This window comes from Lissotriton helveticus, chromosome 3_1 (assembly GCF_964261635.1).
Source record: "Lissotriton helveticus chromosome 3_1, aLisHel1.1, whole genome shotgun sequence".
NCBI classification, from domain to species: Eukaryota; Metazoa; Chordata; class Amphibia; order Caudata; family Salamandridae; genus Lissotriton; species Lissotriton helveticus.
In genome coordinates this window covers 2,011,351,685-2,011,495,863 of record NC_136061.1, presented here as the reverse complement: position 1 = coordinate 2,011,495,863, position 144,179 = coordinate 2,011,351,685, and positions in this window count along the sequence as shown.

The following is a 144,179-nucleotide window of genomic DNA, read 5'->3' as shown; positions in this document are numbered from 1 at the left end:
CACAAGCAGTTTGGGACATTTTCTGTCTGTGTACTCTGCTCATAAAGTGGACGTTTTCATGTTGGTTCTAAGTGGGATTTATTCTCACCATGGCTGTGTACAAATATTCATGCTACCTCCCCCACAACCATTTCTTTCAACACCTGGGAAACCAATTACGAGGTGGTTACAATGGAAAGAATTTTACTTCCACTATTGATGGTGACACTGAAGAAGCGTTTTCACCTAGAAGGAAAAGGAAAATAAGACTTCACACACTTGGGCCAGAAGGATTGAGGTTATAACCGTAAATGGAAAATTATTTCATATCTCTTTGTAAGTAAGTAAAAAAAGAACATATTTATAAAGCGCACAAATGCTGAGGCGTCGTGGCACTAGAGAGAGCGCGACATATGTTTTCCTGACAGAGCGACGGAGCTTATTTTAGAAGGAATAGCCAAGTATTATTCATTTTCTTGACCTGGAGCCTGTTCGGCTGCAGCCTGATATTTGCCAGCAGCCTGTTCCAAAGTTTGGCTGCTCCATGGCATAGGCTTTTCCCTCCCCATCTTGCTTTGTGGACTAGGGAGACCTGAACTAGCCCAGTGTAGGCTGATCTGAGATTCCTTTGCGGGGAATACCACAGAAATAGTTTCTGCATATCCATGGCTCCCCCGCCATACAGTGCCTTGTGCACTAGCCAGAGTGCCTTAAATTGCGTACGCTGTTGAATCGGAAGCCAATGGAGCTCCTTAATGCTAGCGGAGATGGAATGATATTTGGGAATGTTCTGTAATAGTCGAGCTGTACTTATTGCAATTTAGCCATCTGATACTTATAAATTCCCCAGAACAGTGCATTGCCTTAGTCTATTTTAGAGAGGATAAATGCACCGATTGCCGTTTTCCTAAGATCCTGATGGATAAATGGCAGGATCTTGAGTAGGATCTTCAGTGGAAAAAAACTAGAGGAAATGAGGCGATTGATCTGTCCTGCAAAGTTTAAATGGTTGTCGAATATCACTCCCAGATTTCTCACCTTTGTAGATGGAGAGGGGCAGTTGCCTGCCTAGATTGGCCACCATGCTTGACTCTATACAGGTGGACCCTTCCCAAACTCAATACCCTCTGTTTTATCTGTGTTAAGCTTGAGGAAATTTAGGATCATCCAGCCCATAATACACTTCATGCATTTATGGAAATAAACAGCTGTGACTTCAAAACTCTGTGAGATAGGAATCACTATCTGGGTGTCGCCAGCGTAAAAGATTAACATAAACCGCGCTCTCTGATGACCTTGACCAGAGGGGTGACAAAAATATTAAACAAGGTTGTTGATAGTGCCGAACCTTGTAGCACCCCACACAGGAGACATCATTTTTCAGATTTAAAATTGTACAAGCACACCCTTTGCTCCCTGGATGCTCTGAGGAGGAGATAGGGCTAGAGTTGTAAATGTACAGGAATTTATATAGCGCAAATCACCGAGCGGTTTCTAAGCACTTGCTTAGGGAACCCGTCCTGGTATTCCCCTGTGAGATAACCCCGGCAGGGTATCCGCAAGGTGAAAGCCAGGCATCCCGCCGCGAGGGGCCGTTGTGGAGATTAAGCAAGCTATTACCCAGAGTTGCAGAGTGTGAACCCGTGAATCGAGTAGGTACCGGAGCGAGAATTGTCGAGTCCATGGACATTTTAGGACTCAAGACCCCGCCAAGCCGGGAATTGAACCCTGGTCCCAGGCCGACCTCTGCTTCCAGGTCTGCGTCCTCTAACCAGTGAGCCACACTTCTCCACAGAGTTGTCTCTTTAATTCCTATTGCTTTCATCCGCCACACTAGCACCACATGGTTCACGGTGTCAAATGCTTCTGATAGGTCAAGTAGGATAAGGACGCTCTTCCCCCCTTCCAAATGCCTGCAAATCTCTTCTGTGGCCATAATCAGGGCAGACTCTGTGGAGTGAAGTGGTCTGAAGCCATGCTGGGTGGGGTCTAAGAGATTGTTGCCCTCAAGGTAATGGGTTAGATCCGTATTAACTGATGTTTCTAAAATTTTAGCCGCTATTGGTAAGCATGATATTGGACAGCAGCTTTTTACCTCAATGGGATCCTGGGCGAGTTTCTTCAAGATAAGCCTGTGCACACCTTTTTCCAGGATAAGGGAAAAATCCCTATACTGATCATCTCATTAAGAAGCGGGGCTAGATGTAATCTGATCTTTTCTGAGACCAGATGTAGATTGGCAGGGGGACACAGGTCATTAGGAGAGCCTGACTTGATCAGAAGTAGTAGATTATTAACTTTGTCTGTGGTTAATGTCGAAAACCTGGTCAGATTACTAGGGGATAGGTTTTTGTCAGTGGTAAGGTTATTATCTTCTGTCAAAAACTGTACTGTTTTTAGGAGTTCGTCATAGACCAGTTGTACTTTGGGAAAAGTTAGCAATCTTGTTGCAAAAATTCTGATCTGGTGTAAACTGATTTTCCTCCTGTCGCTTGGACAGGAAATTAACCGTCTTGAAAAGCTCCGTAGAGGAGTTTTTGGCTGCACCAATTCTAGTTGTAAAGTAGTCTGTTTTTGATTTGTATTGCTTCTTTATATTCTTCAAGGACTAGATTGTAGACCATTTTGTGTTCACTGCTGTTGTCAACCATCCATAATCGTTCAAATTGTCAACATTTGGATTTAATGTTTTTAAGATCTGAGCTATACCAAGGTGCTGACACCTGGCTTCTTGTCAGTTTTTTGTATTTCCGGGGACAGCTGGTTTACTGATGATCCAGTCCATTCATTGAATTTATTGGCTGCCAGATTGGTGTCTGAAGCATGCGTCAGGGGATGCCTATCAAGGGCCTCTTCTAACTCTTTTTTTTGTGTTCTGTGTACGGGGCGAGTTTTAACAGGAAGCGGTCTGTTTAAGTGGGGCCTATGTATCTGCATAAATTGTACTTTAAAGTAGATGGTTTTATGATCTGTACAAGGTAGTGGAAGGATTTTGTCCAGTATAATATTAGGGTTATTGGTGAAAATGCCATCCAGGGTGTGACCAGCCTTATGCGTAAATTCCACAATCATTTGGGTCAGACCATGTGCTGCAAGATGATCCAGCAACATGGCTGTATCTACATGTTTGGCAGATTCGAGGTGAAAATTAAAATCACCCTAGATTGTGAGCATGGGAGATTCTAAACAAGATTCTACAAAAGTCTGAAGTGACTGAATGAATACGGACCTCGGACCTGGTGACCGATAGAGAAGAAGTCCCGGGTTGCTCAAATTGTTGTTTACTTTAATAATAAAAAACATAGCCTCGACTTCTAATTGTGGGGTGGGCTTAATTCTTACATTGAAACAGTAGCAGTTATTTATGGAAATACCCCCCACCCCCTTTTTTACCTATTCTATCTAAACAGGCTACTTGATATCCTACTGGAAGGGCAACGGTCCTATCTGGATCTGATGTATCGTTAGCCAAGTTTACTGTTAAGAAGACCAAGCCTGAATTCAAAACTTGCATCCTACATTTAAATTCATATTTGCACCTTATCAGGGACCTAGTGTTCAGCAGAATACACTTCACAAAATCTTCAGAAGTACCCTGGGAGTTCTTATCTCCTTTTGGTGAGTCTGTTTATACAGGATGTAGGCAAATGGGGAGTGCCAAAATAGCTCCTGTGTCTCCTTCCAGCATGCTATGCTCCCTTTCAGCGTCAGCTGGATTTGTACCAGTGAGCTTTGACTTAGTTTTCAGCATACTTGGTGTGTTTCTAGGATTAAAACCACAGGAGTTGCATTTGAGTATCTCTTTACCCCCAGAACCCACACATATTACGGGTTTGCAGCACTTACCAGTCTTGTACTAGAGTAGCTGTTGTCTGATGTACAGTCGGGAAGTAAATCGAAAAGGGGTCCTGGCGCTGGTCGCGCTACGGGCAACGACGGGCTCTGATGGGCTTGCCATTGGCACGCCTTTGGCGCGGTCACGCCAGAGTGTTTATTTATACTCTACTGGAAACAACTAGTGAGCCGAAGTGAGACATGGTCTAAAACAGATGACTACCAGATTGATTTAAAAACATTGATTTATGACGGTGTGCAAAGTTCAGCAATACTTAAAAAATTAGCAGAGAAGCACACAACAGCTCACTACACTGTAGCTTGTAAAAAAATACGTAACATAACTTCTTTCTAATGCAATAGATGGTCTTTAGATGAAGGCCTGCACATCTTTCTAAGGACAAATATCAAGTGTGGTGCTCCCTTCACCTGTCAGTGGGTAACTGCCGGTGTATATAACACCCTCGCAAAACACAAGAACATCAGAATATCATCAGCTAGGACATTGAATTCTTAAACTGACATCAAAGATACGATCACAACAGCATTCCTTGTAAATCTGGAGTACTGCAAGATGATCTCATAGGAGACCAATATGTCATGCATGCTAATCATAATAATGCTCAGGAAAGGCTTTGGGCGAATGCTGAAACTAGCTTAAAAGAGAGCACAGCTATAGCAAAAAAGCTTAACTTATAAAGAATTGTGCCCTAGAAGCCTAGGGAAGTGCAAAGGAAAAAGGCACAATTCATTAATCATCTACATTTAAAGACTACATCAAGACTTCAAGGGTTTCCGCTGTTTCTTCAAAAACTAAAATACCCAGGCAGAGCAAACAAACAGAGAAATCTCTTGCCACTGGCAGAGTGTGTTATAGATTTGTTGGTAAGGAACATCGTGCCTACTACTAACCCTGAGCGCAGGACTACGCTACACTCGCGGAGCGTGCGTAGTTTGCGCTACTACACACTACGTGAATTGCATGTAGCACAGTGCAAAAACGCGTAACAAACATTTCTTGATTGCTCGCGGTCCTCCACGTCAAGTTTGCAACTGCGAGCGAGCAAAATCAACATCCCGGCGAGATTTTTTCCTCGTTCGCGTTCAGCAACATCAAGTTGCCAATTGCGATTGTTGAAAGTAAACTTCCCGGCGAGATTCTCAACGCGAGTAGGTCAGGTTTCTCATTGCGAGTGGTCGCGTATGCTCGCGACCGCTCGCAATGAGAAACTACCAGTCCGCTAGAGTACAAATCTACTCCTCTTGCACTGTGCAAGATGAAGTTTGCAATGATTGCATAGTGCGGACAAGCATCCGGCACTGTGCAATCAGTGCGAACAGCATTTTCCCTACCTCACTACGCAGTTCGCGTAGCTACGCGTATTGTGCGTAGTGCGAAGTGTACTTCACGTAGCTACGCGTAGCACTAATGCGCAAACTCCGCCCAGGGTTACCCATGACAAGTGCTGCCTAACAGACAAGCAACATTGCTCAAACTGTGGTGTCCTAGGTCATTTTGCCAGGGTGTGTAACAAGAAATAAATGGTTTATCTATCAAATGTGATGTGAATGACTCAGATTCTTCTGATCATAATGATGATGATGATGCACTATGTGTTCTGAGCATTGAATATGATGCTTAGGGCTTATGAAGCAGCAATTTAAAAAAGAAAGCATTGTGTTCTGTGATTCAAGGTGGAAAACCTCTTGAAGTTGTGGTAGAATCAGGCTTGCTGTATACGAATATTAATCATTCTGCATGGCTGAATGTGATTTAAAACATCTTGTGTGATGTGTTGCTACCTTCAGACATTCATCGTGTACGTTTTAAAGGAGAGCCTATTCCCATGGTTTATTATTGCAATAAAAAATTTGAATTCAAGGCGAAAGAAGCTGAAGGTAAATTTTATGTGGAAGAACAGTTAGTCTGTTCTAGGGTGGATTCACCAAGGGAACCTTTGCATCATCCTAAACCTAAATAGTTCAGAGTAGGTTATACTTGGTGATAATGTTTCCAATTTTTTGCAATCCGTGTGTTCGCAATTTCTTGACATTTTTCTGGGAAAGTAGGTATGTCACAGGGTTTTCAGTATAGGATTATATTTAAAAATTATTATTCACCGGTTTCATATAAAGTGAGAAATGTACCTTTCCATGTCAACGATGAAGTAAAACTGGAGTTGGATAAATTGTTGGAATGAGGGATTATTGAAAGCATTGAAGCCAGTGAATGGTTTGATCCCTTGGTAGTGGCATCCAAGGCCAATGGTTGGTCAGACTTTGCATTGACCTCTACAACGTACATGCTAACATCTTAGTTGGCAAATTTATCTTACCTAAAAACAGTGAAATGCTAGGGAGTCAATTGGTTTACCACTTTTGATCTTACTGCAGCGTATCATCAAATTCCCCTACTTTCTAAGAGTAAAGACCGCACTGCATTTATTATGACTTTTGGTTGCTACCAGTATAGTTGCTTGCCTTATGACCTTGCGTCTGCTGCTACTGTCTTTCAGTAGTTGATGTATCAGTTATTCAAAGACCAAGAGGGGGTGTCTTTTTCCAGTATAACAATATAATTATGGGCAGGAACTGAGATGAATATGATTTAAGGCTCTTGATTGTCCTTAACATAATTTGTTCTAAAAATCTTCCTGTAGAACTCGAGGAATGTACATTTGAAAACAGGAAGGGGTGGGAGCACACTGATTCACCGCCCAGCACAGTTCGCCCCTTAGCATTCTGGTCAATGCAGTTCATGGTACATGCTTACTTCAAATTTCACTGGAGTATTCCACCAAATCTGGTGCAGGTTAGTGCTGTAAATCTGTAGACACGTGTTTCTGGATACCATCCGTCATCAGTACAGATAAAAACAATTTTTATTTGGGGTTGCTGAGCAGGCTGCCACAATCTTTTCAGGTCTCAGTACCTCTCGCAGGCGCACAGGTGCATCTCCACAAGCTCATCAGCTCAATGGCTCAAGGGAGCTTTTTCAAACAGGAAGGGGTGAGAGCACACTGCTTCACCTCCCAGCACAGTTCGCCCCTTAGCATTCTGGTCAGTGCAGTTCATGGTACATGCTTACTTCAAATTTCACTGGAGTATTCCACCAAAGTTGGTGCAGGTTAGTGCTGTAAATCTGTACACACGTGTTTGTGGATACCATCCGTCATCAGTACAGATAAAAACACATTTTATTTGGGGTTGCTGAGCAGGCTGCCACAATCTTTTCAGGTCTCAGTACCTCTCACAGGCGCACAGGTGCATCTTCACAAGCTCGTCAGCACATTGGCTCAAGGGAGCATTTTCAAACAGGAAGGGGCGGGAGCACACTGCTTCACCTCCCAGCACAGTTCGCCGCTTAGCATTCTGGTCAATGCAGTTCATGGTACATGTTTACTTCAAATTTCACTGGAGTATTCCACCAAAGTTGGTGCAGGTTAGTGCTGTAAATCTGTAGACACGTGTTTCTGGATACCATCCATCATCAGTACAGATAAAAACACATTTTATTTGGAGTTGCTGAGCAGGCTGCCACAATCTTTTACATTTGCAGTAAAGTCTGTAATGTATTTGGGACATGAGATCAGAAAGAAGGGAATCTTTCCTAAGGAGGACCTTGTGGATGTCATTTGTGATGCTCCTTCTCCAAGCTCGAAAGGCAACATCAGATTTTGTTAGGGCTTGCTGAATGCTACTCAAAAATTGTAAAGGGTTTTTCACTAAAATATTAGAAATGAGACAGTTGTTGAAAAGATGTAACATATTTGTGTGGGGAGATATTCAAAAAAACTTGTTTTGAAAGTATAAAAAATTATATATGCAATGGTATTCCCATTGAAGAGTTTGACTCCAGGCATGTAACTATTGTCATCATGGAGGCCAGCGAAAAGTATCTTTTTGCTGTTCTGTCTCAAAAGATAATGCAGAACACACCCTATATTTTGCTGCATGTTGTCTTACCCCATCTGAAGAGAAATTCTCCACCATTGAAAAGGAAATATTAGTTTGTATTTGGGGAATGTTAATTCAGACAGTATGTCTGGATTCACAGTTTATTGTCTGCATGGATAAAAATCCTATCACCAAAGTAGTAACCACTGCAGGGCATAAAACAAATCTACACCTAGATTACCATATTTAACCCTACAGTTGTTAGATTACAATTACAGTTTTGAATATTTACCTGAGTAAAAAATAGAGTGTCTGACTACTTGAGTAGAACTATGTTACCAATTCAAACACATTCAAGAGGTGTGGCATGAGTACACTGTTGCTCTTGCTGACAAGTATGATTGTGATGGTATTTTCAGAGCTGATCTTAAAGGGGGGTACAAGATGGATCCTGTGTTGACTGAAGTACAAAGATGTATTAGGGAAGGGTTGCCTCCTGAAAGTAGTGTACTGGTGAAGTAAAACACTTTTGAGAAATTAGGAATTAACTTTTTTAGGGAGATTAAACATTTCTTATGGTAGGTGAGAAAGTTCTGTGCCAGAGTGCTTAAGGAGGAAAATCCAGGAGATTGTTCATAAAGAGTACTTGGGCATTATATAGAAAAAAAGAGTTACAGCTCAGCACCGGTAGCCTGTCATTGATATTGACACCAAAAGGATGGTGAGGAATTGCCAAGAATGTGTGTCTGATGATAAAATTATGGTCACGTTTAGACCCCCCTTGAGCTCATAAAATGTTGTGATAGACGATGAGAACATTTGATCATGAACTTTTGTGATCCTTCATGAACAAGAAGGGTACTGCATGCTATGTTGAAGTGTTTACTTGATCTGTTTACTAAGTGACAGAACTGTGGGTTTTAAGAGGCGTAGATTTGATAGCCTTAAATTAATTTCTAGGTGAAGTATTTTTCAGCGAGGGCATTCACAAATCTCTGTTGAGTGACAATTGTTTTTCCAGTACTTCATTGTACAGGATTAATATTATCTGGAGACATACATCACTTTATCATCCTGTTGGTAATGAAGCTGTGGAATGTTTTAATTGAGTCGTGATGGGCAGCATTCATATGACTATGACAAGTTGTAAAAATTGGGAAATTTAAATTAAGAAATTAATATGGGTATACCACAATTCTCCCACTGAGACTAGTCATAGTCCATTTGAGTTGCTAAGAATACACCCTTGCACAAGGGATAACCAGGTTTGGGTGAAGAAGTTGCAGTTCAATAATTGGTTTTTGGAAAAGGTGAAGGATAATATTGTGACGTCCCAGCTTTGTTACAAAGAACATAATGATTGGAAGCATGCTGTGGGAGATGTTAAGCCTAACATTGGTGATTGGGTAAGCGTGAACACACAGGGAAGCAGGATTAAGGGTTGCAGTAAGTCAAAAGGTCCTTTCTGGCTAAGTTAATTGATGGTGCAAGGTGGCACTTGAGCGAGTTAGCTAGTTGTAGTGACAGTTCCAGTGTGAATTTCGAAGACCTGGAAGTGGTAAGAAGGTAGGAATTGGCTACTAGCTACTGGACTGTGATGTCACAGAATCTAGAATTCCTGTGGAAACTAATGGAAGGGATTGTGGTAAATATTCTTTGCATGAAATTCCAATCATGTCAGGTCTTCTCAGTGAATAGAGACAGTAGGCAAAGAAGGAAGCGTGATGTCACTAAAGCTGGAAAGAGGGTACAAATTCCAGTACAAGGATTTTGTAGTGGGTAGTATATGTTAATAGTGGCTCTACCATGATGTTTACAAACCTAGCCATTGCTCTCACACAACACTCTTGTTCCTATATTTTACAGCAGTTGAGCTTAATTTATTGTATTCTATGTTTTTAATGTTCATTTTGATAACTGATTTAATGTCGGTGTTGTTAAGGGGAATGGTGTGTGGCATTGGAGCAGCACGCTCTAGACGTCACGGGGTTCCAAGTGCCTGTCATGGAATTTGATGACGTACGGGTGAAGAGAGAATCGGTTGGGCCAACTGATGCTATGCAGTGCTGGGGTCGGTAGGTAAAGGTATAACCTTTGTTGTGACTAGTGTGACATCTTTAAAGCAATTCTTGCTTTAAAAGATTTGCTCATCACTTCTACGATTTAGCTGCTGTAATTTAGGTTTTGCATATCTGTGTTGACAGAGGGACTCCCCACCAGATGTTCTGTTGTAGTATGTGTTTTGTATTTCTGTGTCCACTTCAGGAGCACTTAAGTCCTGCATCTGGAAGGAGCTGTGTCCCAAAGTCAGAAGCTGCAGGGGCTGATGTTCAGAGCAAGACAACAAGTAAGCACAGCGTAAAACAAATTGCAACCAGCTGGCAACACAGACGGGAAGAAGGGGGAGACTGAAAAAGTGAGAGGTAGCACAAGTAACATGCTCACTAAATGTACTGCAAGTCTCACTTCTTTTAGAACAATCTCACTTCTTAGTCTGCCTCGCCCATTTATAGGAGTTCCACACAAGGGAGCACAGTTACTCTCATTGGGTATGAGTCACATGCTTTGTTGGATATTCATCTCCATTCTGTGTGAGTCACAGGCCTGGGGCAAAAGTCTCAGTCCCTGGATGTGTCTCCTTGTTTGGAGCAAAATGCCTGTCACTGTGTGAGAGTTTTCTGTCCAGGTTTGGAGTCTCCCTCACTAGTCCTCACATCCAGAATAAAGTCTGGCAGATGAAGAACGGCAGGGCGATGGAGCACAGGAAACAACCCTCAAAACATAGCATGCACGAGAAATAAAAAATAAGAAGAAAAAAGAGAGAAGTTTTAAGGAGTTCGAAAGGCAAAGAGAACAATGCTGGCGGTACAGGGACAAGCCCAACAATTGTGACCAGGCTGCTGGGGAGCACAGGAAGCTGGGTTGGCAGGGAGCAGCAGAGGCTGAGCAAGTGACCACTCGCCTGTATTACCAGCAACTTGTACTGGGATATTTCGGTACACCATGTTGTCCGTATTTGATTATGCCTGTTTACTGGCCGCTAAGATAAATTTTTTCCTGTAAAAAGGTTTAAACCAGTAAATTTACATTTGCCTCGATTTCATTTTAATTTGGTTTATTGTGTGTTTGTATCTATTTAGAATTGCCATATGCAAGCCAAGGAGCAATGCTTTGTCAGCCCCGATGTCTCTACACTATAAAGAAAACTGGCTAGAAAAATGTATTTTTATGAAATGTGATAACCTCGCTTGTCATCGATAAAACTTGTATACACCATTAATACTGGTTGTCTAAAACAGCTAAATAAACATCCCATTATAAGAATGCCCACTTGAGATGTTAGCACTATTGTTCTAACTGGCAAAGTTCTTAATAGAGAGGGCGTGGGAGGTTCAGTGGAAGAAAGCAGTCTCACAACTTGCACTGAGACGAGGACATAATCAATTGACATTGTGCTCAAGATGCAAACACATCTCTAGAGTATGGAGATATATGTAAAAAGAGGCTTGGTTGTGGGAATGGTGGTGCAGGGCAGCACAGCTAGGTAACTGCCCTTACTCACAGGGAAAGGGCAGGAAGGCACTGTACTTACCCAATAATGTGCATTCCTGTCTGTTCTCCCTACACTGGTGCTGTTTCGGCAACCTAGCACCAATGCAGGCCTCTTGCACCATGGTGTACCATGGTGCAAAGGTGCCTGTGTTATACGCAGGATTGTTATAGTACAGTAAGGGGCTCCTTCCTGCGCAAAGACAATCCATGGAAGTGTTTTCCTCTTCATATGAGTGCTGCTGAAAATAAAGATATTTCTCCTCGTTACTCTTGGGAGGCGTATCTTTTCAGCTCATTCCCAGGTTTACCAGGTTTGGAATCTGGGAATGACATAACAAACCATGGGATTTGCATGGGAACACCTACGACAATGCCCATGGAATGCCTCCCTTATGCAGAGGAATGCAATGCAACGATTTGCACTAATCCTTTATTATGAAGCTATTAAAAGCCATGCAAAGTGACTTCGCACTGCTTCATAAATGTGACTTGGAGCGTTGCATCGTGCATGCACCACATTGTGTGGTTCAAGCATGATGCAAGGACCTCATACTAATGCCCAAAGTGTTTTGGGTTTGCGACGATGCCACATGCAACTGCAGAATGGGAGTCCTTTGCTACTCTAGAAAGACAATCAAATCTCTTTCCCAGACTGATCGATGCCTCGGTCCAGCAGCATTTTTTGAAAGCACTGGTTGATTTCAAAATATACTTATCTGGAAAAACTTAGGGGCACATCCGGGGCAACATTCAGAACTTCATTCTCGAATACTAACAGTGATACTATGAGGTTTAAATAACAACAACCTTATGCCATTTAGAACACCTGTGTGATTACAATGCCATTTTGTTTTATTTTATACATGGTGATCTTGTGATGAATAACTGAAGCATGCATACTCCCTACCAAAATGTATTATGGGCTAAACATTCTCCAAGCTACACGCATGTCTGGCCCAATGCTGATTAATCAAACAGATGTAGATATGGGCCTCAAATCCCAGTTTCCCCACTTATCTAAATTGTGTGACCCTTGGGAAATCATGTTGTCTCTTTCTACTTGTTCCCCTTAATGCAGATATTTAGGATCACCTAAAGTGATTCAGTTCATAACGTTCATTGTACAATTTTTTTTTATTTAGTTAAGGATTAATAGACTGAAGGAGAAGGGCTACTGGAAAAAAACATAATTGTGCGATTAAAGGATTTACTGCTTTATGCATTTACTGCACCTGACACATATTCCAAACCATGCCGTATAAATTACACATTTCAGCAAAAATGTTGTGTTGAGGTGAAATTGGTCAAAATGTAGATAGGTTAACAGGTCAGCTTTCTGTTGTTGACTGTGTGTTCAGGAATTCAACGTACAAATGAGGTGGACTCTTTGCCAAGACAACACTAATGTCCCTAATTGATGGACTCGAGAAAGATTTTGATTGCTACATAAAAAATAGTAGCATTTTTAAATGTTATTCAAATACCGGAATAAATTGTTATAATAGGTATTCAAATAGTTCTTATTACACTGTTCTCAAAATAAAGAAAAAAAACAGCCACCTTCCTTTTTTAAGGTCTATTGTTCTGCCTTTTTCAGTGCACACTAGTGAGACACTTAGGGGGCCATTAGTATGGCTGGCGGACTTTGTCTGCCCGCCATACCCCTGGGAAACAGGACCACCCGCTGAGGGTGCGGCAGTTCCGCACTCCCAATTAGGATGCGCCCGCCACACTGGCGGGTGCATTGCGCATTTGTAACATTGAGGCGGGCGGTGCTGAAAGCACTGCCCGCCGCAATGCCACAAAGGCAGGTTGTGCCTTTCAATGCACAATGGGACAGGCACAGCACGGTGCCTGCCACGTTGTACATTGAAATGCAGGGGGGTACCATAGGTACCCCCCATGTGCACCCCTCTACTCCCAGAGTCCCTGGGGGCCCGCAATGGGCCCCCACAAGCAATCCCTGCATACCTTTCCATGACGGCAAGCAATCCCTGCATACCTTTCCATGGCGGCAATGCCGCCATGGAAAGGCATGTTTCTGCCCCCATTGTAATATTTTGAAAAAAGGGTAGAGGTTTGCCTACAAGGGATTTTCTTTATCTAACATTTATAAGAGATATTTTCTCAAAGATATTTCTTAAGGTTACACCCTTATCAGTGGTGAACCACAGATTTAATCAAGACAGTCAATGTAAACATTTCAAGAAAATAGCAAATATTGAGTAACAATTCCAAAAGTGACACACGGGGCGAAAATATACTTCAAAATAAACATATATTTAATATATGATCAAGGTATTGGTCAGGGAAAAGAGGAATATATAGCAACTAAACATAGTTTGTAAGGTGACGTTAATGATTAAATCTGTTGTTCACCACTGATAAGGGTGTAACCTTAAGAAATATCTTTGAGAAAATATCTCTTATAAATGTTAGATAAACAAAATCCCTTGTAGGCAAACCTCTACCCTTTTTTTAAAACTTTATCGCCAAAGCCTCCAAGGGTTTATTGGGTTCCCACTCCTTTTTGAGATCCCATTGTAATATGACAGGCGGTGTTTAACAGACACCACCACCATATTGAACCCTTTTCCTCCCGGTTGACTTGTCGACTGGGCGGAAAAGCGGCGGACGGTCTTTCCGTCCGCCACGGACCCCCAGCCATCCTAATATGGCGGGTGGTCTTTGCTGCATGGATGTCCTTAGCCTCCTGGACCTAACGACGCACTCCGTCACTCTGGAAATGCATGGCTGCACCATATTTACAAGAATGTGGTGCAGCCTTGTGTTTCCCCCTGCGATGGCCCTAAATTTAACAACTTAGCGCCAATGCAGGCACTCTTGCACCAGAGTGCAAGGGTGTCTGTGTGCAAGGTAGAATTGGTTATGTGTAGGAAGGTGTCCCTTCCTGCACCTAAACAATCCTAAAATGCACATGGCAGCACACATGAAAAAAGCAAAAACGAGGAGAAATAATGCATTTCTCTTCGTTTTGCCAACTTAAGACCAGGATTTTCCATAAGGGGCAGTGTCAAATACAATGGGTGTTGCAGTGGAACGTCCACCACAACACCCGCTGCACGCCCCTTTCACGCTACGTTTGGCGTGAGAGGGTGCCTTATGTACAAGGCAGCATCAAGCCATGTTAAGTACATAAGGCAAGGCCCCTATCACCATGGGAACGCCACAGAAAGTGACGTTGCTGTGGCGATAGGGACTTGTACATATACCCCTTAAATGCTTAATGGCAAGGTTTTCTTCTAGTGCCCCTATTGTGGACATAGAGTAAAAACAAATCAGAAGAGATCTAAAACTACACATAAATACGCAGAATAAAAGAGGCACCCCTTTTATTTTGTGATGGGTGTACTTGCTGGCTTGCTTCTGGTGAGTACAACATTGCATTTTATAAACATACTATTTTATTCTGAGAGTTAAAAGGTACTGTGTTAATGTAATTGTATACCTGTACTTTCAGGTAAGTGAAAATTATTATGTGTTGGTGAATATCTTCGTAAAAGGGTTTTAACATCTATACTTTTTTCCTTAAACCTTTATATCTTGAATAATAGTAGGATCCTTTTATATCAATGTATGTTAAAGTGGCACCGCCTCAAAACGTGCCACATAATGCTGAGTAATTTTACTATAATTGGTACTTAATTTAGTCAATACTGCTCCATAATTTGGTCCTCCACCACTTAATTCCAGTGACCTTAACTACTCGCCCCTTTTCAAGTTCCCTAGTAATTTCAATTTGTACTTGATTGGGAGTTTGAACCAAAATCAGTATTATGACTTCTGTGGTAATTCTTGATTTCTTTCTCACTGATACCTTTCCTGGTAAAACTTTGTGGCATGCATGCTGGGAAAATATTGCACATTTTGGCCACATGTGCAAGGGGTTATTGCAATCACATATCCTCTGATTGGGTAAAATACAGGGGGGCAGATTTACAAGAAACTAACACAGCGTGGTGCCGCATGTCATTTTGCTGCGTCGCGCTGCGTTAGTTTCGAAGCACAGGGATGCAACATATTTACAACAATATGACACATCTCTGTGCGCACAAACTGCTTCCATGTGCCGCTGCAGGTACCCTTGCCCCATGGTGTATGGAAGCCTTCTGTCGTGGGGACATTGTTTTTGTACAGGCAGGGGCACCTTGCCGCACAAAAACAACCAATTGAGGTGATGTCCTCTTCCAATGTGTGATGTAGAATGCAGCCCGCATTGAAAGAGGAAAAAGACGAGGAGAAATGAAAATATTTCTCCTTGTTGCATCTCGCTACGCCACCCCTAGGGTGGAGTAGCATTTTGACGCATGTCCAGATTTACGACTTCTCGTAAATCTAGAAATGCATCAGTGGACATGGGTGTTGCGTGGGAACACCCACAGCAACACCCGGGTCACAACCCTAACACGCAAAGTGTTGCGTGAACAGGGGCGAAATTTACAAGCACAGGTTAAGTCACGCAGGGTAACTTTACCTGTGTTTGTAAATATCACTCAGCCGGCTGCAGCACCGGTGCGTCATGCAACTTGGAGAGACCAGGGGAACTCTCTGGAAAACGGGCAGTACTTACTACTTAGGGGCCGATTCCGATTTCAGCCGGGAGAGCTCCGAACCATGTTCGGAGCCCTTCTGACCGAATCGGTCAGTGCCGGCCGGATTCCTTTCTGACCGAGCCATTCCGATGGGCTCGGTCAGAAAGGAATCCGACTCGGATTTCCGGATTGCAGACGACAGGCTCGGAGAGCCTGTCAACAGTCCGGAAACCCCTCAGTACTCACCCAGTCGCCTCTTTACGACCGAGGGAGCACAATGACAGCTTTTCACTGCCTTTTCATGCCGGTGTGTCCGGCACAAAAAGGCAGTCAGAAGCTGTCTCTGGTGGCCCCCAGCAGGGCCTCCAATGGTGTGAGGCTGCCAGATGGCAGCCTGGGGGCACCTATGGTGCCCCTCCGTTGATCATTGCACCCGGTGGCAGGCACCTTGGGGTGCCGGCCACAGGGTGCAGGGATGAACTGCACCCCTGCGTTCAAAAATGTAGGCATGCATTCCGCTCGGAATGCATGCTTGCATTGTAAAGTATACGGATGCGACCAAACCCTGTTCGGTCGCATCATACTAGCAGGGCTGTAACCGACGACAGCAGGTCAGTCGGTTACAGCTCCTGGCCGATGTCGGACGGACTCAGGTCCGTCCGGCATTGGAATCGGCCCCTAAATGGGAGCGGCTTAATAAGAAAGGCAGGGTTTAGGAGGAACAGACACCCAGCCTCCAAATAGTAAGCCCATTGCTAATCACAAACTGCACTTCTAAGGTGTCTACTGCCAAAAAATGGACCAAAAACAGTAGTAAAAGTACTGCAGCTCCGACCTGGAGTATTCCCAAAGTTACACATGGCCAACACCGGCACCGCAACACCCTCCCCTAAAAGATAATGGAAGCAGTAACTTAAAATAGAACCCAAACGGAAATAATGACAAAATTAATCAAATATTTTGGACTTTTTACAAATACATATTAATTTAATTTAATATTACTAGATATATATAAATGAAATACATATTAATTTATAATAAAATATTGAAATAATGGTTTACATTTAAAAGTAAAAGTAAAATGTTCAGCTTTTTAAAACAAATTAAATTAATTTAAATTAATTCTGTACATAAGGGTATGTAATTGTTAATACATAATAAGTAAACATATACATTAAACTTTATGTTGCATTTTTTAAATACATTTTTAGAAAATAGTTTTAATTTTAATGAATGTATTTCAATAAATTAAAGATGTAATTACAATAGAAATATTAGTGCATTTAAAATAAGAAAATACATAAAATGTATTTATATTGCTATGTAGTAGAAAAATATTTTTACCAACTTTTCAACCATTGAATACATTTTAGACATTTTCCCTATACTTTACCTTAGGGAGATCTCTCCCCAAGTGTCAGAGACCTCTGCCGATATGTTAAAAGTTACTATTGACTATTAACTTATTTTTTAAATAATGTTTAATTAATTTAATTATAGTAAATGTACTTACAGTTTACAACAATACCACAAAAACTAAAATATGTGTATTTACTTTTGTATGTATTATAAATTATGCAAAGTTAGGTATTGAATTAATTTTAAAAAAACAGATTTCTTTGTAGATTTAAAAAAGCTTTAAAAATATGTTACCATAAAATAATCTTTATGTTTTATTCATATAATTTGTAACATGAAATTAAATGTATGTATATTTTTAAAGGGTGAAATAAATTAATTCATTTTAAGATTATTTGTTATGGGGATCCACTTTATGTCCCTGCCTCCATTTCTGTTCTATAGGTGTGTGCTGCAGAACCTCTAGTTGGCCTTGTCTTTGTCCTTTTACTGCCTTGTTGCTAAGTTTGAAATACCAAATACATACATACACACATACATGCATACAAACATGCATTCATGCATCCTACATGTGTGAAGCTCCAAGTTTTATTTGGCTATAGTAACATTACACTGGTAACTCTGACTCCACCACCTGCTTTTGAGGTGGACACTTGTGATTCTACACCTTGTAGTAAATGTATTCAAAAATAATGAATAGTCAAAAGCTGTACATTTACTACAAAGTATAAAACTAAGACTACATTTACATGTGTAGATTTACTCATGTGCCCAGTTACTTTGTTTATGCAGCCCAATGTGTCTTTCAATGGTAGGCCTCGTCCTTTAGCTCTTATCGCTTTTTCAGAGCCCAGGATCAGCTGTTGCCATGAATTCTAGTGATGTATGGTGTTTGGATGACATTACTTTTGTTGTGTATTTAGTCCATTGTGATTATATTTCCTGAATTACATTGGTAAGATCTCCTATTGGTTACAATCCTTTTCTTGTGTTCCAGAACAATGCTTCCCAAATTTTGTATAACAACAACCCAATTGTTAGAACAAACTTTCACAACCCACCTACCTTAAATTGGCATAAGGCTGCGAGATTGTTTAATGCAACTAAAGCATCATGTGCAGTGCATTGTTATTTACAGACAGCACATTTTCCAATGAAAAGGCAACTAAATTTGCAGAGATATACTGTTGTACTGATAAAACTGTTTGCACAGACATGATGTGTGGAAATAGGGCTTCTTTGAATATTTAATATTTGTGTATTACCAAGAAAAGTGTTTTGATTTGTCAAATCTCTGTTTGCAGAACAATTTAGAATTAGTGAAAAATGGGCCTCATTTTTGCTTCCCTAAATGCTGAATGCCTACAGTTCATTTACAGGTATTTACATTTTGCTGTGTGTTGCAAAAAACAGCTTCCTCCAGTATTTCCTTCTACTGTCCCTGTACTCCAGCAAGAGTTCCATAAAATTCACTTTAAAAACTCTTCTCACTTTGCGGCAAGATAAAGAAAAGTCGACATCAATCCTAAGGTTAAAAGAATAAGCAGCAATTTGTCAGAATAAATACCCTGACATTTTACCTCTGTCTTTGAAGCACCAGCAAATGTGAAAAGATGAATACAAAATGTAAAGGCATCTTTATTGATTGCTGTTTCACAACCCACCATAAATCGTCTGTTGCATCTTGCGTGGAGAGGGAAAAACCCCGGATTAAATAATGCACACTCAACTTTGCCGTTCGCTCAGGGAGGGTTTGAAGCGCCCAATCCAGAACTTTACTACTCAGTGCTCAGGCGCACTTTGCCGCATACTGGCTCGTACCTACGCCCTTGATGACTCACTTGGCGGTGGAGCAGGGGCTTATGGAGCCACTACCTCTTGTGTGATTCCTGGGTGTAGACGACAAAACAGCAGGCGGAAGAGATCCACTGTGGCTTGTACAAATAATGCGTGGCTCGCCATCACAAAAAGGTCCCAAGTTCCCATGCTATATTCCCCGCTACTCTCCCTGTTCGACCAACATAACCTACCAGTCACGCAAGAAGGGATTTTTAAACGCATGCTTCACAAATTAGGCATAAATTCTTGGGGAGACTTGTACCACCAGGGGCAGTTTAAAAGTGTGTCCTAATTCTTGTGCAACACAACCCCCACCATGGACCGATTCCTATATATACGCCTGAGACAAGCTGTTAAGGCTGCTACTCCTGCATTCCCAGAGGAACCTACCACACTGCTCCCATTGCACCAAACGTTACGGACATGGTCACCACATGCTGTATCCCGCATATATAAAGCGCCGTGGGGGCGGGCACACACAATACTCTGAAAATAAAACAGGGATGGGAAGCGGAACTGGGACATCCTATTACAGAGGAGGCCTGGAGATACAGTTGTCAACAAACTGAGCACATCACTGCTAGCAGCAGGTTCAGAATTATTCACTTGAAATTCCTCCACAGAATGTACTACATCCCGGTAAGATTGCACAGACTTCAATTGCGAGACAATGACAGATGTGACCGCTGTAAGCAGGAGGGAACGGGTTTCCTGCGCGTAGCATGGGAATGTAGGTCCATAGCGCAATACTGATCTGAAGTGGGGAAAGCCCTGGGAGACATGATAGGAGTGCAGCTTGATCTCACGCCAGAAATGGGTCTCCTGGGATACCTCCCATGACACAAAGGTCACGTTAAAAGATTTTTAGCAATTGGCCTACTCGTGGCCAAGTGCAAAATTGCTTGCAGATGGGAGAGGGACAGGGCGCCCAAAGTCAAGGAATGGTTGACAGACCTTACTTACTGTCAGGAGCAAAACAATATTTACGCTGAGTTACTACCCCCCCATTCACGACCCTGTGATGTCTGGGCACCACTCACTAGATATATACTCAGAGAAGCTGCAGTTGACACAGAGGGTTGAGCCGCACCATCCAAACCAACCACCAAATCGAGAAAAATGGGCCGCACGTTCAAGAGATTGAACACTAGTGGAGCTATAGTGCCATTCTGCCCACCGCACATGCCAATATCAACTGTTGTATGTTGGGTCTGATATATTTTAAATTCAATATATGTATTGTACTGATGTATTTATGCACTGCCAATGTAATGTCTACCTCACAGTGTAATTGTTGTGTTATTGTATCGAAAAATGCCAATGAACAAAGTTTAATAAATAAATAAATAAATACATCGGCTGTTGACCTACCAGTGTGTGGCGACACACAGTTTGGAAACACGGTTCAGCCCATTAAAGTACTCAATTTGATACAAATGTACTCATAACAGCAATGTCCTCTTCCATGCTTTCTCCCTGCTTCTTCCATGCTTTCAGGCCCTAGGTAATATTAAGGCAGGCAGCCCTTCAGGTCAACAAATCAGCCAACGATATGGCATCAGCTTCCCCACAGAGTGTCCAAGCCCATACTTAGAGATTCCCGCAGACCTGAATAGGATGGTACGTGACCTTTACCTCGCAGTTTTAACATCGGGGTTCTTTACATCACCGAAATGTTTTCAGTCTGTTACTGAGTAAAGTTTCCGACGATGGTGCCCCATTGGCTCCTCCATAGAAAAGCTTACTCAGTAAACATTTCAGTCTGCCCAACTCTGAATAGGGTAGTTGGGCAGCTGGTTCGAGTCCGCCAAATTTGAAATCAGGCCAAAGTGTTATGAAATGATAGGATGGTTTTAGCAGTCTGAGAATATTCAGGTGGTTTGCGGTTTCAACAGAAGGGTAGTGTTAATTTATTTATAAATCTTATTTATTATTTATTTATTTATAAATCATATGAAGCGCACTGTCGCCTTGCAGGCATCCTGTTGCTGAGGCTCCATGAAAGGTGGAAAAGAGGTGTCATAAAGGTATTAAAGAACTCAGGCCCTTGGGAACAGCCAGGTTTTCACGCGTTTTCTGAACGGGAGAAGTTCCTCAACTTGTCTGATCTCCGAGGGTAGACTGTTCCAAAGTTTGGCCACAGCCACCCCAAAAGATCTACCCCCTGCCCTGACTTTCTTGAAACTAGGTACTCTCACCAACCGGGCCGAAGAAGAGCGAAGCACCCTGGTGGGAGTGTACCAGGCAAATTTAGATTGCATAGAACGAGGGCCTAGCCCATGAAGGGCTTTAAAAACAAGGCAGAGATACTTAAATTGTATTCTCTGCCTTAGGGGAAGCCAGTGGAGTTCGGCCAGAGCTGCAGATGCAGACGCTCTTCTGGGCCATCCCAAGACCATTCTAGCGGCCGCTGATTTGATTCTTTGTAGTCTATCTAACAAAAAGCTAGGGGACTCAAGTAGGAGGCCGTTACAATAATCGAGCCTACTCAAGATTGTGCATCTAGCCACTAAAGCCTGAGCATGGATGGGTAATAATGACATAATCTTACGCAGGGACCTAATCAGGGCAAAACAGCAAGACACAGTTTTACGGACAATTTTAACTGGAAGAACCTTAATCGATGTTTCAGGGGGCCAGAAATTGTCAGGAAAGGGAAACGAAATCCTGTTCCCTGCATAGAAGAGCACCTCAGTTTTGCCAGCGTTAAATTGAAGGGAATTGTCCTGTAGCCAACCGGCAGTATCCCGCAGACATTCATGTAACACCTCCAAGTGTTAAGGGATAGTAAGGAGTTCTTAGGGGTTAGGGAAGGGTGTGTTTGTTTCGAGCATTATCAAGCACGGTTAATTTGGACGTTGAGCTGCTAATACAGACGGACCTTACGGATTACGGTCGGTTCGCCCACTGTTGCATTACTTTTTGTAGCCACAAGACATTGTATCGTTTTAAGGGGTTCCTCGCAAGCCCTTCACACTTCATTTTGGTGTGAACTCTGGATTTGAGAATGACTTAGATTGGGAATTATAGATAATACAAAGTTGTACATGAGCATGGTTCTGGGACAATAACTACCCTGGATTACGTACCTTACAGTGGACCATACTCACTGCTCCCATATGTTTTCAGCAGTGGAGACTGACCTGATTTTAGCTTTTACATTGTGGAGACTCTTCATTGAGTTGATATCTATTCGGTCATATTTATTGGATTCTGGAACCATTAAGAACCAACCATTAGCCTTGAGAAAGTCATTGTACTGACCAGGTACAGACGAAACACGTGTTGGCTGTTCTTTATATTGGATATTTGTTGGAAGACTAATAAAAGCAACGTCTTATATTGAAGCTTTGTGGATTGTTCATCTTATCCAGTGGAACTTTGGAATGCCCTACATTATCTGAAGACTATTGGAAATTGTTGATTGAATCATTACCAACATTGGTCCTTATATATTGATTTGTGTTTAGGAGCTTTTACATTGGTTATGGGTATGCTGTACTAGCTGATTTTCTTATTAAGGGAAGGGATGCGATAAGGGGCAGTAACAGCTTTTTATGGCTCAGGGATGAGTAGAGTTGATGATCTTAAAAGGGTTATAAGAGTTCGGGATGGTAGCATTTGAATTTGCAGGCGGGCGTCCTCCCTTTCTGTCTTGAGACCCAATCGCTGCTCATAGAGTTACTTTCTAAAGCAAGTAAATTTTTCCCTTGCTTAATTTGAACCTTAATTTGGTTCTAATTTGAGATTTTATGCCCGCTGACACCTACTGCTTATGAATTCCTCTCCTTTAACTGCCACTATAGATTAGCATAGGATATTTCCCTAAAGGGGAACTGAATCTTCATGTAATTAACTTCTACCTTTCAATACCTAAAGTTTGTATTGCTTTTTTGACTACCTGGCTGATTTACGACTATGCTGTAACCAGATGATTATTGATTATTTTCTTTTTAACTTTGTTTATTGTCATTTTGCAGTATAAAAACACAACAGTTTCATTGTATAGCAGACAGTACATTGACGGTGCGTGGATACATCAGTACAGTACAAAGGTTGAATTGGAATATACAGGACCCAATATATATTATCCGACATAGGCAGGAAGGGTAGACAGAATTTCACAGCAGTCTCACTAGTGGTCAGCCACTGTAGTATGTGGCCCATCGCTCTCGACTTGACAGTGAGTTGACAATGGTGCATCGTTACCTTCTGTGTCATTTACAGCCTCCCTGAGCAGGTATCCTGTAAGGGGCTCCCAGATATCACAAGACCGTGAGCAAAGGGGTAGTAGCTCAGCGTATATATTGTTTTGCTCCTGACAATAAATGAGGTCGGTCAACCATTCATTAAATTTGGGTGACCTGCCCCTCCCCCATCTGCAAGTAATTTTGCGTTTGGCCACAAGTAGGCCCATCGCCAGGAATCGTTTAACATGCCCTTTGTGCCCTGGGAGGTATCCCAGGAGACCCATTTCTGGTGTAAGATCGATCTGTCCTCCTATCATGTCTCTCAAGGCCTTCCCCTCCTCGTTCCAGTATTGAGCTATGGACTTACATTCCCACACAATGTGTAAAAAACCCGCTCCCTCCTGCTTACATCGGTCGCATCTGTCGCTCTCCCGTGATTGGAGTTTGTGTAGCCTTACCGGACTATAGTACATTCTGTGGAGAAATTTAAAATGAATGGTTCTGAACCTGCTGCTAGCAGTGATGCCTTCAGTTTGTTGACAATTGTACATCCAGGCCTCCTCTTTGATAGGATGTCCCAATTCTGCTTCCCACCCCTGTTTTGCTTTCAGAGTGTTGTGTGTCCCCGCCACTACGGAGGCTTTATATATGCGGGACACGGCTTGTGGTGCCCCTGCCTGTAACGTTTGATGAAGTGGGAGCAGTGGGGGAGGTTCCTCTGGGAACGTGGGAGTAGCAGCCCTAACAACTTGTCGCAAGTGAATTTAGAGGAATCCGTCCATGGTGGTGGGTGGCGTGTCACCCAGGAATTCCACTTTCTTTTTAATTGCCCTAGGCGGTACAAGTCCCCCCAAGTATTTATTCTATAAGTCCCCCCAAGTATTTATTCTATAAGTCCCAACAAGTATTTATACCTAGTTTGAGAAGCATGCGTTTGCAGATACCCTTTTGAGTAACTGGCAGGTTGTGCTGGTCGAGCAGGGGGAGTAGCTGGGAATATAGCATGCGGATAGCGATTCCTGAGAAGGCCCCAAATTTTATTATTTTGCAGATCATGGCATTTAGTCCTTCAACAGGATTGCACCGATAGAGCGCAATATCATCCACGTATAGCGTAATTAAGAAAGTCCTCGTGGGGTAAGCTAGTGCATATTGCTTGTGATGCTGACGCAGCATAGCTGCCACCGGTTCAATGGCTATCACGAATAGCAGGGGTGAGAGGGGGCATCCCAGTTGCGTGCCTCTGGTGAAGCAGAAGGTGGGGATGCATTCTCCATTCAGCAGTAATGAGGCACAGGGCCGATGATACAACAATTTAATCCACATGAGAAACCCCGGAGGAAATCCCCTGTGCCTCAAGACTGCAACTAGGTAACCCCACTCCCGGGAGTTGAACGCTTTGGTGGCATCTAGGAAGACCACCACCGCCTGTTCCTCCTGGTCGATACCATGCAGAATGGAGAAGAGGGTCCTCAAGTTATGCGAAGTTGACCGGCCAGGTATGAAACCTGCTTGGTCAGGTCTAATGAGTTTAACCATCAGTAGCGTGAGCCTATTGGCCAGGACTGCAGCCAACACCTTAACGTCACAATTAATCAGGGACAGAGGTCTGTATGAGTCCGTAGATTCGGGGGCCTTTCCGGGCTTCAGTAGTGAGACCAGAAGCTCCTCCAGCATGGTGGGCGGGAGTATTTCCGTTTGGGGCTGCCTTCTCATAAACTGCCTTCAGGAAGGGGTCCAGTGTATCTATGTAATCCTTGTAAAAATTCTATACCAAGGCCATCGGGTCCCGGAGCCTTGCCATTCCCTATTTGCATTATGGCATCTCGCACTTCGTTCACCTCCAAGTCAGCAGCTAAGAATTCTCTCTGCCAGTTGCTGAGCCAGGCCAGGCCAGTTCTTTCTGCTGCAAATATTGCGGAGTCTCATCTTGACGTGCCACACACGTTGTATACAGTGTTCGGTAGTGTGCAATGAAAATCCCCACTATGGTCGACGTGTCCCGATGTGCCACACTGTCTCTATCTCGAATGACCTGTACATGGTTCGCCATTCTAGGTGGTCGGATAGTCTCAGCAAGCGCCTTGCCAGGATGCTCTCCTTCACTATAGCGTTATTTGCCTCGGAAAAGACATTCCCTCTCCGCTTTGGCCTGGTACTCTGTAAGGGATTCATGTATCTTGGCCAATGTGGGGCCCTCTCGCGTCTCGTGGACATTCGTGTCCAGCTGTTTAATCTGATGTTCCAGGTGTGCTATTGTTGTGCAAATATCTTTGAGGATGCCCCCCGCTTTGGCCATTCAATGGCCCCTGACAGTGACATTCAGTGCCTCCCACATAGTAGCTAGGGATGTCACTGAGCCTATATTGATTTTCAAGTATTCTTCTAGTGTTTCCCCCAGTTCAGTCTTAAATACCATATCAAGGAGCGCCGTGGGTTGTAGGCACCACTGCCTATGTTGGGGCGATATACCAGGGAGATTCATCGACATAACCACAGGGGAGTGGTCCGACTAGGTACGCTCTAAATGGCTAGAGGAGAGCGTATGCAACGCGATGTCTTCTGATACGTTCCAAATGTCCAGCCTGGACCAATTGTTGTGGACTGCCAAGTGATATGTGCCCTCACGCTGTGTCGGATGATGGTGGCGCCAGACATCTACCAGCAGGTTGTCAGCGATTATTTGCTGGAGTTGGCGTTTCGCTATGGTGTAGTGGTGCGGCAGTGTGTGGGAACGGTTGTGTGTGGGATACATCGTTAAATTAAAGTACCCTCCCCCCTATAAGGTGGGTCGAGCCTATGCTTACTATGCGTGCCCATAAGGTGATGTAATAGTCTTCATCCTCCACATTGGGCCCATAGCTACACACCAGCCTGATGGAAGCGGATGCCATCCTTCCCCATGTCATGCAGTACCTCCCCTGTGGGTTAAGTGCAGATCCCTCCTCAATGTAAGGCACCGCTTTTTTAATTAGGATTGCCGTACCTCTAGAAAAGGCAGAATACGAGGAAAAATATCTATGCGAGGCCCATCTAGAAGCGAACTGGGGCTGTTGTGTGGGGAGGGTATGCGTTTCCTGCAACATATCTATGCTGACATGGTGCCTGTCTAAAGAAGCCAAGATGTGTTGCTTCTCTCTGGGGTCTCCCAGCCCTCTAACGTTCCAGGTGAGGAGACTCACGCTCGCAATGGTTTTGGTCTTCTGTCCCTCAACCGTCCCTACCTGATTTCCCACATGCATACATGTACTGTGATTCTGGACTGATGTCTGCATGTGAAAGGTATCCGAACAAACCGGTTGTTATAACTAGCGTGCACATGCCTACCCTTTTAGCCCAATATCCCCCCACAATGGCGTCCCAACTTGCCGTGTACAGTTCCCACCCTCTCAACCTCTCCCATTACATCATAAACCCGTTGTGTCATGTGTCATGTGGGCCACATTATCCCTGAGTTGACATTGTTTTGTCCATACAGTGGGTTTGCGAAATGTCCGTGAAATGAGGAAACAAGCGGACAAGAGCAAGCAGGCGTTGTCAATATATAGAATGGGTAGTGCTCGAACTATAGGGCTATTAGTGACCCATAAATGCAGTGTCCCCACAACAAAATAACAAAGGAAACAACTTAACAATACAGTCCCCATTGATGGAGACAAAGGTGACAGCCTAGCAATACAATCCCCAATAATGGAGAAAAGGGGGGCTCCCTTGGAGACGTGTGTCCCAGAGGACATGCAGAAGAGGTCCCTGGAATGCGAGTTCAATATCCTGCAGGGTACTCGCTGTTTGCGGGTAGTATAGTGAAAGACCAGGAGGCATTGCATTGACAACAACTAATGTTAATTGTTGGTTGGATCAAACTTCTATGTTGATAGTGACCACGTTCTAACCTGCGGGCTGTAGCATGCAAGTCCACATCCACTATTCTCAGTCCTCTTCATGGTGTGGTGAGCCACCTCCGCCACCCGATGGGGAGCACTCTGCTCTTCTGGCAGCTAGCACTGTATTTTTGAGGAAATTTGCCTCTTGCTGTGGAGTGTTGCAGATGTGTTGCAAGCTTTTGTGCGTGAGCCGCAGATGTGTGGAGCTTCTTTTTGATGGTAGAAAATTTCTTCCACACTTCCTGGACGCTGAGGGTAAAATCGGGGTATAATGAGATGCCATTGTTCTCAAAGACGTCATCTCTCAGGTCCCACGCCCTGTAAAGGGCAGTATCGCGGTCGCAATAGTTAAGTAATCTCGCAACTGTGGGCTGGGGCGGAGCTCCGGGTGGGGGCTCTGGTGCCAGTGTGCGATGCGCCCGTTTCACGATAAGCATTCTGGAGAAGGCCTCCTGCCCAAAGTAGGTGGTGAGTAGCCGCTCTACATAGTCTTCAAGTCTCCTGGTATTGGTTGTCTCGGGAATGCCCGTGTTGCGGATATTATTCCGCCTTGAGCGGGCTTCGATGTCCTTATTTTTCACCGTGATCACCTTAAGTAGTGTGTCTATGTCCGTGAGTTGCCCCGTAGCCTGCGCATGCTCATCTTCCAGAGTGGAGATTCATGTTTCGGCCTCTTTTATTCTGCCATCCTGTTTTTCGCTCTTCTGTGTGATCTGATCCATTCTGGCGCACATGGAGTCAATTTTCCCTTCGATGAAGGCCAGGTCAGTTTTCATTGTGTGGAGCAACGTCTTCATGTCCACCTGGTCTGCGCCCTGACTTGACTGGCTCATGCCGTCATGCTCCAACCACGGTGGCTGCACTCTAGGCGTTCTGCCGGTGTCGAAAATGAGTTTAGGCTGTTTGCCGTCTGGTTTTCCCATTGTCTTTTGTGGCTGGGCTGGAGGCAGCTGTTCCCATAAACTCTAAGCTGGCCCGCTGACTGCCCGTCCCAGCAGGGGGGAAGTACAGCCACTCCCGGCAGTAGCAGGTGACCAACGATGTTCAGAAGATGGATGGCGTGGTTGTCACCTCCACCCAGCTAGGCGTGATATTGCAGGGGCAGGCACTGCGTCTCACCTGGTGCACAGTCCTTGGAGGGCTATGTGACCCCACCCCCGATAGGGAGGCCAATTCAATGTGTGGTGGAGAGTTCATGGGCTGGGGGGCTGAGACAGAGGCCCTGGTTCCCCGCACCTGGGGTATGGCGCGCAGTTCACCTGAGTCAAGATGGCCTCTCAGCGGGGTTCAGTGTGTGTTGGAATGAAGTCTGGTTCACCCCTCACCGACAGCAACACACAGCGCCAATGCAAGCGGCCACAGTCTCCTTTCACACAGCTTTAATTAAGGCCAGAGTCTCCCAATGGGGGGGTCGCAGGAGCGATGCTGTGTATGGTTAGGCAGCTTCACAGCGGCCTCCTCAGGTGTTTTCTTTCAATATCTATGGTTGCCCACTAGGGAATATCTGGGCAGGGCCATGTAGGAGATCAGGAGAGCTAGAGCCTCAGCCAGGGCGCCATGATGGGACGGGTGGCGCAAAGAAGGTGTGTGGACTCCAGCTCCTCGTGGCAGGTCCTGCCGGAGCACCAGCCCCAGGTGACACACAGGCAGGAGGGTCACCCACTACCAAGGCTCCTTGCGGGCAGACACGCGAGCAGCGAGCATGGCCTCTAACAACCTCAGGCTCCAGGAACCCCAGTTTCTCCGCCCGGGGATTAGCAAGGCCGCCAGTTAGGCAATGACCCTTGGATCAGTGGGGGACTCTTCAGTCAGCACCCACGAGCTTTGCAGCAGGCAATAGCTATGTCCTGTGCCTGAGTGGTGCAGCGGCTGCAGCCGTCACTTCGTCTGGGCGCATTGTGGTGGCGAAGTGCGCATGGTAGTCCCCAACCCTCTGCCTCGCGCGTCAGCCCCCGCTCATGAAAGGCCTCTGGGCTGCGGGTGGGCGATCACTGAGGTGTAACACTTGTCCTCTGCCCAGCCGCTGTGTCTTCATATTTCTCTCCCAGCTAATCGCTGTCCTGACTTACGGTTGTTCAGGGCCTTGCGCACGTGGGATAGGCCCCGATCCTCGGCCTTGCGTGCCCGCCTTCCATTTCAGGATGGTCACTGGAAATGGTGTAGTCCGGTAGTCCAGGTGCGGCTACTATCGTCGGCCCTGCCTTTGTGTCTGCGTTTGCCCCTTCAGGTGTTCACTATTTTGGCACTGGTAGCGTTACAGGAGACACTCGTCCATCTGTAGCTGTGGAGTCTCCCAGCTAAAGCCGGGATCAGCCCGTAACCGCCCCTCCGCGACCACAGGTAGCAGAGTCGCACGCCGCAGGCCACAGTTCAGGCCAAAGCTCAGCGGGGTTCCCACTGCCTCTGGGTCATCATAGGCTATGCGTGCCACCTCCTTAAGTCTTCCGATACGTTGCGGTGTGATTGTGGGCGTGTTTAGCCCCCCGATTCAGGATAAATGATGAATATATGCTCCAGGGCTGACAGAGCCACACTAAGGTGCGGCGATCCTGTCTGCACGCCCCCTAGCGTCTCCTAGATGATTATTGATTTATGATTGAATTTACTGATTTGAGATTGTAACTTTACTAAGCTAATAATACACTTTTATGGTTTGCAAGTGTACTGCTCTGTGTCTTTACTGTAGAGCAAAATATGCGTCACTGTGATTAAAATGTTCAAATAGATGATGGTAAGCCTCAGTTTGAGATCACTGTCCATTGGAGAAAGTGCAGTGCGGACAGGAGTCTGAGCCTAGTTTGTGTAGTGCAAATACCATCTCAGGTCAAAACAATCAAACTTGTGAATTTCAGTGTGAAATGTTTGCATTTTCAGAAACTGGCAAGCTTATCTTTCAGGCAAAATAATTACATTTTTAAGGCTGTTATTTTAGTGATAATTCATGTTGAGTTCAGGAGGTGTATTGCTCATTTTGGTTGCTTGGTACCAGCTTGCGCTTTTGCATTCCTGATTTTTATGGAAGTATTTCATCATCTATATCTATAAAGCTTTCTGTGGTATCCGACTGCTGTCTGAGTTCCGAGCAGATGGTGTTGTGTGGTCTGAGCCTGTACATTTTCTCTAACTGAGCAGGCAAATCATTATATGAGCCTGTAGGTTTGTCCAGCTTTGGTGAATTTGATCTGTGATTATAATACTTGTATTACTTTAGATTTTCTCCCTACCTCTTCCAATGTTGACAAACTATCATAATATATGTCCTAGAATATAGGCAGTATTAGAAAATTAATGTGAAGATATATATTTTAAAATTGATGGGCCATGCAACATTGCATTATTAGATTTCTTTAACTAGTGTTAACACTTGGACCTTCTTAGGGAGTTTCTAGTTAAATTGTGCTTATTTAAATAACTATTTTTCAAAGTTTCCTCAGAAGAGTGAACGCCCACAACGCTGGCGAGAGTAGTTTGCTTACTTAATCACAAAAGTATTTGTTAAATACATTGAGAAACAGCGATTTTCACCGAGATTACAAAAACGTATGCTTTAAAATGCACTACATTTTACATTTTTTCAACACTTTCTCGGGATAATCCCAACAAACCACCTGGAGGAAGTTGGACTTGCTGGATACCTCTGTACTTTGACCCCAGTACTTCCAAAGCTCAGCAGCGGCCACTGTGACTCAGTGCCTCGCCTGCAAAACTTCACAAAGCAGGGCTGGCTCATTTAGCAGAATGAACTGCAAGCAAATGTGTTTATCTGTGATTGGCTCTCACATAATGACGGTGGCTACATTGTCACACATGTATATGCACATTGCAGTTTACAATCTTCTTTGTACTTTGTCATGATCAATACTAAATCAGAGAGCTACCGAATTAGGGTAAGCTTAGTGATCAATACTTGCCAACCCAATTCACAACGCAGTAACCAGTTTAAAAAGTATTACCCACAAAATGGAGATCAGATGGATAGAGAACATAAAACGCAAAAACAGGATTGTGTGAAATGTTTCGGCCCTATATCTTATAATTCCTTTGAAAACAAGCTCTGAAAACGAGAAGAAAGAAATTAAAGCACTGGAAACCATGGGAATAGAAGTGTAATTTAATATTATCCATTCATTCTACTGCCCCTCTGCCACACTATTCATACTATGTATGTGAGAAGCAGCGACGGTCCCCGCCACAACCCTCGAAACACGTGAAAAATAAAGCGATAATAAAACAGTTTTCTTGTTTTATTTTACTTCTATGTGTCTGTGTGCCGATCTTAGGGGCAGGGCCAATGGGTGACAGTACTGGAGGGGAGTGGAGGGCACTGTTATCAGTGCGCATGATGGTTTGGCTGGCTGTCTCAGGCCGGCCAAACCGTCACGTTCACACTGAAGTTCTCTACAACCCGAGCTGTGTTGCCAGGCTGGAGAGAGCAGGCACAGTCTCCCAGACTGTCTGGGAGCGCAAGTTCATGGCGTTTGGGCCAATCCCGAAGCTTCTCCTGTGCATGAGAACAGCTTCAGGATTGGCAGCAGGAGGGTGGAAGGTAAGTTTTTTTTTCTTTTTCACCATTATCCCCGATCGATCCCCCACGACTCCACCATCCTGCCTCTTTTTGGTGATAGGAGCGGCTTCTGATAAGAACCATAAAAGTTCAATGAACATGCCAATGGAATTTGACAAAATTGGTTCACACTGGCAGAATGTCAAACCGTTGACTCTTCCTACAATAAACACCAGCTTGCCACACTCTGGTGACTCAGTTGCCTAACAAACCCATTCTATGCGACCCGTGTTCAACTACAAAGGTACAAGATCCCCACGGGTACAATCAGCCTTTCGTCATTTCTGATTAAATCGTCATCAATGAATGAAGTAACAGTGCATTTTATTATTAGCACAACAAAACGACCCTTGCAGTAAAAAATATATAGAAACATATGTAATATGGATTGTTTAGTTATAACTTAATCTGGGGGACAATACTTCAGAAAATTAACACAAATATGTGACTTTAACAACTCAATAAAGAGATGCCCGACTAATTCCTTAAAATTAGTAGCTAAGGACTCAAACCACTTTTGACTTCCTCCTCTATAGTGTAAATCTAAAACTATCGACTTTTTGCACTCCTGAATGTGTCAGACATGGGTCAGGTTTAGGTGTGGCTTGACAGTGCTACCAGTTTTGGACACAGACTGGACTTAGGCCAGATGGGCTAGAACAATTTTCAGAGTGAGGGCGGTGGCCAATTCACCAGCTTACTAATAGCTCAGTGTTAAAAAACAAGCTTACTGAATAAACTAGTGCATGAGCAAAACACCTTAAAGTGGGCATTGTTGGTGCCACAAAGACACTTCTGTAAAAATGAGTTTCAGTGATGCACTTTGAAACATTTTCCAAATTATATTTGCGAAACTGTGGTATGATTGATTCTGTCAATTTCATAGTGAGCGTAGTCCCCATTTTAATTGTGTTTGGATGCCAATAAACCACAAACAAATTGAGATTGGAAGGCTGCCTTGGAGTCTACAAACAAGCAGGTTTTAATTGTGCTTCAAAATTTATGATGGTATGATATGACATTGACAATTCATCCAATGCATTACATATCTCAGCAAATATTCTGCTGCTCGAAAACTGTTTATGTGATCATCACTTATGTCCATTTAAAATCACAGATACACTATGTTAGACCTGGCATCTTTGGCGTGGTGTCCCCCTATCTTTTAGCCTCTACCCCCTGTATTTTTGATGCTGTGCTGGATTTCGTTTTTGCTGGTTTAGATGCTTTGGGCACTTTGCCACTGTTGTTCAGTGTCAAAGTGCAAGTGCTCCCTGTGTAAATTGTTAATGAGATTGGTTATCTATGATTGGCATATTTGTGTCACCAAGAAGTCCCTAGTAAAGTGCACTGAGTGTGCCAGGGCTGGTGATAACAAATGCTACTAGTGGGCCTGCAGCCCTGATTGTGCCACCCACATGAGTAGCCCTAAAATGGTGTTGCAGGCCTGCCACCGCAGTGCCTGTGTGCAGTCTGTAAACTGCCATGTCCTCCTGGTCAGTGTCCCCACTGGCCAGGCCTAACCCTTCCCTTTCTGTACATATTGGTCTCCCCTATGGGAGACCCAAGGTACCCCCTTGGGCAGGGTGCAGTGTATGTGAAAGGTAGAGCATGTACTTGTGCAGGTGACATGCTCTGGTAGTGAATTACAGCCATTTTCGTTTTTCACTATTGTACGGCTATTTTGCCCCCTGGGCTATCATGGGGAATGCTGGTTACAGTGGCTACCAACATATCTTCCCCTAGGAGCAAGATAGGACATAAAAGTCTGGTATCCCTAAACTCAGATTTTAATAACAGATCTTTTAGGAAAGGTTGTTTTTAAATCCTGTATTTGAGAGCAGCACTTTTAGAAAGTTGCTGTTCTCTTGTCTGACCTTTCTGTGTGCCTTTGCCTGTTTGTGAATTGACTGTCTGGTTTGTGAGTGACAGGGGCTGGGTGGCTCCTAGAGTCTGAGTGGGCCATCCCAGGGCTGAATAGCTCCATCTGCATCTAGAGTAGTGGGAGGGGGTAGCACCTGGGCCTGAATAGGGCTGTGCCTGCCTTCCACAATGCTGTCTCCACCTCCTGCTGGGCGGCGGCGGCTCTCTGAAAGGAAAGGAGAGGCCAGGAAAACAAAGTGCTCAAGGGACACCCAGAACTGGTTCCGACCGGGCTCAGAGACCTCCTGCACAAAGGGATCAGAAACTTTTAGGGGTATAAGTACAGGACCCCTGACTACAGAAAATTAGATCATCCTGGAATCAAGAAGGAACCTCTGCCAAGGAGAAAGCTGAAACAGAAGAAGGAAGACTGTCCTGCTGTTGCTCTGCTGGACTGACCTGCTGTTGCTTTGCTGCCAAGGAGAGGGGAAGGACTTTGCTTGTGGTGCTGTGTCCCCTTGCTTGAAGGGATCTCCAAGGGCCTGAGAAGAGCTGGCTCCCTGTTAAGAAGTCCCATGAACAAAAATGACTTCACCCCCAGCTTCCCTGAACTCTGCTGAGAGAGTTCTGTCCTTCCTAGAGTGCTTGAGCCAGTTGTGGTGCCTCTGGAAGTTGTACCTGTGTTGGGAAGCTGGAAACCAAGCTTTTAAAGACTTACTGCAAGTTTTGTCGCATTGCTCGCTTGCGGAGCGCATCCCCGTCAGTGCGAGGAAATTTCCGCCGCTACGAAGGCCGAGATCGTCGCCGCGCCTGTTGCTGCTGCCAGAATCATCGCATCCTTCGTTTGCGGGGCGCACCAGACCAGTGCGGGAAGATTACCATCGCTGCGAGAGTCGTCTCAGAGCCTGTTGTCGCTGGGTGAGAACGTCGCATCTTGCTTGCGGACGTCACTGCGAGTGTCGCCGCAGAGCCATCGCATCGAGGAACTGCGAGAGGAAGATCACCGCTGGTCCGCGCATCGTCACCCCGGAGATCATCGTAACTCCAAAGATCATCGCATCGTGCCTTTTCAAGCTTTTTCACTACGGAACCTATGCACTGGAATCCATACAAGGTCGCATCCCTCCCCATACAGACCAGAGTCACCGCACCACGCCCGCTACATCCAGCGGGGCTGTCGCATTGCCTCCCCAGGGTCTCAGGAGTGACGCATCGCTTGTTTTCCACGGCACCAGTTTCTGTTTTGGAACTTTGTTGCATTTAAAGGTACTGTTGGCTAAACGTGACACAACAGTGAACTTTTCACGCAACTGTGGCTTAGTTTATCGCAACCTTAAGAACTCTTTTGAAACCATATTCTTGAACTGTGTATGTTGGATTTTTGTCGTTTTGGTCTTGTGTAGTTTAGATGAAATATCTTTATTTTTCTAAACTGTTGTGGAGTCAGTTTTTGCTGTTTTCACTGTGTTACTGTGAGTGTTGATACAAATACTTTACACATTGCCTTTGATAAGCTTTGACCGCTAGTGCCAAGCTACCAAGGGGGTGAGCAGGGGTTATCTCAGAGGGTTTCCTCCTTACCCTGACTAGAAGCAAGGGTCCCTATTTAGACAGTGGTATCTACCTCTTGCAACTAGAGACCCCCAGTTCTAACACACTAAAAGTATATACTAGTAAAAAAAAACACTGTCTAATGGGAATGTTGTGCATTAGCTGAAGTAGTTCAATTATAAAAACTGATGTAAATAACTAAGCAATCTACCCATTTTATCTGCAACCTTATTGAGTAATACTTTTAGATGGCTTCCCTTTATTTAGGTAGACTGGGAAAATGGCTTGTCTGCATAGTAGGTGTTGGTCTTGGCCCTTTTGGCAGGTTCACCCCGAAACTTTTTTGCCTTGTCTGTAACCTGGTGTTGGTGATTTTAGGCCTCCGGGCACTTAGGCACTGTGATCCAGTGTAAAGTGCGTGCACTCTCTGTGTACGTGTGGTGAGATTGGCCTGCCGTCACATAGGAATGCATTGGGGATGAGTGTGTCCGTGGTGATTCCTGGCATTAGAGGAATGGCAGGGGCTAGTTTAGTATGTATGAACTCATGAGAATAAATGCTGTTCAATGGTGTGTGTGGATTTATGATAACTGGTGGAGAAGTGCCACTTTTAGAAGTCCTCATTTCTGTGTGCTATTTGTCTGCCTGCTTGATGTGAATTGCATGTCTGGCTTGTAAGTGACCGGGGCTGGGAGGTGTGAGTGGCTCCAGGAGGGGCAGGGTGAGTCAGCACTAGGCTGAATGGGACACCTGGGCTAAGAGTAGTGGGAGGGGTAATCCCCTGACTCTGAATAGGATGGTGCCTGCCCTAGTCAATGCTGGCTCCACCACCCTGTGGTGTGTCTGATGACAGGCCCCCACCTGACAAAGGGGAAGATGAGTTGGAAAACAAAGTGCTCCGATTCCCCTCTGAACCAGTTTTTGCTGGTTCCCCAAGCCTTGTGATCTGCAGAACAAAGAGAAATGGTGTATAAAAAGAGGGGCTGTGACCCCATGAAGGTTGTTCAGTTCTTGTGTGCTGATCCTGCTGGGGTGTGCTGCTGCCTGGGCCCAGGGGGGGCTGCCATGAGGGCTTGCCTCCCTGGGCCCTGCATTGTCCCTTCATCTTTAGAGGAACTTGTTGCTTGAAATTTTGGCTGTCTTCTAGCGCCTCGTGAGCACTGTGTTTTGAATTGCCCGCTTTACTTCTTAAAAGACTTTGGGACTTTAAGCGCTGTGAGAGTGCTCTGCTGGTGTTCTGTTGAAAGAGCGCGGCCGTCGCAGCTCAGAGCGGCCACCGGTGTGGAGGGAATTCTGTAGTGGGGATTCCCCTACATTCCTGCCTAGCGAAGCAGGAACCCATCCCTCTGTTTTGCATATTTCAGAAAGTGGGTGCCCACCCCGCATTGCCACCCCGCCTATGGTGCAACGAGCAGTTGCCCACCCCGCAATCGCTTCTATCTAAAAGCAGGTGCCCACCCCGCACCGAGCGAAGAATATCACCGCCACAGCCGAGCGACCAGGAGGCAGGCAAGGTTGTCTGACTGTGGGCCGGGCCTTGGAGCCAGCAACAGGAAGTGCTGGCCGGACGAAGGTGGAAGGAAGTCCTGGGAGTCGGCATGCGTGCACGGAGTTCCTGTGTGCAAGGGAGAGCCCCATGGTGCCAACAACAGAAAGAGAGGAGAAAGCAGCACAAAACCAGAAGACCCAGGCAGGAGCCAACCCCACGCTGGGACGCGCGCTGAAGAAAAACAGAGTCTGGCTGCGGGCGGGTCTCCCCGTGAGAGAGAGGAGAACCCCGCCTCCCAGGGCGTCCTGGTGCAAGACGAAGTGCCGCCTGCAGCCTAGGACGACCGGAGAGTCCCGGTGAGCAGGGATTCCTAGAAGTATGCCGGGAGCCGCCCAGAAGAGGTTACCGTGATCAGGTCCTGCCGGTGATGTGTCCCGGCATGCCTTCAGTCAGCAAGAGGAGCAGAGAGGAGGCTGCAATGACCCGGTGAGTGGGGCCTAACAGGAGGCAGCGTCTTTGATTAAGGAGCCCCGTGGGGCTCACACAAGCATTGTTGGTGCCTCCCCCCCTGCAAAAGAGACGGGAGGTGACGAAACCAAGCCCCGGTAAGTGGGGCTTCTCTCTGGCATTGAAGGAACCAATCGAGGGTTCCCAAGGCACTGTAGTGCCAAGGCACTTCCCCCAGCTGCCCGTGCGATAAAGGGCAGCTGCAGCATAGGACAGATCTGCTCAAGAGGACACAGTGAGTACCCAGGCCCACGTTCTGTTTCACAGCTGCCCAGCACTTAGTGGGCAGCTGCAATGTTTCGTCCAGTATCTGTGCGCACTTTCTGCTTGCTAGCAGCCAGAGTTCTAAGGGGATAGATAGCCCTGGAGAACCCTTACATTGTGGACAGAGGGCATTCGGGCCCCCCTGAGAGAGGCCTGTTGGCCTGGGTTCAGTTCTTAAGGTGCTGTGTGCACTTTATCTGGGTTACTGTAATGCCTAATGTTATGCTAGTGAGGCCTATTGCGTAACGTGATTTATGCTGGTGATACCTGAATCGTAAGGTGTTTAGGCTAATGGGGTTTGGGGCCTAATGTGCTAATGTCTAATGTCATGCTATGATGTTTTGGGGAGTACCTATTTGCATAATGTATTTATGCTGGTGAGGCCCATTGCATAATGTGCTTATGCTGATGAGGTCTGGGCCTAATGTGGGTTTATGTCTAATGCTCATAGATTAATGCTTAGGTCATTATGGTACCAGTAGTTACCTGATCTGATGGACTGTGGCCCGATTGGCCTGGTCCTGTATATATTCCCCTGTGAATATTGCCCGTGCCAGTTGGCACAGTGTAATGTGTGATCAGGTTTCTAATGTATTTCTGATAATACAAAGGCTATTTTTTATATAACCTTGTGTGGAGTTTCTTTTGTGGTGTGCTTAGTGTGTTGCTGCTGTGTGTGTGTTGCGCAAACACTTTACACATTGCCTCTGAGATAAGCCTGACTGCTCGTGCCAAGGTACCAAGGGGGTGAGCAAGGGTTATCCTCAGTGTGTAATTCCCTTGCCCTGACTAGAGTGGTGGTTTCTGCCTGGCTTTGGCACAAGCCTTAGCCAACCAGAAAGCCAATTTTTAACAGTAGGAATATGATGTGTTTTTGCTTCAGTGCTGTGAATTTGTTTATAGTTATACCCCAAACCCCAACAGGCCATCATCCTGAAAATAAACTGCCACATGGAACCCTAACCTATGCTACCAATAATACCATGAATAGCTGAGAACACATTTATGATTATATCCGGAGTCTGTTCCTGTTGGTAGACATACTTGTGCAGGGTTTGTTATAAACCCAAACTCAAGGATTGCTCACAATAAACTCACACAGGGCTCAGCATAATATATCACTCAGATTCAGTCCCTCAAGATCTATTCTATAAAAGACTGATTCATTCAAAGCACCACTCACTATCATATGTAGAGTCTCACAAAGTCTATCACTGATTGCACCCACATTTACTCAGATCTCTATAGTTAACATATCTGAAATCTACATCTGGTCTTGATAAAACTAAAAATCACTTAATGCTCTATTCGTGTTAATGGAAATGGAAAGCTTTGCTCTTGGTAGAGCCCAGAGTTTTCGAGGTCCTTCTATTGACAGACTCACTAACAGTGATAGTACCTCTATAGGAACAGAGGAGCGTTGCCCCCAATACTGTTGCAGAAAGAGTGAACAATAAAGTGGTAATAAAATTATTAATTTACCATTAATTTTACTCTCTTCTGAATGGAGTGTGAGAGCAGGACAGGGCGAGGCCAGTGCGTCATTCAGTGGTGGCTGGTATTTAACAGCGGTGGGGGGAATCACAGGGGGGAGGGGATGGAAAAAAATTAAACACCTCTCGGTCCTCTTTTCCTGCTTCCAGGTTCCCCATATCCAATCACAATGCTGCAATGCAGCATTGTCATTGGTCTGAGTGCCGTAGTTCAGCACTCAGCAAAGGAATGGGAGCCTGGGTATGTTCTCAACACAGACTGTAATGCAACCTGAGTGGAGAACATGGTTTGGCCGGACAGAGTCAGCCGGCCAAAGAGTCGGGCGCACTTGAAGTGTGTAAACCACTCCTCCCCTGCCCTGCTCTGTGAGCAGAGCAGCCCTGCCCCACGCCAGCTGAGCAAGGACAGAAAAATGAAATAATAACAATGAGTTATAATAAGTTTATTTTTTCCTTTTTTACCTGCTCAGTGGGGTGACACTCCTCTGCCTTAGCGGAGGAGCCGCCACTTGCATCATTGTTTCTGATTGGCAGCAATGAGGAGTGGCTACTTCAGTTTGAAGTGTGCATTTTGGTTTGGCTGGCTATCTTGCTACGGCCAGCCTGACATGTGCAATTCAAACGTTTCCAATCCAGCTGTCTTAGAAGGCTGTGTTGGAGACCAGGCATATGCCTCCAGTGCCTTTTGGAGCGATGAAACAGCCTGCTCCTGCCAATCCAGATGCTACACTAATGCTGAAACAACAAAAAACAATTGGCCAGGTAGGTTGCTTATCACGGCAAAGTCTAGTACCACTTACCCAATTAGTCTAAGTGGACACAAATGTGATTTAGTATTTTTTACTTATTTTTTCAACATTCTGAGGCTGTCGGAGAACGAACATTCAACCTGCTGAATCCGGAAAGAAACAACGTTGATTTACTCGCGATCCACCTCGCCGAGGAGCTATTACACAAGCCTGAAGAATTTGAAAAAATCCCGCCTTGAGAGATACAGTCCCCCCTGACAAAGAAAAAAGAATACTGTTGCTCAGCAAACGCTACATTTCAGTACAGGACAGTTTCCAGTCCAGGTCCTGAGGAGAACCCCTCAATAACACGTGGGTTCGAAACGCGTTGGCATGATACTGGAACAAGTTTCAGGAAGGGCACATCAGGACTTCAACTGTAGATAAATTCAACCTGATTTTTGACCCTAGTAATTGTCAAGTTCCAGTACAGGCAAGCGAGCAGGCTAGCAATTACATCAAAAAGTCTCCTGCTTGCTTGGAGGTTGTATATCAGGACTGGTGCCTTAAACATTCAATGAAAATAGGCAACTCTTGTTTTTGCTACTGTATTAATTGTATATTTGTAAATATGTCTCATTCACAGTGATTGTACATTTTATGTTTAAAAAGTGTAATGTGTATGTGAATTTTTGCTACTGAAATGGTATTTTTCTTCAGCCATACATGAATGAAATGTTGAAAAATGAAAAAATAAGTAAAAAATATTAAATCACATTTGTGTCCACTTAGACTAATTGGGTAAGTGGTACTAGACTTTGCGGTGATAAGCAACCTACCTGGCCAATTGTTTTTTGTTGTTTCAATTGGAGTGGTCTAGGCCAGATAGTGTATAGACCCAAGCCTTCCTTGTTTTTCCTGTCACTAATGCTGACAGCAGCATGATAGCAGCGCCTGGATTGGATAAGGTAGTTGGCTGTGGGACCTCACGCTCGGAGGAGCCTGGAGCCAGGGACTGAAGAATATTCGCCAATGCTCATTAAAGACTGAATTACTGAAGAACAAAAGTCCTCCTCAGTCTTCACTGAATGCAATGTCAGTACCTGTGAATACACAGGAAGTCTTTCGGAAAGGGGCAATCCACTTCAAGGGAAATGTATCACATCACCAAATCCTATAATTATTTTGGGATCAAGACCTATGAAATCCTACATTACATCAGTAGTGCACCTAAAATGCTGTGTCTAGGATGAGTGAGAAACATCATGTCCTTAATAGGAATTTATTTGGCACTTGGAGTGGTTGACAGTGCACTAAGCCTTGACTCTAGGAAAAGAACCATAATGGGTTCTTTGTGCCAGTGCACTAACATAACTTTTGTTGCTAGTATGGGTGTGCTACATGATAGAAATTGTTGTGGATGAGCTTGCTTTGACCACCAGTACATCACACTCTTTAGAATTTCATACTGAACTAGGCAGAGACATAATACAACTTAACTAAATTAATTATTTGCCACTAAGAAATACACAACCTTAAAAAAGATTCTAATCCCACAGAATTTCAGTGAAATTTCATCTTTATCATAACCATGAAAAAGGGGATTGCTTAGCTATTCAGCCACTGAAGACGTGTGGCGCTTCTAAATGTGTTGTTTCCAATTTTCACCTGCATTAATGACATGATCACCAAATAAATCCTAACTTTTGTTGACCTGAGTTTTAAATGTTTTGCTACATCTGCATCACTGCCGTGGAAATGTGTTTTTCTTATTCATTCAACTATAACCTCAGTCAAAGTGAAATGGTACTGTTGCTTGCTTCCAGGGTCTCACCAGTTCTTCTGTATAAAGCAATTGAACTTTAAAAAGGAATAGATACGATGAGCCATATCCACATAGATAAATTCCCACATGTAGATTTATTTACATGCAAATTTACTCTAACGCTTTGTAGTAACTTTACTGCTTTTAGCTATTCACCATTTACAAGTTTACAGTTACCCCAATGTGCAGAATTCGGAACCAGAGGACGGAGTAAAATTTACGAGTGCAAATGTACCATGAGTAGCTTTTTACACATAGGAGGAGGTCTCCAATTCTAGGGATGAGACCTCCTTATGGTAAAATATAGGGAAAAATGTAAACAAAAGTTGATTAACCTTTAAAATAGCTTAGTAGAAATATTTTAACGCTAAATATGAAAATAATTGTATAAATGTTATTTAAAACCAGCACACATAAAAACACTTTTTGATAAATGTATTGAAAGTAGATTAATTTAAACAAACTTAACTAATATATAAATATTTATTCAAATATTTATTTCAAAAGATTCCACTTATGGTAGAAAGATTTTATTTATTTGTATACAATATAAATGTATATTAATGTAATTTTTGTTACAAAAAATGATGTTACATTTGTTATTACATTTTAAAAGGCTAATTAAAGAACTATAATAAAATAGTATTTATTTTTAATTATATAAATGTATATATTTTTTCCTATTGGGTTTCTTTTTAATTCCCTGGCTCCATTACTTTCTGTGGAAGGGTATTGCAGTTCAATGGTTGTTCCATGAGTGGTGCAAAATGTCTGTGCTGGGACATTTTTGTGGTAGTAACTATCGAAGTGAACTTTGTGAAAAGTAAAACCTTTACTTTTTTGTAGGTGGTGATTGCTCCCCTCTTTAACTCTTTCTTAACCCCTCCTCACCCTTCTCTAAACCACTCTAATTTTGTAATAAATATACCCCATTTAACAACCACTCCTTCGTCTCTCCCACCATTATTACAAAAACATAAGTATGCATGTGAGGAGATCTCATAGAAAAGTGAAATCAGGCTTTTGAATAGCACAGCATCTATATTTGTGAACAGAATTTTGTGGTACGTAAGCAGTACTACTGTAGTACTACTAAAAGTTTTGAAAAAGTGCAGTTTATGAATAGGCCCTGATGTGATTTGTTAGTCATAGCCTGCTCTGTATAGGGATGGACACCATTATTTTGTATAGCTTGTTTTGTTGTTGACATTCTAGCATTATTTTCCATTCATACTGTTTCCATTTTAAGCTACTGTGACTAACCATGAACAGAAATTTCTCTAAATAAAAATATGTGCTTTGGTTGCTTTTAGAGATAGTTTTTAGATTTGGTGGAAAGAAAGCTTCAGCTGAGACTAGGTCTCCAAGAAATATTTTATTATAATGCAACTTGTTAGGATGACTCCTTATTACTTTTTATAAATTATTGTGGGCCACTTACTTGAGTTTGGGATATATAGACTTGTTTCTATGTATGTGGTTGTTCAACTGTAAAGGACACATGTACTTTCTCTTATCTCGTGCCTCATTGAGTCTGCCATCTTTGTTCACTACTTCCAGATGTCCCAGTCATCAATGGAGCGGATGTCAATTTAATTGCTAGCCTTCAACGGAACAGATAAGTCACCTTAATCTTTATAGGTAGCAAATACCCTGCTTGAGGCTGAAGCCCTCATTCGTGATATGGTATGGCCAAACACTTATACAGTTGAATTTAGGTAGTATGTGTTAGGGTACTATTGATAGGATCACTGATAATGCCAGTTGGAGCGTAAATGCAGGAAAGCATATTCATCTGACTAAAAGGATAGCTTTGTCTTGTGACTCAAAGCCTATAAGAAATTGATGTGGAAGGCCAAATCCACCTACTTCTCTTATAAAATTTTACATTCTGGAAACAAAACTAAAGTAATATTTGATATATTAAGCTTTCCAACCCGGACCGCTCAAATGCCCCAGTGGTCCCCACTCAAAAATTGTGCGAAAAGTTGAATTCTTTCTTCATTGAGGAAATTCAGAAATTCAGATGATAAAAGATAGTCTTACCAGTGCTAGCTCCTCAGAAGATATTAATCTGACACAACTCACAGCATTTCCCACAATCACTAAAAAGGGTCTCTTGAAATTGATGACCAAGGTTAAATCCGGCTCTGGTCATGATATCTGCCCCACTTGGATCCAAAATATTGTCTTCTCAGATTTCCCTGACCCAGTGATCTCCTTGCTCAACCTATCCTTAAGCATGGGCATGGGCCCCAATACCTTTAAGGAAGCAGTAGTCATCCCACGTCTAAAAAAAAGATGGGGAAGAGTAATCTGTTTTAAAGAACAACTGGCCCATCTCCTTAATTACTTACCTAGCTAAGATACTTAAGGCTCACATTTCCCAATATCTTTGCTCTTTTCTAGAAGACTGTGCCTTCCTCGACTCTCATCAGGTGGGTTGTTAATCCAGCCAATTCTACGGAATTTGTCATACTTTCCATAGTGAATGACATGAGAGAGGAAGCTGAGAAAGAATAGGACGAAACATTAGCCCTTTTGGGCATATCAGCAACCTTTGACACATTGGGTCATGACATCTTAATCGACTGTGTCGAGGCAGCGGGTCTGCGTGTATCATCACTAGAGTGGATGTAATACTTCCTATCTGACTGACTTCAGCCGGTTCGCCTATTCCCTTTTTGTTTATTCAAGGTCAGACTTGACTTTGGAGTACCACAGGGTTCATCTTTGTCCCCCCATTATTCAATCCTTACATACTCTACAGAGGTGAAGGTTCAAAATATATAACTACGCCGACGACTTGCAGCTACTTTTAGACATTGATGACTTTCTGGAATCTGTAGAGTCTTTTCAGAAAACTATGCTCTAATTCTGTGACTTGATAAATTGTCATTAGCTGAACTCAGATAAAACTGAACTTATGATGACTAAAAATAAATTGCATATACTGACACTGTACTGTACCACTGAATTACTACGACTGTGTATGCTCTACCCTATGTAGCTCTGTTGATGAATGTGTTGTTTTGTGACATGTCATGTCAAATTGAAAAATTAATAAAAGCTTTTTTTGTTTTAAATAATACATTTCATGGCTGGAATTAGTCTATCTGGCCATTGGATATGGATGCCCCTCCTATCCCAAAAAAGTGGTTAAAAGCCTTTGGATTATAGTTGATGAAGACCTTACATTGAAGCCCCAGGTAGGCCCTATGACTTCGTCCTGTTTTATTTAACTTAAAAAAATAAAGAAAATTAGGAAATACTTCTCTATCGAGGCCATCCTTCAGATCATTGTTTGACCATGCTAACTCTTTCTACTTGGGCCTTCCTAAGGGTTTGACTCAGAGGCTCCAGCTTGTCCAAAACCAAGCAGCTAGATTAGTTTGGCACCAGCCTAGATTTTGCCACATCTCTGCTGGTGAAATTACATTGCCTCCCTGTCGCTCAGAGAACCCTTTTCAAAACTGGGTTATCATTTTTAAATCTCAATATGGAAAAAGCCAATTTTGTGACCTCCAGAATCTGGAATTATATCCCAAAGTTCAATCTTAGGTCTGCACATCAAAATTGTTTGGACAACCTTAAATTTAACAAGAAGAGACTGAGGAGAACAAGGTTTGCTGTGCTTGGTGGGTGTGGGGGAGGGTTAGGCCTGGCGATCGGCAAGATGGCCGCACTTTAGTGTTCCTCTGCCAGACGAATATAATCCTTTCAGTATCCTGCCTCTGCTCTGCCATTCATCGCAATCACGGGTGGAGACGTGCTGCTGACTGTTTGGGCCCTCTGATGCTGTGTTGTTTTCCGAACTAGCTGCGCCAGGAAGTGATTGGGGACCGACGACGAGATCTGGACCCTGCGATAATGGTGGCTGCCTGAGATTGGTGGAGCCGACTCCTGAGCATCCCAGGCCGTGCAGGCAACTTTGCTGAGGTATCAGTGCTGGAGCGGAGGACGGCGCGAGGAGCATTGGGGGCAGAGACGACGCTGTGTGGGCTTCGCGACGTGGCGGACCTGCAAGACATACTGCAGTGGGAGTGTGGAAATTCTGCCGGACGCAAATGAGATGCTTTAGCACGAGAGTGCCTGGCGCCGGTCTGAAGAGCGGGCCGCATTTAGGCAGTCATACAGGAGTTTGCTGTTATTGCGGTGCCCGCCTGCAACACTTTCAGTGCCCCTGGTGCCCCTTGAGGTCGTCTGAAATGTGAGTAAGCACACACGGTGTGGTGCGCTGCACGGGGAGGCACTGCCGGGGTCCTCAGGGACTTTGTTCGTGCGGGCGATGATGAGTGTGGAGTTTGCATCGGACCTCTGCTGCCCACTGTTTATGCCCTAGACCGAGCTTCCACAGTGCCGTGCACGCTGTTAGTTTCTCCACAAGGAGCGGACATTCATCTGCGCGCTCGCCGCCATTTTGTGCATGAAATCCTGGCACCATAAACCTCTCCTGAAGCATCCCTAGTACCGCAACCCCAGAGACCCCGCTGAGTAACAGTTCAATTGTGAGGCAGCGCATACCGTGTTGTGCACTGTATGGGGGGAGCGCTGCTGGGGGACTTGTGAATTTTGTGCATACCTTTGCGTTTGCGGCTGGTTATTAAGGATCTCGGGGCTGGACCTCTGATGCCCATTGTTTGAGCCAGGAATCAAGCTTTTCTGCTGTACTCATCGTAATATTAGCATTCCATACTGGGAGGCTACCTGGTGGTGGGCTCGCTGCCATATTGTGAGTGGGGGTGCTGAAGCAGAGGCCCATTGGACTCATTGTGGCCGTGGAATCATTTGCAGTTGAGATATCTTTGCCGGCGCTATTGCATGTGAAATGCGTAAGGTGACTGTCCACAATGCTGAACAGTGTTATCCCATATGCCCTAAGCACATCTAAATACACTATTGAGTGCACTGACACCGGCTAATTGCGTGCTAGGTCACAGTGGGAGACAAGAAGATAACGCGGTGGACCCCTGTTATCACTACATTGACAAACGCTGCCCAAACAAAACTGTTCGGGGTGGTCAGAGTGGGGAGTTGTGTACTACTTCTAAAGTGTCCCCTCCCTCTGCTCTGGAGGACAACATGGGCAAGCCGGAGAAGAATCAACCTCGGCTCACGTTTGAGCTGCGAAAGAGTGGCAAGTCGGTGCAGAATGCGGCCTCTGACTCAGAAATGGCCATAGACGGCAAGATCGAGGCCCTCAACGGCAGGATGGATCATTTTTCTGCAAAATTAGATAAGCAAGCAAGCTACACGCATTGGGGAGGTGGAGCAGCGCATCACAGATGCAGAAAACGGATTACAAACGTATACTCATTTTGGGCCTTCCAGAATCCACCAATGTGGGATGCCTAGAGGATTACATGGAGACGATGTTACTGGCTATCTGTGGCTTGGACAATCTATCAACCCTATTTGCTGTGGAGTGGGCTCACAGATCCTTAGAGGGGCGCCCGCCACCTGGTGCCTCCCCGAGACCTAAAATTGCCAGATTGTTCAACTTCAGAGACCGAGATACTTTGCTGCATGTTACTCAACAAAAAGGTACAATAAACTACCAAGGCAATGTCTTATCATTTTACCCAGACTTCACGGCGTTGGTGCAAGCGGCCCGGAAGGAGTTTCATGCTGTAAAAAAGGTGCTGATGAAGGAACAGATCCCGTATACAATGCTCTACCCGGCGAGACTGCGTATAGGTGCAGCTGATCATGGAAAGAATTTCACGAACCCTAAACAAGCGATGGACCATACTAACACTTTGCGGCGGCAGCGGAGTTCTCCGGCCCACACATCGGACGTTGATGACTGAGCTGTAAGTGTATTTTTGTGTTTTTTGCACTTCAATGTGCTGAACTGCAACTTATTGTCACTCTATGTGACTACCATACTGCGGTGCTGGGTTATGTTGGCTGTATTTACCATATGTTGTGAGTAGCACGGAACGTTACGCTTATGCTTGATATGTATATGAATGTTCCGGTTATGCTTGATATGAATATGAATGTAAATACAAATGCGTTAGAGATTGGGAGGGGCAGGTTTGCATTATATTGAGATGGTTTTTTCATTTCTTCACACTCCTGCTGCTGACACGGATATTATGATTCCCTCTGCTACGACATTGGAGGTTTGGCTATGGCAGAAGGGCAAGATACCATTTTGGCGGCCCACTCTCCACTAGATCTGGGAATGGACTGTGCCGCTGCGACCCCCGATGGGTGATCCCCACCTGTTCTGTTATTTCCTGTTGGGCGTATTGAGATGGGAGTTAAATGAGGGTCAGATCTTTGGCAAATTGTGGCTGCTGAAGTGGATGGGTGGTGGGGTGTGGTTCAAAGTGTTCTATTGGAGGTACTGTGATTGGGACTGTAATGACATTTATGATTTGTATAACCATATGTACATGTGGAACAACTTGCTGAATTGAATTTGCTGCGTTGATTGCCACTAAAGATGAGGGGGGAAATGTATAAATGTATAACCTGGAATTTTCGGGGTTTGAATACACCTCAGAAGACCAGACAAGTGCTGGCGCAGTTGGATAGACATGGTGCGAGGATTGCTATTTTTCAGGAGACGTACCTGAGTAAACACACAGAAGGTAAGGTAGAATGTAGATGGGCGGCTTACCAGCTGGCAGCGTCATACTCTACCTATGTCAGAGGGGTCCTGATTCTTATTAAAAAAGGAGTGCCGTTCATGGCATTTCATACCTATGTAGATACAGAGGGTTGTTGGGCTATGGTGCAGGGGAGATTGGGGAGAGCCTTGGTGACGGTGGTTAACATGTATGGCCCAGTGGTAGACGACACAACACAGTTTCAGCAAATGTTTAATGTAATGCGCACCTGGCCGGAGGCTGCAATCATATGGGGTGGCGACCTCAACACTCATCTCAACCCTCAGGTAGATAAATCTAATCCGGCAGGAGCGCGCACACTTAAAGTAGCTCAGTGTATACGAGATGTCATGTTATAGATGGGCCTACGGGACGTCTGGCGCTCGAGAAATGAGGGGGTGCTGGAGGGTACACATATCACCCCAGCATTTAATATCTGGTCTAGGCTGGACTACTGGTTGTTAAATGATGAAGCCAGTGGGTGGGTAGAGGGGGTTCATACGCTTCAGAGGACTCTATCTGACTATAACCCTGTTGTTCTAGATATTACCACCCTGTTAACCCACACCGTCCATTTACGTGGAGGTTTAGAGCAGACGCATTGCTGGACCCGACTTATACTGATACCATCAAAACTGCTATTGTACAATACTTCAAATTTAATGTGGGGTCAGTGGAAAGTCAGGCAACTCTGTGAGAAGCCTTTAAGGGGACGATTAGAGGGGTGTGTATAGGTACAACAGCGGGGATCCTTAAAGACATTCGAAGCCAGTTGAATAAAATCGAGAAAACTGGCCCAAATACACGAGCAACTAGATGAATGAATACAATGAATACAAGACTCTGGCAGATACCGAAGTGAAATATCTATCCAAGCGTCACGTTGCCAGAGCCTACGGCGAGGGTGCGAGGCCGGGTAAATACCTAGCTACATGACTTAGTGACAGGGTCGATAGCCCCCAATTGATCACATTATTAATGCAAGGGTACAGCGCACTCCACCCCACACGCCATAGTTGAGCAGTTCCGGTGTTGCTATGCAAAAATATATACCACACGGGGTGGGGTGGATGAGTCTGCTATGAGTGACTACCTGGAGGACACGGCCTGTGCATGGCTCTCGACATGCATAGAAAATATCTAAGTCAGCCCATTGATGAAGATAACATTAAGTAAGCTATTCTATCTCTGCCCAATAATAATGCTCCTGGGCCAGATGGCCTCATAGCAGAGTTCTATAAGGCTTACTCAGACATACTTATACCACATTTGCTGGAGATGTATGCAGAGGCTCATGAGACAAGGACTCTTCCTCCATCTCTGCGTCAGGCCCTCATCATCACTCACCTAAAGAGAGAGAAGCCTCCTCAGTGTGACTCCTATCGCCCATTATCTTTAATAAACTTTGACGCAGAACTTTTTGCAAACATCCTGGCCACTAAAATGCAGCCCCTTATGCCACTCTAGGTGCTCCCGGACCAATTCGGGTTTATCCCAGAATGTTCCACTTCCCACAATTTGCGCACTATTTTTGCCATGTTCCATGTGCTCAACCCTTATCTGGCAGCTGCTGCAGTTCTCTTAGACGCTGCAAAAGCTTTCGATTCTATAGAATGGAGATAGATGATACACATTCTACATAGTATGGGATTCCCCCCTGTGTTCACTCGCTAGATTCAAGTTCTTTACTCTGATGCTTCAGCGAGGGTCCGAGTGGGTGGGTTCAATTTGTAGCCTTTCCCTATAGAGCGTGGCACTAGACAGAGCTGTCCCTTGTCCCCTCTACTTTTCCAGTTGTTCTGGAGCCTCTGGCGTGCAAAATCCGACAATGTCATAGGGCTGCTGCCCTTAATTTTAACAGCCGGCCGGTTGGGATCTCATTAAATGCGGACGACATGGTCCTCTTTGTCACGGGCTGTAACGATATGTAGCCCCGATTATACGGGAATATATCAGGTTTGGTCTAAATTCAGGACTCCAGATAAACTGGGAAAAATCTGTCATCATTCCCTTAACTTTAAAAACAGCGTCACCCCAGGTGGAGTCCCCGTTGGTGTGGTCCATAGAACCAGTCAAATACTTGGGGATATGGGTGCACCGAGATCCTGAGGTTGTGATCAGGGAGAATTATAGTCGGGCATACACCACGTTAGTACAGCAGATTGACCGATGGGCCGGTTTGCCGTTGTCTTTAGCAGATCGCATTGCGGTAATAAAAATGGTCATCTTTCCTAAGTTTCTTTATCTGTTTTGCAATATTCCAATTCCGTTAACCAAACATTTTTTTAAAACAGTTCAAACCCAGCTGCTACGATTAGTGTGGGGGAATAAACAATCGAGAATCAGCTGGCGCATGTTTATTACCTCTGCGTGCAGGCCCAATATGCATACTTTTGGTTTAAACCTCACAACTTTATTCCACATGCGGCGGTGGAAGAGGGCGATGCTTATCCGGTGCATTTAAGTAGTGTCATCACGCATTCTACTAGACACATGCCCAAGAACGAGATTAATACCATAAATTCCACTATAGCAGCCTGGCAGGAGATCGGTAGTCGGGCACACAAACTCCCTATATACGCCCCGGCGCTACCCTTTCCTGGGCATGCAGCGTTGTCAGTTGCTCAGGAACATGGGCCTATAACTGCATTGAAGGAGGCGGGAATCGCAAATATGGGTGACTTATATCCAGGAGGGAAATACCTCACTAGAGATGACTTACCCTACATACAAAATCCCATGCTCCTATTCCAGTATACTTGTTACAGACTGAGATGCGCTCTGCAGGACCATTACACTTCTTTTCCTGACTAGCCGGAAACGCTACAGGCATTACAAATGGTGATAGTCACGCCGACTAGGAAGAAGTTGATAACTAAACTTTATAAAGCAGTCCAGGGGGAAACAGCTTCTTGCCTGGATAAGAGCATGGAAAGATGGAACAATGTATTGGCTTCCCCGGTTACTGACAAAGAGTGGGAGCAGATTTGTATATTGACTGGCCATTTAACAGTGAATAGTAATTTGAGAATAATACATTTCAAGTTTTTGCATCAAATATATTTCACTCCTGATAAATTACATAAGATAGGACTTCGAGATTCGACAACTGTAAAAGATGTGGTCAAGGTGGAGCTGACTTCATACATCTTGCTTGGCGGTGTAAGGCTGTGTTACAATACTGTGAGAAGGTAACTACTCTTCTGCATACCATGACAGGGCAGGAAATACCATGTATGCTACTGGAATGTTTACTAGGATATGTCCCCCAGATAAAGGCTATAGTGGGCAGGTTTGTTAGAGTGGCTGTGTTGTTAGCAAAGAGGCGGGTATTATTTACGTGGGACAGTAGACTGAGCCCAAAAACATATCTATGGATAAAGGACATGGTGTATTGTCGCGAACAGCTTGAGTTGTATGCGGAGGAACTGCCGACAACCTCTAGACCCAAAGATATCTGGGCTCCTTTGAGAGAGTATTTTATGGCTCAGAGCGAAATAGAGTCTGAGTGAATCACTGCCAGGTGGGGCGTCCTTCTGAGATCTTGAACACCCGAATTTCACATCTATGTGGCAAGAGCAACACTAAAAAGTCATGTACATGTCTGTCATAAACTGATCACGCAAAGGTACCTGTTGGGGATTGTTTATTATTATTTTAGTTGATATGATTGTTCTTTGCACTGAGGGGTGCCTATCAATGTATCTGCAAATGTATTTATGCTGAATGACAATGCCCTAACTCTCTATAAAAGCATGTTTAAAAAAAAAAAAAAAGATTTGCCGTACTTGCTCCTGGTGTGTGGAACCCTCTTCCCCCTAACACCAGAACCACAACCTCCTGTACAAGTTTTAGATCTTTGCTAAAAATCAATCATTTCAAAGAGGCGTACGGTTCAGTCTTTGAGTTTCCTCTGTTCCATGCTCTTTTTAGCAACAGGAAACCTTTTTGGTGTAAGTGTGCTTTATAAACATGCTATCACATAACATAACATGCCAAGCCACTGTCATCTGATTGAGGTTGAAGTCCCTGTTCCTGACTTTGTCATGTGGCATGGTAGCATATGGCTTGGGGCAGTCAAAGCTTACTAGTGTGCTCTGAGTGGAATGTCTTAGAGTGCTCTTGAAGAGTTTATTGAATAGTAATTTGAGAATAGTCCATTTCAACATTTTGACATTCTATAATGATTTAAATGGCTGCTATAGCCTCAGAATCTGAGAGAATGAAACTCTGTTGTTTGACCTTTCAGAACTCTACATTCTGTCACTGGGGATCCAGATTCTCCTATCCTGCCATTTTGTCACTACCTGAAGACCTTCTGTGACCCTGCTTTTCAAATGTAAATCATGTATCAGATAAAAAGGATTTATTCCACTTCCTAATAATGTCATAGCACAGCACAACTGCTCAGAAAGGCATGGCAGATAAATGTAAAGACTCCACACTTGTAGCATGACAAGCAAAAGGGAAACATTAGAATGGAGTAAACACGGGCAATGAATAGGCATACAATTCATTACAGGACACAATATATAACATCTGCTTCCCTTATGAACACTAGTTTGGAACTTGTAGCACACTCAAGTATTCTTTCACTGACTCACCTAATCCTCTTGGAAACCAGATCCAACTCAGATTCTGTTCCAGGATGTACTTCCCAACTATTAAAGCATTATGGTTCCTGTGTGCCTTACCTTGGGCTCAGAGCTATAGACAAAATATTCAGTCAATCTAATCATACCTTTTATATTTTGAACCATGTGTTATCGCATCAACAATGTCTGCCTGCTTCTTGTGTACGTTGCTGCCCAATTCTGAAACAGTGACCATTCCTTATTCCATCCTGGAGCTGGGCTCTGTGTATTCATCCCTGAAACCTCCATGCTCTCTTTCAGGCAGAGAGCTGGAGGAGAGACTTAACTGCTCTCACCTTCATTGAGTTTCATCTTGCTAATACCTGTTCTGTGTGCCAGTTAATCCTACTCTGAATGGGTAGTAAATGAATGGCTAAAAGGAGGAAAGGTTTCTTCCTCCAAAATGTTTGCTATTAAATGCTATTACTGGTAGCTCTAGCTTTCTACTCCAGTTGTAGATTGTGATGTATCTTTGAGGAATCCTGAGTTCTGTTACTGTTTTACAGTAGGTGCCTTTTTTATGTCTGACTTTGGATCATTGTGACACATCCGTTTCATTCTTGCCTCACAGTCTTACATTGTTTCTGCCTTTCCTTGCTACTATGACATCTTGTTTTTATGTGTTTTACATGCTGGGCTTCTGACCACGAATTCACTGAACTTCGCAGCCACTCTATTCTTCTTCACGTTTAATACTTTTTTTTAACTTAGTATGAGTTCCTGTGTAATACCATGTGATCACAGGGCATTATGTGTTCCATTACTTGTCAGGTAAGTTCTTGAGTTCATTGTTTTAATTTCTTGTTCCATCCTCGAAGGACCGAGGTCCTATTCTTTAATCAAAAATCACCAATCCCCTCCACCCTCTGGTGGCCAACTGAATTGGACCCTCCCCCTGAACCTGTTCAGACAGTCCGTAACCTTGGCATTCAATTCGACACTGCTCTCTCCAGCAAGGCGCAAATTAATAAAGTTACTTCTGCGTGCTTCAGCAAATTACGCATGATAAAAAAAATAATCCCTTACCTTCCATCTGACTCCCGAAAAACAGTTATCCACTCTCTCATCACAGCTCACTTGGACTACGCAAACAGCCTATACGTAGGGTCCCCAGCTTACCTCATCAACCAACTACAGAGAGTACAGAACGCTGCCGCCAGGCTGATTTGCAACATCCCATTTCGCCACCCTATCACCCCCCATCTGATCAGACTTCATTGGCTCCCGGTAAGACTACGCATCCAATTCAAAGCCCTCACCCTGGCCTTCAGAGCGATGAATGATCGAGGTCCTCTTTACCTATGCCACAGAATCAAACACTCACAAGCCGCCCGGAACCTGCGATCCAACCACCTCCGCCTTATGACCTGCCCCCGCTTTCGACTGGCCCGCACGGGTGGAAGAGGCTTTGCAGTGACCACCTCCAAACTCTGGAATCAACTGCCCATTGAAATAAGATACTTGACATCAGAACCCCTCTTCCGAAAAAAACTCAAAACCTGGCTCTTCTCCCTTATCTAAATAACTTTTCAAATCACAGTATTCCCCCTCCTCCCCCATGTAGTGGGTATTTCTTTAGCGCCGGGACACCTCCGTTGGAGGTAGCTGTGCGCTCTACAAACTACTAAATAAATAAATAAATGTACCAGCAAGGCACTAGTTGTCCTAGTGCCTTAAGTGCATCATTGCATTCCTTCTTCCAAATCCTTGTCCATCCTTCTCTGTACCAAATAGGGATTTACTTGTCAGTGTCTTTTGGGCAGAACCTACTCTTGATCTCCAAATCATAGTCTTGATTTCCGAAGTCCAGTTCAGGATTTCTCCCTGACTCCCTGCCATCCCCACTGGTATTTCAGATACTGCTAGTATAGTACTTGCGCTCAGACTCCTTACTATTTCCTATTGTTTTATTTTGTGCTCTTGGTTTGTGTCTATCCTGTATTCCGGTAATATGTCCACTCTGGTTTTTATTTCCTGGTCATAATCGGCCCACAATCTGTTGCAAAGTGACCTCTGGCTTAGTCTCTGTTCTGATCATGTAGAGGGAAGACTTCAGTTGTGCTCAGCAGCTTTGAAGTCTTAATTGTCACAGAGTGTTTAGCAATCTTGGTCCACCTTTACACTGAGTACAACACTTGCTGTAACAGCAGGTCTAAGACAATGATTCCACTGTATAACTGCTGTTAAGAGCAATTTTCTGGCATACATCCAAAAGACTTTCCGTGAGCTACCAGGAGACCTCTTTTCATGTACCAGTACATCCCTTTCTTTGATTAAAGCTCGTCTCTGCTTATTTCTGGTTACATCCAGATCCTGTCCTCTGCAATACTGTGACCGCAGATCCTTTCTTATGAGCAATCTGGTATTAGCTTTACCCTGTAACCTTACTAAGGTTTAGCATTTTTACCTGCCTTCATTCTATTACATTAGGTTGGGTTTATTTGAGGATTTCATTACAAGACAGGAGGCTACATTATGCATTAATCCTTTTAATGCAGCTCTCACACAGCCGCTTACGTCACAAAGGTAAGAACAAGAATTAGGTGACATCATAGTATCCATAAAGGCCAGGTGCCAAGGGAGATCAGCCTCTTTTAAATGCGGCTCTCAAACAGATAAGTTGCCTTTACTACTCCTTGTCTTTACTAATGTTAACACTTGATATTGATAGTTGTTGATATTGATAGATCTTTATTACTGCTTATTGAACCTTGCCTATACATATGTATGATACTGCTTATATATATGCTATACACCGCTGGTGCTCGTGCTGACCCCCATAGGGACTTGTGTGTTCCCAATTACCGGCGTTTGTGTTACCTTTGCTGTAACCCCTCCCCAAGACTTCCAATTTTCGGTTGTCTTCCCCGCACCGTGTGTCTTCCCTGTACCCCCCAGTACACTCGATTACACCCGCCTTACACGCCGACCGCTCACGGCTCCCGTTTACTCCTGAAAACAAAATCGGCCCTTTAAGTATGCCTTAAATTCCAAAATGGATCACCTTCTCAAAACGCACCATCGCTGCCCGTTTCCCCTCGCGCTGTGTTCTCGATACCATCCCGGTATCTTGCGCCGCCTCGCGTGTCCCGCATTAGAGGAATGACCCCTGCCTCCTAAGGGTCATTCCTCTTCTCCCAGCACTGCCTCGAGCACGTCAGTTGCTGTGAGGCTTTCCTGAGCTACCGACAGACTACTGCTTCGACCAAATCTTACCACAACCCTGCCCAAATACGTCCATAGGGCAAACAAAGGCAAACAAAGGCATTCTCTGGCAAGCGCAGGTACAACTTTACAAAAAAAACAAAAAAAAAACGTGGCATTCATACAGATAAAAAAAAAAAAAAAAAAAGAGGGAAGATAAGAGGCAGGTTAAGCCTTCTGTTTTCCATTATCACTAAACAAAATGTCAGATATGGAGAGTGAGGATGCTACGGCTTCCTCTCCCTCTCATAATAGTGACGCTTTCAAAAACTTTCTGAAAAAGGAAATGAGAGCATGCATGCTCGATACCTTTAGCGAGGTAATGTCTCGTAAGAGGACCCTCAGCGACCTTGGGCAACACCCTAATGACCCTACAAGGCTCAAAGCACCTAGAAAAACCAAGCACACTATAGATAGTCGTGCGGGGAACTTTGGAGGTCCTAGCACCTCTCTGGATTCGGGAAGCCTTAGCGCTCCAAGAGGCATTGGTGCCCCTCGCGGCACAACTAGGTTGGGTACCCCTGGCGGTACAACTCTGGAAGGTGTCCTAAGCGGCACGACTGGTCACGGTGCTAGTGCTCTTTCCGATACCTACTCTGACCTGGAGGAGACCTTCGAGGAACCCTACGACGAGTTCATTTTCGATCCTAATGATTACCTCTCCAACGACTCAGACCCCAACTCGTTTCCAGATTTAGACCCTCCTTCCTCCTCCAAGGATACCATCCTTGACCCCCTAGGGGGTGAAATGTTTTCTCCTGTCAATATCTCACGCCCCAATAGCTCTAAGTGGTCCCCCCAGGAACATGTCGGCAAGTTTATAACCAAATGGTTGAGAAACTCCTTGGAAACTGATACAAGGAACATTATGCGCGCTGAATGCCCGAGACCATGGATTGGGGATAAGGTCTGCCAGACCCCCAACCTTGACCCAGACCTTATTAAATTTCTCTTTAAACTGGAAAAGGACCCTAGAAAGGGGCTTGAAAGAGCATTTAAATCCTGCCAGGACCGTCTACTAGACATCCTAGGCCCTCTCACCAAAATCCTTGATCTTGCTGAGGAGTCCTATATATCAGATACTCCCCTCAACATGGAAAGGAGAAAAACTGTCTTAAACAGAATTAACCCCAAACTCGGGGACTTGGCCGACAAAGAACCTTCTTCCGAACCTCAAGGCCTACTCTTCGGGCAACATATGATTAAGTCAATTGGCAGATACGTCGCGACCTTTACGGCGCTTGATAGGGCTCAGAGTAACCTGAAAAAAGTCTTTCCATCTAATGTTTTTGATCAGGCCGGAAGAAGGGGCCGTTCTTTCGGCCGTGCCAACTTCCGGCCCTATAACTCCGGCAGAGGAAGAGGTGGTGCAGGAAGGGGATACTACCCCTCGAACAAGCAGTTCTACCCCCAACGAGGAGCTCGTGGTTCCCGAGGCAGAGGCTTCCCCTCCCGTGGAGCACCTAATACCAACACCTCAAGTAAGTGCCCTCCTTCCTCCTTCCCCTCCAAAGGTCGGGGGAAGGCTCAAATTGTTTTACCATGTCTGGGAAAGTTATACTCAGGACCCGTGGGTCCTACAAACTGTCCGCGGGTTCATGATAGATTTCGTGGGCATTCCTTACCAATCCACGACTCCAAGACCCTTGGACCTCCCCCCGGAACACCTAGCTATCGCCAAGGAGGAGGTCTCCTCTATGCTGAAAAAGGGAGCTATTATCGAGGTTCCTTGGTCACAAAAGAATTTTGTAAGTACCCTCTTCTTGGTAGAGAAAAAGGACAAAGGCTGGAGGCCTGTCATAAATCTACGGGAAGTGAACAGATACCTGGTCTATCGCCACTTCAAGATGGAGGGCATCCATCTCCTCAGGGACCTTCTTCTCCAAGGAGATTGGCTAGTCAAGCTAGACCTGAAGGACGCCTACTTTACTATCCCTATGGCCAAGGAACACCAATCCTTCCTCCAATTTATTTGGGACGGACACCTCTACCAATTTCGAGCTCTCCCCTTCGGTCTCTCTTGCGCCCCATGGTGTTTCACCAAGGTCATGAGAGCCATTGTTTCGATTCTCAGAGCAAGAGGGGTTCGCCTAATTATTTACTTAGACGACATCCTCATCATGTCTCAAACCCAGGAACAAATTCTAGAAGACCTCAGGGTCTCCATGGAATTGATAGAGGATCTCGGCTTCATTATAAACAGAGAGAAGTCCATCCTGACTCCCTCAAAATCCCTGGAGTTTTTAGGCTTCACCGTGAACACCTCAAGCTGTCTTCTTTCACTCCCGAAGAAGAAGATCGCGAAAATCCGAAAAGAAATCAGGTTTGTCCTGAAACATCAATCTCTCTCTCTACGAGAGCTAGCCAGGCTCTTGGGTCTTCTTTCCTCTTCGATCCAAGCTATCTTCCCGGGCCCTCTAAACTACCGTGCTCTCCAGAGGGTGAAAGCCCAAGCCCTCCGGTCCGGTCTCTGGTATGGGGACAAGATCTCTCTGGATCAACCAGCGAGACTGGAACTCGCTTGGTGGCTGGACAATTTGGATGCATGGAACGGAAGGGCTATCTTTGGTTCCACCCCAGACTTCGTCTTGGAATCAGACGCCAGTCTCCATGGCTGGGGTGCTCGCCTCCTCGACCAGGACACCGGCGGAGTTTGGACCCCTTCGGAGTCCTCCCACCACATAAATTTTTTAGAGCTAACCGCTGGGCTTTATGCCTTGATGAGTTTCAGACACTCACTTCAGGGCAGATCTGTCCTTCTGAAAATGGACAATGTCTCTGCGGTCTCCTACATCAACCGTCTCGGTGGCACGAGGTCCGCAGACCTATCGGATCTGGCCAAGAAATTATGGATGTTCTGTCTAGAACACAAAATTTCTTTGAGAGCAGAATACCTTCCGGGGAAATCCAATATCTCAGCGGATTGGAACTCGAGGTTCCTTCAAGATTTCAGCGACTGGAAACTCGATGCGACGATCTTCAATTCCCTGGACACTCTCTGGGATCCCTTCGACGTGGACCTCTTCGCAAGCAGGTTGACCTTCCATCTTCCCCAGTACTTCAGCTGGATGCCAGACCCGGGTGCTCTAGCTGTGAACGCTTTCCTCCAGCCTTGGGCTCCCCTTCGCCCTTACGCCTTTCCCCCCTTTGCGATGATTCAGAGGGTTCTTCAGAAGGTGAGACAGGAACAATGCTCCCTTGTTCTGATAACCCCTTTTTGGCCGTCTCAAGCCTGGTTCCCCACTGCTCTGGAACTTTCTTGCGACGTTCCCTTCTTGATTCCCGCGACTCAGGGCCTCCTCCTAAACGCAGACGGAGAGGATCATCACCTGGTTGTTTCGGGGAGTTTGAACCTTCTTGCCTGGAAAGTGTCAGGCAATCTCACCAACTGTCTGGACTTTCGTCGTCTGCTCTCACTCTCCTCGGAGAGTCATGGGCACCCGGAACCCATTACAGATACAATAACATCTGGAAGAAATGGTCTAGTTGGTGCTTGGAAAGGAACCTGGATCCCAGATTCTCTGGTCATGTAAATAGGAGAATCGCAATTTAATGTCAATGCCAAGACAAAATTTGTATGGGTTTTTGCAGGTCACACTGGAAAATCACAGAGAGTCTGAGAGTAGTGAGGTGTATGAGTTTCAGCTATGCTTTGTCAGGGTCCACAAATAACTGGTATACAAGTGTATCTAGTGTGTTAACACATTTTGTCATATGAGGAATATCAAAGCAGTGATTGAATAATTTGAAGACCCATACAATGCTTTCTAAGAGATGTAAATGTAAATGTAAACGTCATGGTACTTATAGAGCGCACTGTCACCATACGGTTACCTTGCAGTGTCACCTATTCAGATTCCTGGTGCTGATACTCATACCGCTGTGGAACCCCTCCTGGCTTTCCCTGTGAAGTGCCCAGTCCTGGGCACCCCCAGGGTGAAGCCAGGCATCCTTAGCGCTGTTGGGGCCAGTGTGGAGGCTAAGCAAGCTATTGCCCAGAGTTGCAGCGTGGGGCCCGTGATTAGAGCAGGCACCGAGGCCAGAATTAACAGGTCCGAGGAAATTGAGCCCGAGACCCCGCCGAGGCGGGAATCAAACCCTGGCCCCTGGCCAGAACCCTGCATCAGGGTCTGCCGCTCTAACCATTGAGCCATACTCCTCCACTGTATATACTGTGTATATGTATATAGACAGCTTCTATGGTTAAAGGGGCCGACCCCTTTGGTGTGTCCAATTACACTTATAAGCCTTGGGAAGTAAGAAAATGTTTTCAGACCACATCTGGGTGACAAAAATGTCTTACAATGCAGAGTTTACCATCTCTAGCATTTAGCCACATTGAATTTCAACTTACAATTATAAATGTGGATCTGGGAGAGAGAAGCACATGCTGCACTTGTCAAATGTGCAAATGGTAAACAGAAGAGAGAGACGCTTGGCAAATAGTTTGAAAGTTCATTGAACAAACGTATCTGTTTTGCTGTGACTTTCCTACCTATTTGTATACTAATCCAGGTTTTCCTTGGCATCAGACTATATTTGTCCATAAGAAGCCAGTTTGAGAAAATGACAACTTGTTATTTAATATTTACAGAATATGCAGTCTTTTGTCCTGAACACTGCTAAGGTATTTATCGATTGCATATAGTGTAAATACCTTTCATTACTTTAGTATAGTGTAAATATTTATTGGACTCCAAAAAGGTTGCACATGCTTGTTTGAATGACAATAGTGTATTTATTTAAGCATCTAAAATGAACACCTTGCTAGAAAGATATCTTTGCATTGTTACAACATTGATCCATGGCTCCTGATTTAATAAATTCAGTTTTAAAATTTTATTTTATGCACATGAACATGCCTACTGTTGATTGTTAAAGAATTTCACTAAAAGGTGAAGAAAATATTTGCTATTTAAAGTTAATCAATATAGATGAAACTGCAACTGCAGTGATTCAAACTTTGGATTTTAAATACCAAATATTGGCATTTCAAGTCCAAATAATTAAACCCAGGTATTAGAAACATTATAATTCCCCAGAAAGCACTAACCATCAAGAAATGATTATTTTCAACTATTAACTTTTACAAAAAAAACTAAAGAAAAAGAGGCATAAATTGACAGAAAATAATTAAAATTGCGAACCTTTCACAAAGGTGTCAATCATTACACTCACAACTAAGCAGCCTAAATGAATGTCCAATCTTTAGTCCCAGCACCAACGTTTCTTATCCCAAAAAATATTATCAACTCCTGATACTGATAAAGAAATGGTACTGAAAATATATTAAGGTGTTGGCACCTAGGCACTAAGATCATAAATGTCTTCCCTGTAAAACATTTAAATCAGTACATTAGTTTTGCTCTTCCAACAATGAGAACATCCGACTTTCATATCTGCTGTGAGATATATGTGCGACTTAAGGCCTAAAACCACAGCACCCTCCTTGTTAAGTTTTCTATCAAAATATTACATTGCCAACCCTCTGTGAATGGAAGCATATATGCACCCAACTTGGAGCAGAATGCCTTCCTCACACAGTTCTCAGGCGGACTAGCACAGTCGACAGGTGTACCTTGGCTGCTGGGTGAGGAATTTAACTGTGTATTAGATATGGATTTGGACAGATCGCGCTCCTCACTTCTGCAGGCACTCACAACACACAATGTCAAGCACTTTGCCCAATGGCTAGACTGATGGACATTACCAGATATATGGCGACAACGTAATCCTGGCGTATGAGTTTACTTCTTTTATCCCCCCATAATATCCTCACGTCATACTCCACCGAATAGTATGCTCCTTGACATGTGTCCCCTTTGTAAAAGACTCTGAATATCTGGTTAGGATGTTATGTTAATTGTTATGTTCATTTTGTATTGATAAAGCGCGTGGCTACTCCCAGGAGTGTTCCGCCATTATCAGACCATAATCCATTAAGGCTGCTGATCCAGGCATGATGCTTACAGCCCCCTTTACTGGAAGATCCTTCTCCTACCTGGCTGCCAAGACCTGGAACTCACTCCCGACCGACCTGCGCCTGACCCAAGACCACCTCTCCTTCAGGAAGAAGCTCAAGACCTGGCTGTTCGAGCAGTAAACAGCACCCCCCCCACCCAGCGCCTTGAGACCCTACGGGTGAGTAGTGTGCTCTATAAATGACCTGATTGATTGATTGATTGAAGATCACGCATTTTAGGCACACTGTGTGAGAATATAGACTCCTATTTTGAACTGAATAGTGACACTGCATCCTCTCTATTATCGGATGGGAGGCATTTATTGTTGTCATCCGAGGCTACGGCATACATTGTTGTCATCCGAGGCTATGGCATACATTCTGTCATGGGCGCTAAGAAAGTGCTAGGCCTCCAGATTAAAACCTGCAAATGTACTCTCTCATGCCTGGAACGAAAGGCTTTATTGGATGCTACAAATTTCACAGATCTTACAGAAGCACGCACTAAACATGTTGAACGTCATGAACGCCTACAGCGGTTGAACTTTGCAACTGTGCAGCAGAAGATCCACACAGAGGCTGAAAAATCGGTCCCCTTATTGTCCTGGCTGATTCATCAAGAGTAAGCACACTCACATCACAATAATCATCACAACTTGAGGTACACACAGCCTTTGTCCAATATTATACCACATTCTACTCATCTGCCTGTGACTGTTTGCATGCCACTGTAGATGACTTGCTGAATGACTGCTGCCTTCCTCAAATCCCACATGACCAGCGTCTATTGTTAGATGTGCGCATAAAGCTCTCTGAAATAGGAGAAATCATACACTTCCTAGCATTGATTAATTCCCCTGAACCAGATGGTATACCTATAGAATTTTCTAAAAAGTATCTTCACTTTACTGGTTCCCCGACTAAAACGCCTGTTCCACAAGGTGATCACAACAGGGACACTTCCCCCTTTCTATGTGATGCCATTCTCATATCAATCCCTAAACCTGGGAAAGATGCTCAGGATGTTGCTTCCTACAGACTGCTGGTAATTCTTAATTCTCATTTCAAAATCTTTAGTAAGACATAGTAACTTGCCTTTGCTCTGGACTATTATACATATCAAGTTAATGGATTTGTACTGATGGAGCGAGGTACAGAAGATTTTGTGTGTACCCCATTGAAGAACTGGGATTTCAAGTACCCAGCGGCGCCAGGGACACGCCCAAAGTCCTCTGGGTTCCCTTGCCTTGGTATACAGAGACACGGAATACTTCTAGGTGGCGTCAGAGATCAAATTTATTAGCTGCAGCCAGTAGCAGAAATCCCAGCAATACAACACGGTGTACAACTCAAGAAACTGCTCAATTTTACTAAGGCGAGACATCCCTATTTATACACAAAAAGGTACATTTAAAATGCACGCCCCTGCACCAAAATTCAACCAATAGAAAATACATGACATCACACAGCATCATATAGTAAAGCTCATTTTACAGTGTCCCAACCCACAAGTTAATATTTAGGCATATCTAAATAATAATCTGGAAGGACCGGACAAACCCTTAATTGAAATCGTAACCCATGAAATGAAGAAACAGTAAAGAAAAGTAGTTTCAGATAATGTGCAAGATAACAGAAACGTAAAGAAACTTAAAAGTTAACAAATGTCTTGAATGATGATTGGGAAAGTGGATAACGATCTTGCAGGGAAATTGGCTTGGCAGGGTCAATTCCAGGTGAAAGGCCACCTTCTGAAATTAACTCCAGCGTACGAAGGAAACCTTAGTTAATGTACACATGACCCACAAAAGGTCAGACTGCTTTGCTCGCAGACTAACTTCTGAGGCCTACGTAAAAGGCAACACCAGATGGCAGTTACGACGCATGGCAAAAACCCATGTTTAAAAAGAAAAGTCGTGCACTTTAAAAGCACGCAAAATCACAGAACCTCAGAACCTCCTTTTGCCAGTACGTAGGCAATAGCCTAAACTCATGTCAATCTGAATCTAGGTCTATATCTATTCTCATCAGGTCATCAAGGTGTTGCTGTAACATCATCTTAGTATCCTTCACTTCTCTCGGGACTGGTCTTCTCACACAGATCGTAGCACAAAGACTACAAATGGCGGGACCACACTGGATGCATAAACAACACGAGAAAAGGATAGCTAACGCCATACCAAGGAACATCAGAATCTTCCATCCCCATTTGGACAACAATTCCCATAACCATCCCATCAACGACCAGTCTCCTTCGTCCACATGAATAGACTCAGAGATCTTATGCAGTCTAGAGATGGCTTGCTACACTGTCGGGGCATTATCTGGTATGAAAACGCAGCAACTAGATCTAATCAATTGTCATACCCCACCTCTATCTGCAAGTATAATATCTAAAACAAAACGGTTCTGTAATGTCATAAGGCGATCCGCTTGAAGCTCAGCTGTAATATTGCTAAGGGCACCTGCAGTCACATTTATAGTGGCCTCAACCACTCTCGTAAGCTGACGAATATTCCTACTATTAGCTATAGGACCACAAAAGGGTAGGAAACCCTTAAGGAAGTCTCCAGCTTCTTGTGCAACAGCATCTTTCGCATCGATTACACCTCTACCATATCTTGTCTTATGGTAATCGGAAACAGCAGTGTATGTAGGGGGAAGAAAAAATGCCACGTAACATGTGCCGGAAAAATCAGATGGCAACCATGTGTATGCTCTATCATAACAGACAAAATACGTGCCTTTAGCTGGCACGAACGGAGGAGATTTCTGGGACGTATAAACGTATGTGTGAACACACACACTCTTACCAAGCTGAGATCTCGGATTCTGACCATTACCTTGCAAACAAAGATGACCTCGGTGGGGTACAATCCAAATAGGATGAGACCTTCGCTGCCTTTCTTTCTCCGTCAAGCTAACACTATATGTCATCTTATTCCAACCGACATATACTCGTACCTCATCTTTAGGGATAGCATTATACGCGTCAATATCTCTAATCATATCGACTATTCCCCGTATCAAAGCATTCTTGCTCACGTTATCGTTAACAGAACACACTGGAGAGGCTTCGTTCGCATAGATAAACATCGATTGGAGTGCCCAAACTGACCCATTAGGTGAAAAAGGCAAAACCAAATAGGGCATTCCCTTGTCTGTAGTATGTGGCATAAGACCACACACCCAACAATTCGTGGTATTTATGACTAGCTGATGCTGATGCAACATCTGTATAAACTAATTTTTCACAAATTCTGATCTTCGTGTCTGTTCATGTTCAGGTAACGTATGAAACTCATGTGGAGATGCAGTAGAAAAAGAAAGAGTAGGTTGGGAGGTAGATGTAAGCGGCAATTGTGTAACATAGAAAATCCAACCCACACAAGATAACGTAATATTCACAAGCATAAGGAAACACATTATTAAAAAACATTTGCTACGAACCAATGTACACATTTTCATTTTGAAACCACTTTTCTCAACACCTTTCTCAGACCCAAAAGACTCCATCCTCTAACCGTGCTGTTCGCGGCGGTTGGGTGTTCCGTGCTGAGGAATGCGTCTGTCAGTCCAGGGAACGCCCTGAGACCAACCAGAACCTCGACCTTGTGTCTTCGGCTTGCACTCCCAAGTCTTTACACCACGACCTTACAGCTGAGTCCGGATGGTGACTCGAAAAAGGAAAAGGCAAAAAAAAGTCTCTTGATCTGACGAAGTGTAATTCACTATATAAAAAATTCCAGTTTCAACTTTATTTGTCCATATGTACAGTCTTTCGCGGTCTTAGATCGTAGCGTTCTTTATTAGGTACAGTTGGATCCTTAAATAAAAGTTCCGGATTGGTGGTGTCAATCTTTAGATGAGGAGGCACAGCAGCTTGCAGAACATCATCATCCTCGCGTTCTGATCATGAGAATATAATAGCCAGGTTGAATTGTGTGTCCTGGATCCGCAGTTGCTGTCGGTAGACTGTCATAGACCTGTTGGTGGAGAACACGTAATTTAGCAGTCAAGTCATGTAAGTAATCCACCAACATAGGGTACTCAATACTGCTGTATTCTTTAGGACGAGGCACACCCCAAACATTCGCAGGACGACCAAACGCGATTTCATACGGACTAAGTCCCACTCGAGAATGCACAGTCGTCCTTGTTGACAAAAGAGCCAACGGCAAGGCATCCGGCCATGTAAGACCAGTGCTCGCTTGTACATTAGCTAATTTCAGCTTCAAGGTACCATTGTAACATTCAACAAGTCCAGCAGACTGGGGGTGATTCGCTGCATGGAACTTTTGATTTATTCCCAATCCAGCACACACTTTCTTCATGATTTGACCCACAAATTCACTCCCATTGTCCGACCATACAATTCTCAGCAAACCATACCTAGGGAAGTACTCTCTCATCAAACCTTGGCTGTAGACAAGGCAGTATTATCTTTTAGGGGGTAGGCCTCTATCCACCTGGAAAAGGCACAAACAACCACAAGGACATACTTCAAATTATTGCATCTCTCCATGTGAATGTAGTTTAACTGTATCACTTCAAACGGATACGTTGGAGGAGCAAAATGACCAGCTGGAGTTGGAGTTCCCTTACCAGGATTATACTTCAGACAAATCATACAATGTTTCACCACGTTCTCTGCACATTTCGTAATTCCAGCATTCTGCCAAACTGGAGCCAACAACTTGCATATTCCCTTCGAACTTATGTGAGACATTCCATGAGCCATTGTAACCACTGGGAGCACATACGCATCAGGCAACAACCATCACTGGTGTTCTGACAACTCAACCCAACAGCCTGTCGAATCCAACATACCCGTAGCTTCTCTCCAAACATTCACTTCTTTCTCAGTCGCTTCAGCCTGAATCATTTTCACACTTTCTATTGTGTCTTCACACATTCCACCAGCCATAACCCAATTAGCAACTTCATCTGCAAACGCATTCCCTCGACCAACATCGTCCACAACTTTCTTATGCGCACTACACTTCACAATTGCAATCTGCTTTGGGAGAGTGAGAGATTCCAAAAGTTCATTCACCAACTGCCCATGCTGTATTTTTGTCCCATGCGAAGTAAGGAACCCACGCTCTCTCCACAAACGCCCAAAACTATGGGTAACACCAAACGCATACTGGCTATCGGTGTAAACATTCACTCGCTTTCCTTCTGACAACACGCACGCTCTAGTCAGTGCAATCAACTCTGCTTCTTGGGCAGAATTCAGTGGTATGCGTGCTGTCTCAACAACTGTATGTAAAGTTGTAATAGCATACGCTGCAGTCGTTTCACCATTCGGAAGCTTAAAACATGAACCATCTACCCATAGGGTACCATCAACATCCGTAAGGGGAGTATCCCTTAGATCGACTCTAGCTTTCGTTTCTTCCTCTGTACGAAGAAAACAATCATGCTGTTCCTGAGAATCCGTCTCTGTAAAGATCAGCAACAACGTAGCTGGATTCAGCACGCTACATCGTTTAATGTGAACATGACTAGCCAACAATGTCAACTCGTAACCTGACAGACGTGCACTAGTATGGTGCTGTGTCTTAGTCCTGTTCAATAAGGTATCCACTGCATGTGGGACCATCACAATCAACGTATTGTCCAATACCAAACCAGAAGACTGTCGAATAGAAACAGCCGCTGCAGCTGTAGCTCTCAGACAACTCGGCAACGCCTTAGCAACTGGGTCCGACGTGGCTGAAAAATATGCGCATGGACGCTGCTTGTCCCTAAATGGTTGTGTCAACACTGACAACGCACAACCTTCTCTCTCGTGCACGTACAACGTGAAAAGCTCACTTTAGTCTGGAGTACCCAACACAGGAGCCGAACACAATGCATCGCGTAGTTCAGAAAAACTTTTCTGACATTCGTCAGACCAAGGAAGAGGATGCGGAGTATCTTTCAGAGTCAATGCCAACAGAGGTTTCGCTAGCAAGGAAAAATTGGGGATCCACTGTCTACAATATGATGTAATACCTCAAAAGGCACGCACTTCTCTCTGTGTGGATGGTACATTCATTTGCGCAATCGCTTGAATTCGTTCTGGGGTTAATCTCCTTCCCTCCTTCGACAAGAGATGACCTAAGTAGGTCACTTCTTGGCGACAATATTGCAACTTTAAAGGTGACACTTTATGATGAAGGTCAGACAAATACCGCAGCAAAGAAAGAGTAGCCTCTTTACAAATCTTTTCATCATCAGCAGTAACCAACAAATCATCGACGTACTGAATAAGAGTAGCACCAACAGGTAACACAAAACCGTCAAGCTAAGTTTTCAATGCTTGACTATAGATGGAGGGACTTTCACAATAACCTTGGGGAGCTCTCTTAAACCGGAAGCTTCGGCCTCCTAATGAGAAGCCAAAAATATCCCTACTCTCCTCAGCAATAGGAATACTGAAGAAAGCATTCTTCAAATCGATGACAGAAAACCAAGCTGCCGAAGCAGGAATCAAAGTCAACAAAGCAGTGATATCAGGTACCACAGGAAACTGTGGCACTACTATCTTATTGACCTCTCGAAGGTCGATCACAAACCTGTACACAGGTGGCTGAGAAGCATCAGTACGTTTAAGAACAGGCAAAGCAGGACTGTTACACACATTACCTCTCGTTTCCTCAACTACACCCTTCTCAACCAAATCATAGACAATCGCTAAAAGAGCACTCTCACCATCGCTCGAAATCTTGTATTGTGGATTACGAGGTAGCCTAGCATTTGATTTAAGGGTGACAACATAATGTGGAATCTGCAAAAGACCAACATCATTTGGACCTGTAGCCCAAAGTGTATCAGGAAGCGAACGCAATTCCAGTGGCAAACAATCCTTAGACAAATACATTGGAGAAATCACTTTCTTACCAAGGGTAAGTTGTACTCCCAAAGGAGAACAATGCAATGTTGCATACAATCTTTTCAGCAAGTCCAAACCCAACAGATTCTCACCACAACCAGTCGTTAAAATAAGTGGAGCTTCCAATTCACAAGGGCCAATGGTAAGGGACAAAGGACTAGAAACCGGATTACGAACTGGGGCGCCTGAAAATCCTACTGAAACATTGGTCAAACCAGACAAAGGTGCGCCAGGAAGTTTAGAGTGCATAATAGAACTCTTCATCGCACCAGTATCCAAAAGAAAAGGTTCTACCACACCTGATGTAATCACTTCAACATAAGGTCCACTCTGGTCTACTGGAACTGACACTACTCCCTCTCTTTGTCCTTGGCTGTGCAAGTTATCATTATAACCAGAACTCTCACCTTCGACATAGTAATCCTCAACATAATACTGGGCAGACTGACCACTCGGAACATTCTGTTTGTCAAAATAATTCGCAGAATTCTGTAGGGAAGAGGAACGCTCATTCTGAGGGATCACACCACGTCCCCTACCCCTAGGGACTTGCTGAAAACTACCACGACCTCTCTGACCAGATACACTATTCGCACGCTGTAACAAAGCCGGGCAACTATTCTTGTAATGACCTTCCTCTCTGCAATAAGCACACTGATTAGGGCCCGGAAAGAATCGCTAAACATAAGGCTCAGGCTTCTATAACAATCTCTGAAATTGTGGAGGTTGCTGAAACTGAGGCTGATTCTGACGAGGCGGATAAGCTTGCTGCAAAAGAACTTTCGTCTTTAACTCTTTAATTTTCTTCTCTACTTTATCCTTCTCATCTTTATCCCTATTCTCGTAATATTGTGCAGTAGCCAATATCTGGGCCGACGAAGAGACAGCCCATGAACTCTCAGAGTCCTTTAACTTATTAGAAAGTTCGGGAAGCAAATTAAAGACAAATGTATCCACAAACAACCTTTGACCACCCTCCGTACTCATATCCTGACCACTACGATCAATAAACGTCTCTTCAAACCTAGTGAAGAAATCAGATACACTCTCGTCTTTCTTCTGCTTACATGCTGCTAACTTATCCCAATTTACTCGTAAAGCAGGCATCATCGTTTTCATCAGATTAATAATTCTACCTGGTAATTCTGAAACTAGAGCTTCAGGTTTAGCACCTCCCTCCTGTCTACCATCTGCGGCAACAATATTTTCCCAGGTATCACCTAATTCAGCAGCATGATTCTCATGACGAATCTTCGCCCACAAAGGTTGGGGGACTACATTACCCATCAAAATATCGATGTCAGCTAAATTCATAATACACACTTCAACTGTCTGGAACAACTCCTTGTAATAACCAGCAGGATTCTTACGAGGGTCAGGTAAGGTCTGCTTAAGAGCCAAGACCTCTGCTCTCTTCCAAGGGACATGCACACATATTCCCTGAAAATGCGGCAGAATAACTGGATTAGCGTTTGGGTCCCCTTCCTTCCAAATTGGGGGAACTTCTCTCATTGGATACTGTCTCGCTTTTCTTCTAACAGAAGAATCAGGTTCGTACAATGTCTGAGGCGGAAGGCTAGATCCAAAAGCCAGTATCGTCTCTACGGCGTCTGTAATATCAGTTTCTACTATCATCCCTTTAGCAAAATCCAACTGAATATCAAGTAGTTCCTGCGGGATCAAACCCAAATCATTATCTTCCCATTCCTGATGCAAAAACATACACATCACATTAAAAACATACCTTTGCTTAGGCGGCTCCCACTGAAACAAAACATCCATAACCGCTGGCAAACTATACCTTGAGGCATTTATAATCCATTTACGAGCCAACAAATCCAACACAGCCCGTTCCTCAGAACCAGGAAGCTGACTACGACTCTGCTTACGCTCCGAAACAGGGGTCATATTCAGTGACCCAAACAATGGTGACAACAAATTAGAAACCGTTTCTGTCATTCGTTTTCGAACAGAAGGAGAAGAAGCAGACATAAGAACAGGAGAATAAGTATTTTGAGGCAAAGAAGGTGTAGGGACAAGAACAGTAGAAATCGAAGATGCAGAAGCAGAAGGCAAAGGAGTTTGAGGCAAAGCTGGTAGCAAGGCTGGCGACCCTAGAATGGGTTGCGCAGGAGAAGGCAAAACCATCTGTGGAGCACCGGGTGGCTGAACAACAGCAGGAGGTTGAACAACAAAGGGTGGAACAACCGGGGGTAATAGAGGCGCAGTAGCACCCTGCACATAGGGAGGTGGCAATCTCAGTAAATGAGAGATCAAAGGATCTTTTTCAAGGTCTTCAATCACTTTTGGAGGAGAAGACGGCAAGGCCGGATAACATTTATCTATGGCCATACAACACTGTCTATCTAAAACTTCACTTGCACGCTCTTCTCCATCTTCCTTAAACTGTCTAGCAGCTTGTAGTACTGACATATTCTTATCTTTCCTATCTCTCTTTGCTTGTTTAATTTCTCTCTGTTTGGCTTCCTTACGCCAAAGGCGGAAAGAGTCAAACATTGCCGGCCGGGCTTTCTTCTTAAATAGCTTAACTTCTAGATTGTCTAAAATCTCTGTTTCAAAACTACCATGTAGGGGCCATTGCAAAACACCATCCTTTTTAGTGTAGTGGACCCATACTTCATTATAAGTAATGGGACCCACTCCGTGTTTAGAATAGAGCTCATAAGTCGGAGTTCCAACCGGAGGTATCGGACATGAATCCTCCCATTGGGAATCCCTGTTACTACCACAAACAAACCAATTACCAAATTTACCAAGACCAGGAATCTTGCTCACTAGTCTGTTTTCAAACTTCAAAGGGAATCAAAAAATGATACACTCGTAAATATACAAGCCCTTCGGCTTTGGGTACTGCAGAAACCAAATCAAAACCAAGGAACCAGACAAAAGTTGTGGGAGCGACCCACTTATACTTAACCAAATATCTGTCACGCCACCAGAAGACCGTCTATCGTCTCGCTTTACAAACATCAATCGGAGGGTCCAAGACAAGGCGACAGTCAGGGCAGCAGTCCTTCGTAGCCGTTGGAAAGCGGGTAGCCTCGCAGAAAAGACCTTCGGTCCACGTCGACATGCATGGGTCGATGAAGTGGGGGCCCTCCTCCGGAGTTTCCTCATGTGGCTCCTCGCAATCTTCAGGCTTGGACCGGTACCACTGAAGTCGTCCCACGTTGGCCGCGCCAACTGAAGAACTGGGATTTCAAGTACCCAGCGGCGCCAGGGACACGACCAAAGTCCTCTGGGTTCCCTTGCCTTGGTATACAGAGACACGGAATACTTCTAGGTGGCGTCAGAGATCAAATTTATTAGCTGCCGCCAGTAGCAGAAATCCCAGCAATACAACACGGTGTACAACTCAAGAAACTGCTCAATTTTACTAAGGCGAGACATCCCTATTTATACACAAAAAGGTACACTTAAAATGCACGCCCCTGCACCAAAATTCAACCAATAGAAAATACATGACATCACAAAGCATCATATAGTAAAGCTCATTTTACAGTGTCCCAACCCACAAGTTAATATTTAGGCATATCTAAATAATAATCTGGAAGGCCCGGACAAACCCTTAATTGAAAGTGTAACCCATGAAATGAAGAAACAGTAAAGAAAAGTAGTTTCAGATAATGTGCAAGATAACAGAAACGTAAAGAAACTTAAAAGTTAACAAATGTCTTGAATGGTGATTGGGAAAGTGGATAACGATCTTGCAGGGAAATTGGCTTGGCAGGGTCAATTCCAGGTGAAAGGCCAGCTTCTGAAATTAACTTCAGCGCACAAAGGAAACATTAGTTAATGTACATATGACCCACAAAAGGTCAGACTGCTTTGCTCGCAGACTAACTTCTGAGGCCTACGTAAAAGGCAACACCAGATGGCAGTCACGACGCATGGCAAAAACCCATGTTTAAAAAGAAATGTCGTGCACTTTAAAAGCACGCAAAATCACAGAACCTCACCATTCAGATCAATCACCCCCATAACAAAGTAAATATATTAATTTTGATTGCTGTGTATTAACCAAAACACAAACATTACATGTGGGAAATGCTTATATTAATTAAAGATGTAAAACGCATGTTTAATCTATTTTGTGCATTTAAGTGGTATAATAATGCATGTTTATTGTGCACTGCATGCTGCTTTTCTGCTTCATTTTAATGGCTTGCAGTGTGATGCTTTTCTGCTAGGTAACAGTTTTAAAGGATAAATATTAGCCCTGGTGGTTGGGGGGACAGAAAACACATATATTCTGTGTATTTACATTTTCTTTTTGTGTTTATCGTAATTTTGGTTGGTTGCCCATTCCAAAATGGCTTCGCTTTTCCCGGTACTGCACAGTGGAAAAGGCTTACATCATTTTGCTGAGAGAAGCTTGTCTATGCTCTGTCTTCACTGAAAACTTAGCAACTTTAGCTGACTATATCCAAGCCCATTTGATATGAACTTTGGTGAGTGGCTGTGGGCCAAAATGATAACCACGAGAACAGCTGAATGTCTGCCAAGGACAAAAGTCAAATGCCTTCGAAATATTACCATGTGGAAACAGCTGAATCACTGAAAATGAACATTTAAAAAGGCCTGATGAGGAACAGGTACTGTTGAACGTGTATTTATCAGTTTGTCAAACAAAGTTGTTCACGGACATCCTGGAAGTTAAGAAATGCATGGACAGTAGAATTTGTATCTGTGAGCCTTTTAATCAGAAAGTTAATCATGGATATCCTGAAAATGAACAAATACATTGTCGATTAACGAACATCCTGAAAGCTAATAATTGCAATTTCATGACAATCAGAGAAAGAGAAACAACAAGACTTGAAACATTTGAGGGTAGAGAGCCAGCAAATACAATATAAGTATTGGAGCAAAATTGGGGTTTAATGTCACAGAAGCTGATCGCAGAGAGGTGCTGTTAGCACTGCAGATGTTTGCAGAGATGCCGGGAGCCTCAAACTATGCCAAGAGGCTCACTGATAACCCCTGTAGGTTGGAGATTCGTAACGGGACACTAGGCCTGGGAAAGAGACTGCGTCCGAGGAGGCCTGGTTTGTAAGTATAGCTTTGGGGTTAAGTGCTGGGTAGGAAGGTTTTAGTGTAGAAATCTTTAGAATTAAATGCATGTTTTAACTATGGTTCTCTGATCTTTTTCATGAATAATTTATCTTTCAGTTACATGACCAAGGATTGATTAATCTTTTTATTTAGAGAATAATGGAATTAATGTGAACCTGAATTTTCTCTTCATGATTTTATTAACAGTTTCCTTGATTTATTTCCTGAATGAATAGCAATGCTCAGTGAGAATTAATAATTACAGAATAAAATGCAAATTTTCTTTTATGCAAATTAATTACATAAAATCTTTTAAATGATTTCAGGTGTTTGTGATTCTTTAGAGTCAATTAATTATGCAAATCAATGTATTGTTGTAGTGAGGTTAAGCTGGTCTTGACAATCACCATCAACTTACTCAACTAATTGGTCCATCGACCTAATTGGCGGGGTACATTGATGCATAGATTAGTTTAGTAGGATTATTGAGGTAAACAAATGTTGGTATTACAATCTGTGCTTAAAAGGTATCCTGTCATAGGAAAGAATTCACTCAACCCATTTTATATATATATTTGCAAGGGTCTGGGGTAAAGTGTGTGTGTGTGACTAGGTGTGTTGTACTTCAGTGTTATGGGCCCCACCGGAGTGACCTGGACCCTGGGTTGGTGATATTTCTGGGTGAGCGCTGCATCAGTACCAGCAACACTGCTTTATTTGAGCCTGCAGTTTTCCAGTGCTCAGTACTGACACTTAATTGTCAGCACCAGCTCTTGTGACACTCTGCCACAATCTGGTGCTGCCTGGCTAATTTAGAGATAACCACAATAAGAGTTAATGATTAACTCAATATACATTAACAATGAATATTACCTGCCAACCAAGCCATTCCTATAGCTTAGGGGGCCTCAATTCATCCGAAGTGACACACTTGTAAGAGTGTGATGATGACTAGTAGTTGTGTTATTACTAACTTTGCCAGCATGACAGGGGCAATGTGTGGTGCAAGAGTGCAGTGGCCTCCATACGAGAGCCCTGGCGCTTATTTTTTTGCAAATTAAGCACGGACGCACTTCCCCTGATGTCTGATGCCAACAACCAGGACACCATCAGCTTGCACCATCAGCTTCCATGGTCCATGATCTGGAAAAGACGCTTGATTTATTAGTTTGGGGCTACTTAAATGAGGTGTTCAAGAGATACAGCGTAAAGGGGTCCCCAGCCTTTTCTGTACTGTGACCTACTTATGCTCAATGAAACACATTTAGAGCTATTAATAATATTAGTGTTGTATAATTTCATATATCTTTTATATGTGTTATAATTCAACCAGGCAAAAGCTTTCTAATTTAATAAGCTGGGCTGCCCACAGGTGAGCTACTCAGAGGTAGCTGGAGAGCTACAGTAGCTCACGAGCTACTAGTTGGAGACCCCTATGATTAAGCTACTTGATACAACACCCAGAGCGAGAGGCAAAATAATATTGAATCTCATCATAGTATTGAGAGACACCAGACAACATTGCACACCCTCCTTTCTCTTTTTCACCTTGGCTGTGGAACCACTGGCTGATAAACTGCAGAGAGATAGTATGGACTGGGGGCATCCCCCCAGGTGATCGGATGCATGTAATGTCCCTATATTCACAGGGCATCTTAGAATTGTCTCTGCAATGCCAGATACTATAGAAGTGATGCTTAGCTGTTTTGTAAATGTACCAGGCCTGAAGGTGTTTTGGAGCAAATCATGTTTGTTCCCTCTACTCTCTACTGCCCTGCTATTCGGCAACAGCACGTGGGCAGTGACTGCAATACTCAGCCGAGTGACTTTTTGGGCAACATTGTCCCTACCAGTGATGGGGTGCATAGCGCTCTCCAAATTGGATATGCACCCTCGTTTATTGTACTGTTTTGGTAATCTACTGCAATACATCCTGGTGAAATTCTTATACACTTTACACAACTTGCTTGTCAAACTTATTTGGTGCAATACGTGTCACAGACTAATGCTGCTGAAGCTACATCTTCCAATGAATGGAGAGGGCTTGGGTACCCCGAACATCAAGCTCTTTGATCTAAAAGTCCAAGTTCAGTCAGTGTGCCACTTTCTGGTGGGCAACCTACTGGCTCATATTGCAATGACGGACCATCCTCCATGCCTAATAAAGCTCCTGCAGATGTTATGGTTGCCAACTGGCATGCCATACCAGAGACCAGGCCTGCCATTTTAGAGCCGAGGCCTAGTGTGCACAGCACTCCTATCTTAAAAAGAGCTTATGCATAACAGAAAAGAAAATCTCGAAACTCCCAGTTTGTTGGAAATTGCTCTTTCTCCAGGGTCATCCTAAACCTTTTCTCTTTTTTTGAACTTGTTTTTGTTGTCTTTAGGACTCTGGTCACTTTACCACTGCTAGCCACGGCTAAAGTGCTTGTTCCCTCTGCTTAAGACATGATAACATTACTTATAAGTCCCTAGAAAAGTGCACTACATTTCCCCAGGGACTGTTAATTAAATGTTACTCGTGGGCCTGCAGCACTGATTGTGCCATCCACTTAAGCAGCCTTTTAAACATGCCTCTGACATGCCACTGCAGAGCCTGTGTGTGCAGTTTTAAACTAGGATGTTGACCTGGCAAATTAACACCTTTTTCAAGCCAAAACCTTCAGTTTTAATACATATCACCCCTAAGATAGGCCCTGGACAGCACAAGAGCAGGGTGCAGTGTTTTTAAAAAGAAGGACATGTATTGTTAAGTTGTACGTGCACTAGTAGTATAAAACACTTACATTTGTTTTTTACTACTGCAAGGCATATCTCTCCGATAGGTTAACATTGGGATTAACTTATTACATTTTATAAGTGTAATCTCCAATTGGGTAGAGATGGGACCCCCAGATTTGCTGTCTCTGGAATCACAATTTAAAAACACAACTTATGATGAAGTTGGATTTTAAATTGCAATTCTTAAAATGCGACTTTTAGAAAGTTGGTATTTTCTTACTGCAACCATTTGGTGCTTCCTGCTTGTCTCTGGAATACACGTCTGGGGTGGGTGACAGCTGGCTTTGTGTATCCCCTCTACACAGCCACACACAAAAGAAGGGTAGGTGTGAATGAGTGGCCATCTGCATCCTGATGGAAGATTGGGGCTGGCACCTACACCTGAATGGTCAGTTTCCATTCCCTACCCACAGAAGGCTGTATACCCACTGTAGTGAGTCTGGAGCCAGGAGAGGAAGGGCAGGGACTCTGTGCACTTCAAAACCATTTCTTTAAAGTATTCCCCACTTCAAAAGCCCAACTGGCTATAAGTACTGAACCTCAGACACCACCAACTCAGTACACTTCTAGACCTGTGGATCCTCTACCAGGAAGAAGAGCTGATGTGCTGCTACAAGGACTGCTACTCTCCTGGACACCTGTTCTGCTGTACCTATATATACTTGCTGCCCTTTTGCCTGGGCTTAAGAAGTACTGGGCCTGCATCTTTACAATCCAGAACCCAAAGAGACTCCAAGGGCCAGCTGACTGGTCTCCAAGTATCTGAAGTCTCAGAGACACAAAAGACTTCCAATCAACCTTCTCCTGCACTGAACTTGTGACTTTGTGACAATCCAGCGCAACCAGATAAGCCCAGTTGCCCTTTGCCCTTTTATGTGCTATTGTCACCTTAATCTTTAAAATTGCAGATCACAGGGTCTACTTATTGAATTTTTGTCATTTTGGTCTTGGTTCATTTGCTACATAATTTGTTGCCTTTCTAAACTTGTGGTGTTTGTACTGTGTTACTGTTTGATGTATTGCACACATACTCTACACATTGCCTCCTAAGTTAAGAATGACTGCTCTTTGCCAAGCTAGCGGAGGCTGAACCCAGGTTAATTTGTGATGTGTTTCTCACTAGGATTGGGGTTCTTGGTTGGACAGGGCGCATACCTTAGCCAACCAGAAACCCAATTTTAACACAGGCTATCTCACTACAGGGCATCACTGAACCACAGGCTCTCAGGCACTCCTTGGCCTACCACACTGGAATGTGAAGGGCATGCATATAATGAGTGGCTTATTCCAAGAGGGCCACGTTCTGCCCTTATACAACATGTAGAAATCAAGCATACTCAGGGTTGAATTCTTGGCATACATTGCCTTCACATATACTACAAGAGCCCAGTGGCAGTCACTGAGGAACCACAAACATATACACTTGTGCAGTACTCACATACCATGGGCATGGGATGCAGGCTCTATAGCTGGCTAGCTAAAGCACTAGGCAACATAAATGTAAAAAATTGATACTTGTATAGCGCACTACTCACCCGCAAGGGTCGCAAAACGCTTGTACGAATACCACTGTGGAACCCATCCTGGCTTTCCCTGTGAGGTGTCCACTCCTGGGCACCCCCAAGGTGGAGGCCAGGCATCCTTAGCGTTGTGGAGGCCGTTGTGGAGGTTAAGCAAACTATTGCCCAGAGTTGCATAGTGGGACTCCATGATTGGAATAGGCACCGAGGCGAGAATTATCAGGTCCGTGGAATTTTTGAGCCCAAGAACCGCCGAGGCGAGGAATTGAACCCTGGTCCCAGGCTAGACCTCAGCATCAGGGTCTGCCGCTCTAACCATTGACGCCACACTTCTCCATCAACATACAAATGCTTCCCTTCTCACACTCTGCAACCGATGGGTGATGGAGATAGCTAGAGCGTTGATGACGAAGAATGGTAGAGAAATTAGGCCTATCACTCGGAAATTTCCATGACCGACAGGTTTAAACTAATAGAGTTCAACATCTTACATATAACCTACTTGTCTCCCTCCGGCTAAAATCTATCAATATTTTCCAGTTGCAGGCACAAAGTACCCCCAACGTGGAATAGCAGATGAGAAGCTGACACATATGTTGTCGTCACACCCATCACTAACACACTGACGGTCCAAAGCTGTGGCATGATTGGAACGAGCAACAGGCTACACTACTTTAAGGACATGGGAGTCATGTGCACTGGGGAACTTTTGATACGCTAAAGAGTGCAGCATGACAGTGTGTTTCCTTCACATGGCCCTCTTAATAGCAAAGAGGGCCATCACCAGTCGCTGGACAGTCAGCAACATACCCAGCTTTCACAAGTGGGGTCAGGCATTGCTGCAGTGGAGAGAAGCAGAGAGTCAAGTGCTCAGAAGTGAAGAAGCGTCCAGACATTGCACATGTATCCTGTCACAAGAGTGGGACACAACTTTGATAAAGTTTGAAGCCACTACCAGAAATGATACATGTCCACCTTAGTCCAGATGCAAAGACACAGTAAGCAATGATAGAACAGAGATGGAAAAGAGATCTTCACTATGGGTGCAGGCAATACTTGCACCTCACCCATTGCTAGCGCTGTTTGCGAATGGTATTCCTCTTGTGGGAGGTCCCACAACAACAGTAATAGAAATGCACAAATGATGTCCCTTATATTACGCATTATTGTGCTCCCTTGAATATTCAACTATGATACATAACCATGTAACAACTCTGATTCGCCATACCCGCTGTATGTAATTTCTATATGCCTGAAAGTTCCAAGCACTGTTATCTGTCAAATACACACAGAGTGAAATATCTGAAACCACGATCAGTGTATTTATGTTGATAAGCTTGAACTCCTCCATAATATGTTGTCAAAGAAACAGAATGTTCATAGTGCAATAACTAATAAAAAAATCCATTAAAAAAATAAGGCCCTATGTTTGCTAAGGAAAAATGGGCTGACACCCTAGAGACCATTAAAAGCCTTGAACTAAAGGAGTGTTTTATGGGAATGCAATTTTAGGTACCGCCTTATTTAATCGATGAAATCCTGTTTCATCAATAATTGTTTTGCAACAAGAGTGCCTAAAAGGTGCAGCTCTTTTTCACTCCACATGGAAATTAAGTGTGAAACTACTTTTAACGCATGGAGGATAATTCGTTGTTTTTAATTAACTCTATCCATTGTGTAAACCTAAAGTTCAAAGTTAACAACTGCACATCCAGCATTGGTCAAATACCAGTTTTTCCAGTTTTTATTTAATCAGGAAACAAAAAAAAGGTACACGTCAGCAAACCGTGTGAGACATTTTCTGAGTTCATGTTCATGTGCCAAGTTTTTCAAAAGCTGCTGCAGTTTATAGCACTGAATGCTTTTTGTTCTTTCGAAAGCAATACAGTCATAATACTTCTTTAGTTATACTTTTTCCTCAACACAATTTCAACAATTAGTAGACTGCACTGAATAAAAATGGATTACTTCATCATGGCAAGATGTAACCACTGAAAGTAATGTACTTCATCGACCAGTTTTAATCTTATTTGATTTATTGTATTTGAATTGACTGTGATACACTCACTGAAAATGGTCACTTGACATATTAATATTTAGAGCCTTAATATTGCTTATTTATGAAAACCCCTATCTGTCTGCCTATGGTCTTTGTGAAGTTACACTTTAGAGTTCACAATAAACTTTTTTGTTATAACTACCGTTGATGTCACAAAAACGGTTGTGGATGGTGATTACTCTACAAGCGTTTAAATGTGTTCACTGGACTTGTATTTTTCTCCTTGATGCTACTTACCAAACGTCCTTCTGAGTAATTTGGATTTCATTAATGTATATTTTAGAGGGGAGACTGCAACAAATGAATGTTCCTCTTTGCTTTAACCTGACAATACGAGATTCACTGATCCTACGAATAGAAAAGAAGGAGACACTTCTATATTTTCTGTAGAGAGGCTTGAGTAACTTGGGAAATTGATGTTGTATGTAAAGGGGCAAATCGTTTTTAAACTTGTGCCACAATAGCCAATGTTATGTTATATCCACTTATAAAGTGCAACGAATAACACCAGAAGGTGTATCTTGGTGCTAGGCCTTTCCAGGTAGAAACCATTTTTTCTTTTATTTGATTTTATTGAGAACAACAAGAAAATGATTAGCAAAGCAATGAATACATTATGTATATACTGCTTGTAGGGGAAACAAGAATATATGAATGGTATAACTATCAAGCTGTATATACAGAAAAATACACACAATGTAAACAATAAAGGAAAGGGATATGGGAAAAAGAACAATATATAATTACTTTATTATATTAAGAGTAAGAAACATGAATAATAAATGATTTAATCCTGTAAGCATAACAATAAGAAAAACTAAATAGCAGGGTAAAAATATAAGGGTAGAAATATCTACTAATCATCTGATAGAGAGACAAAGGGTGAAGTTAAGGCGGCTTCTGTACTTCACTTGATACAGTAATGACTTTAATAGCAGATGAGGCAGATAAACATAAATACGTAATTAATGGAATCCATAAGAGATCTCTTTAAATCGCTAGAGATTCAAGGGGGACATAATTAGTGTCTAATCCATGATAAAAACATACACCGTTCCACCAGGATCTAAAAGTGACTTTTTAGCTTCTTTCCATTTTGAGGGTATTAAATGAAAAGTCACAGCTAACAATAGATCTAACAACTTAAAACTCAACGGTGAAAGCAGCCATTGGGGTGACAATGTGCCTAGAAATATATAGGTTAGAGAAAATGGGACATTAACTTTGAAAATCTTCTCATTTGAATCCAAACTAACTGCCAAAACTGATGGATAGGGGGGCACTCAAATTGCATGTTTTAAATCGGCATTACAGCAGGCACAGAACCAATAAGTAGAAGGCTAACTTGGTAAGAAAAATGCAATAGTCACTGGAGAAAATAACACCCGCTGGTAAACAAACTAAAGGGTTTGTGTGGTATTAGCAGCTCATAAGGTTTTGTGAAGCTTAGACCATAACTTATCACATGTCCCAATTGGCCAACGTTGTAATAAATCTTTTTCCCATGCCAATTCGGTCTTTGATTTGAGTCTGTCCAGGGGTAATTATAAGCTCTTGTATAAAGTGGATGCAAAAGGGGAATTATCCAATAATGGAGAAAGGGTAATACGTTTTGCGGGAGGATTGGAAGCACTTGGTAATGCAAGAAGATATTGGTTGAGGGAGGGACATACAAGATCATATTGCGATCTAAAGGTAGCTGGTAAAGAAAATTTTGTTTGAAGGTCAGTAACTGACATGGGTTGATCGCCAAGTAGAAGTTGAGATATTCATCGCAAGCCCTTAGATTGCCAATTCCTCCAATATATTGTACAATTCTTAATTCATAATGATTTATTATGCCAAGTGGGTTGCTGTTGATAAGAATTAAGGGGGTTATTGCAATTGCGGATGGAAAACCCCTCCGACCGCTGTGGTTGCAGAAAAAAAGTCCTTCATGTTCCACTGCAAAACCGGCGGTCACATTACGATGCAATGAAATAAAATCCGACCGCGTCGGTCGGATTCCACAAATATCCGCCTGCCATGTCCGGAAAACCAGAAAATCCGACCACGCCGGACATAAATGCTGTGGAAAGTACCAAAAACACTGATCCATAAGCGGAATGACCACAAGCAAAATTTTGATAAGATGGGGGAGCAGGCGGAATGATCATTGTTTTCCGACCGCTGCAGTCACGCGAAAAGATGAATGGCAGAGCTGGCAGAACAATCGTCGCACGGAAAGAAGAATGGCGGTCGAATTCAACCACACCAGAAGGCCTCCAAGTGTGACTGTTTTTTGTGCTGCCCTCAAAAACACTTGACACACCCCGACACACCCCCATGGCATTGAAAAACAAACAAATCCCAGGTCAACATAAAGAACGTACCTGAAATGAATACCCCATTTTGAAACACCCACATAGCTGAGTATAAAACGAACCCCTTCCCTGACCATCATCTTTTGCAAAACTCCAGTATTGAAGGGCCAATCACCACAGCAGAAAGGAGAGGCAAATCATCACACATCACACCATCACAGCCATCCATACCACACACACCGCACACATCTCCACCACCACCTTCCCACCTGCACTTGTCACCGATTTGCACATCACACACCATGTCACAGAAAAAAATGCTCAAATTCACAGATAATTAGTTGTCAGTGATGGTAGACAAGATAATTAGAGTAGAACCAAATTTGTTTGGATGAATTGTACAAGAGACACCACTAGTCAGGAAAATTAAAATGTGGGAAAGAATAGTCAACAAAGTCAATGCAGTAAGAACCACCATGCGCACACTGAGTAACCTCAAGAAGAGGTGGCATGACCTAAAGACCAGGGTAAAATACCATGCCTTTAGGAACCATGAGGTGGCTCAGAGGACTGATGGTCGCTCTCCCATTCCACCACTAACATTCACTGAATGGGAGGCGAAGGTGCTAGCCATACTGCATCCAGAGAGTCTCACAGGAATAGCTGGGGGAGTGGAGGCTGGTGAGTACCAACAATTGTATCCCATCATACTGCCATGTACTGAGGGCAGCAGACGACACGAGGAGACGACGAGACGAGGAAGAGCTACGCTGGTCCGCGGCAGCTCTGTGACAGATTGGAGAGCACTGGAGCCGTAGAATCACGGAGTTGCCGAGCCGTAGGAGTCGTAGCCGTAGCCATAGCCAACCCTAGGACCCTAGGACCCTAGGACCCTAGGACCCTAGGAATGGTGAGGAGGGTTCAAGAGAAGGCAAGAAGTGGCTCTTAGCACCGCACCGCACCGCACCGCACCGTGAGGTGAGAGTTGTGATACAGGCTTGAGCACGGCGGGAGTGAAGTAGCAAACGTGCAGCTCGGAATACCGCGAAAGGACTGAGGCGAAAGGACTGTGCGCAGCTGCCGTGCGGTCCCGCAAGAGTGAAGAGAACCGTGAGTGCCGTGGATGCCGTGGGTTGCTGTGGTTTATTCTTCCTTCTTTTGCAGTGTGATATAGGGGAGCCTCACTTAGTTGGTCTCAGCTTCTTGAACTCCTGACTATGGAACTCCTGGCGATTAAACCGTAATCAGCAGGTTAGAAGATTAGCAGTAAGGGATAACTAGCCGTCTAGCAGCCAAACAACAAGCAGCCATTACAACTAGAACTAGAAAATAATGATTAAAAGACCCATTTAATACTCGCAGCAGTTGTTTTTTTTGGGACTTAGTGCTAACTGGACTCCCCATTTTACCGGGACGAACACAGCTGGACTACAAGCACGCCAACGCGGGACTGCGAGGACCAGCATCCTCAGCTTTTGCCACGGCTTGTGCCACTTCCCGCCTGCTTGCTGTATTTATACACGCCCCTACCACGCAACGCGTAAAGCCCGGAGGAGACTGAACCGGCCACCTCTCTTTCATGTGGCGCATTTTGATCTCTAACACTGTGATCAATTGTTAGTACCCGCTTGGTTGACCATTTGCATAATAACATGTCAGCGCGTGAAAGTAGGAGCCAGGCAGCGACCTCGAGCGGGAATCTAACAGGGACAGTGGAGATTTTATCATCAGAGCCAACTCAGGTATTGACCAGGGGATAATTCTAATGGAGCACCGGGTCTGTCAAGATCTTGCCTTAGCAAAAAGATCTTCCCTGGGTTACTTTGCAAATGCTCGTACACCAGAACCTATACTGCGAGCAGACATCATTGACGCTCATGTGATTGTTCACAGACCACCTACTTCCCAGGATCAGGGTTATACCTTACCAGCTGATTAGTTCCACCTATCAGTAGGAATAGAGGCTACCATAGAGTCTACCACGGCTAGCTCCCCTGAAAGACCAAATACCCAGCAATTGCGGAGGTGATGCGAGAGGCGATATCTAAGAGGAAGCGGGGGCTGCTGCCGCTGTCGTAGGCAGGAAGCCCAAACTCGCCAAATGCGCCAGTAATAGTGACGCTACACTCAAGCGCCAGGGCCCAGAGGCCGTGAACCCTATGGAGAAAAATGGTTCACCACTATTGATTGTAACTACTCCAGGAGTGTAAAAAGGCAGGGCCGAATTCGACCAAGAACCCTTCAGTATTTGCCCGGCGTTAGCCGCCTCTCATATCATTCAATATTACCAAACAAAGAGGTAGGCGCTGGAGACGGGAAGGCAGGAAACAGGAGTTTATTCCGACGGAGCAGAACACGTCAAATCAGACAACAGGTTATCTTCTCGAGGTGCTCTAACCGCATCTCTGAGGCCTGGCCTCTTATACACAAGTTTATGGCTTTATTACATTTATGACATCCGTGGTGTTGCTTTGAAGTACGAAAAAGGCATCTTTAGAATCCCCGGTTTAGGCCCGTTCTCACACATATCTACAGTAGGGGTCCCCACCCAAATCTCAGCATGATGGCTATCGCGCAGCTGGACATTCCGCTGGGAACAGGAATGCGGGCGATCGGTCGGATCTAGGGGTGTGAAGGCATTGATTAATCCCCGCTCCTTTGATGTGAGGCGAGGTCCTACTGTAGGGGGCAATAAACTGCATCTGTTGGGCTAGGTGATGGCCTGGGATCAGGCCGGACAATCGGGCAGGGAGGAAGAGGTTATCAAAGGGCCTGTTCTATGAATGAGATGAAAGAGTGGGGGGGTTCAGCACGGGATGTGGCTCGGAGACAGGGTCGCGCTGGAGGTGCGTTTATGGCCCAAGCAGGAGAGACCGGGGGCTGTCGGGGCGCGGGGGGGATGCTTGCGAGGCCGGGGAGTGAGGGGAGAGGCGCGCAGGCTATTGGCAGTGGGCAGAGAGGCCATGGCACAAAAAATGGCTGCCACTTACGTGCATGAAGGGGCCTAAAAGGGACAAGATGGCGTGGCCACTGTTTCACAATTTTCACTTTACTTTCAACAGTGGCTGTGGTGAACATAAATGAACGCCGCTTATGTATACCTAATTTAGTCATTTTCCACAGTCCCCAGTTTTTATCATAAGTTAGTTCATTTCTGTTCATGTCATAGGTGAGGATGTACTAGCTGACATTAGTTATACAATTCGCTTTGGTAGCCCATATGCATTACGGGCAGATGGAAATAATTCTGCTATCAATGCTGACAGAATCGTACATAACCATATGTAGTCGAGGTGATAGGCGAGGAGGCAGTGCATACAAAATTACATTAGCTGTGTCATACATTAGACCTGGAGATGGGGACATTGCTTAGATGATGTAGGAAATTCGTTCGAATACAAACATGATGTCACACAAAAAAATGTTCTGGCAGAATAAGGGCAATTAAGTACATTACTTGAGGTCTGGATTCCGTGGGGATCAAAACTAGACAGCATGTTCATGTGTATGACTGGTGTTCTACAATCATCATGATACAGAGTTAACGCTTTCTTAGTTATCTATGCACAGTTGAAAGTGACCGATGTAAGGTTTCGAAAGCTCAATTGGGTGATAATCAATACAAAGTGGTTGGGAGAGGAATTCAACTTAATACAAGTGACAGTCAAGGGGTGGTAATGTTCAGAAAGGGTTCTTCTTTCCAGTGTTTTATTACAGCGAGCCATCACTGGTATGCTCTCATTGTTCTTCCTTTTTTTTCTTCGTTGGCACTGTTGAGCACCGGCGGTGGAGCTACGCGTCCAGCTCTAATCCAGATTTCGCTTTGCAGGGCGTGGCCATTCTTTGCTCGCGGACAACAGTCCTGCTTGTCTTGTTCCTAACTGATCTACCATAGGTACTTTAGGCGGGGTACCCGCATTCCATTCTTCTTTCGTGACAAACCCTATTCTATCTTTGTGCTGTGTTTCTTCTTTAAGTCAAGTTCAAAAAACTCCATATGGAAAAAGGGGGGGAATGGGGGCGTGCTTTGGGAGGCCGAGGGAAGAGAGGGTGGAGTGGGATCAGATCTGAAATGGACCAAGGAGGGCAGAAATCTCAAGCAAGTGGGACCATCAATTGGGCTCAATGGGCTGGGACTTTACGGCACGAGCTGGTCAACATGCAGGGGCTTCTGGACAGCCCTTCTTTCTTTCACTTTCCATGTTGAGAATGGTGCCTCGTCCTGCATCTCTTTGCTCTGTGGCTCCGCCTTGGTCGAGGTCATAGATGTTCCCCGATCTGCAGCCAGGCTGTGCGTCACGTCCGGCCCCTCTCCTCCGACGACTGCATGTTATCTTTAAATAAGTACAAAAACAAGTCATAGAGAACTGGCAGGGGAAGACGTTCACACACTTCAATTTCTCTCCCAACCCCAAGTAGTTGGGGAAACGTTTATCGGTCACGATAGGGTGGATGTTTATTAATCCTTACATCGGGGTATGCTATTAACTCATGAATCATTGCTGTGGTGCAGGTTTGCAGGCATTTTTACTATTTTCCATCATCATGTCTGTGTGGTGTTTATTCCTGTTACATTCGCGAACGTGATTTATCTTTAAAAACAAGGTCATCAGCTACACTCTTTAAGGTTTTCTGGGACGGCTGGTACAGAACTGGGACCATTCTGGAAAAACGGGGCTCTACTTTTGTGCAATGGGCGATGGTAATCTGAATGATGAAGGTGGTGTTACTAAAAGCACTAAAAAACCACTGACATATAGCTCCCCTTTTAAGGGCCAGATTAGGGGACATCAGTCGTCTTACCTGTCCTTTCTTTCTCAGCCAATTAAGTTCCATCATTTTACAGAAAGGAGAGGTAGTAATATGGCAAGATACGATCGTTTTGTTTCTGTCAATTTGTTCAAACACTGTCGTGTTCAAAGCCAATTATACATGTACCGGCGAGGTACATTGTCGTCATTTATTCAAAAGGGAGCAAGGGAGCCCTCAGAGGGAGAGAGCGTCGTGCGCACCAAATAGGCTATTAGTACACCTACAACATAAAGAGAGAGAGAGAGAGGAAAAAACGTGTATAATAATAGGCTATTCAGTGCACACACATAGAACAGTACGGGTCAATTTTACGTGTAAAAACACAAGCTGAGGGAAAACACAAATTCCTAGTTTACGTACACACAAATACCAGATAGGGCACGACAGTACATACATCAAGTACTAAAACCTAAGACAAGACACAGAGCTATTTTGGGCCAAAGGATTTTGTCATGCGTGTGCGTATTCTCAGTATTCCCTTTAATTCATTTGGGGGTCGAGCTCTTTTTATTCTCCTTCCTTCCTAATAGTGGACAATTTTTGTTGGTAACCTCGTTTCAAGAATACTTACTCCTTTTTAATTGGTCGGACACTAGTCCAGTCGTGTTTATACTCACGGTGGGGTCTTCCAACATCTAGCAAATGATGATGATAATGGTACAATTCCGATTTTTCTATGAGGATGGAAGAAGAAGGGGTAAATCTAAAACATGACAATATCCCTAATTTCTGGGCTGAGGGGGATTTTGGATGAACCCCGACCCGGGGTACTCTTAACTTCTCTTATTTAGTCAGCACATAAATTGACTCACTGGTGCGCATTATTTTGGGTATACATTTGGGATATCGGTTGGGGTCGGGTTCGTTGTACTGCAATAACCCTTCAAGTTTCTGGTGTAGGCCACTCTCCCATTTGCTAGCTCCAGAGAGAGAGTCGTCTCTAATTAAGGGATGTGCTATACTCTTATTCGTCTTTCACATGCAGGTACCATGTTCGGGCTTAATTTTCCTATCCCATTAACCGTTCGATCAACACCTCAGTCATACAAAAAGCATTCTTTTGTCAACCCAGACGTGCGCCACACATAAGCATTCATACGGCACAAATCAGGGCCCATGCGCACATTCATACCATACAAATTTTTCACGCTCCCAGAGATAGCTCCTGTATACAAGGTACCATCTCACAGAGCTAGCTTACTTTAGCTTATTTTTTTCTTTCTTTTTTTTTCCGCGTGGAACACGGTGCGTTTTTAGGTCTTCTCCATACTTCAGCTGAAATTCCGATATTAACCTGCAGAAAAAGAAAAGAGGGGGAGGGGGCAGCGTTCAAAGCGCATCAGCGCGCACAAACGCAAATTTTTTTTACCTACCACGTACCTGACTTATCTCTTTGGGATGCAGTACCTTGCATCTCGGCATTGAAGCCCAGAGGAACTGGTAGTGCGGCAAAGATAACCGATGATAGGCTGTTTATTACATAGATCGCCCAAGGGTGGTAGTACAGACCGCATGTAGGAAAGGGTCAAAAGCCAGGGGTATTCAGTATAAGGTGAGGGGGGGGTGACGGAGTCATGTTTTCATTTGAAGGAAAGAAATGGTCTACAGTGGTATAGGGTCGTTCCTATTCGCAGAGCATGGAAACTATTGGGGGTGGCAAGTTTCACCGAGGGCTTTCGTGCCTTCAATAGTATGCGTTTTGCCTAACGTTAGACTAGAGGGCATTCCTCTGGTGAGTTTTAGGAGCGTTTAAAAACTCCTCTGATACACGGGGTGGGTAAAACAAGGACTATGATGTTTAGGATTCCGAGGACCAGAATGCGCTTGGGGTTCATCACTAACAATACTTCGGGTCAATGTACTCCTTCGGGGAATTTACAACTGTAGTGTAATTAAAGATTCCTAGTTTGAAAAAGGGGCGCTTTCGATCCACAAGGGGGCTGTGAAGTAAAAGAGGTCTGGTCTACTGTCCTATTCATAGATATATCTAAATATCAGGACCTTTACCTATTGCTTATGCTGCAGGAATGTAAAATACGACAGATCTTGACTATCCTTTTCGCATTATTTCTGTGTACTATGTCTTTTTAATTTTTCATAATCAAAATTGCTTCATTTTACTTGCCCTTTATTTATTTGAGGAGAGTAGCCTTTATTCGAAAACCTACCAATCTAAGTGACTGTTATGATGCTAGTTCCATATATTTTAAAAACCTTTGTTTGAGAAGATGTCAGCATTCAAATACAGGCCTCCAACCATATAAGTCGGTCACGGAGCAGATGGGAAACGCATGAGGTAAGGAGAGATTACATTGTAGTATAGAAGTACGTAACGGGCGAGCCATTTAATTAAAAAAACTAAACGTGACTAACGGTTGCAGGATCAGTGAAGGTTAATTTTATAATTGGAAGTATAACAGGATCAGTTACAATAAAATCGTCCATACGCACACCATGGGCGAGTATCATGAGTAACATTACTTCGAAGCTATAATAATACAATAATCAATAATGAATAAACCCACATCAATAGGGCTGTCCGCATGCCCAGTCAGTACCCTTCCCCGCCCGCCGTGTGCACAAAGACCACATACATATCCCATAACATCAAGGCTAAGCAACTAGAACGTCATAAGGAGTTGCAAGTCCCGCCTATATTGGCGCCATTTTGGTCGAGGCCGGGCAGGTCCAGAGTATAGTCCAAATGCCTCCAATAACTAGCGGTCAGACCAGAACCCCTTTCGGCAGTTCAGAAAATTCCGTTAACGCCAACAGAAAGGACAGGCGGCATGAACCGTGACTTAAAGGTGAGGAAGGCAGAATCTTCCCTACCGGGCCACGCTGAGGTCCCACCGGAACTGATCGAGTTGGTAGTCTACAGTATCTCTTAGTAATTTAGGGCAAAAGCTGGCGTCAGCATGAGAGCACCGCCATCTCGTGACAACGTCGTGGCCACTCCGGAGAGCGGGACAGCAGGCGTATCCCTCCGTAGATGCACTGAATCAGCCTCCCTCCCGGCACCAGATGAGGGTAAGGTGGCAGTCACCCCCACCGGAAGCCCGCGGGAGTCGGGGGCCAACGACTTCCGTAGAATCTCTAGAGCTGAGAGGACGTCTTCAAGATTGGGGTTCATGCCCGAGCAGGCAAGCATCCGAGTCCCAATGGTAGCCCAGAGCCATCTTAGTGGACCAGGCCCAAATCCGGGGAGCCAGCCGCCATCTTGACAGTCCCACAGCAGCTGCCCTTCACCACGGCCACCGGAGCGGGCTCCTCTCCGGTCAGCCAGCCGCGGGGGGATCCGCAAGTGGTACGCAAATGGCAATCTTGGTGCAGGAGAGGAACCTCCACCTGGAGGGGGAGGGGGGCCGTCCGCGCCGCCTCTCCGCAGGCGCCCCACGCCATCTCCTGGCGCAGGTATACAAAATGGCTGGACCAGGCAACAAAGGGGGGAGCCATCAGCAAGGCATCCCCCGCACACAACTTGCTGGACACCACCTTTGGACGATTCGGGGACGGGCCTCGGAGCGTTGTGTTGCCTCCGGCTTATTCGCACAACGGTCCCTTTTGGTCGGCCTCCATCCTCCACCCCGGGCCGCCACCGATGTCACCTCGCCGGCTGATGACTGCAGGCAAGGCCCCGGTCTCCACATGCCGGAGGCCTCATTTTCCGGACGAGCGTAGCTGGGGATATGCTGCACTCCGGAGCCCCCAGGACGGATGGTAGGTATCAGCAGATAAGGTTGTCGTTATTGGGCAGGGTGGGCGGCAGGATAGACACGTTTGGGCATCGGGGTCGGCGGAGCCGAGCTACCTTGCGGCCATCACGGCGTCGAGCTCGGCTCCTCCCACTAGTTTCATATTCGCATGAAGGGTGGTTCCTAGTGTTTCTATTTTAGCGGGGTAAAAAAGAGATCCCATCAGTGGCGTACTGACTTTGCTCGATTCCTTTTGTTTATCCTAGCGATCTTTATGTCATAGTTCGTTGGAAAGGTACAGCGGCTAATCCGTATTTTATATGCATGTCCTTTTTATTAGGGGTGCCCTCCGGTGGAGCCGGATGATCTACCTCTAATAAACGGTCCGGGCTGAACCAACTACTGAACAATGGGGAGAAGATAGGCATGACGGGTTACAATGGGGACAAAAGTCTGCACAACCTATCCTTCACTACTTTGCGAAGACTAGGCAGAATATTTCTATTCTACAGTATTCGCAAATAGGGAATACCCAAAGAGAGAACTAATTCCAAACAGTCAATGTTCGGACAAACAATCAATCAATCAAATGAGGAATAAAATAGGCGCGACGGGTTACAACGGGGGAAAAAGCCTGCGCTACCTACCCTTCACTATCTGCAAAGAGAGAGGGAAATTCCTGTTCCTCCCCGTTTGTAGGCAGAGAAGATCCTTTCAGAGAACCAATTTCGAACAGTAAATGCTCGAACAAACAATCAATGGAGAGGGAAGTAGGCGCGAAGGGTTACAACGGGGGCAAAAGCCTGCGCTACCTACCCTTCACTATCTGCAAAGGGAGAATACTCCTATCCTTCCCCGTTTGTAGACAGAGAATCTCTCAGGACCAAACAATCAAATGCGTAATACTAGTATTTTCCAAGACAATCAAACAATCAATTCGCAATTCGTCGTGTTACACGACCTTAACCGGACCGCATGGACAGTTTCTCGTCTTCCGCTTCCAGCGCCTGATCGTCCTCTATTCTCCGTAATTGCTGTAGCACTCCTGATGGTTCCCAGTCAGGACCGTAGATCACTCGAGAGAGGTCTGCTCGGAACCGGTGAAGTTTGGATGATCGGCTGCCAGACGAGGGTCTATCGGGCAGGTGCACTTCCCGATCGTTGCAGTCGTTCACTCTGTCGTTGGGACCTCTCCCACTGGATCCACGTGTCGCTGATGGGCCCCACGTTTGGGACGCCAATTGTAAAAAGGCAGGGCCGAATTCGACCAAGAACCCTTCAGTATTTGCCCGGCGTTAGCCGCCTCTCATACCATTCAATATTACCAAATAAAAGAGGCAGGCGCTGGAGACTGGAAGGCAGGAAACAGGAGTTTATTCCGACGGAGCAGAACACGTCAAATCAGACAACAGGGTATCTTCTCGAGGTGCTCTAACCGCATCTCTGAGGCCTGGCCTCTTATACACAAGTTTATGGCTTTATTACATTTATGACATCCGTGGTATTGCTTTGAAGTACGAAAAAGGCATCTTTGGAATCCCCGGTTCAGGCCCGTTCTCACACATATCTACAGTAGGGGTCCCCACCCAAATCTCAGCATGATGGCTATCGCGCAGCTGGACATTCCGCTGGGAACAGGAATGCGGGCGATCGGTCGGATCTAGGGGTGTGAAGGCATTGATTAATCCCCGCTCCTTTGATGTGAGGCGAGGTCCTACTGTAGGGGGCAATAAACTGCATCTGTTGGGCTAGGTGATGGCCTGGGATCAGGCCGGACAATCGGGCAGGGAGGAAGAGGTTATCAAAGGGCCTGTTCTATGAATGAGATGAAAGAGTGGGGGGGTTCTGCACGGGATGTGGCTCGGAGACAGGGTCGCGCTAGAGGTGCATTTATGGCCCAAGCAGGAGAGACCGGGGGCTGTCGGGGCGCGGGGGGGATGCTTGCGAGGCCGGGGAGTGAGGGGGAGAGGCGCGCAGGCTATTGGCAGTGGGCAGAGAGGCCATTGCACAAAAAATGGCTGCCACTTACGTGCATGAAGGGGCCTAAAAGGGACAAGATGGCGTGGCCACTGTTTCACGATTTTCACTTTACTTTCAACAGTGGCTGTGGTGAACATAAATGAACGCCGCTTATGTATACCTAATTTAGTCATTTTCCACAGGAGCACCAAATTCTACCGGAGCAATATTGGTACTGGAAGATCCAGTCCTTGCAAAACTGGGAGCCCTACTAAAGTCATCTTTCAAACCACTTGAAGATAGACTTATGCAGATTGAGCAGCAGCTGCTCAAGATCCAGAAAGCAACATTGGAAAACGCCAACATTATAAAGTCAAATGTGTTGTCTTTGGGTAATGCACAATTGAGCACCTTACAGGGGGGATCGTAACACATAAATCTATTCCCCCACTAGTACCTTCTACTGTAAATGCACCTATTGCAAAACCATCTGCACCTGTGGCCTCACTTGCTAATATCCCAACAGGGGTCAATGTTGCAAAGTCAAAAGAAGCCTGTCGGGACTTACTCGATGCAGGCTCTTCTGGGGATATCAGAATTGATTTGCCTCCAGAATCGAGCCCGTATCTGGTAGTCTTGACTGGGGTCCCCGAAATATGTAATCCCAGCAAGGAATCGTTTATGTCCCTAAAAAATAAAGCCTCTGACTGGCTTATCAAAAATAGACCACTCCCCCGTCACGTCACTAGTGAAATTTTGATGGTGCGCAGGTTGTCTTGGGTGGGGCACAGACCAAAAACCATAACCGGTGATTGCGTGCTGGTAAATTTTAAGGACCCACGGACTGTGGAGCATATTTGTAATTGGAGGAAGCATAGCCATGGGTCCGCCATCCAACCCCTCCCATTGTCATATTTCTACCCTCCACCCCAGCCATTAGATACGGAATGCGAATGGACTCTAGTAGAGAACCGGGGTGTGGGCAGGGTGGATAGGGGCTGGCATGGGCAACCATACGTATCCAGTCAAATACCCACACAAAATAGGTACAGCGGTCTGAAAATGGTCGACTGACTGAAGCATATTAGGTATGAAACTCACGGGACTTCCCAAAGTGGGAGCAATGCACACTTTGAGGGAGTTACGGAGCCAACCAGTAGCCAATTGTCTAGCGATTCTCCAGATCCCCATTTGTTTACTCGGGATACTACTACAGCTAATAATGATGACCTACTTGGGAGAACGACTGCAGCCCGAATCCCGCATTTAACTGTATGCAAGGAATTGGATTATAATATCATCTCTTGGAATATTGCTGGCCTGGCAGGAAAGGTTAAATACCCAAAGTGGGTAGAGTTCATTAGGTCATTCCCGGTTGTTTGCCTGCAAGAGACCTGGATGGTGGAATGCGATATATTTTTAGAAGGCTACAAAAGCTTTTTTGTGCCGGCTGAACTATCATGAAGTGGTAGAGCTAAAGGGGGTTTGGCTTCATATATTGACCTAGCCTTGAGCTGTGTTGTTAAAACAATAACTACCAACAACACTGATATCCAAGCAGTCACTATAAAAAAGGTAATGTAATGGTGTCCCTGATTAACTTCTACAATGCCGTAAATGTTAGAGGGGAAAGTAGGATTGCAGAATTGGGCGACTTTATTAGACAGCATTGTGACAGCTCTTCCCACCGGATTCTTATTACGGGGGACTTTAATGTGCACCCCTGTGGAAATCCTATGAATACTGACATGGGAGTATTGGGTTGCCATAGGATGGAGGGCCTTCACTTCGAACACTCTGGCTGGGGAGTCATGCTGAATCATTTATTAAATGAATTTCAGCTATGTCCTTGGTGGATGTGTGTAGTTACCAGTCCGTTCCTACATTTAAAGGTTACTCCGGGTTTTATTTTATTGATCACATTCTGCTCTCTAATGGCCTACAATCCATTATATCGCGCTTTAAAATCTTGGAAATCATACATAGTGACTATAACCCAGTCTGTATTTTACTGGACGGTAACCTATTAAATTTACGGCCAAAGACAACAAACCAGGGCGTTTTTGATTTGTACAGATGGAAGGAGTCGCCTAAAATAGTCTAAGGTGAATTCGGATCTACTTTATGACAAGATCAATAAAACATGTGCCCCTGATCTATCATCGTGTGTGTCCTCTGCATCTCTTCCGCCAGACATCCTCTTAGCCTTTGATGGGATTGTCTCAAAAGTAGGCTATATGGTAACTGTTCCATCATCGGGCCCCTCTTGCAGTGACCCTAAATGGTTTGATCACTCTTGTTCAAAAGCAGATCGAGAATAAAAGGCAGCATTGAAGATTAGCCCTAGAGACCCCCTGCTGATTCCGTCACTACGCCTGTCCTACAAAAAAGGCCCTGGTAAAACGCAAAATAGAAATAAAGGATAAAATCTGGCAAGAACTGTTAGATCCCAACACTCTTTGCAACAGTGAGAGATTTTGGGGAATTATTAATAAACCACTGTTTGATGGGGTAGGGGATAACTCAGTCGGTACTAACATTATTGAAGATGAGTGGGTGTCTCATTTTCGTCTCATTTTTAATAGTGATACCTCACAGACAGAAGTGGACAGCGGGGAACAAAGAGTAACTCTGCCACTCTTTACAATGAGTGAGGTTGAGAAAGGCATCTTGGAGCTATCGAGTAACAAAGCTCCGAGACCAGACGGTATGCCCCCGGATTTATTTAAATCCAAAGTGTCTCTCTGGGCGCCGGTTCTCACTGCTGTGCTTAACGCAGCCGTAGACATGGCTGCCCAAGGTCATGGGGGACTTCTACGATAGTGCCAGTCTTTAAGAAAGTAGACCGTAATAGTACCACCTTACAGGCCGATTTCACTCATCGACTCTGTGGTCAAGGTAGTGGGAGGAGTAATCTTGAACAGATTGACAGCCTGGGCCGATGAACATAGGGTCATTTCCGAAATCCAATATGGGTTTCGGCCAGGCCACTCAACAATGGCGCAATGCCTTAATTTGTATATGGTCCTTGGGAAGTACACCATGGCCCGGCAGGGCACCATCCACATGGCGTTCATGGACCTTTCCTCCGCGTTCGACTGTGTCAACCGGGGGAAACTGTGGGAGTCCATGGGCACCATGGGAGTGGAGACTACTTTGGTTAACCTTCTGAGGGACCTGCAACGGGATACAAAGGCTAACGTGAGGTACTCGCAGGACCTTAGGGTATCAAGGGATTTTAGTGTCCTTAGGGGCGTTAGGCAGGGCTGTATTTTGGCCCCTTTTCTTTTTAATTTATACATTAATGATTTGGGGGAGTGCCTACTAAATACCGGAGCTGATTATCCTTATGTTGGCCGCAAGGGTCTGCCTGTTCTATTATATGCAGATGATGCCGTCCTCTTGGCCAGAACTGCAAGAGGTCTCCACTCCTTATTAAGTGCTTTTTATAGTTTTATGGCTGCCCGTGATTTATCTATTAATAACACCAAATCCTACACAATGGAGGTGGGGCAGCGTAATAAGAAACTGTACTCATTTAGGGTAAATATGGAGACGGTCCCCATGACTAGAACATTCTCCTTTTTGGGAGTCTTGTTCGATGATCAGTTAAAATGGGGCCCATTACTCCAAAGGAAAAGGGGTGAAATAATTCGGGCAAACGCTGCTATATTTAATTTTGCTAGGAAAATGGGCAAACGTCCTATTGCTGCATTACTAAAGATCTACCAGGCAAAAAGTGTGGCACTAGTTAGCTATGGCAGTGAACTTTGGGTTTACATGGCAGCTGATGATATTGTGGTGACTGAGAAAATTTTTTTGAAACAGTTGTTGGGGGTTCCAAAGGGAACTTCCAACTTAATAGTGCATGAAGAAACTGGCACACCTTTTATTAGTGATACCCTAGCACTACGGCCACTAACTTTCTGGCTAAAATGCTGGCTCAACTAAGATTTGGTCCTAAATCACTTGCTTTTAAAGGAAGTATTGTCCATGGATTTTATGCTCAAAATCCCTTGGTTAAAATACTTAAAAGCCTGTTTTCTTGCATTAGGGCAACCAGAACTCTTTTTTAATCCTGATTCAATTACTTTTGCTGGTGTGGAGGTTGTGAAAAAGACTTTCTCTTTATTACAACAAATGAATCGTGATGAGGTGGAACTAATTAAACCCAGTGTCCGCAAATAGGCTATGTTAAAAACTGCACCTTTAATGGAGCCTTATTTATCATGGCCCATATCGGGCTATGAGCGGTTTTTGTTAACCAGGTTCCGATTGGATTATTATCACCTTTTATTAACTGTTCCAAGGGGCTCTCATAGAGGTCAAGTGCTAGCGCCCTGCGGCTGCGACAATGAGTTTCCGCAGGATTTTGTGCACGTTTTATTTATTTGTTCCCTCTATGATGCTCGTCGGAGGTTCTTCCTAAAGCCCCTTTTAAAAAAAACTGAATTTCACCCAGGTCCGACCAGCCCTCTGTTACCTGCAACTGTTAAAGCCTGAAAGCACTTTATTCCTGATTGGTTCCTAAAATCAGCCCTAAAACTTACAAATAGCAGGGAGAATTAACTGTTCATAAATGCTCCTACTATTATACCTGCTCACCAGTGATTGTTGTTATTAATATACATTTTAACGGAATGATTTTTTATGATTGTATATTAAGTTTTATTGTGTAACATATATTAACTGTGATATTGTGCTTTTATGGTTTTTTCTCTGAAAAACCGAATAAAGATTTTCTGATCTGATCTGTCTTGCACAACTATAAAGCTACACTTCCTAGACTTAAATGCGCTCATGTACAAAACACTCTTCCCAACACATGTCTCACATATCTACCATTTCCTTCCTTTGATTCACCTGAAAGGTAGCTAGCAATGTTTCCACTGGGTTTGTGTACAGGTATCCAGCACTACAACTCCCACCAGGTACCTTTGTCCCACAGCTGAGCAGGATGGAACACTCCCCCACCCAAGAGACATGTGTAACCTCATCTCTTCCTCTGCTCCACTTCACAGGGTGGTAGCCTTCTTAACAGGGAAGGAGGTGTGTGTACACGCAGCCAGCACTACAACTCCCACCAGGCACCCTTGTCCCACAGCTGAGCAGGATGGAACACTCCGCCCACCCAAAAGCCATATGTAACCTATTCCCTCCCTCTGCTCCCCTTCACAGGGAGGTAGCCTTGGGTCAGGATGTAACACCCCCCCCCACCCAGATCCATGTGGCAGCCATTTCATTGTTCTCCTTCACCTTACCAGTAGGTAGCGTTCTCATGCTCACTTGCATCATCCCTGAGCATGATGTAACACTCCCCCCACACAGAACCCTGTGGCAGCCATTTCATTGCTCCACTCTACCTTACAGGGAGGTAGCCTTCTCATGCTCTGTTTCATCATCCCTGAGCAGGTTGGAACACTCCCCCCACACAGAACCCTGTGGCAGCCATTTCATTGCTCTCCTCCACCTTACAGGTAGGTAGCCATCTCAACAGGGCGGGGGGTTTGGATAGGTAGCCAGCACTACAGCTCCCGCCAGGCACCCTTGTACAACAGCTGAGGAGGATGGAACACTCCTCCCACCCAAGAGCCATATGTAACCTATTCCCTTCCTCTGCTCCACTTCACAGGGAGATAGCCTTCTTAATAGGAGGGTGTACAGAGAGCCAGCACTACAACTCCCACCAGGCACCCTTGTCCCACAGCTGAGCAGGATGGAACACCTGCCAAGAGCCATGTGTAACCTATTCTCTTCCTCTGCTCCACTTCACAGGGAGGTTGCCTTCTTAACAGGGAGGGAGGTGTGTGTACAAGCAGCCAGCACTACAACTCCCACCAGGTACCCTAGTCCCACAGCTGGGCAGGATGGAATACTCCCCTCACCCAAGAGCCATGTGTAATGTATTCCCTCCCTCTGTTCCACTTCACAGGGAGGTAGGCTTGGATCAGGATGTAACACTCCCTCCACCCAGAACCATGTGGCAGCCATTGCATTGCTCTCCTTCACCTTACAGGTAGGTAGCCTTCTCATGCTAACTTGCATCATCCCTGGGCATGATGGAACACTCCCCCCACACAGAACCATGTGGCAGCCATGTCAGTGCTCTCCTTCACCTTACAGGTAGTTAGCCTTCTCATGTTCATTTGCATCACCCCTGAGCATGATGGAACACTCCCCACACACAGAACCAGGTGGCAGCCATTTCATTTCTCTCTCTTCTTCACCTTACTGGTAGGTAGCCTTCTCATGCTCACTTGCATCACCCCTGAGCAGGATGTAACACTCCCCCACCAAGAACCATGTGGCAGCCATTTTCCCTCTACGGTGCTACCTAACAGATAGATAGACAGTGTACCCTGTCATCGTTCGCAAAATGCATGGAGCCATATGATCACCATATTCCTCATATGTTAGACAACTCTGTATAGATACAAATGTCACATCCAGTGTGCACACAGCTAAGCGCATGTAACTGTCACAGAAATTACACTGTGACTCACCAAGTCATATGCAAAGCACAATGCCCAATGAGAGCAGAATGCAATGTGTAAGTGTCATGGTTTCAAAGAATGAAGGCCCATATGAACACAACACGTGCATGCTCAAGCTGTCAAACAAACAAAACCACATGATTTGAAAGAACTCTGAAAAGTAAACTAACTCCATGCATAAACCAAGATTGATGTGCACCAAGTTGGTAGATGATGACATGTCCTTGTAAACACACTATGTCAGCATGTCAAATGGTTGTTATTTACATGTCACACTAATGACAAGTAATGTATGTACCTCAACATCATGTCATGATGCTGATAATCTTCTACCAATACCAAGCGATTGCAATGTAAAATATTTGGCGTATCAAACGTGACATCCAAATTTGTGACACCAAGGTTATTTAGTGCACTTGAATGACAATCTAACCTCTGTTCTACAGGAGATCCCCAAGCAACAGCTGGTGCAAAGACCACTAACCAGCAGAGCCAGTCTCCCCTCTCCCCCGGAACAGGAAATCTATGATGCTGATTTCTCGGATGAGGAGCAACAACTTGGCCCCTCCGGACTGCCAGATTGCACTCCGTTTCAGGACCTTATTGTCCCCACCAACACCACCACAACGATTAACACACCAGTGACAACCACTACGCTGACTCCTGCTGCAGCCAACTCCACCATCACCATTGCTGCCTGCAACACTGTCCCTGGCTCAGTGGTTACCAACACCACCACACAAGCCGAGGATGTCCGAGATAGTGTGCGGGTGTGTCAACAGCCAATGCCACAGGTCCGTGTCAGCAGGGCAAGTGAGAAGGCAACTGGGGGACAATCACATGAGGACACTGAGACAGAAGCCCTGGCCATCATTGCAAGAGTCCTTGGTGCATATCAACAGAACCAGGGACAGATGGGCCAGGTTGTAGAAGAACTGTGTGAGCTCCGTCTACTGCAGAGGTTCATGGACACACGGATAGAACAACTTGTGGCTCTCACAGGCCAGCTTGTGGGTGTTCTTAGGGACGTACATTCTGCTCAAATGACGTCTCAACCCCCCTCCAGTAGCCAGCCTGCTTAAACACCCACCACCTCACCTGCGGCCACAGAGATGAGTGAGTTGCAAGACAATGACTCTTCAGACACCTCTGAGCCTTCAGCAGATGCCCCCCTGCCAAACGCAAGATGGCCGATCGGAGAAACACCATGGGAGGATCACGTGGCAAAGCACCAACCAAAGCCAAGTCACTGAGCCAGCCATGATGGCACATGTGTTGCACTGAACATTGACTTTGTTGATTATCTATTCCCACATTGCCATGTTAATGGCAGGGGTTTGTTGGACTATGTAATTCCATTAATGTGGGGACTACTCGATTTCTCTCCTTTATCATCACTGACAACTCATACACTCACTCTTCACACATTACCTTACATCCACTTTAATTTTAACACAATCTAAAAGAAAATAAACACTATTTACACACCTATGCCTTTGTGTCAGTTCCAACAGTATGTACAATGTCAACTCCGATTCCAATGTACCAGAAGCTCTGATTGTAACCAGACATTGATGGGGCGAAGAAACGTAGAAAGACACAAGAGGATGACATTGAGTTGTCAGGTGATGCCATTACAACAACAACACACCACTAGTCAACAATGTACAAGATTTATCACACATAACAATGACCAACATTATCACCATAGACATGAGGTAAGTGGAAGCCAATACACTCTCCCACACACATCAGCAATTAGCAATGAGTCCACAACAGCCATCATCCAAACACCTTATCTCGGCTTCACCAGTAACAGCAAAGGCAACAGACAATGTCATAGTTGTTCAATGTTATCCTACACTCAATGGAAGAAGTTGTCGATGAGCTGTTGACACAGGTCAACACCTTCCTCTTCTCCACTATCATCGTCACTGGGCATGTGTGGATTTGCAGCGGGACATCTGCTGCCCATTGTCATCCAAAATCAGGGGGATGTCTTTGCGCAAGGCTATGTTGTCGAGCATGCAGCATTCAACTACGATCTGACACACCTTTTGGGGAGAGTAGAGTAGTGCACCACTGCTCTTGTCCAGACACAGAAATCTAGCCTTCAGAAGTTTAAAAGTACACTCCACTACACGACGTGTCCACCCATGTGCATCATTGAAGTGGTCTTCCCCTGAGGCCCTTGGATTCCTCAGTGGGCTCAGCAACCAAGGACGGTTGGGATACGCAGAGTCACCTAGTTGTGAGAAACACAGGCCAAGTTTGTAATACAAATAGTTAAGGAGAACAGCATGTCACACAGTGCATGGTCCCCAGCACTAGGAAAGGCCGATGCACAGTTAGTCATCTCCTATCGTATCATAAGCACTCATACACCTATACAGGCACTCACACACCGTCACTCATCCATAGTTACTCACACACCTAGTCAGTCATGCAAAGAATCAATAACACTCCCATTTACTCACCTGTTCAGTTATAAACACACCACCTCACATATTCATACATATACTAACACATACTTATTCTCTCATACAATCACTTATACAAGCACAGACTCATCCATACAGCCACTCTCACAATCACTCACTCTCACATATAGTGATTTATATACTCCAACACTCACATATACTTCCTTTCACTTTTGTAGTCACTCACACATGTACCACTGAGACATCTATTTACTCACCAACACACCCATACACACACTCACCCATCCATACAGCCCTTCAAAGATCTACTCTTGAACCCATATACCCAGTGAATCACCCACTCACACATCTATGCACACAGTCACATCCCCCACCCACTCCCACAGACACTCAGGCACCCATACAGATACTCAGACAACCAATCAACAACCCATATTGTTGTATAGCATTTTAGGACCCTGGTGTAATTTTCCCGATTCATGCCCTTATATAGGTATAACATATCTTATCCTTATATAGGCATAGAAATCATAACCATATTAAGACATAGCTCAAGTAGTCCTAATACGGCTTGGCTACTTCCACTAGTTCCAAAAATCTACAATGATTTCTTGGAAAAAAAAACCTTCAGCAGTCAGGGACTTCCCCCTGCATGAATATTAATATATCCAAAAACTCATGGAGTTTTCAGAGAATTAAGTCTCTAATGATGTTATTATGTCCAATCTTACGTCAAACTCGGCACCTTCAAGGTATAAATATGCCCACACTTGCCCAAACAAACACACAGTGGTTTGGAGCAGTTCGACTATCTACTTGCCCGACGCGCCCTGCTGCAGCAAGTGCCGAAGGAAGCCGACCCTCCAGCTGACGCATTGAGAGACTCTGTACTTTCTCCTGCCGAGAAACCCAGCTCCAGTGTTTCCAGGCTACCCTTGCGGGTTGCTGGGAAATCGAGTCCTGAGAGAGAGATACCAGACCTCCTACATTCTAAAAACCAAGGTACGGAGCTGATTAGACCCTAAGAGAATTCTTGGATTAGATTCTTGGCAAAGAATACTAAAACTAGGCTACTTACTTACTTCTTCCCTTGTACTAGACCTAGGTTAGGTACACCGGGGTAGGCATATTTTAGAAGCACAGATTGAGTACTTTTAGTCACTATTTATCACTGTATGTATTTTATGCATTGTAGGTATTTTATGGCTTAGAAACCATATCATGCTTTTACAGTCTTATTTTATAATACTCTTCGTATTGTACGCTTTGTACTTTACAGCAAGTATTACGGTTGTAGCAGTTCATTTCTTATGCCTGAGAAAGAAGACTGTTCAATAAATACCTTTTATTGAAAACGCCCGTCTCTCTATTTTCTCTGCATCTTTGGTGAAACGAAGCATGCACGATTGACTGAGTAAAATAACTATCTATTGTTTCCGCGACTCAGGAGATATATTTCTTATTCTTGGGAAACAAAGTTGTCATGTTTTAAGCGGTGATCAGAAACGAATCCCTTCTTGTTCATTCGAGAAAGTTTCTAGTGACCTCTGAGCTAGCTGGCACACACACAATTAAGTTTAGTATATTCGGTAGAGACCTAGTCGACTTCAGTCCTACGTCTAAACTACAGGATACACTATTCCAATGCGCAGAGCCTATTGGGACTATAGGAACTACACTACAATATAGACCCTCATGTAGTTACTTACCAACCCATGCAGCTGCTTACACACCAACTGTCAGGCTGATACAGACATTTACACGGTTTACTCACTAACCCATGCATTCAGTAAGCCACTTTTAACCCCTTGCATGCGCGGCAAATTTTCACGCTGTGCGGCCGTTTTAAAGAGTGGGCGGGATCATGATGGCCCCCAGCCGTCATCAGCACACGCCCACCGTGATGCATGACGGACGGGGGCCGTCATCAGCATGGAAGGGGTTAATCACTCACTTATACAGTCAGTTATGCACCAACAAAATCATATATTCAGACACTTATACACCCACGTATTCTTCAATACACAATGGTGTGTGTATATATATATATATATATATGTTTGTGTGTGTGTATGTATGTATGTATATGTAATATATATGTATATATATATATGTATATATATTTATATAAAACATATAAAATTTTACAGAAACACACAGTCACTGGATGGTGTCATCAGTGATGTCATTTGAGATGTCATCAGTTATGTCATCAGTGATGTCACTGACCATGTCATGAATGATGTAATATGTGACGTCATCAGCAGTGCATTGTGGGGGCGCGAGTTATAGATAGCTCAACTAACTATAAGGGACGAATTTCTCTGGTTTTGTACGAGTATAATGTCCAACTAACTATAATGTCCTTGAAACCTGTGGTTTTTTCAGTGAATATATATATATATATATATATATATATATATATATATATATATATATATATATATATATATATATATATATATATATATATATATATATATATCTCAAAACAAAACCCTTTCAGGCATAAAGTGACGCATAAATATGCAAAAAAGAAGGAGAGAACTCTGGGTAGTTCTCAAGTTTAGGTGGAAAGCAGCTCCTGTTAGAGCACTCTCAACACCAGCGACACTATAGGTCTGCTCATCTCAAATGTCTGTTTTTCTATCAAAGTTTTTAAGCATAGGACTAGCACAGTGCTGTCCTTGCGAGCTGTAAAATGACAAAAGCCATTTAACACTCCAGGCACAGTATTACAGCTTTAAAATGGTAAAACACCAACTCAAGCCAACCTGAAATGAGTAAAAGCAACCCCTGGTACAGTGTTTTGCTCTAATTAGAGTTCTTCAGAGAGCTATAGCTTTGTCCAGACACAAGGGAGCACCCAGTATAAGTCAAAATAAAACCTTTTCAGGCATAGAGTGACGCATAAATTATGCAAAAAAGAAGGAGAGAATTCTGGGTAGTTCTCAAGTTTAGGTGGAAAGCAGCTCCTGTTAGAGCACTCTCAACACCAGCAACACTCTAGATCTGCTCTCCTCAAATGTCTGTTTTTCTATCAAAGTTTTTAAGCATAGGATGAGCACAGTGCCATCCACGCCGAGATAGAAAAGGACAAACAGCCTGATTCATGTACGGGCCATTTTGCGTGTCCCTAATAGCGATTCATAGCGACTCGCTATTGAGGAAACGCAAAACGGCATTCATGTACTTTTCGGGGAAAAAATAGCGACTCGCACGCGGGCGCTAAATCCGTTAGCGACCAACTAAAAACGCAGAAAAATCGCTATTCCCGGCTACCTGCGTCGGGATTGCGACTCGCAATCTCGTGCGATCGGGATAGCGACTCGCAATCCCGTGCGATCGGGAATGCAACTCGCATTCTCGCGCGATCGGGAAAACGGGAAGTCGCTTTCCGAGCACAGTGATGACATCACAACCAGGAAGCAGGCAGTTCCCACCCCCAAACACCACAGTGAGGCAAACCTTCGAGGGAGCAAGTCGGAAAGCAGACGCTAAACCAGCGATAGCGACTTCACAAACGACTGTAATAGCGACCTATCTGCTGCCATGTCTGAGGAACCTGTCCCTGGCCCCAGCAACTGCGCAGGACGAAAGAGAAAGCTGAAGTTCTCAGAGCAGGAGCTCGAGAACCTTATTGAAGGGGTGGTGGCCAACCATGACAGGCTCTTCGGGATCAACTCCAGGAAGGTCCCAGAGCAAGACAAACGGAGGATCTGGCTGGGAATAGCCTCCAGCGTGAACTCGGTGGGTGTGGCCGATAGGTCATTGGAGGAGCTTAAGAAGCGATGGTATGACCTCCGAGGTCGTGCCAAGGAGAGGGTGGCGGAGCGCCTTGGAGAGGCATCGGGCACTTAAGGTGGCGGACCGACTGTCCCACCCAGCACACCCTTGGAGGACCAGGTCGAGAACACCCTTGAGAGGGAGGCGTGCGTTGGCGTCACCCCTCTGGACTCCTCCCGCCCCACCCAAGACACCCAAGGTAAGTGGCATGCGACTGCGACCCTGTCCCCTATGACTGTCCCTGACCAAATAGGCTCACTTATTGGCCCTTAGTCATGCCTTTGTTGCGCATCAGGGAATGCCCTGAAGCATTGTGGGAGATGTAGTATGTCCACAATGTAGTAGTACCACAATGCAGCCAGACAGGTCCCAAAGTACGCAAATCCACAGCCATCCAGGGAATGTCACCCAGCATGCATGTAACATCAGCACGTCTGGCAGTCACATGCAACTAATGAGTATCCACTTACCCTCACAGGTGGCGCAGAAAGCAGTGACAGCGAGAGGCTGCAGATAGATGAGGAGGCCGAGGAGGAGGATTCACAACCGGAAACCCAGGCACCAGCCCCTGCCGCTGCAACAACACCAGCAGCCAGGCCCCCCACCGTTGTGGCCCCTGCATCTGCCATCCCACCCGCAGCCAAGGCCAGGCCCCCCACCGTTGTGGCCTCTGCTCCTGCCATCCCACCCGCAGCCAAGGCCAGGCCCCCCACCGTTGTGGCCTCTGCTCCTGCCATCCCACCCGCAGCCAAGGCCAGGCCCCCCACCGTTGTGGCCTCTGCTCCTGCCATCCCACCCGCAGCCAGAGCCAGGCACCCCACTAATGTGCCTCCAGTCCCTGCCACACCAGCAACGCCTGCTGTGACACCACCTGCAGCTGGTGCTACGTCATCTGGGCCTGCGACAGCGGCAACACAGCGGCCAGCCACTGTGACAGGCCAGCAGAGCAGGCGTGGGAGCTTTCACGGTCACACCACAGCTCCAATCAGCAGGAGGGGCAATGGACATCTCCATGCCTGTCCATCAGCGCCAGTCACAGCAGCAAGGTGCCATACAGCTCCAGCTGCACAAAATTGGGCGCAATGTGGCGGGAGTGGGAGACCGCATGGACCGCATGACGGCGGCCATGGGCCGCATGACTGCAGCCATGGAGGCAAACACTGCTGCGATGAGCAAGCAGCGCAGGGCAGCAAGCCGGCGCCACCACCAGCTCATGAGCCGGCTGGCCTCCTACAGCCGGTCAAATTATGTGGCTGCAAATGCCACCTCCCAGTTGTCACGCCGGTCCCTCACACAGCAGCACCAACTAGTTCAGTGCTGTGAGGACATCACCAGGGTCCTGGAGCACCTAACCACCGCGGTGATGGCACTACACCCTCCAGCTGTACCTGCCACTGTAGGGGGTGACGATGGCAGTGAGGGGGCTTCAAGCGTCAGCAGCCAATCTGCAACACTAGTCCCGCCACTTAGGCGCAGCACCAGGGCAACGCCTGGTACAGGTGCCCCGGAGGAGGATGAGCCTCAGAGGCGGCTGGGCATTACGCGCAGGAGGCGCACTTGACTCTGCCCGAAAAACACAGGCACAGGCTGACTATAAGCCTGCCATGGACTTGCACACTGCAGTATGAAGGAATACTGTTGGTTGTAAATAGTTGTACAGATTACCTTTTTCTTGTGAATGAAACAAATATATTTATTTTGCTGCACACATTAGCCTTGTGTGATCATTACATTTTGCATGCAATTGTGATATGTGGGGTGGGGGTAGAGGGTGGGCTAGAAATTGTTCGCTGTGATGTGGTTGCGACGTCTGTGGCCTTCAGCTGGGTTCTCCCCGCGTGCATGGTGCGCATGTGCTGGTGGCCGGTCGTCCCCTTCTGATTCACTGCCTGAGATCTCAACAGGTATCCGGCGCTTGGTTGCAATGTTATGAGGCATTGCACAGACAGCCACAATGCGGCAGCAGGCAGCAGGACTGTAATACATGGCCCCACCTGTCTTGTGCAGTATACGGAACCTGCTCTTGAGCAGGCCAAATGTCCTTTCTATACAGTTCCTTGTCCGGATGTGCGCAACATTGTAGCGCCGTTGCTGAGGTGTGGCAGGGTTGAGGTAAGGGGTCAGGAGGTATTCCCGTAGGGCGTAGCCACTGTCACCTGAATGAGAGGAGCAGATGTTGATTGCCTGTGCAGCGCAGTGCCTTCATTGCAATGTGACATTGTCGACAAAGTGTACTTACCAAGTAGGTGTCCTTCCCCAAACTCTCCCCTGAGCAGTCGTGTGTGGAGTCCGCTGTGCCTGAAGATAAAGGAGTCATGGGTACTCCCTGGGTACTGGGCGACAATGTCAGTGATGATGGTCTTGGCATTGCAGACCATCTGTATGTTGAGGGAGTGGTAGGACTTCCTGTTGCGGTACATATACTCCGTGGCAGCTGGTGGGCAGATGGCGACGTGGGTACAGTCTATGCAGCCGAGGACATGGGGAAACTGGGCTACATTGTAAAATTGAAGTTTTGTCAGGTCCAATTCCTGTTGGCTCGTGGGAAATGTGATGTGGCGGTGGAGCTGGGTGAGCATGGCGTCAACGAAAGTGTGGAGGCAGCGTGACATGGTGGGCTGGGATATCCCCCAGCAGCCGCTACTATGCCCTGGAAACTGCCGGAGGCCAGGAGGTGCAGGCTGCACAATACCTGCACATGTGTAGGCACCGAATTGTTCCGCCTTGTTGGGTGCTGCATGAGGGGGTCAAGTTCATGTATCAGCCAGGTGATCATTTCCCCATTCAGCCTGTATTTGGCATATATCTGTTCTCTGGTTTGGCCCAGCAAGGTGACCCGCTGCCGGTACATCCTTTCCTGCCTCATGCGTCTCCTCCGTGCTGCTCGCTGTAGCCTTCGCCGCCTCACCACCATGTACATTCCTGGCATTGTGGAACGCCTACTGCTGCTGCTGAATGTCCTTATGTGTGATTGGTCAGGCCTGGACCTGTTGGTAATTGGCCAACTGTTTTTCAAATTTTTGTTAATCATGGCTTTTATGGTTACCACCTGCTTTGAGTTGTCCTTAATTTGCGCCGCGCTAAATTGCGATATTGGGGTTTTCCGCTATTGTATATTTTTCATGAATGCCGAATGAGAATATATTGCGTTTCGCTATTCATTTCGCAGATTCCGTGGTTGGTCGCTATTTCCGTATCGCTAATGCGCGACTACCGGGACTCTGCGACTATTATAGCGTAATCGCTATTTTAATCGCTATTCTGTGTTTGCGAATTCGCTATTTTGTACTTGAATGCCGATTCCGTGTTTTGCACCCGCAATTGCATTTTCGCAGCCATTGCGGGCGCTATTTCGCTTCATGAATCAGGCTGAAAGTCTTTTGCCAGTTCTACAGCAAAGTCTTTATGCATAGGATTAGCACAGTGCTCTCTAAGCTCTTGGGCACTTTGTTGGACAATATATATATATTTATATATATATATATATATATATATATATATATATATATATATATATCCGAAGGAATCCCGCTCCGTGAAGGACAGGGAGAGGCCACACAGGGGGTAGCTTTGGAAGATCTTTATTCAATTGCAGCTTACGCATAATGCATTTCAGCTCATGGCCTTCTTCAGATGCTGCTGCCTGAGCAAAGAGTGACTCCTCCCTCACCTTTGAGTGTCCAGAAGCACTGCCATTGGCGGAAGTCCGCTGACCACAGGTCACATGGTGTAACTCGACTGCAGCTCTCTCACAACTACAGCTCCCAGAGTGCTGTTCAACTGGGTAAGTGTTAGTAGGCAGTTGCTGAATAAATCAATCCTCATAGTTAAAGGCTTTGAGTTCCGGAAAGGTGCGAAGTGGCAAATTAGGAGTTTTTGCACCAAATGAAATATATATATACATATATATATCCAAACAAGTGCAACCTCCCAGGCTCCAACCGTAGCGACCCAGGAAAATCACGCGGATCCAACACAGCTTTGTTGTAGGCACAAGTTTATTTACGAGCTGAACCAAACAATCTGACGCGTTTCGGGCATCCGCCCTTGCTCACAGACAGTCAGTGTTGGGAATGGCCACATTTAAATATCCTATGCCCCACAGTGAAAGTGCATTTTTTTCTCATTTTTTTGTTCAGTACCACGTGATGACTGACATAGAGGACAAACTATCAATACTGCATATTATAGTCTGTTTTCCAAACAATTGCAAATTGGTAACCCAAAGTAAAGGTAAAATGCAAGGATAAAATCCAAACAAATTGTGACATTCAAGAGATACATACATATATAAATATATACATATATACAGTTCATAGAAATAATGGAAGGAAAATTAAAGCCTAAAATGCCTACATTCCATTATATCAAATACTAGCAGTTGATGCCCTAGCATATATCAAAGTGCAAAACTACGCAATAAAGTGCTTGATGCATGGTTTAAAATATCCATGTAGAGGCAATAAAGTATCAAATGTATGTGCAAAAATACGCATGTGCAAAATACGCAATATTGTAAACATCACTTATTGCATCTCGTCATAATATGTGCAAATTAACGCTATATGTAAACATATGACTCATAGCAGCATAGTAATAGGGCAAGGACTACATAATATAAAAAGTCACAAATTATGAACATTGCAAATGCGGAATATATTTTGGGTAAACATAAATGCCTATTGTCTATGTCCTCAAAAAAAACAGTGCTAACCCAAAAGAAATAGTAATGCAAAAATAATACAATTATATAATAATAAATCACCATGAATCACAATAAGAGAAAAAGATTTAAGTGCAGGACCCAACTAAGGAGATTTAAAATACATAGTGTGTGATGGTGGGCGGCAGCCCGCCGCGGCTCCAATGTAAAACAGTTATAAAGACAGGCCAGTACAGGACTAAATTACAGAAACACATGTAAGTCATCTGTATTATTCAGTCCATTAGGGGATCTGCTATCCAACTCAAGAATATATTGGGATTCCAACCTCCTTAGCATCCTCTCCCTATCTCCGCCCCTTCTTGGTTTTTCTATTGCAGAGATAACATAGTAGAACAGGCACTCCAAATTGTTGTTATGAACAGGCTTGAAGTGCCTGGCCACTGGGTAGGCTGGGTCGTTATTTACGATCGCTCGTAAATGCTGGAGGATTCTCACATGCACTGGCTGTCGTGTACTGCCGACATATCTCAACGAGCATGTACAAGTGAGAACATAGATAGCAAATTCCGTTTTGCAGTTGTATTGACCCATGATCTGAATTGGGTCAGGACTAAAAGGCGTGTAATACTGCCGTGTACTTTTACCAAATTTGCAGGCCCTGCAAGAGGTGCAGCGTTTAAAGCCTGATCTGGATTTCATCCATTCCTGTTTTTTCCTGAGTTCTGGAAAATCATGGCAAATATGGGACTTCAGTGAAGGGCCCTTCCTGAAGGTCACCACAGGGACATCCGCAAGTTGAGGTTTGAGAACAGGATCAGTTTTAAGGACTGGCCATCTCTTGGTTACAATAGATCTTATCTGTCTGGCCTGCCTGCTGTATGAGGTTATGAACCTGGGCGCCGTGGCATTACCATCCAACGTTTCTGAACGTCTACCAGTGTTAATTGTCTCTAATAAAGAGACACGGGATCTACATTTGGTCTTATCCACTGCTACTTTTAACACTGATTCACGATAACCTCTGTCTCGAAACCTATTCAGTGCTTCATCAGTACATATTTTAAGATCAGAATCTGTACTGCAAATTCTCTTAATTCTTAAGAGCTCACCCAAAGGAATGTTGTCGACTACATGTCGAGGATGTGCACTGCTGGCATGAAGAATGCTGTTGCCAGCATTGCTTTTCCGATGTAGTTTGGTAGCTAGCTGGCCATTATTGATAAAGACTCCCCAGGTGGAGGCTCGTCTGCTGTAGTGGGGCGCCCCTTTACCGTTTCAGTTGCCATTCCGCCCGCTTTTGGTACACTGTGCCAAAATCCGCCATTCAGCTGAGTTGCGCCCACTCTTGCGGTGCAGCGATAGGCGGCTGCCACAGGACTCTCAAAATGGCGGCAGGCTCTTTCCTTTTTGGGCCTGGTCCACTGAAATGGCCCTGGGACACCTTGGAACTCGGACGCTTGTCTGCTAGGTCTTGGACCCCATTCTCGAAAGCGTCCCCTCAGCCTTGAAGATTCTACAAAAGTCTTGGGGGCCCCCGACTCCTGCAGGCTTCCGGTGGGGAGCGGCTGCCATGATTGCTCGCGGAATGACCACGACGGAGCCACGAGATGGTGGTGCTTTCATGCTGACGTCAGCTTCAGTCTGAAACATCCAGAAACAAGGTGGGGCTTTCATCGTTTGGGAAAAAAAAATGTTTTAATCCAATGAAAAGTGTTATTTTTAGGTCATGTGATCAAGCCTTCCATCATTAGGAAACCAAAAGTAAAATGAACCAATGAAAAGTTTTATAAACAAGTCACATGACCTGTTATGCGGCATAGGGCTATAAAAAGCGTAGAAAATCCGTTGGCAAGTGAGGTGGCGTCAGTAGCGGACCGATGTGCGAATAGGCCGAAGGCAGCACAACGCGCCAAGATCCGGATGGCACCGAGGTGGTGTCCAGCAAGTTGCCGCACTGGTGTGGCCATCCTACAATGCTGCGCCGAAAGTCGGCGTGGGGCACCCCGTTGGCCTGTGAGTTCGCGTCAGTCAGTGGGGGCTGTTTGAGGATCTGACTGCATTGGAAAGCAATGTGATGCTGTGCGTCGCCCCCAAGATGGAGGTTCCTCGGCTGCAATGGGGCGCCCCTTGGTGTTTCACTCGCTATGCAGCTGAGTTGCGTGCGCACTTGCGGCGAATAGGCCGAAGGCAGCACAACGCGCCAAGATCTGGATGGCACCGAGGTGGTGTCCAGCAAGTTGCCGCACTGGTGTGGCCATCCTACAATGCTGCGCCGAAAGTCGGCGTGGGGTGCCCCGTTGGCCTGTGAGGTGGCGTCAGTAGCGGACCGATGTGCGAATAGGCCGAAGGCAGCACAACGCGCCAAGATCCGGATGGCACCGAGGTGGTGTCCAGCAAGTTGCCGCACTGGTGTGGCCATCCTACAATGCTGCGCCGAGAGTCGGCGTGGGGCGCCCCGTTGGCCTGTGAGTTCGCGTCAGTCAGTGGGGGCTGTTTGAGGATCTGACTGCATTGGAAAGCAATGTGATGCTGTGCGTCGCCCCCAAGATGGAGGTTCCTCGGCTGCAGTGGGGAGCCCCTTGGTGTTTCACTCGCTATGCAGCTGAGTTGCGTGCGCACTTGCGGCGAATAGGCCGAAGGCAGCACAACGCGCCGAGATCTGGATGGCACCGAGGTGGTGTCCAGCAAGTTGCCGCACTGGTGTGGCCATCCTACAATGCTGCGCCGAAAGTCGGCGTGGGGTGCCCCGTTGGCCTGTGAGGTGGCGTCAGTAGCGGACCGATGTGCGAATAGACCGAAGGCAGCACAGCGCGGCAAGATCCGGATGGCACCGAGGTGGTGTCCAGCAAGTTGCCGCACTGGTGGGGCCATCCTACAATGCTGCGCCGAATGTCGGCGTGGGGCGCCCCGTTGGCCTGTGAGTTCGCGTCAGTCAGTGGGGGCTGTTTGAGGATCTGACTGCATTGGAAAGCAATATGATGCTGTGCGTCGCCCCCAAGATGGAGGTTCCTCGGCTGCAGTGGGGCGCCCCTTGGTGTTTCACTCGCTATGCAGCTGAGTTGCGTGCGCACTTGCGGCGAATAGGCCGAAGGCAGCACAACGCGCCGAGATCTGGATGGCACCGAGGTGGTGTCCAGCAAGTTGCCGCACTGGTGTGGCCATCCTACAATGCTGCGCCGAAATTCGGCGTGGGGTGCCCCGTTGGCCTGTGAGGTGGCGTCAGTAGCGGACCGATGTGTGAATAGGCCGGAACCAGCACAAGGCGCCAAGATCCGGATGGCACCGAGGTGGTGTCATAGTTGAGAGTTCTGAGCAGCGCTTGTAACACTGTCTGAAGCTTATTTGCACCTGCTGCAGCTTCACTATTGCCCTGGTGTGGCCTAAGATCGCCCATGACATAGGCGGCCGCCTCCCGGGGTCCGGCGGAACATTTTTCCTTTTCCTTTGTGCATCTTGTCCCACAATCCGTTTGACCTGAAGACACGACCAGGTCCCTGAATGTGTGCAGGGGGACGCTATTGATTGAATCAAAATGGCGGCTTCACACAAAGCTGACTCAAGCGTTGCTGCTGATGCTATACAGACAAAAACTGGTTTTCAGTTTGTACATTCTTCAGGATTTTTCCATCCAAGGCTGGTTGAGAGTTTGTAGAACAATGGCTTCAGATTTTCAACATACTACTCTTCAACATTCTTCCTAAATGTAACAATGTGAGACTCACTAGGAGAACGGTGTAGTGAGGGCCACAAACGGCTGTTTATCTTTCCTTTCAAAATGCTGCCAACAATATTTTCGGAATGGAAGATACCACAAGGCGCTGAGATTCGGTTGGCACCGAGGTGGTGTCTAGCAAGTTGCCACACTGGTGTGGCCATCCTACAATGCTGCGCCGAAAGTCGGCGTGGGGTGCCCGAAGGGGGAGGGGGGGGGGAGGCGGCGCAAACGAGCCTCTCCCGCTTCTCCATGTGGAGGCACTTCATCTGCAGTGGGGCGCCGAGATCCGGATGGCACCGAGGTGGTGTCTAGGAAGTTGCCGCACTGGTGTGGCCATCCTACAATGCTGCGCCGAAAGACGGCGTGGGGTGCCCGAAGGAGGGGGGGGAGGCGGCGCAAACGAGCCTCTCCCGCCTCTCCAGGTTGAGGCACTTCATCGGCAGTGGAGCGCCGTCTAGCTGAGTTTCGCCCGCTCTTGCTGCTACAGCGACAGGCGGCTGCAACAGGACTCTCAAAATGGCGGCCTGTTCTTTGGATTTGGGCCTGGTCCACTAAAATGGCCCTGGGACACCTTAGAACTCGGACGCTCGAATTTTTTTTTCTTTCCTCTACATGCAAAAAAGGTAAATGCCCGGTACGTTACCTGCCTCATCTGCCACGATGTACTCTCCAGAGGAACCGAAAAAAAATATAGTTATGGTAATTATACCATGCATCGTCATATGGAGAGGTGGCACCGATTAATTATAGTGCTGCACAAAAGAGAGATTTGGAGGACAACCCCCGACCTGCCAGTACATTCACCAAAGAAGTGGCACTGACAGCATCAGAGGCAAGGGAAACGGTCCCAAATATTCAAAAGAACTTTGGAAAGATTAAAATGACATGTTTAGATTGTGGCAAATTAATTTCATGTGGACAGATGAGTGTTACTCTAATAAATACAGCATATGAACATCATCATAGTCGATGGTTGGTGGAGACATTTTGACTATATCCTGGACCTGCCCGTCCTCGCCCAAAATGGCGCCGGAATAAATGGGACTCGTAACTCCTTGTTGTGTACTGGTTGCACAACCTTGATATCACGAGATACGTATGCAGTTTTGAAGCACATGGCGGGCGGGGACGAGAATTGATTGAATATTTCGACATCCCTATTGATATTAAGTTCTGATGTGTTATTGATTACTGTACTATTGAAAGTTCGAATTAACGTCACCCATGGTACTTGCCCGCAAATGTATATCTAGATCATTCTATTGTAACTGGCCCTGTCGTATTTTAATTATAAAATGTACGTCCACCGATTCCGCAACTGTTAGACACCTTAGTTCTTGCAACCTAATGGCCCGCCCGTTACGTTCCTCTACAGTGTAAATGTCTCCTCATCATATACGATTACAGTTTGCTCCGTGGCCGGCCCACGTGGTTATAGGCCCGTATTTGTATACTGACATTTTCACAATAAAGGTTTTTAAAAGAAAACATGGTAGTAGTATTTACATTGGTAAAGTTTTTAATAATAGTCACTGTTTTCGAATCAGTAAAAGGCAAGTGAAATAAAGCAGTCCAATTACATGAAGGGTAAAAGGTATAATACGCAGGAACGCAGTAAAGATAAATGGTCAAGGGCTGTTGTGTTTTCTACTCCTGCAACATAAAGTGATCGATAAGAATCTGATATTCAGGCGTATCGGTGACTAAGACAGCAGGCCGAGCCTCTTTTGCTCAACGGCTCCGTCATGGGACGAAGAAACGCCCTTTTTCTCGAAAAAGGAATATATTTTACTTGCAGGACAGTTGTAAATTTTCCGGGAAAGTACATTAGCCTGGAACATTATAACATATATGTTTAAGAAAAAATAATGTTCGAAAGTAATAAAAAGCGTAATTTTTAGGGCATATGACCAAGCCGTTCATCATTAGAATAAGAAAAGTAAAATGAACCAATGAAAAGTTTTATTAACAAGTCACATGACCTGTTATGCTTACGTTACGCGCTGCGCGCCGCGCCCCGGATCGCTTCCGGGAAGCTGCGCTTCCCGCACCGGAGCACTTCCGGATGCGCTAACGCGGCGCGTCATATGACGCATTACGCGACAACGCAGGTCCAGAATATAGTCAAAATGTCTCCACCAACCAGCGGTCGGAACACAACCCCTTTCAGCAGGCTAAATAGTTCTGTTAAATGACAACAGAAGGGACAGGCAACAAGAACCATCAGTCAAAGAGGGGAGGGCAAGTTCTTCTCTACCGGGTCACGTTGGGGCGCTACCGGAACTGATCGAATTGGTAGTCTACAGTGTTTCTGGATGTTTCAGACTGAAGCTGGCGTCAGCATGAGAGCACCACCATCTCGTAGCTCCGTCGTGGCCATTCCACGAGCAATCATGGCAGCCGCTCCCCACCAGAAGCCTGCGGGAGTCGGGGGCCCCCAAGACTTTTGTAGAATCTTCAAGGCTGAGGGGACGCTTTCGAGAATGGAGCCCAAGCCCTAGCAGACAAGCGTCCGAGTTCCAAGGTGTCGCAGGGCCATTTTAGTGGACCACGCCCAAATCTGAAGAGCCGGCCGCCATTTTGAGAGTCCTGTGGCAGCCGCCTATCGCTGCACCGCAAGAGCGGGAGCAACTCAACTACATGGTGAGCGAGACGCTGTAGTCGCAAGAGCGGGCGGTAAACAGCTGAATAGCGGAAGAGGCACAGTGTAGCAAAAGCGGGCGGAATGGCAACTGAAAAGGTAAAGGGGTGCCCCACTACAGCGTGTCTTTAGGTCAAACGGATTGTGGGACAAGGTCAAGAATGGAAGAGTCACCAAAAGGCAAAAAGTTCCGCTTGACCCCGGGAGCCGGCCACCTATGTCGGGGGCGATCTCAGGCCACACCAGGGCAACACGACTTGGGGAGGGGGCCGGAGCCAAGCGCCCCCTCCGAGTCCGCGCCATCACACCGTCCCTCGGGGGCCTCCGTCAAGCGGTTCAGGGAGGCACCGCATCACATTGTTTTCAAATGCAGTCACGTCCTCAAACAGCCCCCACTTACATTGAGAATAGTGAAGCTGTAGCAGGTGCAAATAAGCTTCAGACAGTCTAACAAGCACTCCTCAAAACTTTGAACTATCAGAGTGCATGAGTTTCATGCTCGATCGATTGAGCTAGCCGGATCGGGCAACAAAAAGTATAAAATAGTTATGTAAATAGTTATTTAATAAAATGTTTTACCCTGTTACTTTGCTGGTGTGTTGTATATATTTGTAATATTTGCATAGAGTTTATCGTTATTTTGGGCGGGGTGGGTGGCGGAGCCGAGCTGTCTTGCAGCCATCATGGTGTGGAGCTCAGTTCATCTCACTAGTTTCGTATTTCTCATGAGGGGTTGTTCCTAATGTTTCTATTTTAGCGAGGTCAAAAAGAGATCCCATTAATGGCCTACTGATTTTGCTCGATTCCTTTTGTTTTTTTACACGATTTTTCACTATCTGCAAAGACTAAACAGAGTATTGCGACTCTGTGCTTGTTTGTAAATAGAGAATGAACCAAAGAGAACCAATTCTAAAACAGTAAATGCTTGGATAACAATCAATCAAATGGAGAGAGAAGCAGGCACGACGGATTACAACGGGGGCAAAGGCCTGCGTTCACTACCCTTCACTATCTGCAAAGAGAGAGTACTCCTAATAGAAATGAGGGGGGGGGGGGCAGCATTCAAAGCAGATCAGTGTGCATAAACACGAAAATGTTTTTACTTACCACGTACTTGACATTCGACAGCTTATGATATTTGCTATTAAAAAAACATTGAAATTCACTGAAAAAACCATAGGTTATAGACCATATATAGTTAGGAATTAGCATTTACAAAACCTTGAAAATTCTCTGAAAAAACCATAGGTTATAGACCATATATAGTTAGGAATTAGCATTTACAAAACCTTGAAAATTCACTGAAAAAACCATAGGTTATAGACCATATATAGTTAGGAATTAGCATTTAAAAAACCTTATTTTACTCACACAAAACCATTGAAATTCCATATATAGTTAGTTGCACTAACTATATATCGCGCAATCCACTGCTGATGATGTCACATATTACATCATTCATGACATGGTCAGTGACATCACTGATGACAATGGTTTTGTGTGAGTAAAATAAGGTTTTTCAAATGCTAATTCCTAACTATATATGGTCTATAACCTATGGTTTTTTCAGTGAATATATATATATATATATATACATATATATATAGCTATAGATATAGATAGATAGATATATAAATATATATACGTATATATATATATATATATATATTTCAAAACAAAGGTTGCCCTCTAGGAGATGTCACACACATCGGGGTACACGCACACAAATCCTCAGGCAGCAGTCAGGTCAGCAGGCTGCTAGCGTTCCAATGCCATACGCGTTTCGAGCTACTACAGCTCTTGATCACTGGCGGCAATGAGGAAAAACAGCGGGCTTTCAAGAACGTTTGATTTATTTCAAATAAGAGTCCCGCCCTAGTGGGCGTCACCCAAGCAGCATGCTGGTTCTAGTAGTCCATAGTAATGCCTTGGAGACTCAAAGTTCATTAACCAAGTGGGCTCCGCTATTCTCCTCATGTTAAAATAATGTTCCCTGTTGGGTGGAAAGCAATAGCAGTGTCCGCCTTCCGTCTGCCAATATATTCCTATGGTTCAGGCCCCCTCTGCCCAAGAAGCACTCGTGTCTTCAAGTGCTTCGGATCCACTTTGACAACGTCGGGGCATCTCCACGGCCGGACTAGCCGCTTAATATTTCAAAACAAAGGTTGCCCTCTAGGAGATGTCACACACATCGGGGTACACGCACACAAATCCTCAGGCAGCAGTCAGGTCAGCAGGCTGCTAGCGTTCCAATGCCATACGCGTTTCGAGCTACTACAGCTCTTGATCACTGGCGGCAATGAGGAAAAACAGCGGGCTTTCAAGAACGTTTGATTTATTTCAAATAAGAGTCCCGCCCTAGTGGGCGTCACCCAAGCTGCATGCTGGTTCTAGTAGTCCATAGTAATGCCTTGGAGACTCAAAGTTCATTAACCAAGTGGGCTCCGCTATTCTCCTCATGTTAAAATAATGTTCCCTGTTGGGTGGAAAGCAATAGCAGTGTCCGCCTTCCCTCTGCCAATATATTCCTGTGGTTCAGGCCCCCTCTGCCCAAGAAGCACTCGTGTCTTCAAGTGCTTCGGATCCGCTTTGACAACGAAATAAATCAAACGTTCTTGAAAGCCCGCTGTTTTTCCTCATTGCCGCCAGTGATCAAGAGATGTAGTAGCTCGAAACGCGTATGGCATTGGAAAGCTAGCAGCCTGCTGACCTGACTGCTGCCTGAGGATTTGTGTGCGTGTACCCCGATGTGTGTGACATCTCCTAGAGGGCAACCTTTGTTTTGAAATATATATATATATATATATACATATATACGCGTCGGGCCTATTTCAAACACGCAACTGCCCATACCAACTAACGCTTTGGGGAAGGCGCACGCAGGCTCGGTGCTACCCGCTACTTGGACAACCCCATGGAGCATACTACATATATATATATATATATATATATATATAATAATAAGCCATTTGTAAAGCGCCTGGCTACACAAGAACAGTGTGTCCCCACGCTAACTGCTGATAAATTTCGAGAGGCAGATGTTAATAAGCCCTAGGGAGGGTTTACGTGGTAGGGAACAGAAACGTTTTGAGTGAGATATGTATTATTGACTTACGAGGGGCCACCCTGCCTGCTCTGGCATGGCAAAGTAGTTTGTGCATAGATATTACTGCTGTCACTGCCATAAGGGTATCTTTTTATTTCATTCAGTTTACATCAATATTAATGATGCATTTTACTTTGAAATGTGTGAATCCTTGATGGAAGAATCTCCAAGTCTCCATTATAGTATGTTGATTGTATTCCATTTCAACTAATGTAATTCTTGGAGTGTGGTTTGTGATGTTCTACAAGTCAACACGTTAAGCAAGCACTTCCAAAGCCATTGTCTTCATCTTATCAATCTGAAACCTGGTTTATTGGCCAATGTACTAAGGGGATAATTTATGAGAGGCTTGTGCCGACAGAGCTTCACATTTTTTTTTACGCTCCAGGGACGCAAGCCTCTCAATCATATCCTTGAGGTGACGCAATATCACTCTGCGTGGCTTGGCATGGCCTCATAGGTATTGAGCCCAGTCCAGCCGCAGAGTATGCACCACCCGTTAACGTGGGGGTCACGGCAGTGAAGTAGCAGCCGTACATGGAATCGAGGACGGGCCCACTTGTGGAGACCATACAGGACTTGATTGTGTGCTTTCCGTACTACACTTCCCAGAAGTCTCACTGGAGCCTCCCATCGACGGGCGAGTTATATAATTGGAGAAGTGTAGCGGGTGCGCACACCGCTTCCGTTAAAGCCCCTGAAGAGAAGCAGATGGAGCTTCGAAACGCGTCGGGCAGATCCATTACGGAGCGGCGTCTACAAGCGGATCCCCGTCCTCACCTACACATAAATAAAGCTGCTGCTCGCGTGCTACTCACATGGTGGACAACCTTGGAGCGTGAATCTATATGCAGCAGTCCAGCCGCAGAGTATGCACCACCCCGTTAACGTGGGGGTCACGGCAGTGAAGTAGCAGCCGTACATGGAATCGAGGACGGGCCCACTTGTGGAGTCCATACAGGACTTGATTGTGTGCTTTCCGTACTACACTTCCAAGAAGTCTCACTGGAGCCTCCCATCGACGGGCGAGTTATATAATTGGAGAAGTGTAGCGGGTGCGCACACCGCTTCCGTTAAAGCCCCTGAAGAGAAGCAGATGGAGCTTCGAAACGCGTCGGGCAGATCCATTACGGAGCGGCGTCTACAAGCGGATCCCCGTCCTCACCTACACATAAATAAAGCTGCTGCTCGCGTGCTACTCACATGGTGGACAACCTTGGAGCGTGAATATACATATATATATATATATATATAATAATAAGCCATTTGTAAAGCGCCTGGCTACACAAGAACAGTGTGTCCCCGCGCTAACTGCTGATAAATTTCGAGAGGCAGATGTTAATAAGCCCTAGGGAGGGTTTACGTGGTAGGGAACAGAAACGTTTTGAGTGAGATATGTATTATTGACTCACGAGGGGCCACCCTGCCTGCTCTGGCATGGCAAAGTAGTTTGTGCATAGATATTACTGCTGTCACTGCCATAAGGGTATCTTTTTATTTCATTCAGTTTACATCAATATTAATGATGCATTTTACTTTGAAATGTGTGAATCCTTGATGGAAGAATCTCCAAGTCTCCATTATAGTATGTTGATTGTATTCCATTTCAACTAATGTAATTCTTGGAGTGTGGTTTGTGATGTTCTACAAGTCAACACGTTAAGCAAGCACTTCCAAAGCCATCGATCTGAAACCTGGTTTATTGGCCAATGTACTAAGGGGATAATTTATGAGAGGCTTGTGCCGACAGAGCTTCACATTTTTTTTTACGCTCCAGGGACGCAAGCCTCTCAATCATATCCTTGAGGTGATGCAATATCACTCTGCGTGGCTTGGCATGGCCTCATAGGTATTGAGCAAGACAAAGAACCGTAAGGCGCTGACATGACTTACTCTGCATCAAAGAGGTATTCCATGGGCGTTGTGGTGGGTTTTCCCACACAACAGTCATGGATTTTGAAGCTGCCCCAGATTTACTTAATCACGTAAACCTGGGGCAGCGCAACCTTACGCCTACTCAGAGCCGGCGTAACGAGTAGAAATATTTGTTTTTCTACTCGTTCTTTCCTCTTTCAATGTGTGCTGCAGGAAAATGCCTCTCTGGGTTGTTTTTGTGCAGGATGTGCCCCTTCCTGCACAAAAACAATCCTGCCTTCAATAAAGGCACCCTTGCATCATGGTGCAAGGGTGCCTACATTGGCACTAAGGAGCACATTTTGCTACAGAGCAGGAGGAAAGAACAGGAATGCACTGAATTTCATAAATACGGTGCATTCCTGCTCTTCCACATTGGGGTAAGGAAACTCAGCAAGAGGACTTGCAGTGCTGCCCTACACCCATTCCTCATAAATGAGGCCTTAGTGCACAATACTGACCCTAATGATCCAATCTATTTCATGAGGGAACCTTACACCTCTCTTGTAATGGTGTCTTTATACTAGGTTCAATTTTGGCTAACTTGCTTTAATATACAAAGAGTCAAATTTATTTATTTCGGTTCAATTAAAACCATTAAAGTACATTGTAAATCACATTAAAATTATTTGAATACAGTTGATACAGTTTTGTCTTCAATTATCTCACTTCAGCATGGTAAGGAGCATTTATAAGAATAGACAGTAGAATTACCTAACCTCAGTTCCGCTATTAAAAAATACAATACAATAAATACAATAAAAGTAGGCCATGATTGTTTCTATAAAATCATTTATGTGGAGTGCTTCAACCAGTATCCGTTACTCAGTATTGTCACCATTGGATCATAAAATGCATGTGCATGGCTTACTAATAAAAAACACAGGCTTGAGTACACATATTCATGAGTTGTTAAAACTTCAACCCAGCTTTAGTTCTTATGAGACTCACAATGAATAAATATCTGCTTATACTGCTTATACTGAAAACAATTATTTGGGATGTATCTGTTTGCAATTGAATCACCTGTGGCTCCTCACGGCCAGGCTTTGCTCCGCTGTTTGTCCTCGGCCGGGCTTGGCTCCGCTGTTTGTCCCTTGCTCCGCCGGGGGACGCAACTACATCCCCCAGCAGCCCCATCGCAGCAAGGACGCCGCCGCCGCATTCAGGAAGCGCGGGAGGCGCATAAAGGAGTCCACGACGTTGAGTCCAGCGGGAGGCGCAATCGAATCACCTGTGGCTGCTCACGGCCGGGCTTTGCTCCGCTGTTTGTCCTCGGCCGGGCTTGGCTCCGCTGTTTGTCCCTTGCTGTGGGTGCTCCTGGCCGGGCTTGGCTCCGCCGGGGGACGCAACTACATCCCACAGCAGCCCCATCGCGGCAAGGACGCCGCCGCCACATTCAGGAAGCGCCGGGAGGAGCATAAAGGAGTCCACGACGCTGAGTCCAGCGGGAGGCGCAATTGAATCACCTGTGGCTGCTCACGGCCGGGCTTTGCTCCGCTGTTTGTCCTCGGCCGGGCTTGGCTCCGCTGTTTGTCCCTTGCTGTGGGTGCTCCTGGCCGGGCTTGGCTCCGCCGGGGGACGCAACTACATCCCCCAGCAGCCCCATCGCGGCAAGGACGCCGCCGCCGCATTCAGGAAGCGACGGGAGGCGCATAAAGGAGTCCACGCCCCCTCGTCCCGCGGGACGCGCGCGGGTGCGCCCGGGAGAAGCCCGGGACAAGGGCGGGACCGTCTGTGGCCATCTGGGGCAGGAGGAGGCAGGGCAGGGCCACAACCCCTGACAGTTTGGCCTTCGGATTTAATCATCTTGTAGTGAATGCCTAACATCTTGTTTATTCATTCTTTCTTTTATATTGATTCTGTCTATTGAGTAAATGGCAAAATTGCGCTCTGCTAAAACTCCTGCCCTAGTCGGGACTTTGGACAATTATATGGTCAAGATGGTCACAAAGATAAATTCTGATCGTCGTCTGTCGCTCAGCCGGATTAGCCCCCCTGCCTCGCCCACAGTTGACCTTCTTGCTGTAGACAATATTGACATTGATAATGTGAATGAGGGCGCCCCATCTGTTTCTCACCTTGTACTATTAGATTTTGACACTGCTTCTACTTCGGCGGACATTCCTGATAGCAATGATGTACTGTCATCTTCTCCCACTGTTGTTCCATCCTTGACCCGCCGCCCAGTTAGGGCTTGTAGAAGACTGATTAATAAGCGTGGGGGGCAATGTAAAACCAAGAAAACTGCAACCTCTCAGCCTTCTCGGGCGGAGGTAATGATTGATGATAGTACTGAGGGGGGTTACGAAGCTGTGAATAATGACCATCTTCAGCTATTCGCAGACATGCTGACCACTAAAATTGAGTTAATGATTAAACCCCTAATAGCAAAAGTAGATATGGTGACAAAAGAGGTAGCCAGATTAAGCACACTCCTATCCCCACCAGCTCAAGCGATCACTGAAAATAGTACTAATGCAAATCAGAGTGACACTTCTGAGGGCGCCGTAGCAAACAGGAAGGGGGTTGAGTACAAACTAGACCAAGTCTCTAAGGAGGTTTCTAGACTTGAGTGCCTCTTGTCCACACATTTGTCACGGACTAAACTGCCCCAGATTATTGGACCAGGAATAGCTGCCACGGCAGCGGTCTCTGGCTCAAATAGCGGCAAGGGGGTCAAAGGTACATCCACGGGTCAACCTGCTACCTGTGTAAGTTCTGCCCAACCTCTGTCAAAGCCTGATACCATAGCTTCTATCTTACAGAAGAAAATAGCCGCTAATAAGACAGGGCACAATAATTTGGGGGGATAATGGGGAGGAAAAAACCTGTAGTTAATTTACCCCCTGATTGTGCACCATACACAGTGGTCTTAACAAATGTCCCGCCAGTAGACCCAAACTCTTTTGAAGCACGGGATGAGTTGACCAGCTCTCTAGGCAATAAAGTCATTGCTTGGCTAAATAAATACTGTGGGTTTCCCACCGCTTTTTGTAATGACATATTGTCAGTGCGCAGGGTTGACTGGATTGGCACCTCAAGAAAATCATGCAGAGGCGACTGTGTTATTGTAAATTTAAGACACCCGCAGCACGTCGCAACTGTCTTGTTAAGGGCGGCCTCCTTACCGGTCATCGAGGATAATATAAGTGTGCGCCCGTTGGGGTATTTTTATAACCATCTGAACATGACTCCTACTCCTAATTCTTATGTTGGTCATCAGACCCCTACTTACCCCTCAAACAGGCAGGCCTTTTTACTGGGATGCCCCAAGAACACCAACCATCTGTGAATATGGACTCATATTGCTATAATCTGTGTTAGCCTAATTCACAATCACTTCCAATTTTGCCCTTGTTTAACCGGTTTGCCCCTCTATCATCTTTAAGTGAAAATGATTGAGTGTCCACCAATGAGGGTTCTTCAAATGAATACTGTCGGATAATGACCTGGAACATTGCCGGTATTAGGGCCAAGGTAGGGATCGATGAATGGACTAAACTACTGAAGACCTTTGATATTCTTGCATTCCAGGAAACCTGGGACTTAACGAACAGTTTCTCTTTGGATGGTTATACACATTTTTCTGTACCTGCTACTAGAGGAGGGGCAGGCAGACCAAGGGGGGGCTTGTTAATTTTGTTTAAATCGTCTTTAAAAGGGGTGTTAACACAACACAATTCCGGCTCCAAAAACTGTTTGATTGTCGAATTTAATCCTCCCTCTTTTTCAAACATTTTGTTTATTAATTTCTATAATTCTAGTCCTAACGATGACACTAGGCAGAATTTGGATATCATTGAATCTTTTTTGTCAGTCTATAGAACCAAGGTAAAAGAGTTCGAAGTTATTCTTTTAGGTGATTTTAACATTCATCCCTGCAATCAGTCATGCACAGATCCTTCAGAAGAGGGGCCTTCGCACTCACTATTAACACACTTTGAGCATTCTACTAGGGGGGAGACCCTTGAATCTTACTTGAATGCTTGGAATCTGTATGAATCTAGTTGCGGGGAATTTGATAGTAGAACTCCTACCTTTAAAGGTAATGGCAACGGTACTGTAATTGACTATATATTTATGTCTTGTCAGATTTTAGAGAGGGTGGTTCACTATGGTACTATGGTCTCAGTATTTAGCGACCATAACCCTGTAGTAGCGGAGTTGTTGTCAAGTGCCTTATTTAACCAGAGTGGGTTAGGGGGGAATAGAAGTCAAGATGTGGTGTTAAAGGACCAGGGTCGCAGATTGAAGTGGTCTTCTGTTGTCCCTGAGGATGTTCTTCACGCTGTCCTGGATAGCACTGAAAATGACGTGCTAACATGTTTAGATACAAGGGCATCAAATCCTCAAGTTATGTCTGCCTTTGGTAATATCTGTAAAACCATTGACATCAGCCTGACAAATAAGAAAAAACAGTCTAAGCCTAGGGAGAAAAAATGGTTTGATCATGCTTGTTCAAGAGCTCACACTGTTCTGCTTAAGGCCCCTAAAGCTGTCCCTAAAGACCGCCTACTAATAACTACATTAAGATCTTTATATAAAAAAGCCTTAGAAAACAGGAAGAAGGAGATTAGGGAAACTGCCTGGTCACAACTGTCTGATCCTGAGATTGCTAAAAATAGTGCTGATTTCTGGAGGGTAGTCAATCAGCCCTTCTTTTCAGATAAGGATCAAGCTTCCCTTGAATTAAATATCCCGGCTTGTGATTGGATTGATCACTTTGAGGCAATATATTCGAGCAACCTAGTTGAAGATCTGTCAGATGGTCTTTCTTTTTCTCAGGAGGTGCAGGGCGTTGTTTTGAGGCTTCTGAGGTGGAGAAGGCCATCGATCAGACCTTAAAAAACAAAGCCCCTGGGCCGGATGGAGTCCCTGCTGACTTCTTTAAAATGGACCCAAAGTTTTGGTCGAGGGTGTTGTGTGGTGTTTTTAATGCCATAACTAGATACAGTATTCCGGCATCCTGGAAGGAGTCTGTAATTATTCCCGTATTTAAGAAGGGAAGTAGGGTAGACCCGGCATGTTATCGCCCGATATCTCTTATTGATTCATCAGTAAAAATTTTGGGCAGGGTCATCCTACTTAGACTCCAGACATGGCTTGACGATCGAGGGGTCTTATCCAACCTGCAGTACTGTTTTAGAACTAAACGGGGTACCATGGACCAGTGCCTTAATCTGCAGATGTTAGTGGATAAATACACCAGGGCAAAAGATGGGTCGTTATATTTAGGGTTCATGGACTTATCTTCGGCCTTTGATCTCGTGAACCGTACTAAATTGTGGCACATTCTTGTAGATCTGGGTCTTGATCGAGCACTTGTAAATCTTCTCGCCGACCTCCACTCAGACCTCCAGGCTTCCGTCAGGGTTGATCCAGGGGGGCGACGTACTAGTCATTTCAAGTCCAAAAGAGGGGTGAGACAGGGGTGCATTTTGGCACCCCTGCTCTTCACAGTTTATATCAATGCCCTTGAATCCGAGTTAAAAACAGCAACACCAGACATACCGCGTATAGGGGAGACCCTTGTTCCTGTCTTCCTGTACGCGGATGACGTGGTGCTTTTGTCCCGCACAGGACTGGGACTTCAGCGGTTACTAGACGCATTTGGGCTTTTTATGACCTCATTAGATCTCAAAATAAATGCCAAAAAATCACAAATTATGATGGTGGGTAAAGGTTCACGCTGCAAGAAAGTTAAAACCTTCTATTGTAGCAAAGTAGAAATGCAAAGAGTATCGACATTCCCGTATTTAGGAGTCACGTTTGAAGATAAGGGGAGTTGGTGCTCCCAAATAAGAAACAGAAATAGTGCCCTAGTAAGAACATCTTCTGCCATTTTGAGTTTCAGCAGAAGGCTGGGGGCTAGGCCAGTCCCAGCCCTTATGTCCATCTACAACCCCAAGTGCGTGTCTGTTGCAACCTATGGCTGTTCACTATGGGGATATGGATCGATAGACTGTCTTCAGGCTTCTGAAAATAAATTTTTTAGATCAGTCCTGTCTGTACCTCAGTCCACACCATCTTATTCGGTTCATTCTGAACTGGGGGCCGAATTTATAGCAAACAAAATTCGAGTGGCCCCTTTAATCATGTGGCTTAAAATTTGGCTTAATAGTGAACTATCTTTAAATCAGGCCATTTTGAAAGACTGTCTTTTACTTGACAACATCCATAAAATTAAGTGGTTAACCTACGTTAAAAATGGCTTTAGCGCTCTGGGTCGACCTAACCTCTTTTCCTCACCGGATTCTATATCCCGGACTGATATCGTTAGAACCAAAAGTGATATGCTCAAGAGGCTGTCCTTATTAAGAGAGGAAAAGGAGCTGATAAAACCTTTGGTTAGAGCACACATTTTGGTTGCAACCTTTCCAGGCCCTGAATTTTATCTTACCTTGGTTAACCGCCCCTTTCATAGGTTTTTATTAACTCGCTTCCGCTTCAATATGATTCACCTGATATTAGGTCAGTATACAACTTGGTGTAAAAAGGCAGGGTTTCTGCAAGTAAGACGAGCACTTCTTTATTTGCAGCTGTTAAATCATCCCAGCATTGTCTTTCACGTAGCCAACTATTTGGTGTGTGCGGTGCGCACCAAGAAAAGACTCATGGAGAATGAGAGATTGGCAACATTGTTGTGAAGTTTTGCATCTAGCACTTTATTAGTTAAATACTACCATATATCAGGAACTAGGTTGATGGCGGTATGATGATGATTTTTAAATATTTTATGACATATCTTTTTATGAATTTAGTGATGATCTTAAAAAATTTTATTCTTTTGCTTTGTCTTTTATCAAACTATGATATGTGGTTTTTAAATTTAAAGATGTATACTTTTAACATTGTATAATGTGTGTATTTCTTCATGTACCGTGCCTTTTTTGATATTGATTTATCGAATAAAGATTTTTGACTGACTGACTGACAAAATATTCTTTCTGCCTCTATACAAATCCTAATATTCATGTATCTACAAATGGGTTTAATCCACTTGTTCCTGGGTTTATCGTATGCTGGGCAGAAAAATAATACATGTAAATCCTTTTCTTTGGTCTCATTTTGGCATAATACACAGAACTCATTTTTTTCTCTGTCGTAGTTACTAACCCATTTTGATTTGTTCACATTTGTTTGTAGCACGCCGCATCTAAACTTCATTTATAAGGATTTGGCTAATTGTGGGCGCACCTCATCCAAAAAGGACTTTAAACTTGCTACTTCTTTGAAAAGAAGGAACTTTTTTGTTAATGTGCCAGTTGCCGAGCTAGGTAACACACTATTTTGAATGTAAGCCCAGAAAGTGGATTTTAACATTTTTCTAGAGAGTAATATCAACTAGGTTGGGTCTTCCCAAAAATGAGATAGACCTAGTTCCCTAAACCAGGAAGAAACATGTTTGAGCCACGGGATGTTCCTGCTCTAATCAATCTTTAGGATCTCCTCTAGGCCTTCCTTATAATGCGTCAATTCAATGGTTGACCAGAGTCGCACCCAAAATAGCTGAGGTATTAACATACACCATTTTCACCTCTGGGGATAACACCATCAAAAAACAAAAGAACATGGATTGGGTTTTTTAACGTATTTTAGTACAGCACTGTTTCTAAAGATACTGCGTCCAACCTGCCTCTCCTCTAATTTAACACCTCCTTGTCGTTACTGAAGTCCTTGCCCCCAAACATGTATATTCCTAGCAATGGCTCTGTAACTCTCCCAAATTCTGGCCCTCCAGCCAGTTTCTGCATAGAGGGCCCATCTGGTACTCTCTTACGCTAGGTGCTCGGTAAGAAAGTTACTGTAATGCGCTTTAGGGTTGAGGGATGTGCTGTATAAATACATAGACATACATGGAATACAATGTGTGCGAATACTCCTACGAGAGCCCAGGTTCCTACCATGTGATGCCAGGCAGAGAGACTGCCAGCTGCCTATTATGATACAGCCCTAGGAATGCCAAGTGCCCTTGCCAGGGAAGCACAAGTGCCCTGGGTGGGTCAAAGTCATTACAACTACAAGAAAAAATAACATTAAATAGGAAACAGGTGTCTGGACAAGCCTATAATAAAATGGTAGGAAAGGCTTGCGGTTTGAACCGTTTTCTTGTTGACTTTAGGCATAAATTCCTGGATATCAGAAAAACTATATTTATAGCTGACTCTTTTCCTCTCTGTGTAATACCTGATGCCAGCGCGATGTTTGGGGAATAAGAACTATATGCCATATGTACTAACACATTTTCCCATAGACACAGATTAGCAAAACCCCTTTCGTGTAATCAAAGTTTGATTTAACAAGTTTAAAAGAACAGATGCTTGTGTGTGAGCTCACAACTTAGATCCACATAATTAACACACAAAACTCACAAAGACCCCACACTGGTATGAAGGGTGGGGCAGTCAAAGCAGGAAGTGACAGACACTGCCTTAAGTTGGATCCATTCCTTCGCTAGCAATCTCCCCTACAAGTATGAATCACCTACCACAAGGTCAGATCTGATTTTGTGCAAAGTTGTTTTTACATTGGCGGCTAGTGACATTTTAAAGTGGTAGGGCGTACGGGCAGACAACCAATTTAGACTGATTGATTAGATTGCCTATGAGATGCCCTGGCGGAATAGTGCATTCTCCGGGGTCCTCAGTGAGGGGCTCTTGGCTGCAGTGGGGTTAGAGGGAGACAAGCGAGGAGACAAGGAGACAAGCGAGTTACGCATTCACCCTGTCTGGCACTGTACATCCTCTGGGGCCCCCGAAGGGTGGCTGGGCTTGGTGGGGGTTGACATGAGGAGAGCCAGGCTAACCAGTAGCACTGTCAGGCACTGTACATCCGCCGGGGTCCTCGGGGAGTGGTGAGGACCGCAGGGGAGCTCCAAGATGCATTAGAAACGGTATTAAACAGTAACCTGGAAGCATTCACTCTCCATCACCACTCATAGTAGATGCCCAGCTGCCTTTTCTGGCTCTGAGGACCACGGCATCCAGTGACTGTCTCTAGGCCGTTCATGCCTGTCCGACTGGTTCTGATGGGCCCTGTGGTCAGACAGAGGGAGAGGAATTACCTTGGACCATCCATCTTCACTCGGGACCTCATTTAAGATCAAGGGAGGGTCGAGGCACGAGGAAGGGACACGAAGTCACGGCCACTTCTGCTCAGGGAACAGGTTCGGTGGCGTGGATTAGAAGAAATTAACTGTTTGTAAATGTCCAATACGTAAGTGTAAACTTTAGAATGTAACACTTTAAAACCCTTGGGACAAAGTACGTGACATCTGTAGAACTGTAAAACATGTGCATACCAAACAAGGTGGGTTCTTCCTTACAGTTGCGGCAGGCGGGTATGGGGTGGGGGGGTGGAAATGGGGTTGTCGCGGGGGTCCTGCGCCATCTCAGCTTTTGGATGGGTCCTGAGTCCTGACTCCAGCCCTCCTGGTTTTCGAATTCCTGAAGGCAGCTCTCATCGTCATCAGAAGAAAGGCAGCCTCCCTCCCTTCCCTCTGCCAATCACAACACTGCAATGGCAGCATTGTGATTGGTGAGGCGCAGCGGAGAGCGCCTCAGTCGGACCATTTCTTTATGTAGCAGCCTACATAGAGAAAAAAATAAATGGCATTGTCATTTACATTGCCAATATCTTAATCGTTAAATAAATGGAATTGTCATTTACAATGCCAATAGCTTAATCGCTCGCAAATGCCTGACCTATTGCATTTACACCCACACAGAACCACACACACAAAGCCACCCACACACACACACACAGAGCCCCACATACACACAGAGCCCCGGGGGCAGGGGAGCAAGCACAGCCAGGGGGCAGGGGAGCAAGGACAGTCAGGGGGTAGGGGAGCAAGCGCAGCCAGGGGGCAGGGGAGCAAGCACAGCCAGGGGGCAGAGGAGCAAGCACAGCCAGGGGGCAGGGAAGCGGACACAGAGCCACACACACAGAGCGCCACACACACACACACAGAGTCCACACACACACAGAGCCCCACACACACAGAGCCCCACACACACAGAGCCACACACACACACACACACACAGAGCCACACACACACACACACACACACACACACACAGAGCCCCACACACAGAGCCACCCACACAGAGCCACCCACACACACACATAGCCACCCACACACACACAGAGCCACAGACACACATGGCCACCCACCCACACACAGAGCCACCCACCCACACAACCAGTTTTCACTAGAGGAGGTGCGTTCCCTCTTTGATGGTAAAGGCCACTTGCAGCCTCTTCCCTTTACTGGGGTGAGAGGCAGGGAGCTTCCATTATGATAATGGACACTTACCAAAAACGACATAAGTCAAAATACATGTGTTCATACAGGTGAAAAATAAAGACTGTGTGCAGAAGTCGGTAGTAGGCATGTGTGATAAAATGCAGATATTACTTTACCGTTGGTGAGAAGCTGAGGTAAGACTTTCTACAGATTCTTTGTTAGCTGGGGATCAGGAGGAGGGAGAAGCAAATGATGTGAAGACTACAGTAGCCTGACAGATGTGTCCGAAATTGTAAAATTACCCCGGAGCCCTTCAGGCTCGAAATGCGGAATGCCTGCTGCCCCCGAGGTTGGAAATAACGTGGGAGCTTCGTTGGAACGGCCCACTGCCAGTCGGGGATGCTCGGTGATGGGTGCGAGGAGTCCCGCACCTCCCTGAAACCAACAACCCGGGTCTTGCACTCACCGGGTCTCTGCAGGCGAGGGCCCCTCTCTCTTTCTTGCTTCTGTTGCGGGGCTCTCTCACACTGCGGTATTCTGACGGCAGAGTCCCCGCAGCCCTTCTCCAGCCATGGCAGTCCTGTGAAGCGTCTCCTCCCTGGGAAGACTCCGCCGCAGCGCGGCTTCACGTTTCCTGGTGCCAGCCTCTTCTTCTCTCGCTCCGGAGCGCGGGGTGGGCTCCTGTCTGCTTCCGGCTTTGGGAAGAGTTCTTCTGGGTCGTCGCGGGCAGCGCGGCGGCCCGGAGGGAGAAGAGAAGAAGAATCAAGAGCTATAATGTTCACCGTATTGAGAGAAGCCTGCAGATCCTTGGATGCAGCTTTCACATTAGTTGATCTCTAGGTTCACGATACTCAGATATGTAGATGCCGGTGATGCCCACACTTGAACTTTCACTGATTAAAAAAACAAAAAGGTGTTTTACTATGGAATGACGGATTTATCGTTTGGAAATGATTTTAAGCTCAGTCCCAGATCGATGAGCAATTCTTTCTCTGTGACTGTCACGTATCTTTCGAATGGGCATGTTTTTAAAAGAAACTCGAATTCTCCAGATGAAGCCCGAAAACATTTCTGATTTGATATGCAGATGGGGTGATAGTAATTTCCGACAAACTAGTAACCATGTGCACTTAATTAGCAAAATCAGATCCAAAGAACAGACAAGGGTGCAATAAACGTGAACTTTTTCTACAAGCCTATTGAAGTGGACTGATTTTTTACCTGAAGGAAGTTTTGCGGCTAACAAAGAGACCGCGAGCAGCAAAATGGCGCCCGCAAATCTCCAAAAATTTCGGATTCGGGGGCGTGTTTTTGGCGTTCTGAGTGACGGATGACGTCACAGTCGAAAGAACGCAAAAAAACAGGCCCCCGAATCCAAAAGAGACGGGGCTTTAAAGGAGTGACGACCCTCTCCTCCAATGGCTGTCCTCCATTTAGGAAGCCAGCCAATGGAGGAGAGAGGCGGGTTGAAGCCCCCATACTCCAAAACATTAAATCTCCTCCCGGAGACTGCGCAAGCGCAGCCTTCGGTCCTCGGCCTAAAAATAGGGAGAGTGGGCCATCCTGTTCAAAGCCGGGGGGGAGTGGCTTGCCCACTGTTGTGGTAGTGACTGTTTAGTCGGCCCCAGGGCCAACCAAAATATCACTACCTACAACAGTGTGCAAGCCACTCCCCCCCTACCCTCGAGCAGGAACGCCCACCCCCAACCAGGCACTTCTTCTTTCTCAAAGTAGGAGAAGCAGAAACATAAATGGTGGTAGTTAATACCATTTATGTTTCTGCCTTCTCGCACTGCGGGAAAGCAGTGGCACGACGCCCCCACGCCCCAATGGGGGAGCCGCTACTGGTTTTCACCATTTTTCTTCAACGCCTTTATGCTTCCACCGACGTAGGTGAAATGGAACCACCCGCTGCGTATGTACATGGATGACTTCCATATTCTCATAAGGCTGGCAAATGATTCAGCAAGCCAACCAAATTCCTCAAATTCATACAGCTATGCAAGAAATAATCATTAATCTCCGGAGGCAGAACCAGAACTGAAATCCTAGGGCATGGTGTGACACTCTGAGCCCCTGCATGTTCGAATGGCCCAGTACTCTTAGAGAACCTCCGAAGATCACTCAGAACACACAAAACATCTAGAAGATGTCTTTGATTCTGAATTCTGCCCTCCCCCAACGCAAAGGCATCAACATAAAGTTGTTGATGCTACAGGAAACTCTCCGCCTCCATCTAAACCTGCAAAATGTGGGGCTATTGCGGGCTCTGGTACTGACACTCTCTGACTATTGTGACATCCTTTAAGAATTTGTTTTCATCACATTGCATGGTTTTACCCTCGCAGTAACCCCAGATTCCTGCCCCATACAATGCTGATGAAACACATGTAGCATTGTAGATGGTTACCAGTTCCTTAATTCTTCTGGGGCCCCCCAACTTAGTGGAAAATTTGAAGATGCTGTTTGTATTACTATTCATCTTCAGGCCTATGTTGTTAAATTCTAGTGTCCATTTCCCATCATCTGAAAATGTTATCCCCAGATAACAACATTTCTTTACAGTTAGCAGCTTCTCGATATTGATAAAAAAAGAGCTTGTTGAATTGGTTTTTTTGCCACATGACATGGCAACAGTCTTGCTTTTATTAATTTTTAATTTCCTGCCCTTTATAAATTCAGCAAAGGTATCTATGAGGCGCTGTAGTCCGATTTTTGTAAGAGATATTAAACGACGTCATCTGCATATAATAGAATTGGTACCACCTTGCTGTCAATGCGCGGGGCATCTGCTGAAATTTGGCCTAGGGTTGAATCTATTTGATTAATAAACAATGAAAATAGAAGAGGAGCTAATACACAACCCTGGCGTATGCCTCTAGTAACTTTAAAAAAAGGGGTACATTCTCCGGATGGGCCATATCGGACTTTACAAGACAGCATTTGATAGAGCCTCCCTAAAAAGTGTACTATTTCCTTGGGAGCGCCTAAGTCCAATAGGATCCTCCATAATATGGCATGGTCCACGAGGTCGAAGGCGCTACTCTAGTCCGCAATGTGTGGCATAAACACGGGTTAACCCAAGAAGTCACTGGGACCTGGGCGATGTATTGGTATAAACAAAGTGGTCCCAGTTAGGAGAGAACAAATAAACACAATTTATAAACAACAAAAAATAAAAATAAATATACAAATAGGTATAACACTGTTGTTTTTTAATCACAACGTGTTTCGTATAACAATTATTCATACATTAGACAGTACAATAAAACACTTTTCAGTGTGCCCCTAAGAGAGTGAAAATGGGGAAGGGTAGTGATGGGATGGTGAAAGAATGAGATCTTTGGAAAAGGTCAGCAAGACCAAAATATACCCAAATTATTATACAGAGAGTTAAATCATCTCCTACTTAAAAACATCATGCCTCAATGAAAAACAATACTAATAAATGATAATAGAGGCTGAACACAGGAAAAAGTGTCGACGTTTCGACCCAGTTGGAATGCAGGCGTGGATAGACCTTGCTAGCGGGTCTTCATCAGGACAGGGGTAGTGGAAGGTGGGGCAATAGATCTGCCAATGGCAGAAAGCAAAAGAAAGGAAATCTTCCAAAAAGTCGTAAAGAAATTCTATGGGAACTAGGCTTCAATTCTGGCAGCAATTCTGGCAGTAATCTAATTTTGCCAAAGCTGCCACCCAGTCTCGCTAATTCGTCTTTCAACAAAACCACGGGGCAGAATTTTGGCAAAAAGGCGGTGTAGTGGCCGCCCCTGAGGTACCACTTCTGATCGTAGAGTAATTTACAAGCCTCTGGCGGAAATCTAGCAGGGCTCTGCTCGTGACAAAAGCCGAGGCGAATGGTAGCTAAGTTATGGTCCCAAGTAGGGCGGTCGTCCTCACGCCCTCGGGGCAGATTCAAACGGGAAAGGGTATTGTATCCGACCCCGAGGTAGTAATAATGAGCTGGGATCAACTTTCCAAAGTGTCCGTAGAATTGGCTTCCTGAACCGTGATCGTGAAAATTAACGCGCGGAGTTCCGTCAGACAGCCATCATCTCTAGTCCGCAAAGCAGAGAAATAAATTCCCCTCCTTTGCGACAGTATATTTATTTATCAAGAGGTCAAGGTTGACACATTGCTCTTTGGTGCCTAGGCCCTTCCTAAAACCATATTGTACCTTAGTTAAAATATCCAGCTCTTCAGCCCAGGTTTCCAATCTCCTTAGCAAAACTCTGCTCATCACCTTGATGGAGGCATCCAACAAGGAGATAGGGCGGTAGTTGCTCGCCTCGGATTTGGATCCTTTTTTAAAGAGTGGTACTATTATCGATTGGCCCCAGGAAAGTGGGATTTGTCCCTCTGCTGCCATGTTAAAAACCCTGGTTAGGATGGGTGCCCATAGATCCATTTCGGTTTTATAGAGGTCTATGGGAACTCCATCCGGTCCAGAAGCTTTACCACATATCCGGTCCAGAAGCTTTACCACCTTTACTATCGATTAAACCATCATATACCTCATCTAGGTTAATCAACAGAGGTAATGGGTACCAGGTGGACGTTTCGGGTGTTAAAAAATCTGGGGTATTCCTAGCTGGGTTAAAAATCTTCGTAAAATGCTCAATCCAAGCATTACATTCAACATAAGAAGTTAATTCAGGTATGCTATCAGACTTTAAAAAGGGACTGTTTATAATTTCCCAGTAAAGTTTGCCATTGTTTGTTTCTGCTGCAAAATTAAGATTTGTCCATGCCTCATCCTGAAGGCTTTTCTTCCTGTTGGAAAGGACTACCTTGTAATCTAAACGTAATGATGTTATGGTTACATTGTTGCGAGGTTTGACACTCAATGCTTGTTTTAATGCTTGCAGAGCCCGTGTACAATCCCCATCAAACCAATATTTTTTCTCTGCCCTCTTCATACAGGTTTTCCTGGTAAAAATCTCATCAATGGTCACATTCATTTTGGCAAATTCATCAATTATATTACAAACAATAACTCCATCGCTCAGGCACTTCTCAATTTCAACTCTGCATTTAGTCACCACCTCTAGATGTTTTGTTTGAGGATCGATACCGGCCCATTTGATTCTCATCCCATTTGTTCTGGTGGCTGTGGCATTGATGACACGATTATTGTCAATTGGTTCTTTATTACCCCAGCACAACAGTGATATATGGATACTGTTATGATCGCTTAATTGTTGTTCCATAACCCAAAGATTTGAATACTCGATGTTATTAGAAAGCAGAATATGATCGATACTAGTATTAGTATTTCTGCCTGTATAGGTTGGGCAAGGGAGATTTTCCTTATACTTTGAACTATTCAATAGATCCAAGTCAAATTTTGCCAATAGTTTGTTCAGAGCCATACCATAAATGCAATGGGAGAAATGAAGATCATCCCCTGCAGCTCCGACACCAGACTCCTTTCTAAGTCCACAGGAGTTACTTGTTACTTTTAGCTAATGGACATAGCTTGATGTTAAAATCGCCCGCCCATAGAATAGTTGCCTGTTTTCGGGATACCGCTAGGGTATTCTCAAATTTACTCTCTAGAGGAAGTAAGGTTTTCCATCTATTATTATCGAATTTTTTATTATAATAGTTGATCACTATAAGATCATTGCCTTTGCTAAATTTGAGACGAAGCACCTGATTATTGATCCCATCTGAACTGTAACTTTTAGTTTGACATGCAGTTAGTTTATTTGATATCAATAGGAGGAGACCTCCCTTTGCGCGTCCTGCAGCAGAGTTAGCCGCAGGTAACCAGTGGGAGGAGTAACCCTCTATAAAGATAGGTTCTTTACACCATGTGTCTTGGAGACACATAATGTCATGACCATCAGTGATAAAACCCTTCTAAAATGGGGTATCCAACTTTTTCCTAAGGCCCGCTATATTCCAGGTAACTAGACTATAGCCTAAATCTTGACCTATGATAATATTTGGTTGTACATCTATAGAAGGGAATGGTGAATCTACAGCTGAAATTGTGGATATTTCTGGAGGAGTTTGAATTGGAATTTGTACCTGCTTGGGTTCATCAGGTTGCTCATCCATGCTGGTAGCCAGCGCAATGGGGCTTCCTAATTCTAATTCCCCAATGTCCAACTGTAGAGAGTTAAGCAAAGCCCCACTACTGGATTCGTCTTTACCAGTTGACTGTAACCCATGTGGGAGCCTTTCTAACACCGTCCCCGCAGGTGGCCATTGTCAATCATTGGACTCCAGAGAGTCGAATGCCTGGAATCTATTTTGTGTTGGGATTGTATAGCGCGCCAAGGGAGCAGTTATTTTACTGCAAGTAGGGTTTTCATCGATACATAGTGCAGAATCAAATAAATGCCTGTAAAAATATCCCAAAGGGAGGAGAGTCATGTTAAACTCCCAGGGCGATGGGGGTGGGGCCAAAGCAAGACTACTCTTTGCCCAGTGTGGGGATCTGTAATTAATAATTATACAGTCCCCCTCGTACTTTTTTCTTAGTGGGCCCACCCAGCCTACCCTTTGTGTCATAACAATCTGATTGGCTCCTAGTTCAGGGTAACTACAATTATTGGTGAGCCAGTGTAAAGTTGTATTTTTAATTGCATCATGTGTTTCTTTTTGGCCCTTACTCAATTTTGGGACATTAACTAATACTGCTACATAGGCGATACATTCTGGTGGTAGATTGATAGAAGTTGGGATTTGTTTATCGATGCTTGTGACCAGATTGGTGCTAGGTCTAGTGACGCGTTCTGGCGTAGGTTGTTTCCTAGTTACTTGATTAGCTTGGCAAACTGGAGGTAAAGATTTTGGTCCGACGTTCTCACTAACGCATGCATCACTTCCAAGTGGGGGATCTTGATTATCACTACTAGTCTTAGTTATTGCTGCTAGTCTTGGTTGAAGCAGTTAGACTGCCTACTGCATCCCTATACTTAGACAGAAGTCCACCCAATCTATTAACCTCCGCAGACATCCGGTCAAGTTTTGCCACTAGAGGTTTGATTATACCCTTTATCTTGGAATCAATAATGCTAGCTAGGAGATTAAGTTGTTCTTCATCCATTTTTACAATGCCTGCTTCCACTGGGGTAATATCTTCCTTATCTAAATTTTTAAGTGGTGTAGCTACTTTTTTCCTAGAGGTGCGTGTACCCCCGTGCTTAGTCTGAACTTTTCTGCATGCTCTGACCACTCTGGCTACAGGGGTCGGAGGATGATGTAGTATAATGTCTATAGAATCGTTCAACTCAACTTGGGTAGAGGTAGACTGCTCGGGTATTACCCTATCAGATACATCAAGATTGATAGAATTGCTACTATCATCCTGTATTACTGCAGCAGGAGAGGTGCATATAATAGGGGGTAAGGGATCACAACACAACCCTAGCGACTGTCGCCTTTCATTATTAATTTTGTGAACGACCTTAACTAAATAGTTATCCAAAGTGCCAAGTGCAGGTGAGGCATTGTGTTTGGACATATTTAAAAGCTAATGAAACCAAAATATGGATAACCGAAAGAAGATTTTGAATTAGTTGCACACTATATGCTAAACCGCCACCTAATGGCACAAATACTTTAAAAATAGCACTACAGTTAGTCAAAAACCAAATATAATGTAGAGTCTCACTGCATAAGTAGTAAGGGGCTGCGTCAGTCTCTGAGGAACAAGGTTTGTGGCCCAGCCCTGCCGCGTTCTGCCCCGGACGGCCACAGACGGTCCCGCCCTTGTCCCGGGCTTCTCCCGGTGCCGACCCGCGCGCGATCCCACGACGCGGGGGCTGGTCTCCTTTTGAGGCGCCTCCTGACGCCATGCAAAGCCACGCATGGTTATGTGAGTGAGTGTATGAGGGCTTGTATGAGTGAGTGGGTCTGTTGCGAGGATGATTGGTTGAGCAAATGGGTTTGTGACTTTGTATGCAAATGAGTGGTTGTGCAAGGGGCTGTATGGGTGAATGTATGGTTATGTGACTGGCTGTATGGGTGGGTAACTGGTTGTTTGAGTGGCCGTATGGGTGAATAAATGGTTGTGTGAGTGGCTGTACAAGTGGGTGAGTGTGTGTATGAGTGGCTCTATGGAGGAGTGAGTGGGTGTGTAAGTACTGGTATAGGTCTGTGAATGGGCATGTCAGTGGTTGTACGGGTGTGTGAATGGGTGTGTAAGAGGCTGTATGGGGATGTGAGTAGGTGTGTGAGTGGTTCCATGGATGATGTCATCAGTGATGTCATTTGAGATGTCATCAGTGATGTCACTGACCATGTCATGAGTGATGTAATATGTGAAGTCATAAGCAGTGCATTTCAGGGGTTTAAGTTATAGTTAGCTCAGGTAACTATAAATGGCAAATTTCACTGGTTTTGTACGAGTGAACTCTGACTCTAACTATAACGGCCCTGTAACATTTTGTTTGTTTCAGGGAATTTCAAAGGTTTTTTAAAATTTCTATTTGCTAACTATAACATCATTGTACCCTTTGTTTTTTCACTGAATTTCTATGGGTTTTTAAATGCTAATTCCTAACTATAACATCTCTGAGTGTTTTTTTAACTAGCAGTCACGTTTGCAGAGTGGTGGAGAAAGAGGCTGGGTATTCGACCAGCTCTCAGGAATCCTGCTGTGTAGGACTTACAGGGGGTACCAGTAGGGCTTCTGGGCCCCCAAGGTCCCTCAGGAGTTAAGTGGACTTCATCCCCCAACCAGTAGTGCACCACAAGCCATGTTTGCAGAGTGGTGGAGAAGGAGGCATGGCCTCAGAAGACTTCTTAGCAATCCCACTGTGTGGGACTTATTGGAGAAAACAGGCGGGGTAGTTGGCCCCAAGGACATCCTTGAGGGGCAACAACCACTCCTGTTACCTCGAGTAAGTCCCACCCAGTGGGATTGCTGAGATCTCTGTAGGTGGCCATGCCCCCTTTTTCCACCAGTCTGCAAACGTGTCTCCTGGTTTGCTACTAGAAATAGGATGAAGTCTCCTTGGCTTTTGAGGGTCCTTGGGGGACAACTACCTCCCCTCTCACCTCCAGCAAGTCCCACACAGTGGGTCTGCTGAGAGGTTTTCAGTGACCACTCCCCCTTTCTCCACCACTCTGCAAACGTGCCTCCTGGCACACTACTAGTTGGGGGGTGAAGTCCCCTTGGTTCTTGGGGGTCCGTGGGGCCAATTAGCCCTCCTGTTACCTCCATTAAGACCCACACAGCCATATTGCTGACAGTTCATCAGAGGCGACGCCCCCTTCACCCACCACGTTGCAAATGTGCCTCCTGGCACACTGCTGCTTTGGGTAAGAATTCTACTTTAGTCATGAGGCCCTCAGCAGACAAGGGAACCTCATTCCCCCACCCGCAGTGCGCCAAGAGGCACATTTGAGGAAGAGGGCATGGCCTCAAAACACCTCTTAGCAATCCCACTGTGTGGGACTTACTGGAGAAAACAGGAGGGGTAAGGCCCCAAGGACATCCTTGGGGGGGCAACTACCCCTCCTGTTACCTCAAATAAGTCCCACACAGTGGTATTGCTGAGATCTTTGTAGGTGGCCATGCCCCCTTTTTCCACCTGTCTGCAAACGTGTCTCCTGGTGTAGTACTTGCAGGGGGATGAAGTCCCCTTTGCTATTGAGGGCCCTTGCGGGTTAACTGATGGAGCAAGGTTTCATACGTAAAGAAACTTGCTCGGATTCAATCCTCTTGAAATAACATGTAACTTATTAATCAACATGTTTTGTGAATATTAAAACCTGCATTTCACGACATTTTAGTATCTAGGGGAAGCTTTCCTATGTGCTTTTCACTAACAGTAATCCGAGTGTCTAGAAATGGCCACCGAAAATCCGGGAACCTTTCTGTGCAAGCGCCTGCCACATCTACGTGGTGGGACGTATCTTTCTCTTTTGGTGGGAATTTCTTGCAGCTGCACACTAGTAAGAAAGATGGCCGCTTCATGTCTCACACATTTATGCACATGCTTCTGCTTAAACTAAACTTCGTATGTCCTGCTTAGCTAATAATGCTATAGTAAAAAAAAAGTAATGTGGTTAGAATAGAAATTAGTGGTATACAGTGCATTCATTTATTTTCGTATTCTAACATGTCTCTCCTTGACTTTATTATTAGCTCGTATTTGGCCCGGAAAGGTGCCACAAACTCCATTTTGAAAATCCTTGGTCATGCACAATCAAGCAGAAAGAGGCTTTGAGTCCACGTCATGGAATGGCAGCCAAAACCCGTCTTACCTGTGATGTTCGTGGGAAAATGACTGTCTGACCCCACAAAAGGAAGAAATGTGGATTGTTCGAATACATTGTATATGATGTTAAAACAATTATTGCTGGGTGGAATAAAAGTGCATGGGAAGGTAAATTATGGGCGGGAACATTGATCAATTTTATTGAATGAAAATGATTTCATACTGGTATGGTGTGATGACCTCTCCTCGCCTTTTTGACAAATCAAAGGAAGGGAATACACAAATTTGTAACACTGGGGGGTGGTACATTGCCTTGGAAAATAGTATAACTGAGGTAGGCTTAGTCAGTTAGATTGTCCGATTTGTCACAGACCTGTCACTGACCAAACGTATGCTGAAGGAGAATCAAGAGCAGAGGGCTGGTCGAGCACTCTGACAGAAGAATCGGGAGTTTACTGAGGGAGAAGAATCAATTGACCCAGTCAGGGTCTGAGTGTTAGCCGCAGAGAGAGGTGTGATGCTGGTGTTGCACTTAGCTGAGGATACCTGTCCTGACCTGCACCTGTCCTGTCCTGTCGGCACCTGATTAGTCGGGAGCCTTTTTCTTGTCCCAGCCCGTGGCCAGGGTTTGGTCCTTGCACCATTCTAGGTAAATATAATCTGTGTAGAATGTCCTTGTACCGTTTCCCTTTCTCACCCTTCCCAGGTACCAATGTCTAAAAATATAACTTTAAAGTCTTGCAGAATTAATACTTTAATAATTATTTTCTTACTCGAAAAGTCTTTAGTTTCTTTATTGTGGCTGTCGACTCACAAAATATTGCATAGATAAAATGTTTAAATTTTACCTGAGTCTGTGGTTATTCCATAAAGGTCCTCTACCTTGATCCTTAGGACTTAGAGCACAGGTGACAAGGATTTGGTAAGTCATGGTGTACAGGTATAAGTCCTAAAGTGAATAAAATCCTGATAGGCAGGAATTAAAGCAGGGTTACCAGTTCCAGGTGTGAGTATGGTAAACTGAGCTGGTAATCCTGCGCGCCATCAGAATTCTTTGGTAGCAGAGTAGTGGTTAGTGTTTAGTTAGGATAGGTAGTTAGTTGTGTATTGATTTATATTGATTTTATATTGATTTTATGTATTAACCAAAACCCGTTTGTATTGTTTCATGTTGTCCGGAAGTCCCCGGGGATACTGAATAGTGGGTGGTAAATGGAAGCCACACTGCAGTGAGGTTACTGGCCTGATGAAGTAAGTGCGTAAAGTTAGGTAGAAATTGAAGCACTGGTTAGGGATTATTGTTCTTGTATAAAAGCGAGAGTGATTAATAGCAAAGGAGTTCGCTGGTGAAACTATGGTCTTACATCACCTAGAAAGGGTAAGTCTAATTGAGTAGCAGGCTCTTTTTGCCTGTGTAAAGAGTAAGCGGAAGAGGTTTTACTCGTAGTGCGTGAAGGGTAAACGGAAGGGTTTTACTCACAGTAAGAATAAATTGTCTTTCCATTAAATTTAGTCAGGCAAATTAGCGAATGTTTCTATGTTGTTAATTAATGAAACATGCGTTTTAAAATTGAAAAGAAATTGGGTGTTGTATTACCTTGCAAAGGAGGGAGTCAGTCGCGGGTGCTGCACTGACGTCATTTGAGCAGTGCTGGGATTGGTTGACACAGCGGGTCTGTGGTTGTGAGAAAATTGTAAAGGAAGGGTGAGTGCAGATCATGAGAAATTCATTTCACAGAAAAGCCTCGCAACCATTGGCTGAATTGATTTAAAAATAAAAAGTTGGTTGGTCACTGGAAATAAGAGATGCGCTGTTATTTTAAAAGCATTTAAGTGAAGTAAGCAATTGAATAAAGTGCAATAAGTGAAATCTGAGTGGTAATAGACAGCGGTAATTATATGTGGCATCTAGATCCTGCATTTATGGGAAATCGCCCAGATAGAAGATATTTAGGGTTTGCCTGAGAACAGAGTATTAGAGGAAGACCACATATCCTGTAGGGAGAAAAAAGAAAAATGTCATTTTTGCAGAAACTTAAGAATTATTTTAAAAAGGATAAACCCATTAAAACGAGAGAAGGTATTATTATTCCATCACCGAAA